The sequence below is a fragment of the Toxotes jaculatrix genome, chromosome 8 (assembly GCF_017976425.1).
Source record: "Toxotes jaculatrix isolate fToxJac2 chromosome 8, fToxJac2.pri, whole genome shotgun sequence".
Taxonomy (NCBI): domain Eukaryota; kingdom Metazoa; phylum Chordata; class Actinopteri; family Toxotidae; genus Toxotes; species Toxotes jaculatrix.
Window position 1 is genome coordinate 13,095,609 of NC_054401.1, and position 127,834 is coordinate 13,223,442.

The 127,834-nt window shown below is 41.6% G+C and overlaps 11 protein-coding genes and 1 long non-coding RNA gene across 27 annotated transcripts in view; 4 read left to right on the plus strand and 8 right to left on the minus strand.

Annotated features, from left to right (window-relative positions):
* The window catches only part of rbm12bb (RNA binding motif protein 12Bb), a 7,896-nt gene extending 7,893 nt beyond the window's left edge, over positions 1 to 3 (minus strand). The window contains exon 1 of the mRNA XM_041045008.1: positions 1 to 3. This exon is cut by the window's left edge and continues 251 nt beyond it. The gene's annotated coding sequence lies outside the window, so the exon portion shown is untranslated.
* setd2 (SET domain containing 2, histone lysine methyltransferase) overlaps positions 1 to 17,701 on the plus strand; it is an 18,976-nt gene extending 1,275 nt beyond the window's left edge. The window contains exons 2-22 of one of the 3 annotated variants that reach the window (XM_041045005.1): positions 631 to 752; positions 2,571 to 2,592; positions 2,717 to 6,780; positions 6,906 to 7,037; positions 7,375 to 7,503; positions 7,748 to 7,871; positions 7,986 to 8,063; positions 8,159 to 8,256; positions 8,436 to 8,568; positions 8,929 to 9,063; positions 9,181 to 9,309; positions 9,448 to 10,524; positions 10,642 to 10,690; positions 10,767 to 11,043; positions 11,158 to 11,890; positions 12,312 to 12,437; positions 13,223 to 13,359; positions 13,457 to 13,568; positions 14,966 to 15,040; positions 15,186 to 15,287; positions 15,934 to 17,701. In XM_041045005.1, the coding sequence (XP_040900939.1) occupies positions 724 to 752; positions 2,571 to 2,592; positions 2,717 to 6,780; positions 6,906 to 7,037; positions 7,375 to 7,503; positions 7,748 to 7,871; positions 7,986 to 8,063; positions 8,159 to 8,256; positions 8,436 to 8,568; positions 8,929 to 9,063; positions 9,181 to 9,309; positions 9,448 to 10,524; positions 10,642 to 10,690; positions 10,767 to 11,043; positions 11,158 to 11,890; positions 12,312 to 12,437; positions 13,223 to 13,359; positions 13,457 to 13,568; positions 14,966 to 15,040; positions 15,186 to 15,287; positions 15,934 to 16,095 (7,923 nt within the window). In that variant the 5' untranslated portion in view covers positions 631 to 723 and the 3' untranslated portion in view covers positions 16,096 to 17,701. The remainder of the gene's footprint in view (positions 1 to 630; positions 753 to 2,570; positions 2,593 to 2,716; positions 6,781 to 6,905; positions 7,038 to 7,374; positions 7,504 to 7,747; positions 7,872 to 7,985; positions 8,064 to 8,158; positions 8,257 to 8,435; positions 8,569 to 8,928; positions 9,064 to 9,180; positions 9,310 to 9,447; positions 10,525 to 10,641; positions 10,691 to 10,766; positions 11,044 to 11,157; positions 11,891 to 12,311; positions 12,438 to 13,222; positions 13,360 to 13,456; positions 13,569 to 14,965; positions 15,041 to 15,185; positions 15,288 to 15,933) is intronic. The other 2 variants (XM_041045006.1, XM_041045004.1) reach the window with 2 other exon arrangements.
* Positions 17,702 to 20,706: 3,005 nt separating this feature from the next.
* On the minus strand, positions 20,707 to 29,880 carry nradd (neurotrophin receptor associated death domain). The gene is made up of 6 exons (XM_041043576.1): positions 29,454 to 29,880; positions 25,193 to 25,325; positions 24,650 to 25,003; positions 23,463 to 23,688; positions 23,191 to 23,333; positions 20,707 to 22,433 (listed from the first exon to the last, which is right to left on the minus strand). Exons 1-6 carry the CDS (start codon positions 29,490 to 29,492, stop codon positions 22,120 to 22,122), a joined length of 1,209 nt encoding a protein of 402 aa, XP_040899510.1. The 5' UTR covers positions 29,493 to 29,880; the 3' UTR covers positions 20,707 to 22,119.
* A 2,761-nt stretch (positions 29,881 to 32,641) lies between these two features.
* nbeal2 (neurobeachin-like 2) lies at positions 32,642 to 65,021 on the minus strand. Of its 6 annotated transcripts, none has more exons than XM_041043571.1 (55): positions 64,427 to 65,021; positions 57,790 to 57,878; positions 57,392 to 57,556; positions 56,891 to 56,972; positions 56,401 to 56,513; positions 56,061 to 56,143; positions 55,276 to 55,361; positions 54,852 to 55,155; positions 54,590 to 54,696; positions 54,097 to 54,183; positions 52,995 to 53,078; positions 52,642 to 52,740; positions 51,793 to 52,445; positions 51,555 to 51,687; positions 51,065 to 51,184; positions 50,618 to 50,951; positions 50,337 to 50,419; positions 50,133 to 50,225; positions 49,818 to 49,989; positions 48,903 to 49,036; positions 47,692 to 47,851; positions 47,255 to 47,357; positions 46,882 to 47,080; positions 46,476 to 46,631; positions 46,189 to 46,348; positions 45,792 to 45,880; positions 44,954 to 45,664; positions 44,676 to 44,857; positions 44,355 to 44,511; positions 43,639 to 43,782; positions 42,137 to 42,460; positions 40,883 to 41,032; positions 40,627 to 40,784; positions 40,300 to 40,424; positions 40,088 to 40,199; positions 39,728 to 39,885; positions 39,481 to 39,614; positions 39,281 to 39,388; positions 39,089 to 39,184; positions 38,863 to 38,987; positions 38,575 to 38,715; positions 38,357 to 38,487; positions 38,119 to 38,228; positions 37,912 to 38,029; positions 37,715 to 37,812; positions 37,490 to 37,603; positions 37,294 to 37,380; positions 37,065 to 37,174; positions 36,380 to 36,552; positions 36,193 to 36,287; positions 35,962 to 36,078; positions 35,340 to 35,501; positions 35,097 to 35,245; positions 34,831 to 34,966; positions 32,642 to 34,616 (listed from the first exon to the last, which is right to left on the minus strand). In XM_041043571.1, exons 1-55 carry the CDS (start codon positions 64,499 to 64,501, stop codon positions 34,509 to 34,511), a joined length of 8,496 nt encoding a protein of 2,831 aa, XP_040899505.1. In that variant the 5' UTR covers positions 64,502 to 65,021; the 3' UTR covers positions 32,642 to 34,508. The 6 variants fall into 6 exon arrangements, with proteins under 6 accessions (XP_040899505.1, XP_040899502.1, XP_040899508.1 ...); XM_041043568.1 differs by having other exon boundaries at positions 44,676 to 44,860; XM_041043574.1 differs by having other exon boundaries at positions 46,882 to 47,032; positions 64,427 to 65,020.
* Positions 65,022 to 66,283: 1,262 nt separating this feature from the next.
* Positions 66,284 to 73,404, plus strand: ccdc12 (coiled-coil domain containing 12). Its single transcript, XM_041043650.1, has 7 exons — positions 66,284 to 66,405; positions 68,967 to 69,040; positions 71,792 to 71,871; positions 72,074 to 72,135; positions 72,218 to 72,252; positions 72,357 to 72,433; positions 73,014 to 73,404. The coding sequence occupies exons 1-7, from the start codon at positions 66,322 to 66,324 to the stop codon at positions 73,091 to 73,093; spliced, it is 492 nt and encodes a 163-aa protein (XP_040899584.1). The 5' UTR covers positions 66,284 to 66,321; the 3' UTR covers positions 73,094 to 73,404.
* A 969-nt stretch (positions 73,405 to 74,373) lies between these two features.
* si:ch211-257p13.3 (kinesin-like protein KIFC3) lies at positions 74,374 to 82,477 on the minus strand. The gene is made up of 19 exons (XM_041043651.1): positions 82,379 to 82,477; positions 82,039 to 82,135; positions 81,749 to 81,906; positions 81,363 to 81,618; positions 78,964 to 79,142; positions 78,744 to 78,809; positions 78,335 to 78,472; positions 78,038 to 78,235; positions 77,671 to 77,844; positions 76,930 to 77,077; positions 76,669 to 76,799; positions 76,449 to 76,560; positions 76,190 to 76,371; positions 76,005 to 76,109; positions 75,785 to 75,915; positions 75,551 to 75,671; positions 75,303 to 75,432; positions 74,813 to 75,042; positions 74,374 to 74,683 (listed from the first exon to the last, which is right to left on the minus strand). The coding sequence occupies exons 1-19, from the start codon at positions 82,475 to 82,477 to the stop codon at positions 74,549 to 74,551; spliced, it is 2,790 nt and encodes a 929-aa protein (XP_040899585.1). The 3' UTR covers positions 74,374 to 74,548.
* An 870-nt stretch (positions 82,478 to 83,347) lies between these two features.
* Positions 83,348 to 85,867, minus strand: LOC121185478. Its single transcript, XR_005894367.1, has 3 exons — positions 85,791 to 85,867; positions 85,563 to 85,676; positions 83,348 to 85,403 (listed from the first exon to the last, which is right to left on the minus strand). It is a non-coding gene; the product is annotated as an uncharacterized LOC121185478 (long non-coding RNA).
* A 626-nt stretch (positions 85,868 to 86,493) lies between these two features.
* Positions 86,494 to 91,532, plus strand: cep72 (centrosomal protein 72). Of its 3 annotated transcripts, none has more exons than XM_041043645.1 (14): positions 86,494 to 86,590; positions 86,824 to 86,951; positions 87,628 to 87,820; positions 87,903 to 88,011; positions 88,378 to 88,529; positions 88,611 to 88,669; positions 88,757 to 88,799; positions 89,128 to 89,322; positions 89,441 to 89,622; positions 89,760 to 89,853; positions 89,946 to 90,124; positions 90,221 to 90,347; positions 90,435 to 90,546; positions 90,634 to 91,532. In XM_041043645.1, the coding sequence occupies exons 1-14, from the start codon at positions 86,515 to 86,517 to the stop codon at positions 90,692 to 90,694; spliced, it is 1,710 nt and encodes a 569-aa protein (XP_040899579.1). In that variant the 5' UTR covers positions 86,494 to 86,514; the 3' UTR covers positions 90,695 to 91,532. The 3 variants fall into 3 exon arrangements, with proteins under 3 accessions (XP_040899579.1, XP_040899578.1, XP_040899577.1); XM_041043644.1 differs by having other exon boundaries at positions 86,513 to 86,590; positions 89,236 to 89,322; XM_041043643.1 differs by having other exon boundaries at positions 86,513 to 86,590; positions 88,381 to 88,529.
* On the minus strand, positions 91,436 to 105,144 carry LOC121185475 (tubulin polymerization-promoting protein). Of its 3 annotated transcripts, none has more exons than XM_041043647.1 (5): positions 104,213 to 104,244; positions 99,992 to 100,072; positions 98,946 to 99,281; positions 93,713 to 93,866; positions 91,436 to 93,610 (listed from the first exon to the last, which is right to left on the minus strand). In XM_041043647.1, the coding sequence occupies exons 1-5, from the start codon at positions 104,227 to 104,229 to the stop codon at positions 93,401 to 93,403; spliced, it is 798 nt and encodes a 265-aa protein (XP_040899581.1). In that variant the 5' UTR covers positions 104,230 to 104,244; the 3' UTR covers positions 91,436 to 93,400. The 3 variants fall into 3 exon arrangements, with proteins under 3 accessions (XP_040899581.1, XP_040899582.1, XP_040899583.1); XM_041043648.1 differs by lacking the exon at positions 104,213 to 104,244 and adding an exon at positions 104,990 to 105,144 and having other exon boundaries at positions 91,441 to 93,610; XM_041043649.1 differs by lacking the exon at positions 104,213 to 104,244 and adding an exon at positions 104,971 to 105,099 and having other exon boundaries at positions 91,441 to 93,610.
* Positions 105,145 to 107,388: 2,244 nt separating this feature from the next.
* Positions 107,389 to 112,435, minus strand: zdhhc11 (zinc finger DHHC-type containing 11). 4 transcript variants are annotated; one of them, XM_041043419.1, is made up of 11 exons: positions 112,345 to 112,435; positions 110,773 to 110,906; positions 110,005 to 110,125; positions 109,776 to 109,877; positions 109,553 to 109,677; positions 109,290 to 109,445; positions 109,068 to 109,186; positions 108,936 to 108,985; positions 108,781 to 108,844; positions 108,611 to 108,689; positions 107,389 to 108,217 (listed from the first exon to the last, which is right to left on the minus strand). In XM_041043419.1, the coding sequence occupies exons 2-11, from the start codon at positions 110,813 to 110,815 to the stop codon at positions 108,075 to 108,077; spliced, it is 1,002 nt and encodes a 333-aa protein (XP_040899353.1). In that variant the 5' UTR covers positions 110,816 to 110,906; positions 112,345 to 112,435; the 3' UTR covers positions 107,389 to 108,074. The 4 variants fall into 4 exon arrangements, with proteins under 4 accessions (XP_040899353.1, XP_040899351.1, XP_040899352.1 ...); XM_041043417.1 differs by having other exon boundaries at positions 110,005 to 110,183; positions 110,688 to 110,906; XM_041043418.1 differs by having other exon boundaries at positions 111,976 to 112,429.
* A 402-nt stretch (positions 112,436 to 112,837) lies between these two features.
* On the minus strand, positions 112,838 to 118,270 carry brd9 (bromodomain containing 9). The gene is made up of 17 exons (XM_041045420.1): positions 118,122 to 118,270; positions 117,439 to 117,659; positions 117,228 to 117,356; positions 117,011 to 117,140; positions 116,846 to 116,903; positions 116,242 to 116,386; positions 116,008 to 116,118; positions 115,609 to 115,796; positions 115,267 to 115,399; positions 115,047 to 115,122; positions 114,841 to 114,936; positions 114,576 to 114,708; positions 114,355 to 114,466; positions 114,191 to 114,247; positions 113,979 to 114,084; positions 113,302 to 113,472; positions 112,838 to 113,120 (listed from the first exon to the last, which is right to left on the minus strand). Exons 1-17 carry the CDS (start codon positions 118,168 to 118,170, stop codon positions 113,020 to 113,022), a joined length of 2,016 nt encoding a protein of 671 aa, XP_040901354.1. The 5' UTR covers positions 118,171 to 118,270; the 3' UTR covers positions 112,838 to 113,019.
* Positions 118,271 to 118,327: 57 nt separating this feature from the next.
* trip13 (thyroid hormone receptor interactor 13) lies at positions 118,328 to 124,130 on the plus strand. 2 transcript variants are annotated; one of them, XM_041044694.1, is made up of 14 exons: positions 118,328 to 118,460; positions 118,657 to 118,725; positions 119,810 to 119,969; positions 120,092 to 120,218; positions 120,808 to 120,863; positions 120,995 to 121,085; positions 121,188 to 121,260; positions 121,347 to 121,410; positions 121,491 to 121,577; positions 121,714 to 121,820; positions 122,010 to 122,163; positions 122,665 to 122,777; positions 122,908 to 122,977; positions 123,063 to 124,130. In XM_041044694.1, exons 1-14 carry the CDS (start codon positions 118,402 to 118,404, stop codon positions 123,156 to 123,158), a joined length of 1,326 nt encoding a protein of 441 aa, XP_040900628.1. In that variant the 5' UTR covers positions 118,328 to 118,401; the 3' UTR covers positions 123,159 to 124,130. The 2 variants fall into 2 exon arrangements, with proteins under 2 accessions (XP_040900628.1, XP_040900629.1); XM_041044695.1 differs by having other exon boundaries at positions 119,810 to 119,960.
* The last annotated feature ends 3,704 nt before the right edge of the window (positions 124,131 to 127,834 follow it).

Here is a 127,834-nt window from a genome sequence, read left to right on the forward strand (position 1 = left end):
TATAAATCTTCATTCTTCGGGTACACTTTGTTTTCTGTAGTCCATTTGCTTGCGCTTTACATGTCTCATAATGAGATGCATGTCCTCTTCTCTACCTGCATCCATGTTTTTCATCTGTCTTCGCCCATGATAGTACTATTTATAAACCACAGACGAATGTAACCTTTTATTTTTGTTGTGATGCAGCTAAAGCGACAGCAATGTACCACCAAGCTGAGTAAAGGGGGGATCTTTGTCTTATAGCAGACACACTCACTGAGGCGTGCAAAGGGTCTCTCTCCAATGTTACAGAGACCCTTTGCACTGAGGCGTGCAAAGGGTCTCTGTAACATTGGAGCAATAGATAACAAGAATCTCAGGAAGGGACGTCTGCAGAAGTCGTTAATAGTCAACGGCTGAAAGCATGTGACACTGCATACTGTTTGACATGGTGTACATATATAGACAGTGTGTTTTCCACAAGCATATTATTGAACATTTTATGTAGTGTGTAAAATAAACAATTGAATTTCTGCACTTCCCTTAGATGCTGATGATGTCAAAATTAAGAAGGTTCCTAACAGAGTAGCTGTAAGCTGTTGTGGACAAATGAGACTCAGTTCACTGCAACCCTATCTTTCTTTTTGTCAGGTGTGCCATCACTTTGGAGGGCTCATTTCTCTGATTTGGATTATTCTTGGCCAGCAGCCTCTTCAGGCCTACTAATCCTAGACGAGTTTCTGAATGGACACACTGCTCAGGTCAGAGATCAGGTATTAGACTGCACAAATGCAACTCACAGTGTGTATCTTGTTTAGAGTAGTTTAACCTAAATATCGAAACAATTTTGGTTCTGTTTTGTTTTGGATGCCGTATGTGCACATCTTTCTCACTGCTATTTACGGTTAAAACATTTAGAGTTCAAGGTCATCCCAAGCTCAAGGCTCTGTCATTATTAATACACTGCATTTTTCTGGTAATTAAGAATACAAGACTGTCCTCTAAAACAAGTTTTGGACTTTCTTAAACGTAAACATTAGAAACCACGTTGTCTTCACATGTCGTTACCTATTTATTTATTCCCGCCTGGCCAGTGTATAGATGGCAGGTTCTGTTTTGTGCAGTGCAGCAACAGTACACAGTACATTTGTGCCTATGTAGGAGTATACAAAGGTAGAAATGCTTCTAAATAAAACACAAAGAAATATAATTTAAAACTCTTGCATGAACAAAATGACTACACCAACACAATGATTAGTACTGGATATTACATATGATATGGCATTCCTAAATGTGGTGTAAAAAATTGTTTTTGCAACATCAAGTGAAAAGGTCGAAGTTCTAGGTTTAGTAGGTCCAGTCCTTCAATCATTTGATTTTAGGCTGCTTCTTATAGCTCTTACTATATTACTGAATGTCCCTGCAGAAGTGTCTCATTTTGAAGGTCACACAGAAAAAGGAAAAAATTAAATCCTAAAGGATTGAATGACCCAGTTGTTGCCTAGCACCCATATTGAGCCTGTCCTAAGGAAACATGAACACTTTAATAGAACAAAAAGAGGATAAAAACCCAATTATTTTAATACTTGTTTTACATGTTGAATTCTTAACATCTCTGGGCTTCTTTGTTTAATTGTAATTTGTTTATTTCCACCCTTATTTAAGGGACCCTCATAGATCTTCAAAATATACTTTGTTTTGTTTACAGTTTGTTAGCTGCTGTTTTTTTGTTTTTGTCCGCTTAAAATCTGCTTGCTTAGGGTTAGTGATAAATATGAATTAAATTAAGTAGTTGACACATAAATGATCGCAAAAATAGTTAAACTCACGTTCATCCCATCATTATCCCATCAACACAGATTTTTTTCCGTTTTTTCCACGTAACCTAAATTTTTTTTCTACTATAAAAATTCAGGATCTGTTGTAAAGGGGAAAACACCTAAAACACTGCTGAAGTGGTATAGAGCTGTTATGTAGTCAACTCCGTCATCTCAGCTCTTGTATGCCTTCAGGTTTCCTTTTGTGCAACACTGCTCAAGGTATATTCTATCAGTCTATCTATCATAGACAGATATATATATACATATATATACACATACATACATTCCAAATTTATAGTGGCCATAGTGGGTTTGTATGGTTTCTTTGTGTTATTGAGAAACGCCATGCTGAGCATTTTTTTTGTAAATTCTTCTGCTCAAATAAATAAGACATTTTTCATTTATTTTGTTTTGAAGTTGCTGTGGCCACCTACTTCTTCCTTTCAGCTATTCCAATCTTCCGCTCTCTGTGTAAAACTTGGGGGTGAATTCAGTATAACTATTATTTATTGGCCAACAAATTTGATAGCACAGGAGTACCTTCTATCATCCACCCTGTATTTAAATCTATTACTTTCAGTCACTGTCACTTTCATTGTCACTGTGTCAAGCTGTGCAAGTAGCCTAGACACACGCTACTATGACATGACTGCAATGTCTTGATCCATGGAGTTTTGGTTATGTATTATATGTAGTTCTGTACGAGCTGTGCAAATTGATTTCTATCTTTCGTCTTTTTCATGTTGCCATGGCATCCTTACTTAACCACAGAGAAGAGGGGAGTGGTGCTTCAGTAAGTTTGAACACAAAGCTAACGAGCATTTTACCAGCCTTTGTCATGATACCATCACTGTGTCTAATTTCACATTTTTCAGAAAATTCAGGTTAGTTTATTTGTGTTTTCCTCTTATTTGTAGGTGAAGGTTGAGGGCCTGTCCAAGGCAGCTCTAATGAAAAGCCTAACTCCCAGAGTGATGCTGTCCAACCATTTTTTGCCTAAAGGGACCAAGACAAAGGTCAACCTAGAGGATCAGGGTCGTCAGAAAGTGTCCTTCAGCTTCTCACAGACCAAGAAGCCACTGCAGAGCCTGTTGTTCATCCCTGCCAGCCCTGACAAGTCTGTCGCTGAACCCCAGGCTGCCTTGTCACAGTCACCCTCAGACAAAGGAGGGAATAGTACAGACAGCAAAACTGAACAAAAGCAGACGCCCATGGTGCCAACATCAATAGCAGAGACACCTTCTCAAACACCAGTCTCCCCAACCACTAAACTGAAACAGGACTTAGCGAAGATGCATTTCAAGAAGCAAATTCTCAGTGTCTCTGTGACGGCTGAAGAGAAACTAACATCTTTTATGCCAGAGGAGCAGCACTCCTCTGAGCTGCAGGTTTTGCAAATGTCAACAAGTAAGAGTGAAACTGAATTCCCAACACCCCAGCCTCAGAATGTCACCAGTGTCTGCCCATCTGAGAATGCTCACATCGAAGTCTCTGAGACAAGAGTGGCCCTGAGCATCAAGAAGCCCGCTGCTTCCTCAAGAAAAGATGGAGAGACCTCAGGTAGTACTGAGCAGGATAATAAGGTAAACAAAAGGAAAACCAGGTCCCAGTCTGATAGTGCTCCCCCTGGCTCAGAATCTGATGGAGATTCGGTCCAGATGTCTTCCAGTCACAAAACAGGTGACTCCAAAAGTAAAATAAACTCTGAGAGCAGAAGCAAAGAGGTTAAAAAGTCTTCCTCTGGTTCACATGTGGAGGAAAAGGAAAAAAGTTCCTCTAAGCGGTCAGAGAATCATGAAAGGTCTTCTAGTTACTCCAAAACAGACCGTGATTCTAGACACACATCATCACGCTCGGCTCGATCAGACAAAGATCGCAGAAGGTCCAGGTCTAGATCACGGTCTCGATCAAGAGGATCTCGAACAAGTTCATCTCACTCCAGATCAGAGCGGTCCAGAGGTGACAGAGGATCACGCTCAGAAAGGTCATACTATCATGATTCTGACCGGAGATCACACAGGAGTTCCCCACGTAGAGAGAGAAGACGTTCTCGATCTCGCACTGACAGAACTCGGGACAGTTCTGACTCAGAGGATGACCATAGGAAGACAAGGACTAGGACAAGTGACTCAAGTAGATCATCTGTCCATTCAAGCTCTCATAAAGAGTCAAAATCCTCTTCTTACTCAAAATCTGAGAAAGGCTCTAAATCTGTAGATTCTCCTCACTCTTCAGAATTAGATAAAAGAACACAATCATCAAAGTCTGAAAGGACTTCAAAACGATTATCAGACTCTGATTCGCAGCGCAAGTGCTCTCCTGATTTGGACTCCAATTATCGTAAATCAAGCACCCATCACAAGTCAGAGACCAACAGCAAATCCTCTTCTTCCAGTGTGCATACCCTTTCTCAAACTAATGAAAAATGCCAAAAAAGCAGCTCCAGTGACTCTGAGGTAGATCATAAGGGAAAATCACAGGGCTCTGACAAAAGCTCTGGCACAGATGAGAAGAGTAAAAACTCTCTGAAGAAAACCAGTCGGCCAGACTCGAAGCAAATAACTCCGTCTAGATCTTCTGTGAAAACCACTGGACATGATAGACAATCAGGTGACGTGTTTCACAGCTCCAGCAAAGTGCCATCAGGTGCAACCAACGCAGAAATTTGTTCTCGGAGTGAAAAAGAAACATCAGATTCCCATCAAGATGGAAATGAACTTAGTAGTCAGGGTGCTTGGGAGATGGTTTCATGTACTGAAAAGGGTTTACAAGAATCATCATCCAAAAGAGCAAAAGAAACAATATCAGGTCTTGAAGTTGAGAATAAAAATACCTCAGCTATAACCTCAAGTGAAAGCCTAAAGCATGTAAATGCCGCCCTGGAAAACTTGACCAATGTGAAGGATAGCCTTTCTTCTAATAATCGACCACATGTGAACTCAGATGCAGCTGTCTTAAATTCATGCAGTAGTAATGACAGTATAGTGTGCAACCAGGACAAGAAAATCATTGACTGTTCACCAGAGTCCGAGTCCTTATCCAATACAGCGGATATACCTGTCACACATGATGTCCAGCAGAACACTAAACCAGAGACTGTTGAGCTCAATAAAGTCAATAAGCAGTCTGACACAAGTGTGCCTCTCAAATTGGAGTCATCATGTCTTGAATCTGAGAACCAGCTAACTATGGATGCTGTTAAAAAGAACAGCGGTACCACCAAAAAGTCCCGGTGGGATATTGTCGGTCAGGACACTTCAGAGAGTGATAATTCACAGAGGACACTTATTGCAGAGAGTAAGCCTACTGTTAAAAAAGTGGTCTCTGTCAAGAAAATAGAGTTTTCTAAAGACAATAGCCAACAAGACTCTGACATTCAAGATAATATTCAACAAGAGGCTGAATCACATTCCACACTGGTAAAGAAGACTGAGATCTCTAAGCAGGAGGTCGGCTCAGACAGCACACCCATGACCGATAAACGCAAAGACCAAAGTGAGCCTTCACAAGCAAGCACCAGCATTGACCACTGTGACTTAACACTGACTGTTTCTCAAAAGACAAACACGGATGAGCCTCCGCATACAAAGGATGCATCGCAGTTTGATGCAGCTGAAAAGATTAAGAGTTGGAATGGAAATGATCATGATGAAAAATCAAAGGACAGTGATCACAAAAGCAAGTTCAGCAAGAGAACATCACTTCATCAGGATTCATTAGGAGGACAGAGCGAGGCCAGTGATAGTGACAACTCAGAGTATGACTCTGATTGTGGTGAGGCTATAAAACGATTGCACTCTGTGGTGGTGGTGCCAAAGAATTCTTCCCTAACAATGGATGCAGAGGACACTGGAGACTCCTGCAGTCCTATGAATATTTCAGAACTGCGCAATTCTAATATAACAGGTGACATGAATACCCATGAAGTCCCAAATCAAGTTAGGTCTCATCAAAGACAGGGGAGTCCTTCTGCATTTGGGGTGACGAGTGGTCCATGTGCTGTTGTAAGTGACTCATCCAATAGCAGTATGCTATGTCAGTCCCAGAGCAATATGATTGATAGCACCAGCCACTCCGATGGTTCCAGCACCGTCAGTGCCCAGCCTTACATGGCTGGACATACCAGTGTCCATGGAAGTGCCACAGATCCTGCCCACAGCCTTGATAATTCCAGACAGTGTGAACAAGGGCACAAACAGCTTACTGTAAGCAGCAGAGGTGAACGGATGTACTCCCATTACCAACATGGTGATTTCTCAAATCCTGACAATGTCAGTGACAAGAATGGATTTGTCCTGGGTTGGGATTTATCGCAACCAGAGCAGCCAAGTAGTACGTACCAGCAGCCTGATAGCAGTCACGGGCCACAGTTACCAAACACTAAACAGACAGGAGCCTCTCCTAAGGGACCGGAGCACAGGCAGAGTAATGCCTCCTGGAGCCATCAATCCCCAAACATGCAGACTAGCAGAAAACCCTACCTCCATGCACATGAACATTATCAGGATCCTACATGTGAAATCCATCCTGATTCTCTAACTAATGACCATGATGACTACAGTGGGGATAAACTGTCAAATCTTAGTAAAACAGCTGTTGAATGGAGTGGACCTAACACTGCAGGGTCATCAAGCTTTGTACAAGGTCATGAAATAAGCAGCAACAGCAGGGGCTCTGTTGTGCCTGACCCCCCTAGAGATGACAGTTTTAGACCCCACAGAGGCAGGGGTCCCCCTAAGAAAAGGCGTCCAGAAATTGAGTCAGATTCAGACAATGAGGCAGAGGCCGGGCCTGCGGGGAAAAGGGAGCGCCAGGGAGATACTGACATCTCTAAGGAAACGCCTGTCAAAGCTGAGGTGCACCGTCCATCACTCACTCTGCAGGACTTTCAAGACGCTAATCGATGGAAAGATCTGGCCAAGTCTAAAAAGATGCCCCCTTACTTTGACTTGATTGAGGAGAACCTGTACTTGACTGAGAGGTAAGGTGGTGTCCTTCGCGATGGACACAAAATCTAAATTTGTTCAAACCGTGAATAACCTCCTAATAAAATGTTTTAAGTACTTTCTGGTTTGAGCTTTGAAAGTTTTTAAATGTTACTTGCAGAAAGAAGAGCAAATCTCATCGAGATATCAAGAGGATGCAGTGTGAGTGCCCGGTGCTTCCCAGAGAGGAGCGCTCAAGGGGAGTATTAGCATGCGGGGAGGACTGTTTAAACAGGCTGCTGATGATTGAGTGGTAAGTTGATTATTATTGATAAAGCTATAACAACGATTAATCGGGTTCCTTGGTTATAAAAATCTGGAAATCATTAAAGGGATTTACACAGGTAGTAGAGATAGCTGTAAACAGTTCAAATTCTATTTTATCTAATTTTCAACACCCAGACATATTATAATTGTTGATTTAGCAATAAGAAAACTAGCAACACTGGACAAGAGTTGGGATAAATCATTCTGTTTACCATCAAAATTCTGCCACTTCTGTCAGCAGTTAAACTGGATGTGCCAAAAACATGTAGGAGCCTGACCCTAACATTTTCTTACTTTTTTGTATTTTTTAAAATTCTTTCCAGCTCATCACGGTGCTTAAATGGAGTCTACTGCTCTAATCGACGCTTTCAAATGAAACAACATGCAGACTTTGACGTTATCCTGACAGAAGACAAAGGCTGGGGACTACGGGCGGCTAAAGATTTGACTCCGTAAGCTTCTTAAGTTTTCAGTAAAATGTTTTTCTACCATTTTACATAAAAGGTTCCCAAACGTAGCTATTATTTGTTGGGCTGCCTATCCTGTTGAATGAGATTAGGCCACACAATAATGGTGCTTGTGTTGTTTTACCTTTTGGACATTAAAAAAAAAAACAATTGTATTCCGAAATGAAATATTTACTCAAGTTAATGTTCTTAAATCTTATGGACTTGTTTGTTTTTGTTGCTATTTCAGAAACACCTTTGTTCTGGAATACTGCGGGGAGGTGTTAGACCACAAGGAATTTAAAACAAGAGTGAAAGAATATGCTCGCAATAAAAACATTCATTACTACTTCATGTCTCTAAAAAATAATGAGGTAAGAAATGATATGACCCATTCAATTAAGGTTTATATTTAAACTGCAATCTTGTTTAATGGTTCAGGTAAAGTGGTTGGCAGAAATACTTGACATTGCATTATGCCTCTTCAGATCATTGATGCGACGCTGAAGGGTAATTGCTCTCGGTTTATGAACCATAGCTGCGAGCCCAACTGTGAGACCCAAAAGGTAGAGTAGTAAAAGAAAGTGCTTCGATCATCCTTTTTTACAGGTTACCCTGCTTAAAACTGAATTACCTAATGATAATTTTGATCCCATTTCAGTGGACTGTCAATGGCCAGCTTAGAGTTGGATTCTTCACCACCAAGGCTGTCACTGCTGGAACTGAACTGACATTTGACTACCAGTTCCAGAGATATGGGTACTGTTTCTCTGCAGTTATTGTTTTTCCCACACTCCCACACTTTGTTGCAGAGTAAAAACAATTATCACCTGTAGATACATACTGCATGTTGACATGTTTAGGGTCTTAAAAAGTGGTTATTTTACCTTTAAACTGGTGGTTTTATTTTGGTGCCTTTGTTTTATTTAACCTTTCAGCAAAGAAGCACAGAAATGCTTCTGTGGTGCACCCAGCTGCAGAGGCTTCCTGGGTGGAGAGAACAGAGTTAGTGTTCGAGCAGCTGGAGGGAAGATGAAGAAAGACCGCAGTCGAAAGAGCGCTCTCACCACGGTCAGTTCAGTCATATTTGAAAGTCTCTCTGTCTGACATGCCTCTGGAGAACAATTATTTGCAAAGGAAAAAAATTGCTCCACAGTTGTGTAGTGGCGATGGTGTTTGTAATTCCTCATTAACTGGTCATTGTAATCGTGTAATTGTCATTGGTTGTCACCTGACTTCAAATGATGGTAATGTAGTTAAACCTGGCTAATCACAATAACACTTTATGAATCAGCTTCTTCAACATACCATTACCATTGCTTATTTGTCATAATGATGTTAGTAGTAGTAAATTATATCAATACAAATGTCCCCTCAAGCAGTCGTGACAAACAGAATTGTCACTAATAGCCTCATGCTGTCCTTCCACAGGTTGATGAGGAACTGGAGGCATTACTGGAGAATGGGGAAGGCCTGTATGATGAGAAACAGGTGGTGTCTCTCTGCAGACTAATGGTCCGAGTGGAAACCATGGAGCAGAAACTCATCTGTCTCAAGCTCATACAAGTATGATTTGAGTGATTCATGACTAGTTTCACAAAATAGTTTGTCTGCTTTCCTGTTGCTTGGTTATAATGTTGGGTAACAGTTGGTCTTATCATTTGCAATGTTTCTGTTGCACAGGATACTCAAAATCCATCATGCCTGAAGCAGTTCCTGGACCATCACGGATTGTCTTTGCTGTGGATCTTCATGGTGGAGCTTTCTGAAGCTAAAGGCAACAGTGCCAATAACATCAAGCTGCAGTTAGAGGTGAGATATGTCTTTGATTTTGCATTAAAGCGCCCATAATGTTGGTCACATTCCTCTATTTTAATTTTAAAATCCTTAAACCCTGTAAGGTCATATATACAGATATTTTTGATCACTGATAATATATTTTGTTTATAGATTATGAAGACCCTGGCGGTGCTTCCCATCTCAACTAAGAACATGTTGGAGGAGAGCAGAGTCCTGACCTTCATTCAGCGATGGGCCCAAACAAAGATTCTCCCTCAGCCTGCCGAGATGGATGGCTACTCCAGTGAGAACACCTCCCGTGCTCAAACACCCCTCAACACTCCTGATGGTTCCTCCACCAAACTGGGACCAGAGTTGGATGGTGACACCTCCAAACCTGCTGTGTACCGCCGCCTTAAAATCATCAGTGAAAACAGCCTGGACAGCGCACTCTCTGACGCAAGCAAAGCATCTGACGGGAAGGAGGAGGAGGAGGAGGACGATGATGAGGAAGAAGATGAATCCTCACATGCAGGACTTCCTGATGGAAAACAGGTGAAGGCAGACCCACTGTGTGAGGCTGCAGATCCAACAAAAGATACAATGGAAGAGTCAGAGAAAGAGGTCAAGACAGAGGAGAAACAGGAAGAGGCAGCGATGAGTTCAAGCAGTCAGCACCAACCTCAGACTGAGGAGGCAAAAGATAAAATGGAGTTGGATTTGGAGAAGAAAGACACTGAGATGAAAGAGGACACAAGTGAGGGTCTGAAGGAAGAACTTGAGGAGCCAAAGGAGATTAGTGAGGAACAGGAGAGTGGGGAGGAGCAGATCAGTCTGGCAGTGACAGAAAAGGCTGAACAGGAAAGTGACCAGTCTGCTGTAAAAGATCTTGAGCCAGAGAGTCAGTCCGTCCAAACAGATGTTGCTGATCCTCCACCTGAGCAGCCCTCAGAGGAGATGGAGGCCCAGGCAGAGACACAAGAGACTGACAAAGCTCCTCTTGGCAGTGAGGTGCAGCCTGGTGAATCTACCGCTGATGCTCCCCCAAGCTCTGAGAACGCAGAAGCCAGTATGCCCTCTGAGGTCACACCGGCCCCTGTGGACCCATCAGTGATAGGAACTCCTTCTCAGGATGAAGAGGAGGGTGTCTCAGATGTGGAGAGTGAGAGGAGTCAGGAGCCCCAGCTCACTGCTTTGGACATCAGTGGCATGGCTGCCAGGCTTCTGGAGAGCTGGAAGGATCTAAAGGTGAGATGTTGTCAAACATGTACAAAAATGTGAAGTATCACCTCTTTTCTGTTTGTGATTGTTATGGGTCTTTTTGTATTGTGAAGTTTGAAGTCAAAGTTGTGTTTGTCCTTTCAGGAGGTTTACAGAATACCAAAGAAGAGTCAGGTGGAAAAGGAAGCAAATGGTAAGTTAGTCTGATGCTGATTTTTGGCATAGCTATTTTTTTCAGTATTGTCTTGACTCATTAGATTTTCTCACAGATCGCAGCCGAGATCGAGACACAGCTTTGACACCACGCACCACCTCTGGTAGCCGAGAACGTGAAAGGGAGCGAGAGAAGGAGAGGGAACGTGACAGAGACAGAGATTATGACAGAGACAGAGATCGAGACTGGGACAGGGAGAGAGACAGAGATCGTGATCGGGACCGTGACCGAGTCTCTGACAAAACTCCCCGCAGCACAGAGAGACGGAGGAGACGCTCTGCATCTCCACCACCCTCATCCTATGAAAGGAGCAGCCGGCGCACTGAGGAACGGTAAGAATTCTCATCAGTGGGGGGAGACATTGTGGAATGGTTTCCAAGTGCAGTGAATAAACATACCATAGTGAAGTTTTGGCATTCAACAGTCTTGTTCTCTGAATTTTTAAGGTTTGACCCATCTAACAACAACAAGACACCAAGGGGAGTTGGTGGCAAGGAGCGCAACAAGCTGTCCACAGAGGAGCGCAGAAAGCTGTTTGAGCAGGAGGTTGCTCAGAGGGAAGCCCAGAAACAACAGCAGCTTCAACAGCAACAGCAGCAGCAGCTTCAAACTATGGCTTATGACCCTGCTCTGGCCTATGCCTCCAGCCCTGGCTTCATCACCTACCCCCCTGGATATCCCATCCAGACCTTTGTGGATCCCTCCAACCCCAATGCAGGCAAAGTACTGCTCCCTACCCCTTCAGTTGAACCCACCCTGACCTACGAACAGACTCCTCCTCAGCGTCTTGTCTCAGACATGGGACTGCCCTCTCCATCTTCCACTTCCCAAGCCACTCCAGTTTCTAGTCTCTCTCAGCACATCACCACCACCAACCTTGCCACTGGAAACCCCCAGCAGTATGTCCAGCCAACTGTAGCAACCCAGGACACAGGTGTAGCTGTCCTCTCTGTGCCAGCCCAGACGGCCCCTCAGGTACAGAGCCAGCAGAGCTACACCACTCTTTGGGACCCCACCACTCAGCAGGCAGTGACTGTGCAGACCCAGCCAGCACAGCAGTATGCCACAGCTCCGGCACAGGCCCAGACACAGACAGCCATCTATTACCAGGGCCAGCCATGCCAAACCATCTACAGTATCCCAACCGCTTACCCTCAGACTAACACTCCAGTTATACAGGTAGGGTCCCTCCTCTGGGGGTAATACCCTCTGGTATTTTGCTATTTTGGTATTTATTTTTACAGTTAATGTCAAGAATACCTCTTATTTAGTGAAATTTTATTACCCTTCAACTTCAAATCGAGTTTTGGCTGATGATTTTTTTTGTGTTGTGAGTTTTGTTTTGTTTTTTACCAGAATATTTAGCATTAATTAGACAATGTCCTTTACAATATCTAAAACAATAATAAAATGTTGTTGGGGGATAAGAGGATTATCTCAGCAATAGTGCAATGCTTCAAATTTTGACTCCACAACATATATTTAATTTTTATTGAATGCTACACTCAAATGCAGTGCAGTACATGCTTAACTCTACTTAGCAGATTTCTGGAATGTCTAGAGGACATGTCTGATCTGATTGTACTTTGTGTTTCTGAAGGCATACAGTGAACCCACAGCCAGCTACCTACACAGCCAGCCTGTGTATCCTGGCCATCAACAGGGAGTGGTGGTGCAGCAGGGAGGCACAGTCACCACCATTGTCACATCCCAAACTGTGCAACAGGTAACAAACACATGTTCCATCCGGTTTCTAAAATGTCTGGAGCGAAGAGAAATCTGCTTCCACTCTCTAATACTTTCTGATGTTTAAAGGCCCTATAAAATTGTGTCTTTCCTTTTGTAATCTGATGTATTTCCAGTTGAAACAGGATAATGTGGCAACGGGGCACAGTGAGGGATATTTCAAAATTGTTCCCAATATTCCAGGATATTATATAAGGAGAGTAAAGTAGTTTTGATTTGGTAAGAGGGACAGAGGGGTAGGATTGCTTAAAAATCTGTGATGGTTTTATCAAAACGTGACATGGGGGTTTATGTTTTTGTGCAGCATGGAGTTGTATTAAAGATGAACTGTTTTACAATTGCAACAATTTTCTAACAAGTTGAGGTCACAGTTTCAAAGGATCTTTGACATCTTTACAAATCCCAGACTTTGCTACATGAGGTTTTGAGGTGGCCCTCTTTCTCTCTGTGGCCACAAGGGGGTAGTACACATCTGAATTATGCAACCATTCAGAGCTGTGCTGGTCCAAGATCTGTCTCATACAATGACAAGGGGCCTTTTGAGAAGTGACTAAAGATGGAACAAATAAAAGAAAGGGCTCAGTGGGCCCATTTGTAAATAACAATCAGAATGACACATATGACTTTAATCAACGATCATCAAGCATGTGGCCTATGAATTTTCTTCTCCTAACAAAAACCTAAAAGAAATTGTTGGTACATAAAAGTGAAGCTACATGGATTTGCTGCTGATACTTCTTTTGTGCTGCTTCTTCTTCTATCTAGGAAATGATTGTACCCAACAATGTGATAGACCTGCCTCCTCCCTCTCCCCCCAAACCCAAAACTATCGTCCTACCTCCCAACTGGAAAGTGGCTCGGGACCCTGAAGGCAAGATCTACTACTACCATGTCATTACAAGGTTGGTACAGCAGTGTGTATATCTGATGTGTGTTTGTGCTTCTAGAAAGCCCCTGCATGTATATTTCTGTGTCACATTACTTCCCTTTGCGCATCAGGCAAACACAGTGGGACCCTCCGACCTGGGAAGGAAGTAGTGACAACACTAGTGTGGACCATGAATCTGAGATGGACCTGGGAACACCTACCTATGATGAGAATCCTTCCAAGGTGAGCTTTTAGCATAGACGGTTTTCTGTGTCTTATCACAAGTGAAATGTTTGGAGTAGTTGTGCGCTAGAATTTTTTTTTTTTTTTTTTTATTTATTTATGTTTTTGATAGACGCAAAATAGTGAAGAGAAAACTATGTCCCTTCATTTGACAATGAGGAAGAATCATCTTCACTTTTTTGTTGGGTTCCCAGAAAGTTTGCGCTTGGATGCGAAACATGATTATAGTGTTTGTTCCTTGAGGTAATTGAAGATGCAGCACCAGTGATTGCTTTCAGCTGTGTCTCAAGGGGGCGAAAAAAAAAAGGAAAAACCATCAGCACGACACCATATTCAGCGAGTGTTACATTCTCGACAATGACTCCTCCTCGCAAAATGGCTACATCAGAATCTACATGGAGACTTGAGATTTGAAAAGAGATGCCACTCACCCCACCCCCTGCTCAGTTGTCTGTCCCTTAGCCTCAAGGCTGCACAGGGAGGGGTGGCTTTGCTCATCTCCTCTTCCTCTGCCTCGTTTGTTTTCCCTCTTCATTTTTATCCTAACTTTGAGGATAATGAAAACCATCTGGAAGACCTAGCATTCATTTATTTGCGGTTTCTTAACTACGCAAGTGTCCCCTTTGTCTCTTTTAATGATTTTAAAGATGTAACCGTTTTTTTTTGTTTTGTTTTTTTAACTTGAAATGGAGAAATCCACATCTTTATGCAAAGTTCCCTGGCCAAGAACAGCAACAAGGTCATGGACCATTTCCCAACATGTGTTTAAACAGTGCTGGTGTCCATGTCCTGCCTTTGAAACTATGGCACATGCCCTGCACTTGTACACCGTTCGGTTTCACTGTTTCTCTTTTTTTTTTAGTCCCTGGCACTGTGTGTATGTGTGTGTGTGTGTGTGTGTGTGTGTGTGTGTGTGTGTGAGTCCTGTGTGCCTGCTTTAGATCCTCACCACTTTGTTGTGGGTGAAGCTAGTCAGCTGTTGCCTGTTTGCCTTTGTTGTTGAAGGCTGAGACCAGAGAGGCAGCATCCTGGCAGGATATCCCTGCTTTCTGTCAAGTAGCTTGGTGAGCAGGTGCTGTTTGATGCCCCACTGACCTTGATAGCTACTGTTTTGCAGCCAGTTGCCATGTTTGATTGAGCTGGTGCACAGGTGGGGCCTCACTTGTGGGTATAATTGCAGAAAATTACTCTGCTGGATTATGTCTGCGTGTGACACGGTAATGCTGTCTTCCACCACAGCTAAGAAAAAGTCTGATGAGAGAAGTAGAATTGGATGGGACTTTTGTTTGTGACAAGTTACACTTTCAAAGCCAGGGGTTTAATGGGAAACAAATTATGTTTGTTTGCAAACAAGCATTTTAATTAAATCATTCCTCTCTGCTAATGTGTTGTTTCAGTTCTCCACAAAGACAGCTGAAGCTGACACTTCGAGTGAACTGGCTAAAAAGAGTAAAGAGACATTTCGCAAAGAGGTGAGCCAGAACATGTTTGCAACTATGGTATTTAACTTCACATTTTCACACTTTGGACTATGTTAAACTGAATGTTCTGTATCAGCCCACACACGTTTTAATTAGCCTTTGTCTTTACCTGTCCTTTTTTGTGTGTGTTACACAGATGTCCCAGTTCATCGTGCAATGTTTAAATCCTTATCGGAAGCCAGACTGCAAATTGGGACGCATCAGCAACACAGATGACTTCAAACACCTGGCTAGAAAGGTACGATTAAACAATAAGAGGTTTAGACAAGCGGTTAGTATTTCCATTAATCCCTGAGAAAGCTTTCAGCCTTCCACTGGCCTCTGTGTGGTCAGAGCACAATGAAAGTATTGGTCAGCTTTTAACATAAAAGGAAAAGTTTTCAAAGTTTCCCTCAAACCAGAGCTAAATAGTTGAGCTCCCACGGTTTCTTTCTCCAGCCAAATGTTTTTGTATTCTGCCTCTGCAAGAGACTGAGAGCATATTGTACATGTAAACTATTATCTGCCTTTCTTTTGTTTTACTCATTCCTTTCTAAAAAGCTCTTTGCAACCAGCCTTTCTTCAAAGGGCAGCATTCTTTTTTTCTATGACTCCCAGTGGATCCGTGGATTGTGTGTGTGGGGAGTGGTTTGCACTGGAGTGCCACTCGGACATGCCAGGACTCTGAGGACATGGGCACAATAAACAGAAAGACGAGCTGGGGTTCACTCATTTAGAGATTGCGTTTTATCGTCTCAAATTATAAAGGGCAAAGTCACTAAAAGAGAATTAACCATCCAACCACTCTACCACAACTTAGATATACATTGTAATTATATCATTTACTGTAGTCTGGTGACAAGAAACATGTCTAACTCTTTCCTCATCTCTGCTCAATCTTCTAGCTAACTCACGGAGTTATGAATAAGGAGCTGAAAGCTTGCAAGAATCCAGAGGACCTTGAGTGTAACGAGAATGTGAAGCACAAGACCAAGGAGTACATCAAGAAATACATGCAGAGATTTGGCTCTGTGTACAAGCCCAAGGAGGACACAGAGGTCTACTAGTCTCTGAGGCCACATGTGTTACACTCACTCTGCGTCACAGCAGGAGAAGCACAGATCTGCCTTTCCGCTCACTCCTTCATGTATGAAATTGGCCAGCCTGAACCGTGAAGTAGTTTCTTACCTGTATTTATGACTAATAATTGCACTGCTGCCGAAGGAGCTCTCCAGGCCCCGTGGATCGTGGAGGAGCCCTGTTCTAGAGACCGTCAGAGACTCGAGTCGGGCTGAACGACCCGAGACTCCAGGTGCAGTGTTCAGGATGACACTGAGGGGTGCTACAGAGACTAATGTTCTCACTGACTGTTTGATTTTTAGCAATGTTTTTTTTTTCCCATTCGTGGCTCTTAAATGTTCCCAAGATGATCACCTCAATTCCACTTTTTAAATTCCTCTAGCCCTGAAGGAGGATTATTCAATGGAATCAGCTTTGGTAACATATAGTTCAAATTTCTTTGTTACTTTCCACTGTTAAAAAAATGGATCAATGACAGAACAGTCCAGCCCCCCACCTCTGACTCTGTATCTGGTGCTGCTTTTAACTGGGCTGTGGAGGTCCAAGCTTCCACTCCTCAAACCCTGCCTTCTTAACCACAAGACTTTGGAGCTTCTGTTGTTTTATGAATGCATGATGTAGGCTGAGGTCAGAGTGGTATCCTTATGGAAATTCCTACATTTTTCATGTCTCCTGCTTCAAGTAATATGCCCCTTTCTGGGGGATGAGCTTTTACTCATGATACACTTAGGGATTAGCCGGTGACTAGCAGGTTGGTGAAAGGGTTAGAGATTAATGTTTCTACGTCTTTTATCGATTTATGTATAATAACGGGAGCAGGGTTTGAATGCTATGTTTGATGTGCTGTTCAGCTGTGTGTCAGCTTTTCCTGATTTCCTGTCCCGCTCTTTTCCCAACTTGATCCCTCCTCTCACAGGAATAACGCTGAAAATGAAGGTTGTAGCATTGCGGTTTTAACAGGTTCTAAACATCTTGTGTGTTTCTGTTTTTTTAAATCATCATTGGTCCCGGCTAGACATTAGATGAGACACTTAGGTCGGCCTCGTTCCTCCATTATGTCAACACATTAATTTCCAAGCGTTTTACAGTGGTAAAGGTAGTTCTCATTATCATTAGGTTACAGATTTGTTGCAGCCTATTAAATTGCATTAAACAAAGTTCCTACATATGTATATTGCTTTATATGTGAATATTTTGAATAATAGTTTTGGGAATGTTTAAATAAGCAGACACTTTGTAAAAGGACTGTCATTTCATGATTGAAAGTGTAAATAATGTGTAAAGTTACCAAAGCTGTACACAGGAAACTAGGGTCAGGGAGCACAGTGAGCCCACCCATCCTCACCAGCTCAGCCCTCCTGATGCAGTTACCACATCAGTCTGTCAGACTTAGGACCCCACTGACTCACAGCCTCTATTTTATTTCAGTGGTGGGGGAGATTTCATGTGTTTTCTTTCTTCTTTTATTTTTGTTATTATTTTTCTATGTACAAAGTAAGTTTCACCCTACTCTACTGTAACTATTGTGTAAGCACATTGTCATACTGAGTGTACAAACATTTTAAAAGATAATAAACTTTTTTTGTAAAATTATATCCGTTTCCCTGCCGCGCCGTTGAATTGCTTCTCTCTTGGGTGTCAGTTAAATAGACTTGAACAGATCTAAGCAAATGTGACTGACCTCTATTGCATGATTAACTGCCGAGTGCACACCCAATCCCATTTTAGATTGGCTCACTCCTCTAATAAGGGGTGCACATGGCACGAATGCCACTGCAGCACATACTTGCAGTGTTGAGCCAGATGTTTGGCCCCCGTAAAGGAAATCAAAGTGATCGACTGCCTTCATTAGAGACGTTAAGTGCACTCTAAATATGGAGACCCGTGACGAGTGGAGAGAGGCGCTGCTGTGTTTCCCCTTTCTCCTCGGTCCCAACCCCCCTCTCAGTGTATGCACATTCCGCAGTCCAATGCCTGTGTGCTCCAGACCGCAGTTAAGCAGTCCCGTCTGGAGTGTGTGACGGCATGTAACGCTGCCCTAGGCCATGCAAGATGCCTGCTCCCACTTAAAACTGAAGGCAAAGAGATCATTAACAGATCTGAGTTCAGAGCAGAGCAGAGTGGGAGCAGGAATCAGATTGCACCTCAGAAAGAGGAAACTTTCCTCCAGAATATTTTGGACGAAGCTTTTATTTTCATTTCACCCTGAAATTATTAAATACCCCTTAACTGATTTCCCTCAGGGTTTTGGATAGGAAATGTTCTTATACACTAAATCCCTTGATAAGGGGTAGTATATTCCAAATGTATCCAAATTTCTTCATTGTGCAGTCCATGAAGTGGGTTTTACACTTCACTCTAAGTGACAGACATGTCTGTAGAACTGTGGTTGTAGACCAGTTCAGCCATCGTTTTCAGATTTCCATATTTCCAACATTTCATGTTTCTGTAACTACAAAGGCAGATCAGTACAGTATCCAAATTACATAAACAATGGGAGGTATGACCAAAAGAAACCAAAGAATAAAAATTGTATTCATCAAAATAATGAAGCTGTCTGTCAATTAATTTCAGCTAAAATTTCACCATTTATCCATTACAAGGGGGGAGTTGTAGGTTTCAGCAGTGAGGATCACTTACGCGTTCAAAAAGCTGCAGTTCCTCGGCTGCCGCTGGTCTCTATTGATAGTTTCCGACTCCGTGAACACTGTGAGGGGGGTGAATTTTTTTGTACCACAACCGTTTTAGTGTTATTTAGGCTTAATAAATTGGGGCGTGGTTACGTTGAGTGACAGCCCGTAGACAGGCACTGACAGTTAGCTCGTTGCTAAAGCATCGGCTGGGCTAGGCGGCTACATCCAGAGGCCTCCGGCTACCTCCAGCTACCTCCAACGGTTGACAGGGGCTGCAGTGTCCGTGTTTGTTTGCCAATGTTCGGATAGGTTTTTGTGACAGTATGGCTTGTTGTAGTGTAGACTGTACTAACCGACCGTCGAAGGAGTCTGTGTTGCAGTTTTTTCGGTAAGTAAATTTCTCACTATTTTACCTGGATGTTTGCAGTAATTAGCATGTATTAGCATATTTTTCCGCTGGCTTATGACTTAATTGCCGATTTATGGTCGCTGGTGATACAGATAGAGAACCGGAGCAGCTAATGTTAGGAACGCTGCTGCGGTGTGTTCCGTGCTCTCAAGTCCGTTTATTGCGGCAATACGAGGCTACAACTTTATTTCGTTTCATTTTTCTGTTTAAAAAGTCCGACATTGCATGGACAGAGCAACTCCGTCAGTGAGCGGCTGCTATTGTTTGTGTGCTGCTGTAACTGTAAGTGGATAGTGGTTGGAGGCAGCGGCGAAAGCCGGTAAATATTAATAAACATTTTAATATATTATTATCATCATTATTTTTTATCGTTCATTCATTATATATATCATTTATAATAATGACAACAATAACAACAACAATAATAATAATAATGTTTTAACTTTTTAATATATTTTATTAATATGAAATAATAATGGGGCGGCACGGTGGTGCAGTGGTTAGCAGTGTCGCCTCACAGCAAGTGAGGTCTGGACCCTTCTGTGTGGAGTTTGCATGTTCTCCCTGTGCCTGCGTGGGTTCTCTCCGGGTACTCCGGCTTCCTCCCACAATACCAAAATACATGCATGGGATAGGTGAATTGGCTACTCTAAATTGCCCCTAGGTGTGAATGTGTGCGTCTGTGGTTGTCTGTCTTTGCGTGTCAGCCCTGCGATTGACTGGCGACCAGTCCAGGGTGTACCCCGCCTCTCGCCCATAAGCAGCTGGGATAGGCTCCAGTTCCCCCGCGATTAAGCGGTAGAAAATGAAATGAAATGAAATAAAATAATAATGATTGTTTCACAGTTAAATGACAGGCTCTGTTGTATGCTGTGTGTCGCGGTTACACGGCCTAGCTGATTAGCCTTAGGCTCGGTTGCTCCGAGCTAAGTGGCCGGGTCCTCGGCCAGCTAACCCCGGCTGACCCGTAGAGTAACCGCCTCTTCGCCAAATGTGGAAAGTACACTCCCACTAAAATTCAAGATGGCGCAGCTCAAATGCCCATGGTTTGGTCACAAAAACGACTCCCCGAAACCAATGGGTGACGTCACGGGTGCTACGTCCATGTCTTATACAGTCTATGAGCCATTACCTGTGGCTGATGTTATTTTGCCATTCATCCATCACTTTCAGATATAACCCTTTATCCATTAATTTTAACTCGCATTTAGCCGTCACTTTTAGCTGTTTCAGTGTTTCCACTCTTAAAACATGTTTAGGGGTTGTTTGTTTTTTTAAATTGTAATCCTGTTTTTTCAATTTAACTGAGCTACTCCACAATCACATACCTCCTTCTAACTGATGCTACACTTGTGCAGATTCCTGAGTCCTATTACAACAAAAGCACACTGACTTATCAAAGTTATTTATTACATGAATAAAACTCTTACAAAAACACAGAGGCATACCATTAGGAAATATATACAGAAAACCATACACAGCTGGCATTAAAAAAACAAAAAACAAAAAAACAATCTGAGGCCATCACAGAGTGTAACTACCGCACCACAGATGTCCATAGTTCTCATAGATTTTATTTAGAGTTAGACTTGAAATGGAGATGAAATAAATACAGAAGCCAGATGGACATGGGGATTGATGTTAACAGTGTCTTTGGGTTGTTCTTTTTCTATGTATAATACAAGAAATTAACTTGACAAAAATAGAGCCAGGTATTTTGAATGTGAGGAGAATAGATTAATTTCTAGTCCTTTTCTTCTGTCTTCACAGTTCATATGTCGTCTCACTTTAAGCCGTGATTTATCAAAACAAATCATTTTTTAAGATATTTACAATCATAGAAGATTATTCGGAAGAGCTAAGAAAGGTGTTTTTATATTTATGCTTCATTTTCACATCTTCTGATGAGATTTGACAGATCACTGGTGCATAATATGTCCTCAGTGTAAATAAATACCAAGGCTACTTAGTGGCTGCAGCAGAAAAAGAAGAAAAAACAAAAGAAAAGGGCAACTAATTTGAGTAGTTCCTATCTACACATTAGTTAAAGTGTTCTTATAAAGAAAATAACAACTGCAAGCATCATCTGGATGGTTAAGAGGATTTAACCCTCAGTTTCTGCTGGAGAAATCTGATCACTTGGCTGTGTAAACTCTTATTTGGGTCTCTTGGAGTTTTCCTCTTTTTTTCTTTAAGGCTGCACATGTGCATGGAAATAAGCCCAAATAGGGAAAGTCACATCGTATTGGAAAGCAGTGTTGTTGGAACATTTCTTTTGGCAAAAATCAGCAGCAATACCAAAGTGGTTGCTGAAGCTGTGATTCATAAAACAAGACTTGCCAGACTAGAAACATGATGATCTAAGCTGTACGTATTTGTTTACAATAGCACGCGGAGGGAATATTTTCTTTAGATGGGGCAGAGAATAAATCTGATTACTGTCCAAATAACGTGTAAAAAGTGTTTTTTGAAAAATCACACCCGTGCAGCACATGTAAACACATTATTCTGTTTCCTGCCACTTGTAAATGTACTTATTGTAGTGTATGTGGAGGTCACTGTAGGTCTAAAACAATCTGACCAGGATTCAATAGTGTCAATTTGCAAGCCATTGAGGCTTGACAAGAGCTGACGCTTGCTGGCATTGAGCGGATGCAACGTGGAATATTCAGTCTGTTCATTTCACCTGGTAACTGGGGATTTGCTCTGTAGTGATAACGGACAAATCGCAGGAGATTCTTTCATGTGGGTTGATCCATGTAAAATCAAATGGTGACATAAACTGCAGTAAAGTGTTTTTAGAATACTTGTTCTCTTAGTAAAAACAGAATTATAAGTGTCCAACAAAGCAATAAGAACCATCAGTGGCAGTCTCCAATAGTGACAGGTGTTGATATCAGAGTGCCTCCTTTGTCATTTCAAGTTCTTCACTTGAGTCTGTGGCTGTCACATGTGCGGCTGAAAACTTGTCAGACCACAGAAACACCCTGCGTGGGGCAGTTAAGAGCCGTTACCACGTCAGGCCTCTCGATGCGGGCCAGTGCTGAACACAGCAGTCCCAGAGTGGAGCCTTCTTTCTGGGCCCAGTTAGAGAGGAGCGTGTGAGCAGGCGCCTCTCCTCGCCCAAACAGGTCTAGCTGTTCAGGCTCATAGCCCAGTGCTGCTCCCAGCTGCCTCCACCCCCGGCCCCCTCCTTCTTCCAGGAGGCCCTCCACCTCTTCCTGTCTGTTGGGGGGTAGGTTGACATACAGACGATTGTCCTGCTTGCTGTCCCTCTTGGTACCTGTGGAAACGGCAAACAAAATTAGCTCACTGTTTGGCTTTATCAGCCACAAACTAACCAGATAAGAACCAGATAATAATTATAATAGTTATTATGTTATTAATGACAAAGGATGGGTTGCATGATAGATCTTTATATCCATTACTCCTTAACCCAAACCCACTGTGTCTATCCTTGAGGACTAACAAATCTGCAAAGCCAACTTTTTTAATATTTTGAAACCTGCAGAGTTTACATTCATTTTTGCTGGCTAGAAGATAGTTTAAGTTTTTTGATGCATCACTGTAACTTATGTAATCAGTCGATCGGTGAAACAGCCTGAAACTAGCAGCAGGGAATGTGTCCTCGTGCATATGCATGAGATATAAGAAACTAAGGGGATCTGTTCACAACAACACTGCTCAGTAGGGCCACTAGTGGTCAAATACTTCACAGTGTACCTTTAAAAGAAAGTGGACAACAGTGCTCTCTCTGGGAGGTAAAATTAATTTTTCCTCTAATATAATCTAATCTTTCTAATCTTTTCTAATACAATCCTTAAAGTCATTTGAAGCTGTACAAACAAGGACTTTACAATTATTTCTGAAAAGTCTGTAATAGCTGAAATTCGCCTTTGATCTTATTTTCCGTGTCTTTTCAGCTAGTAATGCAGGCATGTGAGTGCATTTCAGCACATTAGGTTAACAAAGGGTTGCATGTTTCCTTAGAAACCTTAATTTAGTTACATTTCAAAGAGTCTAGTCTGTCTCTGCCGCACCTTTGCTGGGCTGGTTGTCCTGTAGGCTGTGGGAGTCGAGGAAAACGCCACTGTCACTTTGGAGCTTTTCACCCTCTGGAGATGATCCCAGCTCGGCCGCACGGGCCTTAGAGAGAGCCTTCTTCTGTTTACATGATCTCCAGCTGGGGAGAGCGCAGGAAAACAATGTCAGCTAAATTACACACAGTGAGCTATTTGTCATCCCACTGCCAATCATATAATCATTATTACATCCATTTAAGGACTACGACCCAACCCTGGTGAGGACTCACCATTTATAAGCCACGTAAAGAAGCAGACCCAGCACCACGGCTGCCAGAACAGACACGTAAGCTAGAATGTTGTTGCTTCCACCCTCATCCTGCGGGGTAAACTTGGGCGTTCCAGGGGCAGGACTGGCCTTCCCTTCCTCTGACACCGCCTCTACACCTGGGAAGCGAGGAGCGTCACGGGGCCCATCAGTATCAGCGGGACTAGACATAAAGTGCAGCTTCTTGTCTGTAAAGATTGAGAATTGGAGACGTGTTAGGTACAGTAACGTTGCATGTGCACATATGGACATCAGAAACACATTTGGGCTGCATAAATTAGGGTGAGAAATAAATCCACAGAAGCCTGTACGCCTGATGTAATGATAGCCCCATTCATCTCGGTCCCCTGGTGTTTTGAAACCTTTCATTGCCCCTGTTTTCAGCCTTGTCTTCCCTCCTGCGGTCTGCCTATTTTAGGATCAAACGCTACAAGGTACTCTGCTGACCTCTCAGGGATTAAAGGGTCATGACACATGCTCCCAGAGTGTGTACAGATGACCTTACTCCTGGAGAGTGAGTGTAGCCATTTGGGAGCAAGCAGAGTAGTTGTCAGGGTCAGCAGCCTCCCTTGACCTTCAGGTTCTTGGGGTCAGTTAACCTACAGACCTGTCAAGCTCACACCAATTGGACTACAGCACTTAAGTGGGCTCTTTTTTCACTACTCATGTTTCCAGACTCGGAGTGTTACAGAGTGTTCAGATGAGGTGTGGATGCAGGTGTTGACCACATGTCCTTGTATTCTTACAGACACTCCCCCCTCCACCCTCTTCCCCTGAGCTCATTCTTTTATCTTTTTATCTTTCACTATTACTGCCGTTCCCTGCATTGGATTTTTAAAGGCTGGTCCTATTCCATATTTTTCTTCTTGTCAGCAGATCTCCTTAAAACACCAAGATCACCGGTCTTACAGTACTTTCTGATTTACCTTCCCACTCTGTGGCACTCAACCCCAAGCCCATGTGCATCATAATACAGGAGCATGTCACCCAGGAAAACATTGTGGCTCATTTATGTGGTTATGATCATGTCTATGGCACAAAGACATAAACTATATCAAGGTCTGGCAAAACAGAGAACACCTGTTGGTAGCATCCAGTCATTTTGCTTTGGTCTTTCCATGGGATTTGTTGACAATAAGACAAACTCACCCATGCAAAGTGTGTCAGAGTTGGGCATACAAGGTCGGATCTCCACCTCGCTGTCAGAGCACCGTGTGCAGGTCTGGCAGGGTTTGGTGTTAGCGTGTTCCTCAGAAAATGTTCCCGGTCCACAGACTTGACACTGAGTGTTTCCCTGAAGGCCACACTCCCGGGTTACACCCTCACCACGTTTGCATTTGGAGCACGGTGCACACAGGCCATGGATGTTAAAAAAGAAGAAGCCGTTGTCGCATTCACATTGTGTGTCTTGATGAGCAGAGCAAGCGGCCACCGTGGGGACACTAGCTGGGCACTTGGAGCAGGGAAGGCAACGGCCGAGGCCTTCAGATGAGGAATATGTTCCTGGGAAACGGAGTACAAAATCTGTGTCAGTCTAAATAAACTTTTTTTTCCCACAAATATCAGTGGCAATGATGAGAATTAGTGCCATCTAAACTCTTCCAACCCTCTTGGACAGATGACAGAGATGATGATAAGGCAGGTGAAACATATTCTATACTGGTGCAGTAACATTAGATTATAATTGCTTACCCGGTGGGCACGGTGCACACTTGGTATCTTCTTTCCCACATTGTGCCTCTACTTCGAAGCCAGCAGGACACAGACTACAACACTGCCCCGAGTCGGTGAACTGGTTACTGGCACAGGCATCTCCAAGAGTAACCTGCAGTAAATAAATGACATCGTAAGAAAAAAAATACCACCACTGTATATTTTTTTTTATTTGAAAGAACAAAACATATACCATCTTATGTTTTTGGCCATTCTGGGTCCGCCCTGTTTACACAGCAGTTACATGATTCATATTCAATGTCTCAGGCAGTAGTTACCAAAAAAAGACAATAAGAGAGGAAGTTTTTCTTTGTCCAGGGAGTTTTCTGACTTACATCATATGTGGGAAAGGAAATCACACACATCCCACTCCTGTGCAATTAAAGAAGCAGGGAACTGGGTGAACAGAACATGGCCTTTTTTTTATCTTTCTTTCTGCCTCAGTTTTCACCCTTAAAGTGCTCAGAGTCCTTATCTGCAAGTGGGTAATGGAGAGCCCAGCTTGAGTTGTGACATGAGGGATAGATCAAACATTCCTAACGGCTTGTGCAGCAGGGCTGGTGCCTGATAGGAGTGGCTGGCTTTAATCAGATGGCTTTAGACCAGTGGAAAGAATAAGACAAAAATGGGGTGAAGGAAAACACTCAGAAAAAGGAGGAAGGAAGAGGTAAAAAAAAGAGATTCTGCCCTCCCACTTATTCCAAATCAGTGTGAATGACAATGCGTAACTGTGAGTGTGTGAATACAACGTATGTGCGTTAATTTCTTAACAGGGGGAGGTGTACAAAGGAGACGGTTCCCGCCCCAGGCGAGGGTGTCAGTTAACCAAGGCTGCCCAGCATGTGAGTGTCTGTTTGGGTGAGAGGGGGCCTTTGAAGTCCCCAAGCCCTGCAGGTGTGTCTATGAAGGTCAGTATTTCACTAACTCCCCCTTCTCCAGGCTCTGAACAACGGCATCTTAAACATGCACACATTTAAGGGAGATTGCCCTATTCTGCCCAGGGGCTGACAAGAGCAAACAGATGTCTAACAACTAACCTCCTGCAAAGGGGAAAAGTAACAGCTAAACAACCCAGTGATGTCTCTCTTTCTCTCTGAAGTCTGCCAAGAAACACAGGCAACGTGTGTGAACCTGTAGAGCCTCCAACAAAAAGCCCACCAGAAACACACACACAGAGCGAGCCATGCCACCAGTCGCAAAACACTGAAATGTTCCATGCTGATACTACAGGAGGAACAGCTTTGAAACGGGGCTCGCCTCGTTCCAAAAACAACACCCAGTTTTACGGTGACGCTTACGGAGGAGCCTGATGATATCTGAAACACCAGCCACAGAACCCAGAGGCAGTAACCAGCAGGATGTTTGGAGTTGGCAGACTGTGACCAAAGCCTGGACCATAATAACTTGGAGCAGAAAAGCATTGTGGTAACACAGATTGGTCCTGTCCATGTGACGGATGGAGCCCCTCTGCTAACGCTAGCTAACCTTTTAGCCTTCAAGCCATACTTTGATAAATATTTGGTGACAGTGGCTCTGCTTTATTTTTACCTCCAGCTTAGATTTCTGTCGTTTTACAGTGCCTGGTGTGAGCCCGGGCTCGTGGAGCTCTGTAAGCCTGCTTGGAGGGCCAACTAAGCTCAGAGCAGGAACTGCCAAAGGTTTGGCACTTTACCCACCGCCCAGTGTACAATGAAATATTTAGTCCATGCCCCACTGGAGACGGGAGAGAACAGTGATCTACTCAGTAGAGGAATGACTAAGTCATTATCTGCTGTATACATGTAAAAAAGTACTATATATGGTTGCCACTCAATGTTTGTATCAGTGTGATAGATATTTTAATATCCAGTTACTGTTCATTACACATAATACTGTAATGAACTAAGAACCTGAATCATTTTATTAATGCAAACTAAATAATTAGAGAGAGTGAGGTATAACTCCTTTTCATTTCATACAAAAAGATACTGTACTAATGCTGCCTTACAAAAAAAAAATATAGATAAAATCTTAAGATACGTAGCTAAAAATGTGTGTATGTGCGAGTCTTTCCACATATTTGCAACAGCAGCAGATGAAAATGAAATTCCATGCTTTGTTTTTCATTTTTTGTGACATCAGAAGACAAATTTAATACATTTAATTGTCATGTTTAATTTTCAAGCAAAAGATTAATTTGCTGTGTACGCTCCAAATAGCATTCAGTTGTATCTGTCGCCTAGTGGACATAAGATCTGAATGGACATGGGCTGCAGTTGCTTTTTCCATTTAGGTAAAAAGCTGCAATCTGAAGGGATTCCCCAGTGAGTTCAGACAGACCACCGAGGAGAACTGGTTTCAGTGGGGGTCTCAACTCCACGGCTGCCGGAGTCACTCAGTCATCGCGGATCACACACACACACAGACACACACACACACATACAAACACTTCATTGCAGCCTCCTCTGTGCCTAAAACACTTTCTGTGCCCCTCTGAAGTGAGACCACATTTGAAGAGCCCAGGCTGGAGTTTCCACAGTTAATCTAATCTGCGTGAAAAATAAACACACAAAAGGATGGTCTCTCTCTCTCTCTTTCCCTGCGAAGACACTGACCCATGAGCCTTCGCAATGCGGCTGTGACGGCAACAGACAGGGGCCACTGAGAAGAAACCGCCTTAGCTGAGGGAAAGTTGACTAAACTGCACATCCCATCTGCACTGATCACTGTCATTAGTATACAGGGAGGATAAGAGACAAATTAAAGGACAAGCATTTCTCTTTTTTCAAGAAGAAAGCTACACAGGGACGCTGCAACCCTAAATCAGCACCAAGTGACTGTTAACTATTAAACTACTGATTTTCAACTGTAACCAAATAGCTGAAATGGTTCAAATTTCAAAATGACCCTAAAGACTGCCCCCCAAAGAAATCTGCTTAAGTGCTCTATGGAAATTCAAATGACTGTGGTAACAAAATAACCCCCCCAAACACACTCCCCCACCCCAACTCACACACACACATATACACCACAAACTGGGAGAAAATGATGATAATTGCTTTGCTCCGGATATCCAGACCCCAGCAACACTGCAAGCTAGGCCACTTTTTCACCAGGGACCACCGCAAGCAACAAATGTGGCAACACATACAGTAAATTACAGTCAGCATGAGCCTTAGAAAACAGATTTAACAGTAGAAAATCACGAAGAGTGCGCTCAGTAATACTGTAAGATACACTCAGCTTCTGCACCAAACCATCCAATGAGTAACAAGAGAATCATTTTAAGCAAAGCAGATGAGAAACAGCATCTCAGATTTCACAAAGAAATCCTGTTGATATCATACCCTTCTAATAGGAGAGAGATACACATCTTTCTAAGAGCTGAAGGTTTATCTAAATACTTTGATCTAACAGAAGTGCTTTGACTCTTGACGAGCATGTCCAGACAGGACTACAAGCCCAATGGGCTTGTTGAGCTAGATGAATGTCAAATTATTGTCTGCAACTGTGGAGGCAGGGGCTTTCTTTCCTACTGATCCCAGCTTAATGATATGCTATCAAACGCCACTGAAACTATAATTTCTCCATAAAATACATCATTTATTACTGAGTTCGTGCATAATCTTGGTTAATTGTGTGCTCCTGTGTTTTGTTCTTGTCTGATGTTCCCAGTGGTTTGGCTCATTCTTGCTGCTGCAGCAGATGGTGATGATGTGAAAATATGTAAGTAGAAATATGAAAACTGACTTCCCAGTTTGAGTTGTACTCACAAAAACAAAGAATCGCCACATATTTGCAGGGATGTGTTGTGACTGTGGAGGTCTGCAACAGCATGTGAGTTCATGTAGAGTAGGTTAGGCCACAGTCCAGAATGTGTCTTGGAGAAATAAGCAGTTCCGCAGAAAAATGAGGAATAGTTTAATTTCATTCTAGTTTAGTCATCAGAGACTTTATGAGAAAGACACGATGAGCTTTAATCAGATGTGTCCTCTCACTCTTCACACTATTTTTGACAGCTACAGATTGACAACAAGCATATTCACTAACAAGGGCCGTGTGACACAACCCTTATCAAATATGGCTCTGTGGTGTAAAACATATTTCCTTAGGGAACAACAGTGTAAAAAATCTAACTCAGTGGCTTAAATTTACAAAGGCTGCTGTTGTGCTGTTATAATGATAAAGGGATCATAAAGGATTTTGAGTCATCAAAATATGCGGCATCATTTAAGTAAAACATTAATTAACTGTTGCTTACTCTTAACAGCAGAAGCGCGCAGAGGACAAACAGTCTCATGTCTTCAGTCTCCAAAATCCTCCTTGACTTCCAGCGGACAGATCGGTATGTCTCAGAATCTCTGACACAACTTTTTTTCTTTTTCAGTCTGCAGTCCTCAAAAATTGCTAACTTCTATTTATCTAATGCTAACCCCCCCAAAAAACCCCACCAACTTCTCTTTAAAAAAACGTGTTAGTTAAGCAGACAGGACAGTTCGGTCATGATCCAGTATGATTTTACGCGCGGTGTAAAACGCAGACTATAAATCCGCAGATTCTCCACAGTAACGGCTCAGAGCAGCAGACGCACTCGTTTCTTTCAGTACATTCCCTGCTGATTCTGCGAAAGTTAACACAAAGTTTCTTCTGTTCCAGCTCGCAGGATGCACGGGCTGCCTGCTCTCCTGCAGCTTCGCAACAGATGAGGTAGGAAAAAGCTCCCGCGAGCTCTCCTGGGCTTTTTCTCCTCCCATCTACTCAGCTTTCAAAGGAGCCTCGTGATTGGCTGCACCCCTGCGACGCGGCGTTGGGGGACAATAGTGTGCTGTAATAAAGTCTGACACTGTTAGTGCGTGCGTGTGTGTGCGCGTGAGTGTGTGTGTGGTTATGTAGTCAATTGATCGATATATCCACATCAATCTGCTCACCTTTGATGCAAAAATGAATTTACTATATGCATGGAAATGTTATTGAGCAGTAACGTGGAGAAGTGTTTATTGTTAAATAGATAAATAAATATGAATTAAACAATCACTGACAGAATGCCAGTGGTGGATGGTTAACCACAAGCAGGCTGCATTCACATAAGTACTATACTCGTACAAATCTGAAGAACTTGCACTTAGTTGTCCTCCACTCTACAACTCAGAGGAAAGCATTGCACTTTTTCTTTATCTCACTACATTAATATCTTAGCTATAGTTTCCAGTTGTCCAACAAAAGACAACTTAACATACAAAACATATAAGAAGTTTTAAAATATCTGAATTTTCTCTACACCAATGCAAAATATACAAAGAAACTCAGCCCGGTAAGAAGAAATGTTCATGACCTCGAGGTGTCCTGTTGGAGGAGCCACAGACTCAAATACTGTTTAATAAGGAATTGAAGTGATTCCTTTATTATTATTTTAAGTCACTAGAAATTATCCCAGTAATAAAATGGACATAAACAATTTTCCCACAACATTTACTGTAATGAACAGTGGAAAAAAAACAAAAACATATGTAGATCCTGGGATAAAACCTTATTAAATGGAGGTCTGTGACTTGAAACCATTTTACAACCTTTTAGGGATACTTACATAGACCTGTGATCGGTTGTTATCAGAAACAAAAGAGCATGTGAATCAAACAAGATGCTCCTAAGAAGAAGTGCATGTTTGATCTCAGCAATTCAAAAGATTAGAAAACCAACGCAGGGTAAATTACACACCTTGTAAATTCTAGTGAATGCATCGCAGGGGGGCCTGGAGACTTCAGAGGAAAACAAATGGAGAGATCTCTCAGACACAATACTACTTACACTTCAAAGCCTGCCAAGGGATGAGAGGAGACAGAAAGGATATTCCTGCACTGATAAAACTTCAAGCCATATTCCAGTCACATAAAGATGTCTTTTTCTCACAGTCATACACACAAAAAGTCCTCTTAATTTGAATTATGTGACTTAAGGCTCACTTTAAAATGAGTAAGCAAGGCAAGTGTAATCCACACCGCAAAAGTCAGTAATTGTTGTACATTAATGAGTCATGAAAAACCTGTTTTTAAAGTTTTTAAAAATCTGGTCCTGCGGTTATTTTTATTATATGTTATTGTATCATTTATTTGATGTTTGCTTCATTTCACTTCAAAATCTCCATTTTTCCAAGTGTGTTTTGTCTGTTATTGAGTCTTTAAATGTCTTTCAACTTCTTTCCAATGCAAAGCAAATTTTCTTCTTAAAACAGGTTGATTTTTCTCGGAAACAGGTTGTAATAATCTCATCACACCTTCCTTTTAAAGAAAAAAGCTTTTATGACTCCATGACAGACAAAATTTGCTTGCTAAGATGAAGATTTTTACCGTGCAGTTGAACAAACATCAAATAAATAAACACAGGTTTATCAGATATAAGACCAGTAAATAGTTCCCGTCACTTCATCATTCTTTACTTGTCTACATCATCTTGCTGTAGAGGCACAGACTCTTTATCTGAGGGCCGAGTTCCTCTGTGGTCAATCATGGGTGGGAACGATAAGGCAGCTAGGGAAGAAAAAAAAAAAACCCAAACATGATCTTGTCGGGGTGTTCAGGTTGTTGACTGAGGTTTGCTGGCTCGCTTCATTCTTGGCAGGAACAACTTCAGCAACATTAAAAAAATTGCGGCATTTCACAACATCCATTGGCCTCCACCCTCAAGTCTGGAGAGGTCAGAGGGAGACACTGCCAATAACCAAGAGTGAGGTGTCAACCCCTCCCTCCATTGTCAGTGGGGCCACATCAGAGTGACTGCATCCCTCTTCACCCTCCTACTCCACTTCCCTTATTCACTATTCTGTGGTTTGTATTTGACTGGGGGTCTACAGGTCGGTTTTATCACCCGCCTCACCCCTCCCCACCCCACTGAATTGTACCCCCGGAGGTGTTTATGGGCAGGCTGACAGGATGTTCGGCCCACCAGGAGATCAAAGTCTCCTCTTCAAGTAAATGTGCTGTTGCTCACTGTGACCTTTTCAACTCTAATAGGGTTAACATCACAGACGCATGCAAGGCTGGGATTACAGTAGAGGAGCTGGATGATCTTCGTTGTGGCAGCGGATCAGTTTCCTTCCTGCTGTGGTTCACACACATGCATCAGAGCTCATTTTTCAGTAATGGGTGATCATCCTCAGGATATGGGCCACGGGTTCACAGAAAAGAGGATTCCTGAATGCAAGTGTGCAGTCACAACTATTGGCCAAATTAGGGCATTAAAAAAGAAAAGAGCAACACAACTTCAGATACAAACTGATGAAGCAAAGGGAGGGAAGATACACAATGACAACTCCCATTGCAATTTGAAGTTGTTAAAGTTACAAGGAACACAGGCTATTTGATTTTTAAAAAGTACAGTGTATTTTCAACATCTCCCAAGAACAATACAAATGCTAAATAATAGTGGTGAAAGAGGAATGGATCAAGGCAGTGGTGGCCTTCACTTAAGGCATTTTTTTATAGAATCACTCTGAATCAAAATCAGATTGAACAACAAATAGCATCAAATACACTATATACAACATGACAGGACTGTGACGACCCAATTCTGACCTCAAATTGATTAAATCAAAGGCTCTGAGTGTTACTGCATAGTTCAGTGAAATATAACATTCATAACATTTAGAGCAAAACACAGCAGTGTGATAGAAACTGATATCAGTATGCACAATAGCAAACTGGATTATGCAAACAATCCTCTTATATTCATTGTTTGTCTCAGTTGCACACTTTAAAAGACGGTGTCTCGTCTTACAGTTGTATAATGTGATTAAAATGCGATTTTGGGCAGTGTAAATGTGCTACACTTTCATTTCTCCTTGCTTACACTTAGTTATTCTGAGCATCACTGACAAAGACTAGGTAATTTGTATGTGCGCACCATGTTACGGGTATTGCATTCTCCCAAATAGTTCCCTTTGTCTCTCTCCTGTCATGACACTGCATAACAGCTACTTTGTTCCAACCACAGTAAAAGAAGCTGGCAGGAAGTGAATTCCTCTGAAGCTCACTCACTCACAGACTCTTGGCTCACGTGCTTCGCAGTCATCGTGTCTTCAGATGTTTTCAGCGCTTCGCAAACAGTACACTACCAGTACAGGCAAGTAGTATGTGAGTCCAGCCAACAGTTTACTGAGTTCATTAACAACATCTTATCCACGTATGAGTCATAGTAGAGCAGTAAGGTGTGTTCAAATCAGATCGACAGGGATAAAACTCTGACATATAGTGATCTGTATGAAATAGATGATTGGAGTTCAGTGTTTACACATGGTTCAAGACACAAGCTAAAAAAAAGGCACTTTTCATATCAGCTAAAACAGGTATTATAGTCATGTGATGAACAGATTAACAAAAGTATCACAAGAGCATCACAGAGCATTTGTCAAGGCCTTTACTCCATTGTGTATGAGGCGACAGAAGGCTCCCCTCTTGAGTTGCATCCAAGCTCCACAATCATGATAAAAAAAAAAAAAAAAAGAGAATGTATTTCACATACTTGACCATTAAAGCAGTTATTGCTTTAACTGTAACAGGTTTACATTGCTTAGAGCCTACGGGATGCAGAATTACACTGTGGTGCACTTCTGGAGCAAGGATCAGGAAACCTTGATGTCAACAGCTAAAAATGATAACACAGCATAGGTTCACTAGTGATCAGTTGGCCCCCCCCAACCCCCGCCCACATCCACCCTGCCCCTGTGTCTTTCTTTACAAAGCAAACCCTCTTGTGGTACTCACCAGTATTGCAATATGGAAATCTTGAGCAACATCTGCAGTGGTTTTTCAAGTTTCCAGGAGTTTTAAGAAGGTGCCATTGCCAAACAATGGCTTTGGGACATTCAGCACAGCACAAAGATCGCAGCTGTGCCCGTGATGATAAAGGAGCCAAGAACATGGAGCCTGGGGCGTTTACAGCGTTACTCTTCTCTGTGTCTGAGACTGCATGTGCATCAGAGTGAGTCATTCCCCCCAAATATAACTCTGTGTATATACAGTCTGACAATACAGTAGTTCACAACCACAAACAGCGAGATCTTTGCCATCCACAAAACAAGGCCACTCTTTGGAATGATGCTGATTAAAGACAGTACACAACTATAAATGAACAAAATATCAAACCATTTAAGAATTAAAAAAGTGCTCAGTGTCTATTTGCTCTCTCAGAGAGACCAGTGGCTGAAGAGGATAGTTTCCCAGCTAGTAAAGGAAGGAAGGCCTTGTTGAGTCTGGCTAGCATCTTAACGGTGCTGGTATCTGCAACCCACGCAGTACTCAAAGTTCCTCCACCATTGCTCATCTCATTTCCCAGCATTCTCTGTGGGATTGTACTCAGTTTCACCTGATGACACCTGAGAGATGCGGCGTGTGGAGCCCCACAGGCGACGGGAGAATTGTCCTGAGCGAACCTGAGACGAGGTGGAGAAACATGTTAATCTTCACTTCAGGGCTAAAGCAGAGATGTTAGACTAAAGATGCTCAATTATCATTTGAAAAACCTGGTATTCAGCTAGTACTTAGCATATGATTACCCCACCACCCCTCCTCACACCCTCACACATACAAACATACACCACCACCCCACTCCTGCATCTCAGAATCACTTCATGTCCTGGTTCTCACCTCCTCTGGCTTCCCTGCCCCCACCACAATTAACTTCCCGTCCTCTAGTCCCACTAGGATGTGGCTGCACTCTTTGGTGACAGACACACTCCTCACAGGAACCTTCAAGGCCAGGGGTGTTACTAGAGCATCCAGACTGTCAAACAAAGAGAAGTTAGGGTTGAGGGGTTTTTTTTCCACACAGGATCCAGACTTTAAGTGTTCTATAAATGCTGCAGATTGGCATCATTAGAATGAACTTCAAACTATGCTCCCAATTTCTTTACCTGTATAAATCTCGTATGTGGAGGCCGCCCCGCATGGTGCCCAGGATGACGTATTCAGACACCAGGTGGAGAGCAGTCACCTGCTCCTCCATGGTGAAGGAGGACAACAGACAGCCATTTGCTGAGTAAACATAAATGGAGTACTTGCCCTGTAGGAATAAGCAGAATGTACATATTGGCATAAACAGCATGTTTGAGTATCCCTGTGTTTGCTTATGAATTGTACGATGTGTATTCATGTACCTTCCTGTTCGATCGTTCCTCCAGTGAGGTCTGTACCACAATGTGGCCCTCCATGCCCACCTGAAGCTCAGAGATTTGGGCAGGCACACAGCTGTTACCTGGAGGTCGCAGGGTTCGCAGGAACTGGCCTCGTCGGACAGTGTGCACTATTACAGTCCCGTCCTGAAACACAGAAAATAGAGAGCGAGGGTCAGTTTTGATCCAAGACAAAAGTGAAAATTGTACTTTTTGTTCATGATTTTTTTTTACACTGTAAACCAGGGTTCATAAACCAAACCAACTGAGGAGAATCAAAATAAATAAAATTAAAGCTCCTATAACCACAGCTAAGAATGACACACTTATATGTTCTCTGTATGTTCTCCAATTAGGATTAAAAGAAAAGCTCAAAATGAGAGTCAGGAAACATGGGGTTTACTCTTGGTTCATTTTGTTACATTATGCTTTCCAGGTATGACCAACTGCTGGGTACAAGATGGAAACATCTGTTTCCTGATACCCATAAAGTTTATGTTTTGCGGTTGTTTCCTGTAGCTGGTACAGATTACATTCTCAGTTCTAGCAGCAGCATCAGCAAATGTTTTGTGCACTGAAAGTGCTTATAGAGTGTAACAATGCTGACCTTTGACCCTGAGACAGCCATGTCCAGTTCAGTGCTGATGGCCACACAGGTAACCTCTTGGTCATGTCCACAGAGAACCTGCACCGGCCGAGGAGACAGACCGCTGGAGAAGCCACCCTGAAGCACAAAAAAGGAGAATCCATCCGTGAAGCCATAACTCTGATGGCAGCTTTTAACTATGCGCACATGTGCAAGCATGTGAGTGAGACAGGGCTATATGAAGACGTTTACCTGCTGCAGGACCTGCCACACTATACAGGATGTGTCCCTTGAACCAGAGATGAGGTAGATGCCACAGAGATCCAGAGCCAAGCAAGTAACAACGTCTTGGTGGAACACACAAAAAATACAAATAAGTTTGTAAAACTGAAACAAATTCTGAACATCAGAAGTCAAACACACGACACTAAGAGCTCACCAATGTGCCGGCAGATCCTGCCCACCAGCTTGCCCTTGCCCAGTTGGGTGACACGGAGACTGCAGTCCCAGTGTCCTCCGCTGAACAGCAGACGTCCGTCGTTGGACACCACCAGCACCTGAGCACTGATCTCCACCCCGGGCTCAAAAGGTCCACTCAAGAAACGCTGCGTTCTGCACAGCAAAGCAGGTTTGGAAAAGATCAAAGCAAGTTAGAAATGAGAAGTGAGAGTGAGCTGTGGCCTGAATGTAGAGCACGTTTATAATCAGCACATTAAACTGTCATGACATCTGCAAATTACAACCAGTGTTCAAAAGCTTCTTATCCTCAGAATTTATTCTCTGTTTATGTGATCCACATTCAAGATAAGTATAAAATAAGATAATTTAAAGCAAATTTCAATTAATTAAGGCTTTGAAGCACCACAGAGGAAAAAAAAGGATGGCAAGAGAGATGTTATGCTTTCATCCAAATGTCAGGAAGATTTTATGCATCTTTTGAAATGCTGTAAAAAACAATGAATGGGGTTTTATTCAGTGGGCTAAAGATTTCTAAATGAAAAAATATCAGAAATCAGTTACATTCCTGCGAGGTTGTGGCAGGAAATCCGAAGTCATGCTTTTTTCATGCGATTTATTATGTGGTATTTTAATGTTGAATGATATGCTCTCTGATATGCACTCACTTGGGATTGGTCATCGTGGGGTCCTTAGTGAAGGTGAAGTAGTTGGCGATGTTTTTGTCATATGGCAGCCAGCTGTGTGTTCCTATCAACCCATTTGAACTCACAGTCACCTGAAGAGAAATAAGGGTATAATGTGACAATGATAAAACTCAACTATTTAAAATGAATGTCTTCTCGCTGTCATGACTATTTTCAGTTTTAAATCTGGCCCATGTGAAAGCATCCGCACCAGTATGTCTGAGCCCTGGATGATGAAGGAGCGATTCTGGTTCTTTGGTACAACTGCCTGGACCAGAGGAAGGCCGTCACTCACCACCTGAGGCACACGCAAACACACACACGTGAATACATACATAATTCACAATATTTTGTTTTTAGAAGACTAATGAGATCATGACCGGACTTAAAAGCATTTTAGGCCCCACCTCCACAAAAGGCCGGAGTTTTTTGAGCTCCTCAAAAATATTTGGGGGCACAGTGTCCAGGCGGGCCAGCCGCCTGGCTGCGTTCTCAGCTGACATACGAGGAGGATGAGGCTCCTGGGCAGAGACAGGGACATGATATCAAACCGCTGTTGCTTTTCAAACTGAAAATTTTTTGTTGATAACAGAATCTTGAACAGGAGCTGTGATTTAAACCGGGAGTGGTACCTTAAGGAGCTGACAGGGCGTTTGTCCAAAGTTGCTGATGATGCCTTCCAGGGCCTTGCGCTCGTTCTCGTTGGCAATTGCATCCAGATCTACTGCACCTGCAGACAGGCCAGACAACAAGCAAGAATGATTTAAAGAAGGAACTGAAGGTTTTTTTTCCTCTCACTTATAAGAAAAGGCATCCACTCTTGCCTTACCTTCATAAGTGCAGTAGTAGAAGACATTGAGTGCGTTCACGGCCTCTTCACCTCTCTGCTTGTAACCAAAAATCAAGTCAATCCACTCATGGAGGTGACTGGACACATGCTCACATTCCTGAAACACAGAAAATGCTGTTATCTATATAGTTGCATGACTGGCAGCCAGAGTGAGCTTTTAGACTGTGGCTGATTGTGTAGACTCACCAAGGCTTTCCGGTGTTTCCTGATGAAGTCTTCTCTCGATGTGGCCCAGCAAGGCAGCAGAACATCCGTCACTGGGTCCTGAGAAATCTGCAAATGTCCCAGGTCGAATCCTAGAGCAAGCACGAAGCAAACATGCATTAGGTTCTTTATGTCAAAAATATATCAGTTATATATCTAAAGACAAGAAATGAGTCTGCTTTACAACAGTCAGTTTGACCACAGGTGCAGCGCTCCTTACCGTTCATGTTCTGCAGGAATTCTGGGAAGTAGAAGAACTCTGGGATGAGCTCTTTGACATCAGCGGGACTCTCCATTCGAGCTTGCCAGGCGGCCGCCACCGAGTGAAACTGTCTGTCTGCACAGTCAAACCTGAACAATGAAAAGTTATGCCAGTATGAGACCAGAGAACAGCAGGAAACACTATGTGAAATGTGATTCACCGGTCAGCGTTCCCACCTTCCACTCTGCAGCTGGATATGCAGGGTGGTGAAGGGCTCCATGCGGATCATGTAGTGCATGACTCCTGCTGCATTTGAGTAGTGTGTACCATAGTGGAATTTGTCAATGGTGCCCGTTGGGTCCTCAAAGCTCTCATACCTAGTGATAAACAGAGAGAAATTACAGGTCATTATACAAAGAACAGATTTGCTGCTTTGTAGATCGAACAGTCAGCTGCTGATTTGAAACAGTTTTAATACAAGAAACAACGACCCCAAAAAATGTAATTGTTATATAACCACTTACTTTTCTCTGACGTTCTGTGCATGGCGTGGGTTGACCACACCAATGGGTTTAGACAGGTCTCTGAACACTGACGGATCCTCCAGATCCAGAACCGGTGAGGTGTAGTCACACAAGACCCAGGGGAACTGAAGACAACAAAACACAAGTGTAGCATGATGCCTCGTCACAGCGTATGTGCATCGTCTTTTAGATAAGTAGTAAAGACTGTCAGAGGAGATGTAGTTACCACGGGATACTGCGACAGGTCGTTGTAAGTGCGTCCAGCAATGGTGTTTAGTTGCATCAAATACTCAAAATTGGAGATTTCTCTGTATACCCATTTCTGTTCAACACATCAACACGAGGTTGGTCAAACACAATAAGCAGAATTCAAATCTAACAACTCAATTTCATAGAGAGGACTGTGTTAAATAAACACCTGAGTAAGCCCTGATGCCTTCAGTAGCTCTTGAGGGGAGCGGGAGCCAAAGTAAAACAGGTTGGGAGGCCGCAGCCCCAGGATCCTTGAATATACTTTGTTTCGTACCTGAAAGGGCAAACAAAGTTTTTTTTTTCACACCACATCATCATCATCAACTAACACAGAGCAAAAGAAGTTCATTTTGAACTAAGCCTCACCTTCTTCCTGAAGTTGATGAAGTAGTGAGCCTGATCTATGAAGAATAGCTCCAGTGCAGATCGCCGCAGGTTGTAGCGCCTCAGATGGACTTCTCTGAGCTGAGATAGAGGCCTCTTGAAATCAAAGCCGATTCCTGAAGGTAGAGATATCACTCTTTTGTTTTTTTTTTTATAGAGCCTTTTGAAGAACAGTGGAAAAAATGGCAAAGCGTAATGTTTGGTATATATATATATATATATCTCATACCTTCCTCTGTCTCTTCTTTCTCACTGCTGCCATCGTAGAAGTAAAGATGGTGTGTGGTGACCTCCAGACGGCCTGGAACAACCGCCACGATGGTGATGAGCTCACAGTCTTCAGACAGAACCAGTTTTTCTTTCTGGCTCTCATCTTCTCCCTCCACCCTGAAAGTGTTAGAAAATGGTAAACCATTACATTTTCTGCACTGCATTTGCAAATCTCAGGATTTTCATACTCAGATGGACCCAAAACTGGTACACCTGATCTATGTCAAGTGACTTTTTTTCGTGTGTGTTGATGGCCTACGGGAAAAAAATAGACATGCAGCAGAAGCTGGCACAAATGTTCTGCGGCTTGGAGACTCACTTGTTATCCAAAAGGTCCTCTTCTCCTAACTGATCGTCCTCCATGTCGCTCACTTTTGCTTCCTTTGCAACAGCCAACGGAAGAGGTTCAGAGCTACGAGGGCTATCAGCTCCTGAAAAAAAAATCACAAAAAACACACATCTCCAGACCACCATTTTGCTTAATTGACAAAAATAATGAAAAGTGTAATATGTCTTCACTCTGTGACATACCCATGTTGTCCCTCAGGGCACTGGCCTCACTGTGAGGATCATAGTTGTAGTTGGGCACAAGTTTGAGACGCATCTTTGAATAGGTCTCTGCATTGGACAATTTCCATTTCACCTCTGGTTGAACTCTGTCAAAAATAGGGCAAAGGAAAAATTACAACTAAGCACATTCTGGGCAGGATGGATCAGCAAAAGACGCAGTCTCAGATAAACGTTTGTGTTATATCTTTTTGGTACATTTTGGACAATTGCAGCCACTGGCAGTACAACATTTCCTCCTAGAATAATTTCCATGTGAATCCTTTGCGAGAGAGTCAGATGTTACTATACCTGTTGGCCCATGCTCCTCTCTCACTGGTCAAAAGCCTGCGGAGAGCTCTCCAGTGCTGCCACACCACCACCTGCTGGCTAGAGCTCTGCTTTTGCCAACTGAGGTACCTGTTGTTCTCACTTCTGACTCGCTTCAGGTAAGGTTCCACGACCACTTCCTGTTTTTGCAACAAACAGTCAGAAATATCAAATCAGAAACCTGAAATGTTAAAACTTAATTTGAACATTTCGCGTGAGGCCTGAAAATTCCCATAACCTGAAACTTTGATTTGCTGTCAGATTTGTCTTTGTCCCGTTTAAAGGCCGTGCTCATCAGATCATCGAAGCACGAGTTCCAGAAATTGGACATGATGTCGTGGCTCCTCCCAAATGTGTCGAGCTCATACTGCTCCATGGTGGGCTGAACCTAGAGGACGGTTTTGAGACACAGAGAGAGAGAGAAGACATTTGAGAACACACAGTTACAAAAATGTCATGGATGACACAATAAAGTCCATGACTAATATCCACTACAGTCCTTGATCTGGAGTGACTCGGCAAAACTGTGCAGCATACATCCACAAAGTCTATGTGAGTCAAATATCCTTGAAATAAATAACTTCCAAGTTTTCCATTAGCCATAATTTTAAAAATGATTCTTAATGTGTAAAGATTATTATAACTTCTGTCAGCACAAAACCTTAATAATTAGTTTGTTAGATACGTAAAAACAGAAGACAGAAATGGAATCACACTTCCCAATCTCACTAACAGTTTCCCTTTATTTATTTATTCATTCTATTAGAAGAGACATTTTTACAACTTCTGCGCTGTTTAAACTCACATTGTACGCTAAAATTGTATGCTAAAAACATGAAGCTGTGCAAAACATAAATAAACTACCCTACACATGTATTTAAAACACACACATACACAGGCTAAACTACATCCACACTTAGATATGCACTTGAGAAATCAGCCTGGTCCAAGTTTCAAAACAGTCGAGTCAGCCAAAGTTGTGCCATACTGGCTAATGTATTGTGGGATCCGTATAGAAAAGTGATCTAAACAAAACAGATTTATGAACATGCACTGTCACACAGAGTGATGATAAATATACACTCAGCTAGTGCTGAGCGTGTCTGTTTGGCATCAGTTCATGAAATATCTCTGCTTCAAGTCTTAGCATAAACTGATCTCTGCCTAAAATACATTAAAGGTCAGCTAGAAAACATTTGGGAGACAAGAGCTGTTTTTTTCCCTGTTTCTAAACTTGTGGTATTTTTTAAACTTTGCTTTACATTTCTCAGCCACCCACTGAGAGGTAACTGGTCAGACTGGGAAGCAAGATTGCAAAAATCCAGAGTGTGCGCTAACATGATGAAGACCAGAGCCAGCGGTATCTGAGAGCAGACGGTTGATTACATGTAGGTAGTCATAACAAAAACAGGAGAGAAGGCTCTCTACACTCCCTAAACAAAAGATAAATGACATCTAATTTTAAATGCATAATGTCAGCAAACGCACTGACCTGCTGCTGGTAAAACCCCTGCCACTCCAGCGTGTGACAGTAAACCTTGAGGTCCTGGGCGAAGGTGGTACTGCCGTTGGTGATGGGTCGGTTGGGTAGCAGGTTCTGGAGGGTGACGGGGTCGGCATGCTGATCCAGCAGAGTTCGTACAATGGGCACCAGCTGGGCGAAAGTCTCAGGGTGTCCACAGTTAGTGCTGTCCATTACACCTCCAGGCCACAAGGGGGCACCCAGCTGCCCCAGCAGGAAGCAAACCTCCTCCCAGCTCAGACACAGAACAGTCTGGAGCAGGCTGTGGAGCTTCACATAGGCCATGACACACACCTGAAGAGGGGCAAATGGTAAATAACTCACTGACTTTATCACTGCGAGTCTCTTCATGCATTTTATTAAAAAAATGTATGATAAACATATATGTAATGGCATTTTACTTTAACCACAGTTTAAAACCACAGTGTCAAAAAACTCCTTTAAGACCAACATGTAAAATTAAACTTAAATAAAAGTACTGATGTCCAGAGTATCAGAAATATGTACTTAGAGTATCAGGAGCAAAAATTAGAAGAAAATTAGACACATTAGACACATTTATATGCTATGGCTAGCATATTAGTATTTGTCATATTATTAGATCGTCAATACTGATGAATTCTTTAAACCATATCTTGTTTACTATATTTGGTTGAGGTAGAGATAAATCGAACTTTTTATATACTTGTCAGTGGTTTAATCAATGACAGCAGATCCTACTTTATAAGCCGATTAAATGTTTTGTTTGAGAAACCTCAGTCTGCAAATTAACTTAAGCTGTCGGATAAATGTAGCGGAGAGAAAAAGAACAATCTCACCCTGAAACATGGTGGAGCGGAATTATCAAGGCTCTCAAAGCTACGTAAGTGAAGTACCTGAGTGAATGTGCTTTGTTACTTTCCACTACTAGACTTAATATAGCTAAGTTAGTATTTCTTTTATTTTAATCTCAGCTTGTATAGTCACTCAACTAAAGTGGCTCCAGTCTTGTTTTATTTCCCAGGCACCCACAGCTGTGATTTCAGGGTGCGAGTTAATTTATTTCAGACGTCACACTTGGGAAAACAAATGGCTTTAGGCGGAGTTGTACAACTGGAAATGAACACAACCAGAAACATGTGATGGAAAGCCTTATGGCCAGTTCATTTGTGACCGCTCCCTCAATCCCACAATCCAACAGCAAGAAGAGCAGCAGCAGAGGCAGCCCTCATAACTCTGAGAGGAGCTGCCCTTTCATACAGAACACTCCCTAAGAGGAATGACTGCAATGTCTTTGAAAAGAAACCCATAGGAGGTTTTGTATTTCTTGGTATGGCTTTATCTGAGTGAACTTATCAAGTTAAATAAACACTGTAACCCCTTTAAATTTATTTTCTGCAAAGTTCAGTCTTGGGATGTGAAAGACATATGCAGTGATATGTTTTTTTTTTCTCTTTTTTTATGTTGTCAAACAAGTTGTAGGAGCAGCTGACCTGTGAGTGCTGCTGTCGAATATATCCAGTGATGATACGTAGGCCGATCTGAGCCATTTCCTTCAGTTCGGTGTTCCCGGGGCTGCCAGGGGTGCTATGCCAGGCCTGTAACCTGTCCAGCAGGTTCACCACCCCCTCAAATATCTGCAATACAACAACGGCTGTCAACAGAGGACTCAACAAAAAGGCCAGACCTGTTTCCACACCTTGAAGCATCTACAACAACCTAAAGTCATTCAGTACATTAAACACAGCTTAACCTGTGAAAAGGTGACTCAGATGGTACCTACACCCAAATGTGATTTTCCACCCTGCATTAACTCGAGAAAGGAAAATTTCCCCCCACGTTAAACAAGGCAACTGACATCAACCCCACCCAGCTGCCCCTGCTTTGTATTTACATACTTGCAAAGAATGTAAAGACATAAGTCACTAATGCCTTTAACATAATTGTATAAGACTGTTGATATTTCTAAATGAATTACTGCATCACGTCCCTACAATGTAATCTGACTTTCAAAGATTTGTTGTATTTCTAAATAATTTTATTTTATAGGCCCAATGTAAAAAACTGTTTGGTGAAAAGGTTTTATGTGTAACAGTTTAACATCATTAAGTTACCTGAAGTATAAAAATGACAAGTTGTGGTTTTACAGGGATAGCAGCACAGGCTGTGTCAGTGGTACAGTGTGTGTAAGTTGGAGTATGTGGTTTACCTTTTCACTCCACAGTGTGTGGTTGTCTGTACCCTCAGCAAACAGGAAGTCCTGCAGAAGCCTGAGCAGCCGAACCAGGCTGGGACAGAAAGGCAGAGACACTCCCTGGGCGTCCCTCAGGTCTGATAGAGACGACTCTAGCATCATCTCCAACAAACTGGCACACAAACAAACCGTCAGTACATGACGTGATAATATTTCTGGATATTGAGGCAAAAGGTGACATAGCTGAAGGTGTGGTTCAGTTAGTTTTTCCATAGCGACACAGGAACGATGCAGATCGCACATGTTCGTTCTCTAAGTGAAATCACTGTCACTGACCTGCGTTTGATCTCGTCGGGAGGGCGGACGAGTTGGCAGGATGAGCCCAGTTTGGTGAGAACAGAAAAGACCTGTCCTCTCTCCCTCCACACCACATCCTCCACCCCCTCTGCCCCACTGCCGGTCCACAGCACGGAGAAGATGATGTTGGTGTTGACGTTGCACAGCTCCTCCTCAGGGGTCTGCTGTAACATAAACACTACTCAGTCACAAACTCACACAGAAAAAGAATTAAAACAATAATAGACTCCCAAAGTTGGAAAAGAAATCAGCCATACCTGTGGATTGGACGTATTGGAGATGGTGTCTCCAGTAGGAGGGTCTGTCCCATAGCTCGCATCATCCAACACATTGGACAGACTGGAGCTCTTCCTGGGTCTGGTCGGTGGAAATGGTTTGCAGTGCTCTAGAGGAGACGGCGTGTTTGTCAGACTACCTGCAGGAGTGTGCGTGCCTGTCTCTCCCAAGACTCCTAGCTCCAAATCTAAGGGTGATGTACCAAAGGGGGAGAGGGGCTGGTATTCTCTCCCCTCTTCATTGGTGCCAGACGAGGTGATATCAACTGCATTGGAGATGGAGGACGAGTGGCTGCCCTGGTCCACAGAATCAAACGACTTAAAATGGAGGGAACCGGTGAAGTTTTTCAGAGGGCCTCCGCCTCCACTAGGAGGCGACAGGGATAAATCAGAAAATCCCTCAGAGATGTCCCTCTGACCACCTTCATCCTCCTCCTCATCCTCAATGTCCTGCGAGGTGCGGTAGCTCATGAAGATGTCGTTGTGGGCGTCCTCAATGACCAGAGCCTCATCCCTGCGCAGCGGTGGCTGATAGTTTGGCTCAAAGGAGCTGTGGGGGTTGGAGTCTGCAGTGCTGGAAGTGTGGGACTCGTAGGACTCTTTCACATAGAGTTTGGTGAGAACATCCTGCCAGCCGGGCTGCTTAGCGAGCTGCTTCACATAATCCACATTGGAGTGGATCAGGTAAAAGAGCTGGGGTAACATAAGAGAGGAACACAGAGAGATGGTTTTTATCACTGAGGTGATAAATATGCTTAGAAACTGGATGAAACTGCCTATGGTAGTTTTAGAAGTGAATGAATTCTGTGAGCAGACTGACCTTACGACAGACTTCCAACCGGACAGTGAGCTCAGCTCGGTGGGACAGACAGGCCACAGCGAGGAGGTCTCTGAAGTTGGGACTGGCGTCTGTGGGGCAGCAGCAAAACTTAGAATCTTAGGAAATTAATAGAAATGTACTGACCTCACCAAATAAAGCAATAAGAATTCTATGAACTCTGTAGATGAATTTTAGATCACTAAACATATACATTTATAAGTAAGGATGTTTTTATTTCTAACTTGAATTTTGATTGTTGTTTATTCAGTTTTAAAGAGAAATATTTCACATTTAGAACCTAAAGTTCTGGTGCTTTAATATTTATAAAGGACAATTTTGTCATTACATTCATTTTAAAGCTCACTAGGCCAAAGGTAAGAGATTGTTTCATCATTACCTGTAGCAAGGACCTGCTCATACAGACAGCGGACAGTGATCGTGGTGACAGGGATGTCTTCGAGGAAAGAAATCAGGCCGAGGTAGCCAAAATCCTTAAGCTTAATGCGCTGTTTGTTGCGCTCTGACACTCGTTCGCTCTTGAGGAGTTTGTATAAAACCTGCAGCATCAGAAGGAAATTGTGCATGTTTTTCAGTTTTTTTTTCTGTCACTGGAGTTGGCAGGCAAATATTTGTAAAATGATAAATTGAAATATTTTAAGAAGAGGTCCAGGCAGCTTTCCTCACCCTGAACACCCTCTCTCTGGCCTCATCTCCAAGGCTTGGAGTGAGCAGCAAACAGTAGAGCTGCTCCACACCCCACTCCAGTAGCACAGTCTGAACCTGCTCACGAGGAGGGCTAGTCTTGAACAGCTCATACAGCACATCCAAGGCCCTCACCACCTGATTGGGAGAAGAGTGAATCATCAGGACACAGGGAGGAGGCGAAGGGGAAGGAGGCTGATAAAGTACAAAGAAATATGTTTTTGGGAGGATAACTTTTTAGGAGCTATTGAAAAAAAAGAAAAAATAAGGTTTGGATGATCAGGGAGAGTTCATTCGGGAATTGGAAGTAAAATATCACGCTGAAAAGGTCAAATGATAACAAAATTCAACTCCCCAAAGAAACAGAGATAAAACACAGAAGTACAACCTGCTGGTCCTCTCCGACAGTCAGGATGTAAGCGAGGACACTGTGAAGCTCCTCTTGTGTAGGAGACTTGAGAAAGTCTTTCAGCAAGGTGAACAGGGAGGTCTGAATTGTTTGCTTCTCATCTGACAGACAGCTGCCATCTTTCTCCAGACTATGACCACAGATATAGTAAAGAAATAAATGATCCTCTTGTGAGTCACTGTGTAAAATAGTCAAGAACAAGTATGAATGTCTAAGGATACCTAAACTGTGATAAACACTCAACTGCAGTTAAGCAATTAACATTGCTTATAATTCTCTAAATATATAAACATATATTGTGGTGGACATCTGTGTCTTGATTTGAAACCATAATTGGAAGAGAAGTGTTCACCTGTAGAACGTCCGAATGGTATCCAGGATGTACTGAACCCCGTATTTCCTCTTCATGCGCTGCTTGCTTTTGTTTATCACAGGCGACAGGTACTGCACATGGGCTTTGGAAGGAAAAGAATACTTTTGTCATCTCCCTTCAGGATGGCATTTGGAAATGTCAAACCAATAAGCGAGCTTGTACCAAGGAAGTGCATTAATTTACAAAACTGGGTACTGAAGTGCAGCTTGGGGCACAGATTCACTTTTAATCCCTGCCATGGCTTGAACTCGAAACATTAATGTATTCTATCTTTGCTCTATAGTGCTTTTAGCATCCTGTTACTCCTTTCAGTCTTGGCGTGCATATACATATAAAAGGGGCACAAACAGCTTCGGCAGACATGAAAAGGTTTGCAGGTGCATTACTCAACAACGGGAGGACTGCTTATGCCTTACCCACACAAACAGCAAAATGGCTTTTAGTCCAGATGCGGAAATCAAAGAGCAGGTGCTGGTAGAGTTGCTGTAGAAGTGGGCTGTTGCCCTCATTGAAAACCTGCTCCAGCAGCAGCTGACATGCTATTAAAACGTTCATGTCCATCATACTGCCTGGAACCTGCAGGAGAGGAAGCAGAGGGTGTTAAAGTGTGTTTGTGTTTAAGGATGTTTGCATCTATCTGGATTTAACTGTGTGCAAGATCTATTTTTAGTAGCACTTAGAGGAGTGTTGCACTCAGGCGAGTTCATATACACTGCAAGTATGTGTCCACTGTTGGACAAAACAAGACATTTGAAGACTGAACTTTTACTGATGTTTTATTCACCAAAAGACTGATCAATTTGTCAAGAAAAAAACACAGCAGATTAATCAGTGATAGAAAAATAATAGCCATTTTCTGTCTTTGCCTCTGCCAGGTCTGAAAAACCTCGTTTGATTATGATGACTCAGTTTCCTGCCAGGATACTCCAGTCATATAATTCAGCATATCCTTTTGTCCATTATATGTGTGCTGCACGAATGCAACCATCAAAGATTCACATCTATGAACTGTTTGACAATTTAAACTTCAGAACTCAAACATATGTTATCACGAGTCTGTAGAACTCATTTCTCCCACAGATGCCTTACTGAATTAGAGCTTTGCGTCAGAGTCTTTTGGCATTTGCTCTAAATCAAAAATCTGAAAAAACAACGAGGCAGAGTAAGTTTGTCTTTGATGTGGCTCATAATCAAACACTGAGCAGTTTAGAAACTCAGATTAATCAGCAAAATATTACACCAAGAACTGAGAGCAGGAATGACGACAATGCATCACAACTAACACTGGCTGCCTTGTCTTATATGACAAGTAATTTAAAAAAACGTTTTTATCTACGAATAAACTTCCTAAACTTCAATACGACATTTTCAAGCAACAGATTTTGTAGCTGATTCAGAGTCTCATTCAGAGACCACGCACTTTGACAAAGTCTGCACAGATTCCCCCACACAAGCATGTGATACTGTCATTCTGAAAGAACCACTGCTGTTTCAACAACACCATACCCATTCATTACACAGAAATTATACCGCAGCGATACAATGGAAAAGGTCAAGTATTCCCTTTCAGACGATTCTCGCAATTAGTTCCCACTTGCCGTAGCAAACCAACATATGAGGCACTTACTTTGCTGAGCATGGCTCCTATGGTGCTCGGCCCATGGCAGTGCAACAGGCTCTCCTGATTGACGGGGTGATTACGAATCAGGTTTTTTACCATCAGCAGGAAAGCAGCAATGCTGTTCCTCTCTAGTCTGCCCTCTGAGAGGAAAAAAAAATAGGGCAAAACAACTTTTAAGATTTCCTGTGTAACCCACAGTTGTATTTGTGCATTACAAAGCACTTTATTGACATTATCATATCTCAGGATGAGTCATCAGTCAAATGTCTGGGTATTAGTCTCACTTGGTTTATCTTGTTTTATCTCAGAATTTATGCAGACTAAGGTGTAATGAGCCCAAGAACTTCAATGTCATGACTCGGTAGACCAGAATATGGTGACTTTTAACCTATCAGCAATGATTTCACCGTATTTACTATGTTTGTCTGTTGTATGTTGTCTAACACTTCCTGTCTGTCCTCGCACCATGCACCATGCACCGTGTGTAGACACTGACTCACTGCTGCTCACAACATGTCAGAACTGTGCTAAAAATCATACTTAGCATTTAGCGTTTGGCATAGGATTACAACTAAACAAAAGGAAATAGGAACAACAATATTTTCCAAAAGAAGAAGAAGAAAATGATACTTAAAGGTTAATTTACCAAAATTTAACAAAAACACATAGTGTTCTCTGACTTACATGCATCTAAATATGCAGATAGTTTTGTTTGATTTGCTCAGGTGATATCAAACCAAAGATTCATGCCAAAAGGTATATGAATGGTATTTCATGCACACAGTAGATTCAGTATTTCCAGAAACAATATCCCCTTCCCTGTAATTTATTAGGTGAGCCCACCGTTTCATGAAGTCACTGAATGCATCTAACATTCAGTGCAGTAAAAAAACATTAAAACTGCACTAAACAGGAACTGACCTGAAGACTTGTTCAGTGGCAGCAGCATGGCAGCAGGGCCTCTGGAGGAAGTGAGCTCTGGTCCAAGCAAGTCTGAGATCTCCTGACCACCGTTGTAAACCTGCTCGGCCTCACACACCTGCTCGAGCAGGGGCAGCAAAACCCCCATACCTCCCACCACGTTTACAACATCCTGCAGGGAAGAAAAAAGAAAAAAAAGATTTGCACATACGTTTTCGTTAAATTCCACATTAATGATGAAATTAAATTAATTAACTGTATAAATTATATATCTAAAATCATAATCATGAAAGTTCAAAATGTTTCATATCTAACCTTAATGTCCCAATTCACTACCCTGTGCCCTGTCAGCCTGCCGTCATATTGGTGATTGGGAGACAGGTCGAGACATATCTGGCTCTTAAAGGCCTGAAGAAAATATAAACACACATGTAAACAAGAATATTTTGCTGGTATTGTTTATAATTTACACAGTAACAGCAGGGTAATACAATGTGTTCCTGAGTTTCACTGGGTCACCTGTGGAGTGTAGTAGAGCAAAAGCTTGTTGTTGAGATCAGATAACTCTCCATCCGCTTTGAATAAGGACACGTGATTGGGGCCTGTGATGCAGAGCAAAGCAATGTAGGTCATAAAATATGCAAACATGGTGTACATGTAAAAAAATACACATACAACAAGAATTCTTCGGACACTGTGATTTACTTTACCACTGGTTTCCTGTACATTTGACTTACTGGCGAATTTAGCTACACATTGCTAACATAACAATATTAGCAATGTAGCAGAGCGTGGCCTACCTGCAGCATATAGAGCTCTTGTCTGGGTCTGCTGCAGAGCCTCATGGCAGATGAAGGCAGTGCCCAGGAGACCATCTAGAGATGTTGGTGTTCCCCACTCTGTGTCCTGCAGTCCCGCTGGTATGGTGTGCACAGGGGAGTCACCTACAGAACCCCAGTGACCTCCTGCAAAGGAGGCTGGGAAAGACTGGGAACGGATAAGGGAGGGGGCATGGGCAGGGAAGGCAAACTCGGGTGAACTCGGGTTGGAGGATGAGGTCATGGTCAGGTTGGGGGAGGTGGTGGTGGTAGTGGTCCGGTGGCCTGCCGAGCCGATGCAGCAGGAGGTAAAAGGCTTCGGGAACAGGTGCAGGTGGGGAAGAGACAGAGGAAGTTAGACCAATACAGGGGAACTACTTAGTAATAATATGAAGTGTCGATGGTCAGGTTACATTAGATACAAGTTACCTCGCCGAGAGATGGAAAGCGAAGCTGAGCAGTTTTACGCTGCTCTCCATCGATGTAGATGGTGACCAGGTTCTGACCAAATGGGCGACGGCCTGGGATGTGGACTATAGCCACTGAATGCTGTGATGAGGATAAGCACACAAGCATGTGTCAGCACTGAAAAAAGCCAATTTTATATTTTAAGTATAAAGGTAATTTTATGTTTTAAGTCTAAAGTTAATTTTTGTATTGAGAAAGTGGAGAAAAACAGTCACAGTTCACAGCTTTAATTTAACCATATTGACAGACCTCTCTAGCTACAGCACTTGTCACTTCAGGAGGCATACTCTTTTTTTATAATAATTCTGCTTCAAGGTCACAGGCCCAGGCAACACCGTTTAGAAAAATGATGTGCAATTTTGTTCTTGATTGAATCTATTTTTATTTGGGACAGGCTAAATGAGGACAAATGTTGGCCAAAATCCTGGCTGTACTATGTGTCCACACTCACCCAGCGTGAGTCAGCTAGTGGGTGCTCTGGCAGAGCGACAGCCATGTAGTCTTTCTTAGTGCAAACAGCCACTACCAGCACACCCTCCATAGTGAAGAAGGCTTCTAGCCCAGTTCCACTAGCTGTGAAGAAACTTTAAAGAAACAAAATAGGTTTCTGTCAAAAAAACATACGGCGCAGGTGCATACTGAAATGCTTGCAATACAACACAATGCTCATCTGCCCAGTGGTTTTCTACCTGTACAGCTGCTTCCTCCGTGGCCCTTTTCCCATATCATGCTGAGCCCCTGTGCCAGATTTGGCAGGTCTACGATTGTTGGAGAAATCAGAGTGACAGGAGGGGAACTCCATGTTGAGGCAGAGCCAAGCGTGAAAGGCAAACCCACTGCCTGGCCAGCGTTGGACTGTGGGCACCATAATACCTGCCATAGGGGGTGTAAGATCAAAGTACTGCAAGGCACTGTCCTGGCCTTCTCTGGCCGCCATGGCAGACAGCACTCGGATGATGCGAGTGCAGTAGGGGTGCACCTTCCCCAGCACTGCACCATTTTCCTGATCCACCCTGAGCAGTCTGAGCAGACTCTTCAGCTCCTCTGGTTTCAGACACAGGGAGCCCAGGTGCTGAAGGAGGCCCAGGAGAGCATCAGCACATTGCCTGTCCAGATTCTGGGGCTGGGAGAGAACCTGCAGCAGAGCCCCCACCATGCCCGCCTCAACGGCCACAGTGCGGCAGGACAGAGAGCCGCGACAGACGGTGGCCAGCCACTGTGCCACCAGCAGCTGAAGGTCCCTCTGACCCGACAGGTCAGGCAGCCACTGCAGGAGCAACAGCAAGGGCTGGTCGTTACTAATGCCAAGGTGATGAGCGTGGGCATGCTCGCCCTCCACTGCCTGGAGACAAAGAGGGACGAGAACAGAGAAGGCAAAGAATGAACATACAGTACAGACATACATGATCACATGACATGATATCTCGAAGTTAACTAGAACTGACACAATTAAAATAGGAAAAAGGTCATCAATAAGAGCAAATTGACTTTTACTATCTCTGCACTCAGTGGGGATAATGAGAAAATGTGCGCTTCACCATGTTCATCAGCTCCTGAAGCAGCCTTTTGGTGGGTTGACCTTGACTCTTCAGCACATCAAACAGTTGGGAGTAGCCAATCCTCTCCTTAAAAACCTCCTGAGGGGGAAGGAGACAGAAATAGGCTGGAGAAAGCTGTTCCACTAGGGGATAACTAGCTGGCACACTTCCATACATTGGAAGGGAACACAATAAGACTTCTTAAATGAACGGAAAACAGCTTTCCTCATCAGGGACTCATTTTTGCTGGCATTGATTGTATCATGGTATATATAAAAATGTTACGCTTTATAATGTGTGTCCAAAAGTATGAATAACATGTTTTGACCATAGAAGATCACCAATGGCCTTACCTTTGCAGAGGGCGAGTTACTCATTATAGCTGTGAGGACTCCTAAAGCATGAACTGTAATACTGTCTGATCCTTTCTCCCAAACCTGCATCAAAATAATGAGGCAGAGTTGATTGTGGCATTCCAGAGCTAATAAAATGTGTATCATTATGAGATGACACCAAAGGCCTGAAAAAGATGAACATTTACACTGTATAAGACCAGTTTTGGGCAAATCTTACACCAAACGAATGAAGGATTTTTCTTCTGATTATCTGTACAGTGCAAGAGGATGTGCAGGATGTGCAGTACATTTCTTTTTTTTCCACACCACAATTATTGAAGCAGACTGGGTCAAAGTAAGAGAACTGCTGTACCAGTCACCAAACAATCGCTTCTTTGTTAATTACTGATAGGTCCCAGCACAGCATGCAAAAAACCAAAGCCAACCACCAGAAAAAAATACTGAGGCAATCTCATCTCTGTTGCTTGAAATTAAGCAACATCAAACCCCAGGACATGAGCCAGGTCTTTCATACAAGTAGCACCAGTCACACGACAGAGCAGCCAAACTACAAAGAAAAGAAGGAAAAACATGCACTGAAATCGACCATTTCATGCACTATGAAAAGCACAGCATGCTCTCCTTGCCCAGTGTTGTCAACAGGGAATTCAGCCTCTAATTATGAATGTGATATAAATAAACACTCCCACACAGGCAACGATTAATCCTGATAATCTGAATCTTAACTTTTCAACGTGCACAAAGCTAACAGCAGCTTGTCCTTGAGTATATTTAAAGCTGGATTCAAGTGGAACAAACAGTGGCCCAAAATAACAGTAAATAACATGTAACATAGGCCATAAGTGGACTCGCGTTCCACACAGACAGATGCGACAGATAAAAAAGGGAACTCCAGACAACAATTATCATGTATAACCGTGCTACCTGCTTTATTTACAAATGAGTGTAAGCCAGACTTCCTGCCTAAAGCTTCCTGTTTAAATAGCTCAGAGCAGTTAACGAGTGGAGAGAAGGCTGAGTTTCCTGCTGACAGACCAATATCTACACCACGTGAGGGGAGGGGGGGGGGGGGGGGTTTAGGGGTGGAGGGGTGGAGTACCTGGTCCACTTCGACCTCTGTGAGTAAACGTGTAGTGAGGTCACACACAACCTCACGTTCCGGCCTACGCCTGTTGCTCTGAAAGAGCTACAGGACAGACACACACACACACACACACAGGCACACACAAACACACGCCCACACACACAACACAAAAAGCAAAAAGACAACAGACAATTAGACAAGAAGTCCTTCGAGAGTGGTCAAAGAGAGAGGTTTGATCCTGGTCTCTTTACAGCTGCAGCGGGACACGTGTTGTAGGCATGTGAGCAAAACATCAGCTGGACGAACAAAACTCTTTTGGGATATTTCACAAACAGAGAGAGGTTAGAGAGCAGATGTGATATTCAGGGGCAAATAATAAAGGAAGCAGACATGCCAAAAATAAAAAAGGTGACAGACTGATGGGCAGGCCAACTGACAGAAGGATGGATATAAAGAGCTGACAGAGCAGACAGACACATTTTAGATAGACAGGGGTCAGGGGTCTGACCTTGCTGTTCTGAATGAGCCTGAGGATGTGTTCAAAGCAGTTGTTGTTGAGGAAGACAGCCTGCAGGACCGGTCTGTCAGGGCACTGCAGGATCTCAGGAACAGCAGCTAAAATTGACAACGAGGAGGATGTTGATTCATCATATTTGTAAGACACTGGGGAAAATGATTATTTGGCCTCCATACTTTTTTGTATACTGAGATACAAAAAAAGGAACATCCTACACTCAGCTAGACTTGAGACATAGCGGAAATGCTCTTACTTAGCATTTGGCTCTGGAGTGAGATCAGACTGTCTTCCCAGCTCTGCCTGTCTTGCTGCTCACTGCTAAGTGGACGATTCCAGTTGAGGAGCTGGAAGTAGCTCTCCAGTATCGTCCTGATCTCTACCTGCCGCTCCGCAGGACTGCTGGAGTGCAGCAGGTGGATCATCGCCGTCAGGCACTGCAAGGTCAGCCGCGGGAGTTCAGTGTCCTTGGGTTCAAGGGAGGTCCGGCAGCACCACGCTCGCAAAACAGAGAACAGGTCCTCGACAGAGTGAGGGGTGATGGAGAGAAGGCCATTCTTCTGAAAAAAAAAAAAAAAAAACAGACAAAGTGACTCCCCTGTAATCAGTTTTAATTTGCACTTGTGTTTTCTCAGACTGCAGAATAATCACTGATGAAGAGGACAAATACGGGAGCAGACCTTTCCTCCACTGATGACAGCGCCCTGGAGATGAACCAGTCTGAGCGTGAGGAACTCTGGGATCTGCTTGCTTTCCTGTAGGCTTTCTGTGAACATGTGGTCAAGCAAGGCAAAGACACTGTGTTACACAAGACTAGCCAACACTTAACCACAACACAGAAAACAAAACCCCTTTTGCTAATGCACGCTGGGCCTGACTCCAGCCCCCTGCCACTATAAGCAGGATAAATGGGTACAGAAAATGACTAACGCTGAAATCCCACCACCGTCATCGAGGGTTACATCACATAGAAAAGCTTAAGCCTTACTAATTGGCTTGGTATTACACAATTAGCTCCTAACATTTCCAATTAAAGCATACTATCACCATATAATCCTCCTAAAATTTGGACACACTGAAACTTGCCCAGGCTGAGATTTCCCACATGGCTTATAGATTAGTGCTGATCAAATGGGCTTCTTGTAATAAGCCATGTTTGGACATGTTTAGACTCACTAGCAGGTGATTGAAACTTGATAATGAGAAACTTTATGAATAATTCAGTTTATAACCAAAACCAGACACACTGACTGAGTGGAATGACCAATTACTTTTCATAATAAGAAGTATGCGTGGTTTACTGTGAAATTCTGAAAAAACCAAAGGGCGCCATTTTTTTTTTTTCCAAGTCAAATATGACAGGTCTAAGCTGTGTTTGGGCAGCAGCAGGAACAGTCTGATTCTTGTGGTATGCGAGGTCTGACAAAGATCAGAGTGATAGAAGAGATGAGGGGGAGTGTCTCACCATGGAAGAGAGCAGGCAGCTCCTCTGGCAGGGCCAGCGGGGAGAACTTATACTTGTTCCTCTCCAGCAAGCTCACCTCCTCCCTGCAACACACAAAGCCCCAAGTCACCTCACTCCTACTCACATCACACCCAGTCAGTGTGCGACTGCCACTAATACCGCTGGCACTAATGAGGCTTGACTTCAAGGCTGGGAGGCAACAAGATGAGGTGTTACACATCACAAAAGGTTGGGCAAGATGTTAAATGCATATGCTAAATCTTCTGGTCTTTGTGTGACTAAATCCCACCTCCCACGCACGCATGCAGGCGATCTCCAGGCTAAAGCAACAAATACTCACCCTGCCAGTCGTCTCCTCCATGTCTGATAAGGGTCAAACAGACTCTCGCACAGCACGAGTCCATACTGCACAACCAACTGCAGAGACGACTGCTCCCCTTGTCCCTTGTTTAGCTGCCCGAAATACAAGTGTGGACACACATTGATATGTAACTCCCCCTCAGCACACATACACCTGTTTTTAACATGCTTTTAACATGCGATACAGTACAACACATTCCAGTTCACTGAATAGAAGGTCAGCCACACACCCACTTCTCTCTCTTGTCAGTGTGAACTAGTTCTGTTAGTTCTGCATGTGGATGTCAAATACTATAAACAGGATCAGCTCAGTGTAGGTTCTCTGTATATCGCACTTCTGCGTAGTCTGGCTAAAATGGCACTTTGTAATCTTGGCATACGTGATATACTGAGTTTGCTGTAGAGCCAAGCCACATCATAAATCACTGAACTCTGCGTCCTGTTTGAAATGCAGTTTATAGTGGCCTTACCTGGTCCAAGCAGAAATTCAAAAGCCTAATAGTTTCGAAAACGAAACCAGGCGTCTTTTCTGGGTCGATGTTCTCCATATTCCTAGAAGCAGAGAGAAATTCACGACAACTGAGTGTTAAGAAAGTCTGTCTGATGCTTACACAAGATGGCCATCTTAGGTAAAAAAAAAAATAATAAAAGGACAAATATAGTGAATCTACGGAATGTAAGGGACAACTTCCTGTCACTGTCTCATCTGGTTTACACAATCTGAACTGCAACTTCTGGAAAGTTGAAAAAAACGTATCTATTCGCCTGCTTCCCTTTATCTTCACTCTCCTGATGTTTAATCACTGAATCCCACAGCTTAGGTTTTAGTTTGCTGCTTATAATCCATAATAATATCAATACCTATAATTGATTTCAAGCAATATTAGGTAAGTTAGGATAGTTAGGACAGCGGTTCCACATGTTTACGACCTTGATGATGAAGCACATACTGGCACAGACTGGCCCCTCACCTGCAGACAATGATGAAGAACTTGATGAGGAGCAGTGGGTGTGGGGTGCTGCTGTTTTGCTCGGTGGCGCCAGAGAGGTGCAGCGAACTGTGCCATAGCTGGGTGCTGAGGAACACCAGGACCTCCCTGGGGAGCAAGGGCACCTCCGAACTGCACTCCTCATGCCTGGGAGATTAGGGGGGAGGAAGATGTGTGAAGAAATGTGGGAACAGACTGGAGGGAAGGCAGTAGCAAACAGGCAAAGGCCGTTGTGATAGGGGCTGCGTTTACACGTAACATAAACATGTCAAAAGGGTGTCTCTGCAGAAGGTCAGAGTTCATCCTGCTTCGGGGAATACAAACAATTGGAAGCTTTTGGCTATGTAGTATGTGTAAAATAAATAACTGTTACTACTCACCTCCGAGGCTCCAGCGACTGTACATCAATGAGCCTCTCAAAGGACGCCACGAATGCCTCCAGCCACTGCTGCAGATAGCCCACATCTTTCTGAAGGAGGGAGGAAAGAATACATGAGGCAATAAGGCTGACTTCACACCTACTGGTATGAGTACAATGCTAGTAAACAATACAGTAGGAATAAAATGTGCATCATTACAAAAGAAATTTCAATGGAATATGATCTCTGTTGTGCTCACTTGCTTTTCTACTATCTAAAAAGGTCAAGCTGTGACTGAAACATGGCACTGACTAAACCCTCTTATGACCTGTTTTTGTAACAGGATGTTGCATAGAGCTGTAACTTGGGGAGGAACACATGAGCCAATTCTTTCCTTTTTCAAAACTGGGGGGTTAAAAGAAAGAAAATCAACTTATTCCTTTCTTTTAAGTTGATTTCAGTCATAAGTCCCACAAAACTCTATATACAGCAGTAAGTATACACTAACAACTTTTACACCGTAAGCATGTTACTGTCTGAAACAAGGGCATTTCTGTATTACCGCATCCTTATAATGTCATTTAAGACTTCACTTGCATCAGGATGTTTATATACAACAGTCGTTATCACAGCTTCAATCAGCCGCTGCAGTGCAACATATCTTGCCACTCTTCACTCCTCACATCAGTCTCTTAATATCACATCAGACTAAATAACACGAATGACACAGAGGTCAGAAGAAAATAGATACATCTTTTTAAACACAGACTTTCATTTCAATTCTAAATGATCATTAACAGACCGAGATGATTCAGACAAGTCGTGCTGCCGGGATCTCAGTGTTACAAAATCAAAGAACAAAACTGAAAACAGAACATCTAGAAATGTTCCCTGATGTACTCTGTGATGGAACAACCCGAACATTTTTGATTCGCTGAGTGTGCACGTCAAAACTGTTGCTGATTTTTGATACAGCAGCTTCTCCAGAGCAGGCTGTGTGAGGGAAGACATGAGTTGTTTCAGACTGACTGACTCATTGTACACAAATAACATACCGTGAACAGCACATGGTATAACAAATTTATCAGGTACTTCCCCCAAGCCAACAAGCACACAGGTCAACAAATGAGCGAGTATAGTGTCCTTCAGCTGATGTGGGTTACTTTAAAGGCTGCACCGTGACAAAAAACATCAAGTACAGTGCTCTAATATGCATGCTGCAGCTATATGTTAGAGCTCATTGTGTGTCACAGTTCCTCTACTCAATGTAACATCAAAATGGAAAACAAATGCAGTTAAACTCTGAAAACAGCATGTGACTATGTCTTTTCTGATGCTGCATTAATTTTAAATGTACATTACCAACTGGCATTGCTTTATGAGCCAGTCCATCTCTCATTGTACGCAGCTGAGCAGGGTGCCAGGTTCTTGTGAACCCAGTCTCAGATGAGCCTTCAGTGTAGTCCACGGCGAGCAGCTCAGCAGCTGCACATCACTCCTAACACCAGCACCAGCTTTTGACTTGCTCACTTCTTGTCTCCCAGTGTCAAGCGAGCAACCAGGAAATGACATGTCACTTTAACTGAAGCTTATTTCCTTAATGCTCTGCCTCCTCGTCAAACGCCTTCCTCTTTTGGTTCTACTGTCGGTTGTGAGCAGATGTGACAGCAGCTCTATAAAAACAGCTACAATGAAAACGCCAGGACAGCGTTTAGGAGTTGTTTGGGAACACAAAGACTAAAATGTGATGATTTGGAGCTCTGAATGTCTTAATATAAGGAACACTGAATTTCTAGATGAGAGCTCAGCTCATATGCCTTTACCCCATCACTGTAAACCTTTAAGACAAAAGTCGGATTTGTAAATTATTGAAAAGAATTAAAATAAAATTACATTAATCACACACATACTGTATATAAAAATCTCTGCATGCGCTCAGGAGACTGTGACCTGTGAACAGGACTACTTAAGTGACATTGATATATAAACCTCTGTGGGCTGTGACAACACACCTAATTTGAGCACAACTAAATGTAGCAAGTACTATTTGCTTTCCAGTTTTTTGCGAAAAAAAAGTCACAGTTTATCTGTTCTGTGTGCAGCACAGATTCTTTGGCTTGTTGCTCAGACACACTGAAGCTGGAGGGAACTGCAACAGGTAGATGTTTAGAGTATTATCACAAAAAAAAAGAAAAAAAAGAGGTCACGGATAGGAAGTGAGACTGGTTTGCTAATGAGAAGTAAAACCAGCGGAAATGCATTAATTTTTTTTTTCTAGCAAAACTGTAACAGACACCTGATAGAAACCCTGCTTTGTCTCCTAAAAGTCATCCCTTACAAAATTACTATTGATCAGCACATCCTTTGCTTGCTGTTCAAATCAACCTGATTCCCACGATGTTGCCCAGAGCAGCTATCTCGTTCGATGTATGCTTGCAGGAAAAAGGCATATTAAAGACGCTATTAGAACAGATGTCACAAACCAGCCATGAGGTACCAGCCTCTATAAACAGTGCAGTGTCATTTATCTCCAAGCAGCTGTGTCGCTCTCTGCTGCTTGGCATTCTGCTTCGCTCCAGCTTCCTGCACAAGTGAAAGCAAAGAGCACTTTGATTTTCCTGGTGGGCCCTTCTGTTGGTAAACAGGGGAGATCGAGGCACACGAGGGAATTCAGTCACAGGGCTCACAGGGCGGTTACAGTGAGCTGTTGTTTTTGTTGTTGAATCTCTACAGTATATCGATGTGCATCAGTAATAGAGATGAATGCGCAGTAGGGTGACTGTCAGCGTGCTGACAAAAACCAGGAAATATGACTGTTTCTCTCCTCATAGCAAGCAGAGGAGGTGGTTTTACAGCTGCAACCAAGGGTTGAAATCAGGTTGTCACTGTGGTCCATCTCTACCACTACAGGCTTTAATTAGTCCCTCCCACAGTCTCTCAAGCTAATGATCACAGGATAATCACAGACTATTTCTCTGCAAGCCTGATATCTCACTGTATCCAGTCTGATCTTTAGAGGCTAGAACTGATGCTTCTTTGTTTTTCATTTCCATCTGGTATTGTGACATCTGAAGGGTCTGTAGTTTTACTTGTGTGTGTCTTGTGTTGACCACGGGGAGCTTTGTGCACACAGAGGCTTTCTCACTGCATCACTGTGGTCATGTCCTGCTTATTTCTGTCAATGGGCAGATTGAATGCAGGGCTGAAACTAAAGATTTTCATCTACTGATCCAATCAGTTTGTTTTGTACGACTTGAAAACTGCCAAAAATTTCATAACAGTCCAAGCTGATGTCTTCAAATAGGATCTTGGCTCTAACTGGTTAATTGCCTGATGCTTTTGCAAAAACACCTGCAACTACTGACCGCTGAATCATTTATCCAATTAAAACACCAAATTAAAGACATAAGTTATGACCAACATTAAATTGGTTGCAGTTTTGAACAAATGACCTATTCATTGATTAGGGAATAAATCCTCAAAGTAATCAGTTGAGAGAGTAACTATTAGCTTGATCCCTACAATAGGGATGTGATAAAATTTAACCATCAAAATTCATTACTGTTGAGGCACAGTCTCAACAGTGTTACTGTATTCTAACATGGGGAAAAGAACAAGCTCTTCCCAAAACAAAGCCTTTTTGGGTTTCTTCAGACACGATCTGACAAGTTATGTTACTCCCTCAGTGATTAGATCAGACTCTTCCGTGTATGTCCTTACCTGTCAGCCATAAGCATTTTATGATGGTCTGGAAAACATTCTCAGATATGAGATATAGAGAGCAATCAAATAGTTCCAGTAAAGCTGGTTTTAACTCCAGCAGATGAAAGACACTGGCACTGATGGCTTGATTTAACACGCTCTCAAAACATTGAAAGCCTGATTGCCACAAAGCATTTAGTGAATAAACACTGTATGTTTACATTGTCAATAGAGCTGCTTGTTGATTTATTTTAGGTAATAAATGCATGTCTGTGGTAATATTAATGCATCCATATCCTGTTATTGCAATTGTAGGGAAGCTGCAAGCCAGAAAATTATCAGTTTATCCGCCACTGCCTGCTCATTTGGTGATTTGTACTGAAAATGTCTCATTTTGGACAAGCTTCAGAACAAGATACATGCTTCTAAACAGACAATGGCTTTTCAGCATTTCACATCAGCTCTGAACTTCAGCTGATCTAAAAAGTCTTGCAAGGGGTGTGCGATTTCTTGCACAATCGGAGGAAGCAGAGTTCCTTTATCACCGACAAGCCCAAACAAGCTTGGCTTTCTTATTGCAAATACTGAAGGATGGCTGAGATATGTACTCAAAACTGCTGGACTCAATTGTTAGGACTCAACACGGCTTTATTATATACTGTAAACTGACATTATTTAATACATGTTTACTGAATATCTGAGCAAATGTGTACTGCTGATAGGATTTCTCTTGCATAGAGAGGCTGATCAATTCTTGATTCTTGAAAAAAAGTCTAAAACGAATGAAACGAAGTCTGTCATCAATAGACACACAGACACACACACACACACACACAGAGGACTGTATTTTTAGACTTGAATTCAGATCTGTTGCAGGGTGTAAAACAGCTGCCTGGGTGTGTTTGATGTGACTCAATCAGAGAGTTTCATGCAAAGCTTGTTTACAGACAAAAGTTCTTAAATTGTTAATTGTTCTCTTTTCCAATTTGACTAATTTGCAATAGTCAAAATTTTTCTTGATGTGTGATGAATTAGAAAATGTAAGGCCTGCGAGGTGAAGATGGGATGTGTCCAGTTTAAAAAAAAAAAAAAAAAGATTGTCAGTGCTAACTTGACAAACAGGTAGACAACAAAAACATTACATACAGTGGCACATTGGTGTCTATAGGAGAGGCAGGTGATTGTTCTCTGAAGTGGCTCTGCAGCCTTACTGCAGCCTATTGTGTTCCTCTGAGTCACATAAGGTGGTGACGTTTAATGCTGGGCTCAAATCACTTTCCACTGCCACCCTTCATTGCTGCTTGGCAATGGGGGCAGGTCATTTGCACACATGCAAAAATCTACCTCCAAGAAAGCTCGGAAATCTGTATGTCATTCTCTCATGAGGAATGTGTAAAAACAAACAAAAAAAAGAAAGAGAAAGAAACTATTTTAACTTTCTTTCTTTCTTTTAGCCTTGAGGACAGCTGAAGAGAAGTAACAGAGAGCCTAGAAGCAGCTTAATAAGGAAGTGGTCTCACACATAATAAAGATGCTAGACAGCTGTCAAGTGAAATTCAGGGCACACACTCACACACACCACAGACGCTTTCTAGCAGTGGATTATTTGTGTCAGCACCTACAACTTGTTTCATAACCAAGAACATTTTGCGAATTTAGAGTTGTATGGGCAGCAGCAGCCCAAAGGAGAAGTAACAGGGTGGATTAGAAACACACTTCCTCTGGGATCTGCCCAAAGTGACCACAATGACCACTTTGATAGTAAATGCTGCAACGAGAGGAGACACACACTTCTCGTTCACTTTTGTCAGTGCTGCCCATTTTTTAAAGCCTCTGGCTGTTTTCCCAGATTGGGATTAAGACCAGTCCTAAATTAAAACATAATTCAATGAGATATGGAGTGAAAAATGTCCAAGTCAATGTCTAGACTTTATCATTGTCAAGACAGCAGCCTTTTAACTGCTGTGAAGAGAGGAGTCTTCAAGCCCCACAGTGAACATGCAGTACATGCAAACTTGGAAAGAAGTCTCTTCTTGTTTTTCTCTGTCCTCAGGCATGGAAGCAGATTGCAAACACATTAAATAGTAATACTTAATTTATTCACAGCCAAACAGTTTTTCTCCTTCAAGATGTATGACACGAAAGCATGTGCAACAACCTCTTACCATGAATTTGTTTTCGTCTTTATTAACGAGATATTGCAGTTTAATGAACAACCAGAAGACTGAGCCACAATTACACCCACAGGGAGCAACATTTTAGACCCAAGAACCACAAAAAAAAAAAAATTGACACCAAATTTAGTATAGTGGCAAACTGCTGTAGGTTAGATTTTCTCACCAGAGAGAAATGCAATATTGTTTCTTATTCAATATGTGAGCCATGGAGTAAATGTGCTGCTGGGAGCAAAACAAAAATGCTCAAAGTGATAAGTGAGAATATGGTCTTTCCCTGAACAATAACACAGGCTAAATGACTAAATATTAGTCCCATTATGCTGTAAAAATGTGACATGCTCTAACTGAGGAAGTGAGACGGGGAAGAACAGGAACAGGAAGTAGCCCGAGTTACACCTGCGTCGCAGGTATAGGATCAATCATGCTTCATTAAGTGGGTTAATCTGCTTCAGATACCCTTACTGCATACTGCTTTCAACAGGTTAAATGACTCTGTGACACAGTCATATGATATGACATGATATCCTTCCTTAGTCTGCCCGGGCAGCCTCCACCATTAGGTAAACAAACAGCGGCTGTACAAACAGGCTAAAAAACAGACGACTTCCTCATATAACCCTTTACAATAAACGACAGTCTGGACACACACACAACACGGCTGCAGTGCAGATCACACAGACTATGATCAAGTGTTGATCGGCTCGAGTTATAAACTTCAGGCACAGGAGCTGCTGCAACAACAGGTGTCACCGTCAGGTCTTCCGCTCTTGCACACTCACCTTCGTGTAATATAACATCCACAGCTCATACAGCCTTTCCTTCGATGCCATTCCGCCGCCCTTGTGGTTGCTCATTATGTCCCTTTCTATTCAAGAATCGTGAAAGTGTTAAAGCATGGTCACAGCCCGGGTTGTCTGAAGTTGTTTCCTAAAGACAGGAGGACGCGCGGCACGCTCCTGAGAACCATTGCTGCAATTTCAGGCACAGTAATCCGCACAAAAAAAAGTGCTTTTCTGTCTCGCCGAGACGCAAAGTTGTCAGAGTGGCGTGAAAAGGCAACACATGACGGTACGAAGGTGACCACGGTGCGATCACTGACGAAAATATGAAACCAGGAACAAAAATGCGTGGAAATGCATGTCTGGAGAAACACCCATGTCCGCATTTAGAGCGAGCTTGTTGCTGTATGATTCCTATTGGAGAGAGTTCCCACGGAAGAGAAAGATGCCATCCGCTCAAGACCGAAAAAATGACTGCGCTGCCCTTGTGCGTTCAGTCAGTGGATGTGGACGGTCCTGTATGATGTGTGATGGGCAGGAGCAAATTATCTTCAACTGGTGTCCGACTCTGTTAACAAGGCAAGAAATACAGAGAAGAGTTGGCTGAGGATCATGCTCACAGGTAGGCTGATATTCTTAAAGACACACACACACACACACACACACACACACACACACACACACACACACACACACACACACACACACACACACACTATATGCAAATGATCACTTTTTTAAAATATGTACTTACATTGTGCAGTTTCTGCAGAGTAAGGATGAAGCACAAAGCACAAAGAAATAAATACGCAACTGAACTTCAGACTCTAACATCTACTTTTAATGGTTCTTGGTGCCTTATTAGGCAGTTATAAATAATTATTGCACATCATTTCATTATATCCTTGATCAAGACAGTTAATCAATAAACCTGTGAATACCACAAGACTCTCAACTGTAAATCTACAAGTTTATCTCAAAACAAGACACATATACATTTAAATTCTCTAAAAAAAAAACATTATTCTTGAAAAAGACATGTTTTGCAGAGGGCTGGTTTATGAGTGTAGTTATTGATGCTGTGGGATTATTTTCTCTGACTGAAAAGCAACAAATTAAATGAGTTTATCATATGTTTTTGCATGTAAAATATCAGGTGCCATTTGCTCAACATTGCACTGAGGTGAAAATGAGCACATCACCTCTGAATATGGAATTTGTCTGTTGCACTCCGTGGATAGCTCACAGTACAGACAAACTTTTCCTATCTGCTCTGGTAGACTGTGTTGTAATCCATGGCAGGAATTAGTGTCTCTTCCACTCACATGTATTATTATATGTATTTATTGATTTGCCCATCTTTATCTTTAACACACCCATGTTTGTGTTGTCACACACTAATGTTGGTCATTAGCAGGATGGACACAGTGAAGCTTGAGGCAGCTGTATTACCATGGCGATGGCCTACATTCCTAACCAGGACCTGACAGTGTGACCACCAACAGGCAGGACAGTGTGCCAGTCTGTCCCATGTGTGACTCTTATTTATGTTATTGTATAGGCCTGTTAATAGTCTATAAGTAGGTTTTAGCCACTGAAAATGAAATCAATTGGGGCATTGCTCCATGTCCCAATTCACACAGGCCCCAATATAAACTTCTCTGTTTAAAATTTGGAAAACCTCATTAGCCTAAAAAGGTGTTTTATTTTTAATCATTAATGTTTCATTTTCTTTCAGTCTAATTAATGAATTTGAAGAAATCAGTCAAACAAAACACAACAATGTCACATGATCAGGCTAAAGGCCACTAATCGATGTGCTCGACGGTCGACGGTCCTAAGTCAGGACCACTAATGGATTTCAGAGAGAATCGAGTGGCGTGTAGAGACAAAACATGGAGCGGGATTTTGGGTCACTTCAGGAGCAGGCCCTAAAGAGAAAAGAGAGGTTAAAAGCTCTGAGAGATAAACAGCTTCATGTAAGTTGCGTTTCTGGTGATGTCCAGTTTATGATAAGTGCAACATAGTCGGTATAAAACGCATTACTCTGTTAGTGAGGTAACGTTAGCCGACTTAGCTTGTAGCTAAAGTTAGCATGTAAATGCAGCAAATCAGTGTTAGCCTTGGTTAATTGATTTGTTGATGTGCGAAGAGGAGATATTTAACTCATATCTTGCTAAGTTCAATATTTATTCGTTATAGTGTTTTTATATTTGTAGTTTCTCTGTTTTTGTTTCTGTGGGGCTAATTTGCGAAGCTAACTTGGGCTTCTTTCTCAGAGACAGCAACAAAAATAATTTAACCGCTATTCATGTACCACAGTTAATGTCTCTGTTTATAGTTAATAAGAAAGAATTAGGATTCGAGGCTAGCCTTCTGATTTGTTCGTGTACAGGTTTCAAATAATTTTAAAAACAAGCAGCAGCACACCAGACTTGACTCATTTAATCAACTGATCTCAGTCTTCAGACAGTTGATTGATCAAACTATGTGCTGTTCATTGGCTGGAACAAAAACCTGCAGCCACACGGCCCTTTGTGGAACAGTTTGGACACACCTGCTCTAGGTCTCTCTGCAGGCTGTTTCATCAGGCCAGAACTCGAGCTGTCGTTGTATTTCTTTGTATTTAAGACATTAAGTTGCTATTCAGTGTTTAACAGATAGGGCCCAATAACACAATGAATATCAGACGTACAGGATAGAAGGTGGTTGCGGTAATGAGAGCTCTGACCCTCTGTTTCTGCACAGTGCTAGGAGCCATTTAACTTTTCAAAACATTTATCTCTTGTTCAGTGTTTAATGACAACCTCAAAGTTTCTCTGATACAAACAAGATGTGTAGGGTCATCACTTGGTTGTAAAGTTCTGGGAATATAATGGAGAGCAGGAAGATGTTTTTCAGATAGGAAAATAATATGGGAAAGTCCACGGTTATCAGGGCATTTCAACTAATCAGGAAAGTTCTGAAGAATATATCATCTTTTTTTTTTTTGGCAACTTCTTTCACAAACTTATTTAATTAAATAGGGCTGCTTAAGCTATTTCCCACACAAGCCCAACGTTTTCACTCAGTGAAGCAGTCAAAGGTGACTGCAGTTGTGGAAAAGTGATAAGTTTAACATCAGTACCACAGTGTGAGTGAACCAGGTTTGATTTTATCTATTTGTGTTTGAAAGAGAGGAAATGATGATCATCATTGTGATCAACATTGTTTACAGCTATGTATTTTGTTATAACATATTTTTAGTGTCTGTTTATAAAAAAACAAACAAACAAAAAAAGTAACAACCAGTCACAGCAACCCTACAAAATAAAGTAGTGCCATCTTGTTGCCACTACCACATACTGGACAGTGAAATTTAAAGTATGTAGAACGTGTTGTGGAGTTTTATCTTATCAGTTATGATCAAGATGATACTGTATGCTGAGCTAATTTTGCCCATTATAATTGTACAATATCAAATTTACATATCAGCACACGCCCTGGGTCTTGACACACATACTCAGAGAGCAGGTTGATGCACCAGAGTTTCCATGGCTCATCAGAAAGTTTGCACAGGCCATCTGTGTTGAACTATTTAAACATTACACGGCTGTTCTGCTCCACTATGACAATGTTTCAGTTCTGAGTATGAATTATTCGTGCAACAGGAAGCCTCGTTCTGTGTGCAAGCAGCTGTTTTGGCAGTTAAACCAGAACGCATTTCACCAAGCTGTTGTTCAACAGAAGCATACTGGTTTGGCTAGCAGTGTCTGATAAACGATTGTTGGCATTCCTTAAGCCTGGGGTTGTTTACCTTTTGTGCTACACTTCAAGAATGAGTCAGTCCCCTGAATTGTTCTAGCAGGTGGACAGGAAGCCTCTTCAGGAAAATGTGAGGTGGGAGGGGTCTGATATCCTTTGTTACAACTTTTCACTGAAGGTCAATATAAATTTTTCTGTTTTCCCTGTTGTTTATATGAGTATAGCTAAGTGTGGGCCACAGTATTAAATTCTGTGGGTTTTTGGTTGTTACTGATAGTCCTGGAACAACTGTTGACCAGAGTTTCCTGGTTTATTTAACTTAATTCTTAAAGTTAACAAAGTACTCCTAAATAACAAAATGTCATACGTAATTAATCTAAAAATAAATTTGTTATTTGACTCCCAAATGACGGACCGACACATACATACATACACACACACAAAAAAAAAAAAAACAGGTTTTACGATTTTGTTTTCCTATGCAAATGTTAACATTGCGTATATACTACATGTTAGTATAGAGGCCAGATCTAAAATGGGCTGATGCTACTGTCACTTTAAAAAAAAAAAAAAAAAAAACTTGTTTTGGGGTCATGTAGTAGGTTCTGTGTTATCTCACCACTAACACACTTCATGTCACTCTATGTGTAAACTATCTAATAAAAATAAGAATAAAAATGCCATAAATGCAATCTGAATCTAAGTTATTCTTTGTGGCAGAACACAGTATTAGATAGCTTTTGGTGGTTTTTTGGTGGCAAGTTACTTTAATGATTGTATGATTATCTTCTCGCAGGGCCGAGATCAGGAAGATGGGGAGCCAGAGAAGAAAAAAGCTTCAGTAGAGGAGACTACGGAGCAGAAGCACAGGTTGGTTCATCACACTTCTTGTGCTTTTATTTTTCATAAAAGCGGGTGACAGCTTCTTCAAACATTGCACAGTGTTCCTTGACCCTTGAAGCTTTTTAAGGCCCACAAACGGAACTGAAACTGATACACAAGTTCATCATCACAACATTTATCTGGTCTTTTATCTGAACACTATAGTCTTGTACCAAAGCACGTGTCAGTGCAGACCATGAGATGCAGTGTTTACACTGGGTTGGACCACAGCCTTGTGCTATTAGCTGCTCAAATATCTTGCAGCTCACTCAACTTTGTGTATTAGTCGGCAGGAAGAGCAGCCATCTTTCCTGTCCTGCAGGACCTTTTTTCCATTGTTTATATTTAATGACTGTGCACTGATGGCACTGAGGGAGTGCCGCTGTATTTCCTGCAGTTCAACAGGACAGTTCTCTTTCATGGGAATGGAAATAGCTGCAGACTTTTAAGGGCCTTATTTAGACATTTAGCTGTGAAGTGAGAAAAGATCAGTGCCGAATGTAGTGAGTTGGTTTTTTTTTTGTGGTTTGCCAAGTCAAGAAGCACATCTGCAGAGTGTAGTGTATCTTGTGATTGGTATTAACATTTCATGGGAGATCAAATTCCCAAACCACAGCAAGAAAGACCAAACAATCATCATGTTTGAAATTAAGTTATTCCTATTTGTATTAATGAAAGATCCACAAGTTTAAGATGTTGAAATAAATCGATATTGCGCAGAAAGGTTTTAAGCTCCTCGTGTGCATTCCTGTAAGGCTATTCCACAAAAACCACCAACTGCACCATGCAGATTTTCCTGTTGCATCTTGCTAGGTATGTTAGGGCAGCTGTTTTCTTGTTGGAAATATTTATGGATAAGTGGATTTCATATTCTTGGAAATAGCAAATAGGACAAAGGGGAGTTCAGAAACCTCTGAAATGTTACATGTTAGTACTTACAGTTTCTGTGGTTCATGTGTAAGCGAAAAGGCTTTAGCTATTTTTGTGGTGGTGAATGGGGCAGGTAGCTTGATATCAGTGTAAACATTCAAACCCTCTGCTTCACCTCCTCCTCAGTCACAGTTCACTCTAAACATCTTGAGAGGGCCACACTTGGATCTGTTCTCTGAATTTATCACTGGCTCTCTTTGATGCCACAGTGTGCTTGAAGTGGAAATGTGTAAACACACTCCAAAGGTTTGGACACATTAGACTAAGAAACAGTTAAGAAAAGAAGGAGCGATGTCAAACTTTTGACAGAAGACAGAAATTTTTAAATACAGTCTGTTTCTCCTGTTTTTTGTCCTTGTGGCGGTACTTAAGATGAGGATGTTATTCATCATCTGTGCGCTCGTCTGTGCCTCAAGCTATAACAGAATGTCTTGACATTTACTGACCAGGATGGCATAAAATTCGGTTTTGATATTAATGGTCTCCAGAGGATGATTTTTAATGATGTTGGTGACTTCTATGACCTTTTGCCTCACACAATTTGTTTTCTTTTTGGCAAGAACTACCTGTCCGGGTCTTTAAACATTTGTAGCAATATCCACTTGTTGTGATATTGATGGTTCTTAAATTATGTATCTTAATGTTTATGGTATACCCTTAACTTTTGCTCTTGTGCCACAATTACAAGAAATGTCAAACTCAAATGAACATCTTGTCATAGAATTTGCACAACTTGCTCCCCAAAGGACCTTTGTCCATTTTGCTTATTTGATCTTTTCTCTTGCACCACCTTTAAGTCTTTGTACAAAGGATAAAACACGGCAAGATTGCAGTTAAATTTGTGGCGCTCAAGCGATAAAACTTCACAAGCACCAACCTTACACCAAAATGTCCACACATTATACTGCGTAATGAAATCAAAGATTTTACTAAACACCCTCTACACATCATTATCGTAGAGAGGTGAGAGGGAAAAGGGGCCTAACTTCAAGCATAAATTTGAAAAAAAGTTGAAATCTTTGACATACATTCATAGAAAGTAGATGGCTTGACATTTTCAGGGGCAATATAAGTGGCATGAGAATTCAGTTTAAGCATAAGATAGACAAAAACAACTCTACTGAAACAGTCTCTTTGGGAGATATTCAGGAGGCACAGAGAGAGAGAGAGAGTGGTGTGTGAACTTAGAGTGGACCCCAGTCAGCCACAGGCAGAACATGACCAGCATTCTTGCCCATAGCCATACAAGGCATCAGTCTGTCCGTTTGCAGCAGGAGTGTGATGAATGTATCAAGAGTGTACCCTCTCGAGGTTGGTCGCAAATCCACGTTAAGCTCAGAACAGCTGATAACTCTCTTGGTGCGTGTTTGGTCAGACAATAGTTTACCTCTGCCTCTGTAGTTTCTCTGTAATCGGCAGAGATGTCAGTTAAGGCTTGCCAAGAATTCCTCTGTGTAGAGACGTGATGAAAGACTGCGTAATTCAACATCAAGGAAAGCATTCCTCAGCTGCTAGCTGCTCTCCTCGAGTCTGTGCCCAGGAGCAGGTGGAACATGTTAATCAGACGTGTTCATAGGAATAAAGAGGGACATTATACCCAACCTCGTCCAGACATTAGATGTGCAGCTGTGCAGGGTTTGCAGATGGTCTTTTATGCTGCTTAATTCCTGGTGGAATATATTTGTCTACACTGCCACCTCCTGGACTGTCACAGGAGTGTGGGGAATGGAACAAGAGAAGTGATAATGTGTCGTTGGCTTCTCGTTGCTATAAAAGTGGACTCACTTTACTCTGTTTTTCTGTCCTCAGAGAGCTGAAGCTGAGGAATTACACCCCAGAGGACGAAGAGCTGAAGGACAGGCAGGTGCCCAAAGCCAAACCAGCATCAGGTGAGAACTCTTTACTCACAAGCAAACTTTGGAAAAACATTGACTCAGTCTGCTGTTTAGCATCGTTAATATCATACTTTATTCACATGGCCTCTAGGAAGGTCATAGCACATGGTCAGCACCCCTTGAGTACTGCTCACAGACTCCTGCTGCTAATATCACATGTGGTTTATGACTGATCACGACCTTTCTTTGTTTCCAGTGGAGGATAAAGTTAAAGACCAATTAGAGGCAGCTAATCCAGAGCCCATCATTGAAGAAGTGGTGAGTAATTCTTTCAGCATAAATGTGATTTCATTTGTTGTTGCATCCGTGGCCACTGTATTCAGCTGTCTTCTTTCCTTAGGATTTGGCCAACCTCGCCCCGAGAAAACCAGACTGGTAAGGCCTTCTTGAAAATTATTTTCCAACCTGTATAGAGCATAAAATCCTCAAACATTTAAAGATCATTTGTTGCTGCGTTTGTCATTTCATTGCCATTCAAGGGATCTGAAGCGTGACGTGGCGAAGAAACTAGAGAAGTTGGAGAGGAGAACACAGAGAGCCATCGCTGAACTCATCCGTTAGTATTTCTCATATCATGTTTTTCCTTTTTATCACTGAATTTTCCACGACACCTCGGAGACAACCGTGCCTGAGCTAGGCACGAACTACGAGGTTAATTGCTCTGTGGTTTCCAGACGCCACAGAGGCTCGAAGCCGTCTGATGACATCAACCGCGTGATTCCTACACTGACGTATGATCCTCATTCGAAAAATAGGCACAAGCTTTCAGGAGATCACAAAACAGGTTCAACTGTAATAAGATGTTTTCCCTGTGTGTGACATTGTTTACTCACTGCCTTTATTTACACGCAGTAAGAGTTGAGGTAGCCATGTTTTTTGTTAAGGTATACTCACAGTAACCCAGTTTGCATTCTTGAGTCAAACAGCCACTGTTTTCACGTTCAGTCTCCTATGAAAACTCACAGCGCTGCAGCTACATTTTGATATTTCCTCTGCATTAGCAATAACTTTGCAGCTACTGTACAGGACTGTCCTGCTGTCTACGGGGATATTTGGTTACAAGGTGTCAGTGGTGCACGTCGCCAACTCATGAATGAATCAGTTAAACTGACTGTGAGTGTTTTGTGTGTGTCCAGGGGACCGTCTGCGAGGAAGTGAGGAGGAGTTGGCTGGAGCGGTGGGAGCAGTTGGAGTGGAGGAGGGAGACTCGGACTGAATCCAAGATGTGACAGTTAAAGGAAAAAAAAAAAACCAGAAGACTATGATGAATGAGTGGAACAGCACAGCGATGCCCTGGCTTCACTTGGACTGTACCATCACACCTGTGTTGTGCTTAGAGGGGTGGCTGCTTTCATCACCACAGGGTAAAGTTTCGCATCAGGTCTTCACATGTAAGTCCTGCCTTGTATTATTACATATGAATATGTAGTACTACATTCTGTATATGTGGTTAATTGAGGTGCATTTTTAATGTAATCTTCAATATTTTTGTAAAAAAAAAAAAAACAAAGTAAAATAGTGTCAATTTTTGGCCTAATACATCCAGACGTGTTCAAGGAATATTTACCACAGTGTGACAAACAGCTGGCAAACAAATATCTTCTGTTGAATTTGAACCAAAAACATCACAGGTATGTGGCATGACTAATTATTTCTTAACCGTTTAGTCATCAAGCATCCTATAAAAGAAAAGACACGTTTTTAAATACATCGTGTTTATTCGGAAAATCATCTTGAGAATTTACTCTCTAACCATCATGAAGTGACCTCTATGGTAGTTACTGCAACATTAATGTCTTGCTACACTTGAATCAAGCTAGTTATGATTCAGTGGGTGATAAATAGAGGAACAATGACAAACAGATAACAAGAAGCTGTTTCTGGTATGAATGACATTCACTGGTGACATCTACTGCAAGCACCTAAACGCCTCTTCTGAACTGAAACACTGCTTTCACAATAAAGTGCATCTTCTGTCCACGTAGGCCCAAACTGTCTCCTCATGAAGGAGGATATTGCACAGTTCATTATATTACCACTCTACTGGAAGGCCACCTGCTCCATTCAACGGCTTTCCTCTTTTCTCAAAAGGCAGATTATCAAGGTTCTAAGGAGAAACAAAAATAATTCCATCACGGCTTTTCTGAAGTTCACAAAAACTGCACGAATATGTGACTTAAGTGTTATTGAAATGATAAATTGCCTGTATTTTTGCTACAAAACAGATTCTCCTACACACTACAACCTTCAAAAGTATACAACATCGGAGACGAAAGCTCACTAACTACAGACACAGCAAGATGATTAATACTGCAAAAACTGAAGTGTTGATACTGTGGCACTGAAAGCTTATCAAACTTGTTTGGACATGATGCTGCTCTCAACACTGATGATCATTGAGGATGTGGTATTTCCTGGATTTTGGTCTTTAATACAAAGAAACTGAGATACTGTATTTCAAGGAAACCTTCAGAGTGGATGAATAAATACTCCTGCATGCAGATTATCTAACTATAAAGGGTTAACATGTGTCAGAAGCAGACAATGGCAAAGAGGAGGCCAATATCCTCGATACCAAACCAATTGCAGGTTGGCAATAGACCTCCACAGATTTAGCCCTTGAGCAGCAAAGCTGTTGATCTTGTTGAAACTGTAGCGGCATGATTCATTGTTAGGGTGGGTGATCGCACTGCCCTCCACCCGATTCAATCTTCCTGGCTGCAGGGCCCAGTTCCACCTTGCACACTCTCTGGGCGAACTTCAGTGAGCACAATGTTTCTCCCACGTTACTCTCCAGAGCAGAAACCTTCAGCAGAGAAGTGGAAACAAATCAAGTCTCACAACAAGCATCAGCAAAGACTTAAAATGTAATAAAGTGCAAATATGTCAGACTTCTTAAGGCTGAGGATCTAGAAATCTGGACTAGTAATGATACCTGCACCACCATGACGGTCTTGCTGCCTTTTCCCAGGGAGTCTTGTAATAAGTACGTAAGGCGGGAATTCCTGAAAGGGATGTGAGTCTGCCGAGCCCTCAGTGCCTGAATTACATCCCCCAATGCCAGCAGAGAGCGGTTAATATTCTGAGCCTCCTTCAGCCTCTCTCCTTCCGCTCCAGACTTCCATACTCTCTCGGAGCCAGCCAGGTCCACCAGGTTCAACTTGCCTAAGGAGATAAAAGTAAATTCAGAGTGATGTAGAAATGAAGAGATGTTGAAGACAGTCTTCTCTGGACTGAATCCCGATCAGAAGCTTCATTTTGCTTTCCCAGGCTGCTTTCTCTCTGAACCTCTCTGTTCATTCAGAATTATGAAAGCTGCCATCAGCTTTAATAAAACCAATTATGATTTCAATTTACAGTAGGAACTTCCATCAGGCATTTGAAACACTTCCTGTGTAGGGAGAGACAATGCATGTGTGACTGACCGGTAGTTTTGGACCCCGTGGCGAGGTCAGTGCCCTGCACCGTGATGCAGAGCAGAGCATGAGAGCGGGAGCTGTGCTGGTTCATCTGAGTGCCAAAGGTGATCCTGTTCCTTCGGGCTGTGGCTAAAATCTGGTCAAACGTAAGAATATTTCGCATCAGTGTTATGATTTGTTCTAACAGTGAACAGTAATTCATTTAGTCACATCAGTACAGGCTGCTTACAACACAGCTTGTAAACATCTGTCACCTTCTTAATGTGCTGAAAGCTCTTAACTTCGATGACCCTGAGGCCCGGCACATGCAGCTGTCCTGTTCCGTCCGGGTTGATCTTAATGTCCAGTTTCTCTCCGTCCTTACTCAGCAAGTCTCTGACAAACAAAATATGACATGGACAAAAAAAAAAAAAGTTTTTTTAAAGAGTTTTAGCTCTAAATTATATTGCAGACTAAAAGCCTATGTAGGAAAAAAAAGAGTGGCTTACCTTAGCACCTCGTTGTAGATCTCCACAGAACTGACAGTGACAGTGTAAGACCACATGTCCTTCCTCTCCTCTATCTCGCTGAAGAGATGTTTCAGGGCTCGCTGGTTGATTCCTGGGTTCTCCACACTGCCCTGGAAATCCAATGGCACTTAGTCTGCAACCTGTATTTTATAGACCATCACTGTTTGGTGACAATATTGTCATGAACTACAGAGTTTACCTCCATGGTGTAGGTTTTTCCAGAGCCAGTCTGTCCATATGCAAATATGCAGACGTGGTAGCCATCGATGCAGGACGTTACAAGAGGTTCAATCTCCTGAAAAACCTGGTGAAAGCAAATAAAGAGTTAGAGTGCCTCTTACGATTATATTTCCTTCATACTCGTGCGTATTTAATGTCCACTACCTCTTCCTGTGTGGCCTGAGGGTGGAAGACCTTGTCCAATTCAAAGATGCGACCCTTCCCTTTGTTCAGCACAGTGAGGGAGGACTCGTTGTTGGGATCTGTCGTCACCACCACAGACTGGCCCTCCTCGCGCTGGTCCTCCTTCAGCACAGGCTTCACACGACACAGCACGCGGATGTTGCCTAAAAACAGAGGGGGCGCCGGTCAAAGACATTTTATATTTTCTGCTGCAAATTTATATTTCTTCTTCTCTGCGAACCTTTAAGCTCCACCAGCTGCTCATGGTACTTCCTGCGCAGTGCAACTTCTTTCCTGTATTTCTCCAGAAGATCTTTGTTGGCTTCGGACATCTCACTGATGGCTGCTGAAATCTGCCATACATTAAAAAAAAATCTCTTTACTATTCTTGTTGATTGGTTTGGCATCTCCTTCCCCTCAAAACAGCCGACTAATTCATGATGTGATGTCACGGCACATACCTGTTTTTTTGCTTCATTTATAGCTGCGCCGTAAAAGTCTGAGAAGTTTCGAACTTGGCTCCTCAGACTGGCGTAGTCTGTCTTCATGGAGCGTAAAGTCGGTGGGAGCGCTGTCAGACGCTTCTGCAGGCCTGACGAAAACAAAAACCCACGTTGAATCATGTTCAAAGAGAGTTTTGTCAATGCATTTTTTTAAAGACTTTTTATTGTGTGTAGAAACCAAGATCTCTTTCTTTGGGGATTTAATTACGTGTAACTCACAGAAGAATTGGTCCTGCAGATTCTGAAAGTGTTCTGCCGAGCAGCTGGCGGCGGCCTTTACGGCCTCCTCCTTCCTCTCCTCCAAGTGGCCAATCTCTTTCAGCAGTTCCTCTCTCAGTTTGCTGATTTCTCGCTCATAAGCTGCAATCTGTTAAAGGTTCAGAGCAGCAATTTGTCAATCTTGTCAGCTCGACAGGTCCAATCTGTGCAGGTTCAGCTCTGTAATGAGTTCATCTTGTCAATGAAATTGATCCAGGCTGTGAATTTCCAACAGTGAAATGGAAACTTCCTCCTTCTGCCTTTGTCTTTCTCTCCTTTGATCACCTCTTCCTTGATCAGAGTGGGGTTAATTTACCCTTGTGGACGGTGTCAATTTTTTTTTTTTTTTCCGATCAGAGGTAATGGCATCAGGAGGACCATCAGGAATTTGTTGTCTCTTAGTGTCCAGCAACTAAGAGCAGTAATTTCTGCTGGATATTTATTTATTCTTCTGGAGCTTTACCGTCAAAAGCCCAGGTGATAATTCACCTTAAGGTTTCTGTCCATCTATCTGCTGCCTGGGATATGTTCAAAAACTAGTGTTGCACAGTTTACTTCTACTAGTGTAAACTGACAGTGAACTATAAGTCAGTTTAATCTGCCTGTGTGGGTGTGTGCTACTGTGTATCTCAAAGCAGAAATGATAGATAAGAATTCACGCCAAACTAGTTTAGCGTGAATTCTCTCACTTATGTTTGTTACCTTGTGCTGCAGATTACAGCTGTACTCATCCGACTTCCTAATTTGTTCCTCCAGCTGTTTGCACCTCTCATTCTGATTGGACAGCTTTTCGGACAGCAGCTCATTCCTCTGTCTGGCTTTAGTCAGCTGCTTTAATGTGGCAGGTGATTCCACCTCCACAGTCTGGGTGACATACTGGGAAAGGGAAAAAAAACCATCTGATTAGAGTCAACTGCTCTAAAAACATCAGAAAAAAAATGGGGAGGCTTTATTATTAATGTTTGGGTGTTTCCAGTTAATAAATACTATATTCAAATCTATTTAAAACTGTGTTCTGGTTCAAAAGCCACTCTTTGATTTTCAAACCAATTTACAATGTTTGAATTACCTTCACCACTGGCTCCTTCCCTCTCTCTCTGTCCAACTCCAGCTGCAGCTCCCTCACTCTGTCCTCTCGTTTCCTCAGCTCCTCTCCTCTCCTCCACTCGCTCTGTTCGCTCTGTCGCTCCAGATGCGACAGCTGCTCAGCACGCTGTTGCAGGGACATCTCCAGCTGCTGCACTCTGCTGCGGAGGTTCTCGTTCTCCTAGCAGAGCACGGAAAATGGTGTCATTAACGAGAATTTGTGTTTGCAGATACTAATGGCTGCTCCCCGTAAGTTCTCAGCTGCGCCAGTGCATCTCACCTTGATGAGCATGGTGCTGGACTGGGAGGGGATGGCCGACAGCTGCTGCAGGAGGCCTTGAGTGACGCTCAGGTTTTGTTTCAGACTCTCATTCTCTGCTGATAGACACAGCACTCGCTTCTCTGAGTCTGTGGCCCCCTGAGTAAATAGAACATAAGGCTGAGTTCCAGCACCACACCAAGAGATGCATCAAAACCAAAATGATTTGTCATGTGAATATCCATGAATATTTCTTCATCACAGATTTATAATTCAAGCGTTGCACAAGACATGCTGACACTTGTTTGGCATTTTTATGGCACTGTTTTTAATCCAGTGGGTGTGGGAATACACTGTGGCAGCTTTGCTGATGACGTGGAAAGTGACAAAGACTTGATGAGTGATTAAATCAATAGTTCGCAGCGCTTACGGTGGCAGTTCTCAGTCGTGACAGCTCCTCCTCGCGCTCCTCTATGCAACTCTTGAGCTCATCAACCTGTGAGAAATGAGATCGTTTAAAAGTTTACTAAAATAGGGCTGATCTGAGAATAAAGACGTCTGACTCCCTATTTCTCCCTACACAATGTGAAGTTATATAATTCTGGCCAAAATGGCGATGTAGATCACACAGAGTTACATATGAAATGTACCTGCTGCTGAAAGGCCTGTATGCGCGAGTGTCGGTCTCTTTCCTTCTGTTCCAGCTGTGAGTGCAGCAGATGGAGTTCCCCTCTCAGCTTACTCCTCTCACCCTGCAGGCCGTACAGAGACTCCACCAGCCGGTGAACCCCAGCTTGTGTCCCTGCATCACTGCTGGACTCGCCTGGAGGTCATAAACAGACACTATCATAATCACCATCATCATCACTAACCTGAAAACTGGCTGCATCAATAACAGCAAATAAATAATTCTGTCATCTTTGAACCCATATTCATTTTAGGACAGTCACAAATAGTACCATCCAATGTCCTTTGAACTTCGTCTGACCTGTTTTTCTATATGTAGGCTTTTCAGAAGACCGATTTCCACAGTGAGCTTGAATGCTTATGTGTGTGTAATATTAATGAACATTAAGTACGCTCTTACACACACCATCTAGTTACTTTGCATTGCAGTTAAGATTATTGTTGCCGTGTTTCCACTTTCAAGTCTCCTGAGAAACTTTACAGACCTCTACAGTTTTCACATGCAGCCTGTCTCAAGTGCAGAACCAAGGATCACATTTATAACATGCTACAACCTGCTAACCTTCCTCTATTGTTCCACAGGAACCTTAGCAGCATGCCCAGTAGCATTTTAATCACTTCCCTCCTCCTCAATGATTTATCAGGCTCTGTCAACTTTGATTTTCACAGCAGGGCTTTAAGCTAATTTTAATAACACGCCACGTCAGGTTTGCTGTGTCACAATGGTGCAGGGAGATGATGCCAGGAAGGGGGAAAAAAAAAACATGGAGAAGAGGCTACAGCTGTGCATCACGGGTGTTGATAGAAACGTGTTTGCAAGAAACGTGAAATGTCTAAGAGCTGTTACAGTCTGCAGAGGCACTGAGCCTTGTAAATTTTTTAAACAGCAGCTTGAAATGATGCAAGAAAACATATTTCCTCCGTATGAAAAACATAATGAAAAAAGTAAGCTTGAGATTTTTGTTGTTACATTCTTAATGAATGACCAGTGAATGGAGCAGCAGCGATTCAATCTAAATCAAATACTGAATAGTATTGCATCCCTTCATTGCACCTTCATACTGAATAGTAGATCAAAAACAGAAACCGTACTAACGGTGGAACTACTGCACATCCAAGAAACACGGGAAACACTCCTCCACTTAGTCCCGCACGTTGCATTACAGTAAATAAACAAAGCCAACAGCCTTGTAACACTGGGACATGGACCCATGGCTATTTTTAGTCCAACACGAGAACACGTGGCGCCAAGCATGTGCCAGACCTTGTAAGTGCATTTGCAGGGGAATAAAACAGCTCTCACAGCCATGTTTTATTCACGACAGAGAGCCACAGAGTCACTATCCAAGTACCACGCACTCGTGTGTCACATTTATCTTTGCCCTGCTCCTAATGAGAGTCAGTGTGCATGAGGTCCCCTGATTAAACACACCCACACACTGAGATGTATGTGACCCGGCCTGGTTATCATACCTGCTATCATACGTATTCACACGTTTCTTTGAGGCTGCATCGGTCAGCCCGAGGACAGGAATCTGATCTGTCTACAGCTTCGTGGAGTTGTGCGCTTGTTAACATGCTGAACATATGCACAGCAAAGAGCGGAGAGAGCTCTGAGGTCAAACAACCACCTTGTCAAGTCTGAGATACAGCAGATACCAACATTCAAAGCTCTGAGGTCAGCCACTGCTGTACAGTGTTCGTCTCGCCTCTGTGATGTCACTGACAATGCCAACATGGCTTACACCAACACCCACACAAATCTAATCAGTCTGCTCTTGTTCTGATGACTGTATTATTCACACCATACAACGTGTCCCTGGTTGAAGAAAAATCGAATCTTGCTAAGCCAGGAGTGGAAAAACCACATCACAGGACGATGAAGTGAATTGTGTCTTAAAAACTGATCGCTACCACGATAAAAATTCAAATTTCTTCTTCTCAGATCTTGTAATTTTTATAAAGTAATGGAAAAACACTGGATTTCCACCAATGTAAACGAGAGCCCAGATCGTTTTCATCTATATTACATAACCCTCTGGATATACACCTACTATGACGAGCATGTGAGAGCGGCCCTCTGTATTCATTGTCCCCTTAATGCATCTTCCTCCATCCATCAGATGATATCATATCATAAATCTGCCTTTGGACCTCTGTAATTTTCTGCTCCTCTTTTCACACCAACCAATATGCGCTGTTTTTAAAACAGCCCCATGATCTCTTCCTCGCTCTGTTTAATCATCCTCCCCCTGGAAAAAAAAAAAATTCCTTGCACCTTCATTTCACCCTCCCCCCATCCTTTCTTTCCTCTCTCCTCCCCCTCCCTCTCTCCCTCTCTCTGACCCTTCTCCTCCTCCCTCACCCTCGCTCAGTGGGCTGGGGGTCTGCTGCTGGCTGATGGCTTCCTCCAGGCTGCTGATGATGCTATTCTTGTCCCTGAGGCGCTGGCGGTAGGAGGCTCGCAGGGCCTTCATCTGCCGGCGGTGCTGGACGCGGTGCCTCTTCAGCTGGACCCGGTACTGGTCGGCCTGCTGCTGTAGCTGCTGAAAATGGGAGTACTGCTCCAGAAAACTCAGCAAGTGGGACATCACCGCCACCAGGGGAGACTCTGCCAACTGGGCAGTACAGACAGCACACACACACAAAGTTTAGTAACACTGTAGAAACTCCTATTTAGGGAACTGTGAATTTATGTTCCTGCATCAGGTGAGCAGCTCAGTCATGGTAATGATACAGTTTGTATACCTTTCCTGTTGTTTCCAGCTGAACTTGTGAGGCCCTTCGCTTCTCAGCCTCCTGTTTGAAGGACAAAAAGGCAGCCAGAGGAGTGCATGCTGGGATGTCGGGGCCATCTTCCTCATCTTCATCACTCAGGGACATTTCATCACTGTCACTGCTACTGCCTGGATGACAACAAACCACATAAACAATAAAGACTAATGCAATATATGTAATAATCAATCAATAGAAACTATCTATTTAAAATATACAACAGCCTTTATGTTGTTCTATAAATAAGCTATGTGAGCACTCACTTGACTCACTAAGGCGAGCACAAGCTTTTTTCCCCATTTTGGGGGTGTGGCCATCTCTCCTCCTGCTCCCTGTTTCCATGGAAACAGGTCCTGGCTCCTGAGTACAGCATCATACATGAGGGTCAGACAAGGTACAAAATATTTACACACTGCATACATAGAAATACAATTAGATGCAATGATGAAACCAGTGCGGACATCCTTTGTTAGGGAGCCTATAACCTTTTTTTTCCCCTTTTTTTGCTGTCACGTAAAAGGTAATGCATGCATGTTCCCCATATAAAATGCTTTCCCGACAGAGGACCCCCCCTGAGGCTGGACATGATGCGGCTAGACATACGTCTGAGGAAGCTCCACACGCCCCCTCCAAGGATTCCTCCTCCTCCTTCTTAAAGACAGTGTAGAAGATGTAGACTAAAAGGGAGTAGAAGGCGTACATCTCCACACCATCCAAGAGTCCCTGTAAATGACACAATATCCACATTCAAGTCTGTCATGCAGAAGAAAAGCAATTAATTTTTTTTTTTTTTTTTTACCTTCATGTTACTATAGCACTCAAGTGTTAATGATAATGTAAGGATGCGTGATGGTAAAACTGGTCTAATACACCAGGACTTTGTTTTTTCTATCTTAACTGTCAGTCCAGTTCATTACCCCAAATTCTTTATCTTCCTTACCTTATCACATATCTTCTCCTCTTTGGCGATGAGACTTCGACATTCCCGTCATTTGTATTCCCCTGTCGCTCTCCATCGGTGTTGTCAATGTCAAATCTGCCCATGCAGCTCTTGTTCTCGGAGCTGCAACAGCATCCCAGTTCTGTGTGCAGCTCCTGTGTGGCTCCCTCTCAATTGTTCTCTCTCCTCCCCTTTCTCCTCCTTCTCCTCCTCCTCTTCTCCACTTTGCTCCATCCACAGGCTGCATCTGCAGTGAGCATGCTCACTGCAGTTTCCTGATCCGCTGCAGTGGTGGAGTGAAAGACAGGGTATGGAGACTGATTGAGCTTTGGGGGTTGATGCTGATTCCAGCAGCCTGAGACAGAGGTGGATGAGGTGTCCCAGGTTTCAGGTGCTCAAATAGGACAGAAACTGCTGCATAATGTACTTGCAAATATTGAGATGTAGGATGAAGGACCATAAATGGTATAATAGCCAGACATGTGCGAAGAGATCTTTGAAATGCAATGTAAAGTTGCATACAGTAACTAGGATTAAGATTCACAAAATTTATTCAAAACATGTCAACTTTATCTTCCTTTAGTGAATATTAACATTTTTTGTTAACAAAAAGGAATTTAATAAAAGAATGAATAAAAGTACAGGATGTGACATTTTCAAACACGTCCACATTGCCAAAAAAAAAGACATGAACTGAATGACAAATCATTACAAAACAGAACAGGAAGAACAATTACCACAACCATACCTGCATGAATGCACACTAAAATGATCAATTATATTGATTATATCACTAGACTCCTGCGCCTTGAGGTCTGACAAACGCATTGTCCCACAGATAGGCACAGAGCCACAGATGCTTGCACATGTACTGCAGTAAAACTGCTGAGGCAGCTGTTTACAACTCCCAAAACCTGAGAATGAATCTGCAGTGTCCATTACAAATCTCTTTAAGGAATATCAATACCTTGAAAGGACAACGCTGTGGACAAACACAATTATACAGACATCACTGAAGTAGCGGTGAGTTAAAAAGATGAGGTCATTTCAGTCAACATCACGGAAGCTAAAAACCAAGGAAGTAATAAAAAAAAGTGCACTGATAAGTATCAAATGGGCACGATGAGGTAATAGCAGGGCCAAGAGCTTAGACCACTGCAGATATTTTAACAGTGATACTGCTGAGGCTGCAGAACACATAGGACCCAGACTCTGAGGCAGCTAGATGTTTTTGAAAACACTAAAACTGTTTGCAGAGAGATGTGTCACTTCACACACTCACTGAAATGATCACAGAGGAAATTAAAATGGTCACATTGGCTGACATTCTAAATGTCACCCAGGTACTTTCAGTATGCCGAAAAAGGTTACACAACGCCACCCTGTATTGTCTGTGGTAAACTGTGATCACATCCTCTCATGCAAATGAGCTTGTTCAGTGGTATGTGTGTTTTGTCTAATGATGAATGTACTTGAATTAGAATTGAATTTCCACTTTTAAGCACATACCATGATATAAACGAAACAACGATATTATGGTTACTGTGATATTAATTTCTCAGTATATCTAAGCCATAAGTTACTGTTTTGCTCATTAACTTGATCATTGCAAGCTATTATTTTGTTCCTGTGACCTCCAATGTAGAAACTAGTGCTGCGACCAATGATTTTTTTCACTTTTAATTATCTCTCCATTATTTGCTTGATTGTTTAGTCTTTAAAATCTCACAAAGTAGTGGAAAAGAGCCTGTCACGATTTACCAGAGCCCAAGCTAACATCTTCAGATTATTTGTTTTGTATGAAACTTTCTAAATCTAAAGATATTTAATTTATAGTCATGTAACAAAGAGAAAAGCAGCAAATACTTGGCTGTAATAGCTGAGAAGCTCTGATCAGCTCAGGTTATGTCTGCATTTTTACTTGCTTGGTTAATCGCTTATCAAAATTGTATTTATTTTTTACCACTGGCAAATACATTAACTGGTTTAGCTCTATTGACACTTGCATTAAAACAGAAATTCTTCCTCACAAATGTCCTGAAATTCTTATGAGTTAGTGACATCTGGCAAGTTTGTCCTTGCAGCACTGGACAGTACATAAATGTACACAGACTCTCACTAATCACACAGATCTCTGATTTACTAAATGTCTGTGTTACATCGATCAGTCACATCCAACAGAAACTTACCAAGGGCCTTCATCGAGGCCCAGCACCCTATTGACATGGACCCTTTCAAACACCACTTCATCAGTCCTTCAGTGGCAGATGGAGAAATGAGAGGAGCAAAACCAAAAGTGCTGGTTCCAACCTGTGGTGTCACAAGCAAAGGAAGGCTGAGGGCCACACCACCCAGGGCCCCTAAAGCATTACCAGCAAAAAGACACACTGTGAGGCAGCAGGACAGGGAGGACAGGCCCAGGCAGCGAGTCATCACTGTGAGAGCATCTGCTGAGAGCCAGTCACACAGTCCCAGCACGAGGCAAGAGCCACACAGGAGAGTGTGTGCTGTGTTGTGGTCTTGACTGAGCCACAGGAAGTCAAAGGAGACCAGCGCTGGAGCCAGGACTTCGCCGGCCCACTCTGCCTCTCTCTGGAGGGAGGTTAGGTATGAACTGGAAGGATGCAAGACGCAAACTGCTGCAGAGAGTCCAAGCAGAAAGAGGCCTACAGAGGGAGCTCTGTGGTTCTGCAGAGAAAGGTGAATGCAGAGGCAGTAGCAGATTATAAAGTGAGAAATGGATTTCTATACATCAACAAACTCTTAAACTGATTAATCCACGTGTAGATTCAGCCCTAGAAATTGACGTTAGTAAATTCTAACATCACTGCACTGAATGGTACCCACCTTAAAGAGTTTATAAGAACAATACAGTGCAGTGGCAGACAAAATGATGTTGGAGCATGACGTTACCCACTCAGTTACACAGGAGGCCATTGATCCTGAAGACCAGGGTCAGTCCTGTAAACATAAAGAGAAAGGCGGTTAGCTGCGAATAAATGTGTCTTAACTTATCTAATACAACTGTACCGGGCATCTGAATACCAGGTTGTATTTGATGAGGTCAACGCAAACCTAAACTTGCAGCACACAGGACAAAACTTCAGACAGGAACAGAAGCGCATTTGTTTTGACATGTGACAAGTGCGGATTTGGACACTGCGCAGGCTCCAGAAGGATGCGTTCAACTATTCTCGTAAATTGTGTTATTACGCCGGCAGAATTATCATCATCAGGATATAGCAGTTCTGAATTTAACAAATGTCTCATGAATAACTTGAATATTACTTTCTATTGTTGTTGTTGTTGTTGTTGTTTTTTATCTTTCTGTATAGCTTTTAATTGCTTTTGCATGAGACTGTGTTGTACAAATAAACGAACAAAATAATTATATGTATGTTGCTATAAATCAGAAAACTGCTATTTATGAGAAATCTATATATTGTTAAAGTAGCATTTTGTGCTGTAGCCTACACACAATAACGTTTTAAAAATGTATTTTTGGTCAGAAAAAGATTCATAGGATTTTTTAAAAAATCACAGAGCAACCACAAGATTTTATTTTATGATGGTTTGTTGGAAACAAACAATAAACAATAATTATTTGTTTGTTTGTTTCCAACAAGCCGTCACAAAATAAAAATTAAAACAAGAAATAAACAGAAAAAAACAAATGTCAGACTGTAATTGTGCGGTTGGGTTGTAAGCTTTAAAACAGCAGGGGGCGGTATAGCACTCAGCCAAGTTTAAGGTGTTTATTATTTCCGACGGACCTGAAAGCAGCAAAAGTTCGAAAAGTATGGCGGCGGAGTGTTTGACAACTATAACAGAGCAATGGATACGGGACAGATTACAATTAAAACATCCCTGTCTTGGTAATATTATCTCATGCTAATAAGAACACTATGGGGTATAAGTAGTTGCCAAACATTAAGAGTCAAGCCATGACGTTTTAGCTTTTGTTATGTAAAACAATTAAGCTTTTTGTCGGTGGCTAAGCTAACTGTAGCTAACGTAGCCGTAACTGTCACCTGGTGCAAACCAGAGCATCAGAATCAAGGAGATGCAGTGTAATCTTATTTATACGTGCATTACACTTTTTAAACAGGTGATGTCCGCTCATTGAGCCTCCCGGGGACCTATGAGGAGAAGATAAGACATCTGGGAAACGCATTGAACAACTTTGTCCGTCTGAAATCTCTGGATCTCTCCTGCAATGCCCTCGTCTCTATTGAGGTAGGATTGAAACATAGATGAGGGTATTTTCTTTCTTTTTTTAAATCATTATCATAAAATCCAATCTATATGAAACTATGTTGCTGGTTTAAACAGTGTTACAATATAAGGTTAAGATTTCTCTTTTATTTCCACCTAAGCATCTTTTTTCGATCATAGGTTTGGATAAACCATTTCATGACAGATTTTCTGACAGCATATTGTGTATTATCTTGTTCAAGCTTGTTGATGAAGCAATGTATTGTTACAATAATAATATGCAATAATATGTCACATGGCTCAATATTCAAGTCCAAGACTCCATGTTTTTTGTGTCTTTTGCCTTTTTATGTTTATGAAATTATGAAAAAACAAATTCTGTGAGCTTGAAAGAGGTTTGTCTGAAGACCAGATGAAGGGTCACTGGAGTTTAAGAGGATGTTGTGTTGGGGTATTTGTCCTCTTGCTTGAAAGATCAAACATTCCTGCAGAACTCCAGTTCATAACATCATGCCACCTCTTTGAAAGCACACACTAGATATAAATTTAATATAGCCCACCTCTCTCAGCCAACCCATTCCTTTCTCAAACCCTCACCCCAACAAGCATTTCTCAGACTTTTTTTTGTGTCTTTAGAAAAAACAATCAGTGAAGTTGAATGAATGAATTTGCCTCAGCTTTATTGGTTTCTTCTCAGGGAGTGCAACACTTGAAAAAGTTGGAAAGGCTGATTCTGTACTATAACTGCATACCGTCCCTTGAAGAGGTGAAAGTGGTGTATGAGCTGTCGGCTTTGAGAGAGTTGGACCTCAGACTCAACCCTCTGACCAAAAGTTACCCAAACTACCGCCTTTATCTGGTGCAAGCCATGCCCAACCTACGCAAGCTTGGTAAGATATAGCCATTTCAACAAGACTGTTTTCTTCTCAGACAAGTTTTTGACATTAATAAGTGTCCTCCATTGCTCCACAGATAGCTGTCCAGTCAGAGACACTGAACGTAAAGCCACCATAATGCAGTTCTCCTCTGACCTTCTACCTCAGCAGAAGAGCTCCTGTCTAAATCGGGGTGGAGACCAAAAGTATGCTAAACACCAAATGGTTAACTTATATGAGTTTCAGATCGAATTATATGTTTTGATTCACGCTCAGCTAAAGATATGGAATACATGGGAAATTCACTGAAACTGATCTTGCCATTGGAGAAGGACAAAGAAACCTTAGGAATGTTTTGTAACAGTATTGCTACTTTTAATTTCACACCACACCGCACATCACTTCATGAATGCCCATCACTCATATCTACTCTTGTAGCAGTAAGATTAATCAAATTAAGACAGTGACCTTGGAATTTCATTTTGACGAAAGCCGCCGAACAGAGAGCAACGATGAGGCTTTAAGTGGATAAAAATGCTGTAACTTTGATGGATCTTTCTTGTGATTCCCAGAAGCAGCGATCAGAGACTGGCTTTAGTTGACCGCTTAACCAAGAGGCTCTCTCTCCTGACTGACACCGATGATGTTGTACTGAACTTTGTGGCGATGAATCATGAAGGCCAAAGTGAAACCATCTCTGACTCTGTTCATAACGAAACAGGAGGTAAGATATCAAAGTCCAACAGTTAATTTATGTTTTGTTTTTGAATGTCCAGTAATTTCAATCTTCAATCTTCTGTCTTAGAACCAAGAAAGGAAGAATCACAAGATTTTACAGAACAGAGAAGTTCAACTCCAAAACAGGTGATTTTATTTTACTGCAGGTGAAACAATATCACTAGTAGTACATTTACATGATCATATAAACTCAATGTACTTTTTTTTTTTTAGGAAACAGCTAAATCAATCCTCAGGAATCCTCCTTCAAAATATGGTAAGATTTTAGTAAGGTTAATATCACAGAAACAAAATTTTGTGGTTCATTCATTTTCTGTGTAAATACAATCTCTCATTTTGATTTGGTTAATAGAGTAGTTGATCAAAACTGGGTGATAAAAATATGTTTTCTTGAAATAGTTAATAGTTATAGCCAGTGCTCCGTTTTGTTAGTTGTGGACAGTGTGTAAAACCACCACCAGGTGGAGACAGTTCTTATTCATTTTTTTCTTATTCATCTTACTCATTTTTAATCACACAGTGATTTATCAAAGGTCAATTAATCAGTGCTATTTTATTATATTGTTTTATTTGTAATCTACCAGATAACACAGAGTCCAAAGTGCCACACATGAAAGATTCATCTCATAAAAAAGGTTCTACCAAATTAAAACTCAATGAGAGACCAAAAGTTTCCTTCGGCCCCTATGTAGAGGAACGCAGACCTGTACCTGGAAAGCAAAAGGACTTCCCCAAACATGCCAGGCATGCAGCCAAGGGACATTTCACCCCCAATCCTGGTAAGAGCCAAATGTCTGCAGTCAACAAGATCTCTTGTCAGAAGTTATACATATCCACAAATACCGGATTTCACTTTCTTGTTCTGTTGCTTAATGTGTATTTTCAACATTTTTCCAGATCAAAGTCGCTGCCAAAGTTCTTCATTTATTAATATCCGGCCTCCCAGTCCACATCGTCCCGGTTTGAATCTGTCTGACCCTACCAACCCCACTTTACATCCTCCAAGACTGACCTACTCTAGCTTCAACAAGACAGAAGGGGGCACCAGCCTGCTGCAGCAAGCAGAGAAGAAAAAAAGAGTAGGAAGTTATTTCAGTCTTCTTACTAATTTGCTCACTGAATCATGAATCATTCCTTCTCCCTACAAGTGCAAATCACATTTGAGGTGGTTTCCTTTCTGATATCAGCTTACAGTATCTCTGAATTCACCTCGTAGGGTAGTTACAGGAAACCCCTGGAGATGCTCCTCAATCTCGTGGACAAACACTGGACGGGAGAGAGATCTCTGCATCATAACAACAACTTCCTGTGTGAGTTGGAGTTTTGTTTGGGGAATATGGTATCTCATTACTGGAGCCTGAGATAATGAAAGTCTTCTCATGATTTCTATTTTTGGCTCTAGCTCAGGCAGTACAGATCCTCTCTATGATGGAAAACGATATTTCCAGCCGGGAGGCTGAGGTCAGGAACTTAAGACGGGAAGCTGATGCGCTGAGCTTTCAAGCGGCTGCACGAGAGGAAGAGCACAAAACCGAAGTCGGTAACCTCTCTGCTCAGCTGGAGGAAACTCGCAGTGCAGTTGTGAGTGGATTTAGCACGCCATAACAATACAGAGCGTCAGGAGACCTTCATAGTTTTAATAAGCACACAGTCTTAATTGTCTTTATTCCATCGTAGGGTAAACTAAATGAGCAGCTGAGGATTGTATTGGAGGAGAATGTCGCTCTACAGAAACAGCTCATCAAGTTAGAACGACAGTATCTCAAATCTATGATGAAAAGTTCACCTATTACTCAGATTAAAGGTGGGTGTAAATGCCAGTGGGAAAACCATGTAAATGGATACTTTTCTGTTTTCCTTAGTCCATACTCTCATATTTGCACATCTTTAGAGGCCCAGACAGAAGTGGAGGAGCTGAGAAAAGAGATCGAGGGGCTGAGGGAGAAAGTGCAGGAGGCTGAGAAAGTCAAGGAACTGTCAAACATGCTGCAAGAAAGCCACAGGTAAGAGGATGGCCCCGTCTGAGTGCTGGCACTCATTTGTAAATCAGTTGTGCTTATGTGATTTGAACGTCTGTTTGCGCACTACAGGTCCCTGGTGGCTACCAATGAGTGTTTGCTGGCTGAGCTGAAGGGAAGTGGGGAACATTAAAGAAAAATTTGAAACGAGGAGATGCACACCAGTACAGAAATATCAAAGCCAGACTCTCCTGTAGGTCATATTAGCATTGCAGTCACTGCATGAGGCCCAGCAGCTAAAGACTGTTTTTAATTCGTTTTTATTTTATTTATATCAGTGCACTGCGCAATAATTTTTTGTGTGTATTAACTTCCTTGCCCCTTTGATAAATGAAGTGTTTATTATTTAAAAAATATGTATAGATAGGCTGTGTTTGCTTGATGTAAACAATAACGGGGGAAAGGCAATTCATTCGAGCAAGGCTGTGTATAAGTGTGTGACAGTGCTGTTATGTTAACAAATGATTTTAGGGGAAAAAATGTTAGTGAGATGGTCATAATGTATTTCCTGGATCAGTGGCAAGATCGTGTCTCTCTTTGCTGTTTTTTCCCTGTTTTTATTTTTTTTTTTTAGGTCAGTTGTGTCTCCATCTGCTTTGTACTCTGCAGTGGAATGAATGCATCTTGAGTCCAGCTGCACTGTGACTTTATTTATACCTCTGCCTTAGGGTTGGAGAGCCACACGCGCACACACACACACACACACGCACTTTCTTCTCACAGACACTAATGTAAGACCTGGCAAACCAGGTTAGGATGTGTTTTTAATGTGAATGTTACAGGTCACTGGTTGGTGCTACTGGTAGGGAGGTCAACAGTGTTCCTTAAAAAGCCAAAAAGAATATGAAACATTATTTTCACTGCTACCCCTTAACTTGCTCAGCAGAGGTTTTGGGGTGTGTTTTGTTTTTCCTTTTTTTATTTTAAATTTATTTATTTTTTTCAATAAAGCACTACAAATCATGAACACACATTAAGAGGTCTAAAGAACAAGAACAAAAACACGCTGCATGCACCGGGGCACAATAGTACATTAAAAGTTATTTGATAAAAATAATAAAATAAGACAATATTGTTCCTCCACATTAAAGGTGCACAGTATTTGGCATTAAGCACAGAAAACAGATCATACTCAAGCTACTGCAGCAGACGAAAACTAACACACTGATAGCTGCTAGTTTTGCACTTGATGCATGATTCTTCATCAGCTGAGGCTACAGGTAGTGTGTGACGAGTGCAGCGAAAACACTGTCACTATGTTGGAAAAATATTATTCTACAAAAGTATATTACTTGTTTGCAATTTTCCCTTTATCTCTTACAGTATGCAGTGCATCAGGATACAACAGTAAAACCCTGCTTTTGTGTTTATTGAATTTGTGCCTTGGATGACAGTACCACACATAAAAGGTACTCTAAATCTTAATTAATAGACAAATATAGTAGCATTAGAGGGTAGCTGACTTTGTACATGTACAAGTTGATACATATTGATTTCAAGCAATACAAGATTTTATCATGATCCCACAATTTCATCACTTAATATATTTTTTTAGCAAGAAAATAATTAAGTCTGTCCAGTAGTTTGTTCTCACAGCAGGCACAGCAGTTCAGGTAAGATATGACAAACTCCTACTGTCATCTATATGCTTCTGAATCAAATGCAATATACATAACATGCACAAAGTACAGCAATACAGGACAAATAAAAACATGAAGCCAGTGTCATAAATTAAGCCATGTGGCTAAAACTTTTTAGAATATACACAATTTTACCACAAATATATTAGAACTACTGTATAGAAATCTGATTAAGGGAGTAACAATATAAGTAAAATATTAAAAATACAATCTTGTACAACTGAGCTCATCTATTGTGTTTCGAGCTTCCTTCAGCTAAACTCACCAATTTAATATTCAAAATGCATGTTAGCAAACTGGTTTGTGTGTAGGTAGATACAGTTGGCTCTGAATGAAGACAGTGTAAGATAAAATAAAGTCCTATTAAATTAAGTGTATTGAGCAGGCCTGTTCAAAATATTTGCATGGTAGGACTTTTGTTTTCTAAGCTTTTCATATTCACAGAAGCAAGCAGATATGGCAGAGGTAAAAAATGTTCAGTTCGACAGCTAATGTAACTGTATTTAAAAAAAAAAAAAAAAATTAAAACAACTTGATAAAACTTAATTTATCTTTCTTGGTTTGAGCTGAAGGCAGATTTTTCGAATGTAAATGTGAGCTAATGATACTGAAAGAAAAAGAACAGCAGATTTTATATCAACGGTTGAAGAGTGGGGATGGGAGACAATTAACACAGGACAGAATGAACAATTAGTTTTCAAAAGAAACATTGATAATATGTCAAAATGTGTGCCAATTATCATTGAGACTGCAAAAATATGGGAATAGAAACATTTCCATTTGAAAGTGCAATGTTGTTAATTCATCAAACCGTTGCCCCACTTTTGTTTTTCTTGGCATTGTTGTTCACTGTGCTCAATAAATATTATAAGGCCCTATCATAACAACAAAGCTTCAATATTCATAGCATAGCAGTTTCTCTCGTTTGTTCTCTTCAGTGTTTGGCAGTAACTTGCTATCAGACAGGAATGTACCAGCTGGTGATGACTTTGTAAAAATAGATGTAAACAATTTTCCAGTTCTCACACTTGACAAAGAGAGGAACTCAAAAACATCTCTCTCTCTCACACACACACACAAAATAGATGGGTGGGAAAATATATGAAATCCTATTCTTTTGTGCTTTCTTTGAGTACTTATTTTTTAATAGAAAATTATCCTAGTAGTTGATCAAATGTTTATTTCCTCATCTTCGCCCCTCACATGGGTTTGGCCACAGTGGGTTTAGTGACTTTCTTTTCATATGTGCCTTGATGTTTGTATCCCGAGACGTATCCGGAAGTGTCAACTATGTCTACTCGTCCCGCCTTACCCTTCCCGCGGCCGGTGTCGTCAAAACGCTCCTTGTGTGACCCTGTAAACTTGGTGGTGTCTGTGAGGCGGCTCACTGTTGGGGAAGCCACGGCTCTCTGTTAGGAAGATTGCAAAACATTTGAGTTTATTCAGTGATTTCTAGTGAAATGGACATGAAGCAGTTTTTTTTTTTGTGGCATCAGTATTATTCACATTACCGTGACTCCTGCAATGACAGGTGCCTTCCCTTCGATCAGCTTGAAGACCTCAGCCTCAGCCTCCTCTCCGGTTTTTTCTTTATATTTCTTCCTGGCCAGTTCTCCCAATGCAACCTTGAACTCGTCAAATGTGATGGTGCGACAGGATTTCTTCCTGAAATGTAGATGGAAAAGGAGCTTAGGTATGGGATAACACTTGTCACAGTATAGCACATAAAACCCAAAAAGATGTATCTGCTCATTTGAGCCTCCAGGGACAAAAGTGCTGTATTTAGGTTTGCTTTATCAGCAGGTCTTTTCCACAGCCTCTCAGTACAGTCTGAAAGAATAAAACGAGAGCAGACAGTAGTGTACACACAGCCATGTGTGATCACTTCAGCATGGCAGATGTAAGACAGCATAGAGATGGTATTCCGCTGAGATAAACAATGAGAAAACTTTTACCGTTTGGATCTCGTCTCCCGATGTGTCTCGGCACTTAACTGTCGTCTTAAACTCCACAGACTTACACACACAGCTGTCGGCTGTATATGTGACTGTCTCTTCATATTATGTATCATATTGTGTTCAGCTGTACAGTTTCGGCTGCAGTACTGTGACGTTTTGTCATTCCAGCTGTCTAATAGAGACATTTAGACCTGCTGAATGCAACTAAGTGACTGGAAGTGTGTTGTGAAGCTCTGCTTTCTCATTTATAAGCTCAAATTGTTGTAACCACCGACAATACAGTGCCACAGATCATCATCATCAATCATTCCCCTTCTGAGAGTGCTCTAGTTGTTTAACTGGCCCTTTGCCCGTTTCACTTCCATGTTAAAAGTGCATAGTAACACAAACACAAACAGCCATTGCTGTGGTGATAAATCACCTAAACAACAGCCTATAAAGCTTGCAGTCTCCCTGGGTAACCTGCTGTCATAGCAACAAGCTACAGTAAACAGGGATGTTTGGGTTTATTATTAATTTGCCTCATGCAGTGACGGGTTTTGTTTGGACGATCCATCAGTGCTGAACATATGAGAGCTCCATTCCTCTGCGCCTGTTCCATGCTGTCTATTGTCAGAGGGAAAACTGGACTTCCAGTTGCTGTTCCTGTCCAAAGAAGATAACTGTGTGTCCTCTGCAGACCTTTCCATACTGAGCTATTAAATTCTCCAAAGTACACAAATGGTTAAGCTGTGTAAATAAACAGCAAATCTGAGGAGGCTGCAATAAGGTTAAAGAGGACAAAGGTTAAAGGGCGAGTGGAACTTTATTTTAGTTTGGGATACTGAGGTAGCTGACCTGCTGTTTATTTACATAGTTCAACCATCTGCAATACATGATTCATATGGATCTGACACAGAGGCTGAATCTGTTTCATGCAAAAATGCTCCTGCATGGCCTACAACAGGGGTGTCCAAACTGTTCCACAAAGGGCCGTGTGGCTGCAGGTTTTTGTTCCAACCAATGAAGAGCCCACAGTTTGACCAATCAACTGTTGAAGACTGAGATCGATTGATTAAATGAGTCAAGTCTGGTGTGCTGGTGCTTGGTTGGAACAAAAACCTGCAGCCACACCAGCCCTTTGTGGAACAGTTTGGACACCCCTGGCCTATAATCATGTTCAGTGATGAGGAAATACAACCAAAGCTTAGAAAATGAAGCCACCATAAGATCATGCTAGTAATTAATTAGTCCATGCCAGATTTCTACCTAATCTATATTTTATGCTGTGGTGTTCTGGCTCCAAGCAGGCAGACAACACAGCAGAGACTCAGTGTGGTACAGCAGACGTCCATACCCACAATAAATAAGGGTTAATTCAGCCATGCTGTGATCAGCCAGTGCTCATTAAGATGTTTAATTTTTCGTGTGCAAGCGAAGAGCTTTGACGCTGATTAAAAGGAAAGTGGAGATCTGCATCTCAGTCATGCCTGGAGTCAGAAACTACATGAAAATGAGCCCATCCCCCCCTCTGTACCTCTTCTTATCTTGTGGCTACCACTGAAGTGCACATACATCACACGCTTTGTTCAGATTTCACTCTACTATACTCCTAAACACACTGCAGAGCTGTGAGGCTGGTTCAAAACACTTTCTGGACTAGCTGGGACCCTGACTAAAACCTAGGGTGCAGACACACACAGGCTGGAAATTCATATGCCAAACACACATCACAGAACCTAATGTAAATAGCACTGTACAGATTCAACACTACAAGCATGTGTGAAAAGACAGGGAACATGCTTTTTTTTTTTTTTTTTTTTTTTTAATGTTCAAAGTAGTTACATTGTACTGTTTGCACATTTCTAAATATTGCTCACCAGTAGAACGGGATGTAAACAAGCTGAAATCCCACAGTCAGCTTAACGTTCCTTCTCTGGTCTTGCCAAGAAAAATGTTCAGAGCAGTAAACATGAACTCCCATTGCCATGCCAACTGCGAAGGTGTTGATGAGGGTGACTCAAAGTCCCAAAAAAAACAACACTAAGAATATTTATCCAGGTTACTGTATGAAGTGATGGCTGAAATAATGAAGGAATGTTTGGATGTTTATCCATAAACGCTAGAAAACCTGCGAGACCTCTAAGGGCACTTTCTTGGCCAAGCTGCTTATTATCTCTCAGCAGGGAATGTCCATCTTAAGCACAAGAATAATGCCAATTATGAAAGAACTACTACTGTTGTAGCTCCTTTTTTATGCTTTAGTCAACATGTTCCACCCTCCACTGTTATATCCTGCAGCCAAATCCGACTTAATCTTTGAGTATGGTGTTGTGAATGTGCAGTATTAAGCTGTCAGGATTGCTTTTCATGAGTCACAGGATATTCTATAAGTGGAAGGATGAGGTATAGAAATGCTATCGACTACACAGTGGTTACGGAAAGTATTCAGACCCCCTTAAATTTTTCACTCTTTGTTATATTGCAGCCATTTGCTAAAATCATTTAAGTTCATTTTTTTCCTCATTAATGTACACACAGCGCCCCATATTGACAGAGAAACACAAAATTTTTGAAATTTTTGCAGATTTATTAAAAAAGAAAAACTGAAATATCACACGGCCATAAGTATTCAGACACTTTGCTGTGACCCTCATATATTTAACTCAGGTGTTGTCCATTTCTTCTGATCATCCTTGAGATGGTTCTACACCTTCATTGGAGTCCAGCTGTGTTTGATTATACTGATTGGACTTGATTAGGAAGGCCACACACCTGTCTATATAAGACCTTACAGCTCACAGTGCATGTCAGAGCAAATGAGAATCATGAGGTGGAAGGAAGTGTCTGAAGAGCTCAGAGACAGAATTGTGGCAAGGCACAGATCTGGCCAAGGTTACAAAAAAATTTCTGCTGCACTTAAGGTTCCTAAGAGCACAGTGGTCCCCATAATCCTTAAATGTTAGACGTTTGGGACGACCAGAACTCTTCCTAGACCCGGCCGTCCGGCCAAACTGAGCAATAGGGGGAGAAAAGCCTTGGTGAGAGGGGTAAAGAAGAACCCAAAGATCACTGTGGCTGAGCTCCAGAGATGCAACTGGGAGATGGGAGAAAGTTCTAGAAAGAAAAGGGTCTGAATACTTATGGCCGTGTGATATTTCAGTTTTTCTTTTTTAATAAATCTGCAAAAATTAACTTTAATGATTTTAGCAAATGGCTGCAATATAACAAAGAGTAAAATATTTAAGGGAGTCTGAATACTTTCTGTACCCACTGTTGCTTAAAATTATAAACATGCATAAATAAAAAAAAGTCTCATGCATCTGAAGCCATATTTGTGGCCTTTGATAGGCCACTGCATGTTTGTATATCCTCTTATAGCATGTTTTTGTTTTAAATTTAGGAAATTCACCTTCTATGCATGTTTCTAATTGGTATGTAAAAAATAAGAAATGAAAATATACAGCCATTTTAGTGTCCTAAACACAGGACAGGAACAAACAGTTTCGAGCAGAAAAATAACACTAAAAACCATTTTGGAATCTCCTGTATATAAGTGTGTACACAAAATGACTGAGATTGAACTCTGGTTACACACCGGCAGAAGATGGAAAATCTACTAAATCAGTGTGAGATTCCTAAGCAACTTCTCCTCTCCTGTAGCACGACATGATGATGAGTGGCTTCGAGCCATACTCTTCTATTCTGGTGCTGTGTAGCAGAATCATTTTTATTCATGTCATTCAGCCAGGATGAAAAACTGAGCTGCTTTGTGTATGAATGAAGATCTCCAAAATAACCATGAGCAAACCCGCTTTGTAAAAGCCCTTTCTTTTCTTACGACATCTTTATTCTGTGGTTCTTAGGGAACAACTGTAGGAGCCTTACTGTATGTGGGCAATGCTAACAATACTAATATCCAATGTGATGTGGAAGACATTTATGCTCATTTGTCAATGTGTTATCATCACAAAATAGTTTACAGTGTACTTGGTAAACATAAGCACAGCTGTACAGATGAAAAGTTTTCTCCTTTGGTGAAATAATATTGAGGTCACAGCTTATTATTAGACTCTACTCCACTTAAATCAGGCAGTAAAGGATGAATCAATGCGGCCTGAGGAGATACAGGATGAGCCACCCTGCGCTCTTGCTCTGGCTGCTGCTTCTGACACTTTCACCTAAGCCAACTTAATGAAAGCAAAAGAATAGCAATATTGACCAAAACATGGTATTCCATTGCTACAATGTGTGTTTTTAAGTTGCTGCTAATATTATTGGTGGTTTTCTGAACTGACAATCATCACTGGCTTTAATGAAAAACTAAGAAACAGATCATGCCGCCTACAATGCAACATTCAGCCAGTTTTGACTTCTCCTTCTGTTTGGTTGGTCAGTGTATGATAAGTGATTGGTGCCTTTTTTTCTTGATTGTGTGTTACAGACAGTGTCACTGATGTAATTCTATAGACACTGAGGAAACAGAATATAAACATCTTTCATTCATACCTTCAGTGCAGTCCTGAGCTTTTTTTCCATCTCCAGTTCTTTGCTACCACAATGCTCCACATTAGAGCCTTATGGGCGTGCTGATCTAGGTGACTAAACCTGTAGTCATCTCTGCCACTGCAACGGTAATGTAACACTATGTGGTAAAAGGGCACAGTCCTGTAGTGACATGCCGGTTACGGGATTCTAGCTGGCTCAGTTGTTGGCAGATTAATGAAAGGTAAAAACCCCAAACAGGCTGAAAATGATTTCACAATATTTCGTCTTTAGAGAACAACGCATTTGGTGCCTTTCTTACTTGACTTTGCTGAAGACGATGTCCACATCAGTGAGGGTGATGTTCTTGCCGTCAATCACGCCGCAGTCCTTGCAGAGTTTGGACCAGTTCTTGCCGTGCATGTCCTTGCCAGTAGCACGAGTGTCACCATGGATGGCGAAGCGTCGAAATGACTCTTCCAGAGCGGTCAACTCAACTGGTGTGGACGAACCCACACCTCCTTCACTGGTCCCATTAGACTCAGATGAAAGCCTTTTGGACGCTCGGTCTTTAGACTGTTCACTGTGCGGCCGTAAAGGGGCTGAGCCGATGTTAGGATGCTTGGCTGTCTGGACTTTAAAGTCATCTATGTTGTCTCTGAGAGGGGGGAAAAAATCACAGCATCATCTCACCATTCATTCAATGTAAGAACTTTAAAGTATTATGATGGAAAATGTAACACATGCATGGACATGACTCCCTCAAACTCCTTCCCTCCCTTGTATTCTGAATATTCAGAATACAAGCGGTCTGTAAAATCAAGTTATTTGAGAAGAGCAGTCACTGGGGCACCATTATTGCTGTACATCAAGTAGCAACATTAAATAATTCCTATGAAGATTTACAGGAAAAGGCTGATGGAGTTGATCAAAATCAACAGACACAAGAGGAAAGAGTCATTTAATCACAGTCTGTACAGCAGGAAGAAAGGAGAGGGTTTATTCTGCAGAAATATATCTGATCTCACCCTGTTCTGCAAGACTTGCAGCAGACAAACTATGCTGGAGAGAGTAAACAATCCATAATGCCTTTAGGTCAAGACACAGCCTGCTAATTTGTCTCAGGTTGTCCCTTTTTGAAAGGTTACAGGCAAGATCAGACTCTCCGGAGGTGTGTTTCTATGCTCACGCTGCCTGTGAATGGGCAGATGTCTTATGTGTTCTAGCACAGAGGTGAGGGATATAAATAGATCTCTGTGGAATTCAAAGTCACACAAATCAAGAACCAAGACAGCAGATGAGTATTTGAACTAATATACCAAATGTGAGGTGAAGGCTCTTCTGCTATAGATGACTCCTAAAACTTACTTCTGGTCTGCCATGCTTGTGCTGGACTTGGGTTCCCTCTGTGTGGTGCTTGGATTAGCCGATTTTTGATTTCTCTTTGTGCTGTGGAAAAGATGAGAATGCGTAGTGAGTAATGTGAGAGGGTGTACCTGTACACCATGTGTACCTGCAGAAAGAAGTAGACAGAGAAAAGAGTAAAATCAGCAATTAGCACAGCGTCACAACAAAAAGTACAATATTCCTCTGGTCCTCTTTCACTCTTTTATCACGCTCCAGTGCAAACACAATTAATAATGACATCATGTCTAATCTTGTCTGACACAAACAGACACACAGATACTTTTAAGGAAAACCTTCAGAATGGAGTGAATAATAACCACAACTTCAAAAGGAGCAAGATCAAAATCCTCTCAATCATCATTAACACCAAATTACTTCCAGATAACTTCTGTATATTAGTTACTGTTTGTTGTGACACATCTTTTAAGTCTGGGTTTGTTCGCTGTGCAACGACTTCACTTCTCCCTCTTGCTTCGGATGATTTCATTCACTGTGAGCACAGGAATTCCTCTCTAAACACATCATCATCCAGATTTGCATTTCTATGTTCAGAGCAAGCGGATAGCACCTTCTTAACTCAGCCTCACACACGAAACATATCTGAAGGACTTACTTTAGTCTGTATTCACGTGGGAAGAAGCAAGAAAAAAACTAATTACTGTCGTACAAAATAGCAAGAAGAGCCCTCCTGCTATTTCTGTTGATATAAATTAACCCTGCACTACATTTTTAGTAAGTGATGGTTCTCAGCTCACCTTTCAGCTGTTCCCATGCTCAGCTCAGCATCGTTAAAGGACATGCGTTGCCATGGCAAAGGACACCCCAACAAAGTCTCTAAAACAATTTTCCAGTCGTTAACTTTTAAACAGATACAAACAAGATGCAAACCCGAGAGAGATGCCGTGTCCCGTGGACTACACCGTCTGCTCCAGCTAGCAAAGTTTCAAGCGAGTCCCTCAAGTCACCAATAAAGTTCTTTCACTCACCCCCAATGGTACCATGAAAAGTGAAGGGTTTTGTTTCCACGACCCTGTGGCCAGCAAACACAAATGTGACCTTGCTAAGTACAGTTGACACTTAAATGGGTACAAAAGCTCCAAGATTGACACTGCATAAAGCCATTATCATCAGGATGTCAATTCTTAGGAAAAAAAGAGGAGATTATTAATCTGTATGAATAATGGCATTTAGAGCTACAGACACTGGGAACCCATTGTCCAATACTAGTGGCTCCTCTGTCTGACCCATGCCCACATCTTTACACATACAAGCATGGTGACATCGCAGAGTGCCACTATTGATGGCAGGAGTTTCTGCAGTCATATGTCATCGAGGACAATCGAGATGCAGTAACTGAGGTTGCTGAAGATGGAATTTTTTTTTATTTCTCAACTATATCTATCATCAGTGAAGTACAAATGCGTAAAGTATATTCACATATTTAGGGGGATTTGTTTTTAATTGCAAATCTAAATCCATCCAGCAGTAAAACACTCTCATAACTAATTCACTGTATTACACTTACAAAAAAGTTTCAGCCTAAAACAGCTGTCCCTGTAACCAGGCCACACCTGGGGGACAGGTCTGGATCAAACAATCACAACTGCCAATTAATCACAATATATTTATACAATATTAGTATGTGATGCAATATCATCTTCAAGAACTGACTCAAGTAAAATTACTTATTCACTGTCAACAGAATTATACTGTCATGCAAGGTTAGTAAAATGTCTCATACCACAGAAGGTCTACATTAAAATCTGCTTTGTGTGTTCATGTGATACAGGTTTTATGTTGCCAGGTTCAGTTTTACACAGTAACTTCCTGTAATGGCCACACTGAGGTTCCATCGTTATTGACTTTATTTTCAGTGGGTATCCACATCCTTTCAGCAGACTAACTACCCGCTGTGTGTTTTCCTTTGTGCGTCAATGACAGCAGTAAAATCTGTGTGAAACAAAGGAATCTTTTCACTCTCCTCCTCCAATTTATAGTCAGTAGTTTCAAGTGTCTAAGTCCTCAGTACAACAAGCCTCCTCAAACACACCATGTTCAATACATAAGAGAGAAGTCGTTAACACTGTGCTGAGTTCAATGCCCTTAAGTAGACCACACACTGATATGAAAGGCCATGCAGTGCTCTGATAGACCTTTTTTATTATTATAGGGTGCATGAAACACTGTGAGATTTAACAAGTGATTTCTGTGTAATTAAAAGCTATGTATGGTTTGGTTTAAATGACAATCAGACAAATGCAGCTATCATTTTAGAACAGTTTTGCCCTGTGCCTTTTTTCTCCCCCACTTTGCCACATACACACTCAAAGTCATTTGGTTAAGGGCAGATCTCCAGAGACAAATCTGTGACTGGATGACAGCATGCTTACATACACTCGCCTTCTGGCAATACACTGCACAGATGAGTGCTTTAACTATAAATTGACCCATTTTGAACTGCATCTATTCATAGCAACAATACACTGCCTTGGCTGGAACATTCTATTCATTCTCAAGGGAGGAGATCAGCCAGTAGACAACATGCACGCTGAAACACCAAAAAACTAAATTTTGTGTTTATCTGTTGGTTTGGCAGATGGTGTTTTACTCACAAAATGGTGACACTGTTGTCAGAGTAATTGGTGTGTGTGTGTGTGTGTGTGTGTGTGTGTGTGTGTGTGTGTGTGTGTGTGTGTGTGTGTGTGTGTGTGTGTGTGTGTGTGTGTGTGTGTGTGTGTGTGTGTGTGTGTGTGTGAGAGAGAGAGAGGAGAGTGTTTAACAGTAGCCTACACCTCCATCATGCCATCACGGTGAGTGGGCATGCAGAGATCCCATCTGCTCTCCATCTAGATCAGTATCCCTTCCAGGCAGCTGCTCTGGACTGAGACCATGTCAGTCAATCATAAATGTAAAACAGTGAGCATCATTGCTACAGTGAACCCCCACCCCCCGAGTCTGCTCAGGACTGATCTACATCTAATATAGTGCATCGTGTCTGCCAGCTTACTGTCACGCTCCATGTACTAATGAATGGGACACTGTGTTGGTCTTGGTTTTTTTATGACAATAACAAAAACGTAGAACAATGTTAGCCAGGGACTCAGCACTGTTTCAGGATTGTACCACCACTAAATACAACCTCTTAACCATTTCCCAGTTTCCATCCACTGTCCTCCACTCTGACTCTCTCCCCAAAGACACAAGGAGAGAGGGCATGACATCAGCATGCTGCAGTCCGGGTCTGAGGTCACCGGCACGCTGTCTCTTGTCAGTCCTCGCCTCCCTAAACCCTTTAGCTGCTCTGTGAGTCAAAGATCTTGGCAAGCATTGTGCTACAGAAAAACAAGATGTTTGATACTGGCTACAGCAGTTATTGTTGGCAACGGCACCAGATAGCCAAATAGAGGTATAAGGCAGCGTAAAGAAAGCCAGGGGGTCCTTATGCAACCCCACATTTGAGAGGAAAACATGATGCCAGAGACAGCAGAAGTGTCCCTGACATGGCTCAAATGGAGGAAGGCCTGTTAGGCCTGAGCAGAGTCCAGTTTAAGATTTTTTTAAAGATTTGTCTCACTTAATTAATTAACTCATTGTAACAATTGTAACTATTCCCTAATGTTCAGGTCATTGTGAAAAAATTATTCTCCCTTCAGTTTTGTGTAGTAAAAAAAAAATAAAAAAAATAATAATAATAGAAATGCTGTCAGTCTACAACACTTCATTTTGCCTAAAGGATATACTTTTATTTTGTAAACCTGACCTGAATTTGAGTCATCACAAACCAAATGGGATAATTTACACTATGAGTTTAATTGTTTGTGACAGAACCCAAAGGCTCTTGGACCAGTGCAATGAAACCTAGAACAGAGAAATCTGGGACAAACACAGTGACTGTCTTCTTCTCATGCATATGTAATTCAACCTATGGGGAGAACACCGCTACAGAGCCTCACTGAGAGAAAACAAACACATTACCTTCCTAATAGTAGAGGTGTGCTCTCTTTAATAGCACCTTAAAAAAAAAAAAAAATTAATCATTACTTTTCCTACTGGTACTGACCAGTGACACAACATAATCTAATGCAGTTTTAACCACTCCACTATTCATTTACCATCAACACTTCTCAGATTACATCACACTCATTTATATTTCTGTCCAGAAACAGAACATGTTGTACTCACTCCTGCACATGCCTCATTTGGCTATTTTTTTCATCCCTCAGATCTCAAATTAGGAGTGGCTGCTCAGGAAACTAATAACATAAAGCACAAATGTATTTTTTAATTTTTATTTATTTATTTTGGTCATGTGTAATTATGTAACTACCTCCATGTAACCCAGCAGCTTGGCACAAAAGGCTGCAGCCACAGGCCAAATGCATTGTCAATCATTCATTTTAACCAGTAATGGTGCTTATTGCAGAACCCTTCACTCGAGCCCTCACTGAGCCCGCATTTAAAAAGATAAACAAAGGAAGAAAAGGCTCATGTTTATGTTACTGGCCACGGCTGCAGCTCCCTTAACCGGAGTGTCTGAGCGCGTTTCTTGAGCGAAACATGTTACATAAACTTGCAAATGCCAGATTCACCCAGAGTCCACGTGATCGGTTTGTTATTGTCAGCGCCTAATGCATGTCTGCCGACGCAGATCATGGCATTCTGGGCAAAAAAAAAAAAAAAAAAACCCTTTCGATTTTACTCAGTTGTGGGCGAAGCGTGCTGCAACTTGTGTTTACAACTCGAAAATGCATCTTATATCGCAGAAACGGTATTTAGGACGCATACAGAGACACGACAACTGAACATAAAGCACCTTCAGGAATCAGTTAAATTTGTGTAGGCTGGCATGCAGACATCAATATCATTTCTGCATAATGTGAAAGCAAGTAGATATAGATCATGAAACAACGCTAGCTGTTAATGATAAACTACTGATTTACCAAATTCAGCTTTAATCACCTGGTGCCGAAATCCTCCACCTCCTTGAAAATTTCACAGAACCATAATTGCGCGTCGCGCAGCCTTGAAGTCTCCTTTCTCCCCCGCTGCCTGAGCTCAAGTCTGCCCGTTGGTTCAGTCCCTCCGAGATGCTGAAGAGAAACCGGCCCGCTGATTGGCTGCCGCCGTGTGCGACGAGCTGTTTTCCTCTTGCCTCGCCGTTGCAAGCTGTGATGGTGTCTCCGCCGAGCGCTGGTAGACGAGCGGTTTGAGCTCGGAGCATCTTGTGGTGCTCTGAGAGGCGGAGACGGAGGATGTATACAAAGGACGTGGATGGTTTTATGTGGAGGATCGTTAGAACTTCATTAATAAACAACCAGTGCAAGTCTCTTGTGTGATCAAGAGACACACGGGATGGAAATGCTTCAGAGAAGCCAATGGTGACACACAGTACCAAAAAAACCTGAATATTTTTAAACTGAGTTCATCCTGATCTGACTGTCTTGCGGTTCTTGGTTGGTTAGACTGCGGGTGGAGGGAACTGACTTTATATAATGATGAGAAATTCTATATTGGTAAAACAAATCAAAGGAATGTCCTCTCAAAAAGTATGTAGGATATATGTACACAAGCCCCCCGACTTCTCTTATATCGAGTACACTAATGTGTTACACAACCAGTGGTAGCCTCATGGCTGGACATGGATGGAGATTATGTAAGGCCATGTCCTTACTCATGGTACTCATGGCTTCCAGTAGTTGGTGTTTCTCTTCCATGCAACATAATTAATTGACAGGGAAAGCATTAACATTTACAAACAACTTGATTTGGATGAATGGTCTTATTTTGTTTGGTGTTGCTCCCACAGAATTTGCCTTTTAGGCATGTCAAACAATAATCAGCGGGATAAAATATTATTATATTTACAAACCGTAGTATATGGGAAAAGAAAACATGTAAAATGTTATAGACTTAAGACTCAGGGTAGCTGACCAAAACACAGGTGTAAATAATACAAATAGTGATGGCTGAATGGCATCAGTTGATGCATTTTATTAGTAACATGCTTTTCCTACAAAGCCAAGGCAAAATATCTGTGTTGAAAAAGGCCCTTTAAAGCAATATTATGTCACCTTTTGCAATATTACAAGAGATAAGAAATTACTAAAGTGCAGGGTTCTCACCAACTAGAATAAAGTCGAGGTAGAAGGAGGAGACTGGCTAAAAGGAGCACATGGGCACATCGCAGGCAGTCCTCTCCGAAATGAACAGAGGTGACTGTGAAAGAAGGACAACAAAATTAATAAACTGTGCAAGAGATTACTCAAAAAATCCGCTCACTCAGATCCGTGTTAACCAACTTAAAAACACAACCCAGTGTCTACAGCCCTCTAGTGGTGAAAGAATGTGAAACCCTGTACATCAACAAACACTATAAGAAAACATACACACGCTTCAAATATGTCAAACTCTTTAATAAAATAAATCTGTAATTTTTTTTTTTTTTAAATATGGTTGGTGAAGAGTGTTAAAAGACATGTCCCGGAATAAAAAAATAAATAAATGAAATAAACATTTATATCCTACCTCATTACTGAAGTTTCAGCCACAGCTCAGTTCTCTTTGTTTTGCCACTAGTATTCAGGCCACCATCCAGGGCCTTTAAAAACGGCTTTCTCAGTAGCTGTGAGCATAAAAGCATCCAGGCGCTGTGGAGCTAAAGTACGGCAGAGTTTAATGTTGACCAATTTAAGTAGAGAAGATCAATTCACAAGCTGGATGACTGACACAATAAGTAGAAATTTACCTTGTCAGCACCCAGGATGTGGTAAACAGGCTGCACTGCCAAGTACGGCAGCAACAGAGAGGACAGTTCCTGCAAGATGAGCCTTTCCTTTGTAGTCCTGGTTGTGTATTTTGTATATTTTGAACCTACCCTGAAGCCCAGTAACACTTGTGAGCTCACTGTCTAAAATGGTCATGTATCACTCTATTGTGGGCTTTGTTTATGTGTCTTATGTGTTCCAAGAATGTCATTCTCCAATTCAGTTTCAGTGGCAGAAGGAGCTCTACCTCCAGTTTCCTCATCCATTCCTGTACCTTCTTGTACCTAATTTTTTGCTGTTGCTCGGTAGACACACTCATAAGATTAGTAGCTGTTTCATTTCATATCAGGCTGGCAAGGAAAGAAAGAAATGCATCAACACAGGAACTTATCTGAATTTCAATCTTTAGCTCAACATGAGCCTCAGCTATAGGCAAACTGTCAAAGCTGTAGATGATGAATGAGAGATCATATTTTGTGCCAAATCCACCACTGGACACATATTTGGCTTAGAATATAGACATAAACCCTAGAAATGTGAAGAAGTTGGAGATGGTGGGACTTTCAGGTGACAAAAGATGGGAAAAAAATACTAATGGAGCAAAGATTGTGTATTTATATTGTTTACTATCAAATTTTGCTAAAAACAGGTGCCAAACACTGCTGGATCTATGAAATCAACAGTTAATAAAACAACAACAGAGAGCTGAAGCTCTGCCCCCCTTTCAAGCTATTATCAACATCTGCCTTCAGCCAGACAATGTATTTTCCCTCTTGGCTTTCATGAAAAATGATAAGACTAGTACTTGATACCTGTCTGGCTTAGAACATGAACAGTAAACTTCAGTATCGTGTTTCAGCTTTTTAGGAAGCTACCAAAATACATACACTGCATCTATGTGACTCAGGGTAGCTGAACAGAAGCTATCTAACCTGGAAGTGGGGTTGGACTTTGGCTCTCAGCACAAGTCTGGGTGATAAAACAATGCTTTAAATAATTCAGCTGTCATAAAAAAAAAAAAAACCCCACACAGTGTAGATAAAAACGGAACAAAACACAATAATGGTCCACAGTTATTCAGTCTGCATCCACAATGTCCACTACGTGAAATCTCTCTGATAATGTGTATCACAGTATTGTGCGAAGTCCATGACATCCTCTGTCCGTGTCAACAATGGGTCCATGATCGCGTGGCTCAGTTTCATGAAATATTATTTCCTAACACATAGTTCCAGAAAGCAGCACACTCTGATGCCCCACCATGCAGACACCAGTTAGAGCTAGGTATCATCTGGAGTCATGACTGAGCTGCCCAGAGGGTCCTGCACCCCAGGAACACTGTCAGCAGACTTCACACTGGGGCTCTGAGCCTCTTCATCAACATCAGGTTTCCAGCTTTTGATGTCACTCATAGACATTTCCCCTTTTATAGACAGGGAACAAGAAGAGATAAGTATTATTTACAAACTGCACGAGCTAATGTTCTTCTGTAATCTATATGAATAAACTTCACTAACAGAAGTGCCATTATCTGTGTGTAACAGATTGGTACGCAAACTTTCACAGTTGAAAAACAGAAGCTCCTGTGCACTGATGCAGTCCAGCAGTCTCATTATAAATACTGTAAAACGCATCATGTAATTACCGTTGACACCGTGGGAGCGGTGTTGGCTCTCACTCAGTGATTTCCTATGCTGTAGCTGTGGCATTGTATTTATTCATTATTTAATATTACTGTCCCTCTCTATTGGTAAATGAGATGGACCAAAAAAAAAGAAAAGGTGTTAGGCAGCGATACATGCAACCAAATACTCACTTGCTATGTTATCTGTGGGATTTTCGGTGCCATAATGAAGACTGTTCTCCTTTTCTGTTGATTTCTTGAAGTTATCCAACTAAACCAAAAACAAATTTTTAAAGCAATATCGGCCATTTGGTGCATGTAAAATCATTCAAAAGAGATATCTTGTATGTAGACATGCTTACCTCTGTGCATATGGACTCTGACAGTCGGCTGCTGAGTGGGGATTTATCATCAGATTTGCAGGTACTGCAGGAAAACCAGAGTGGCCTTGATCATCCTTCTCTACAAAATTAGCTTTAATAGTAGTTTAACCAGAAGTGTAAAAAATTAGTTTTACCTTGAACTGTGTGATAACGCTGGCTCACAGTCAATTGAGCTCTCTTGGTTCTGGAAAAGAAAAAAAAATGTTTTTACAGATATGGTGGAATGAACAGGTGATTGACAGTGAGAGGCAAAACACAGGTCTCACCTGTGGGGCCTTGTTATGGGTTTTTGCATCATTAGGTTTTCCTGCTTCAACATCTCGGTTTCTAGCTTCTTTTTGGCGCTGCATCTTTACATAATCATATGTGCTTATGCCTTTATAAACTGGATAGACAAGGGAAGAACAAACACCAGAAGAAAATTATGAGAGCTAATGAATGGGGAGAAAGAAGCCTATAAAAAGCCTGTTTTGAAGGCTGTGACTCACACAGGTAAAAGTGAAAACCCAGCAGATGACACAGCAGCAGCAGGCAGGTGATACTCAGCATGACTGTTACAAAGGCTAATATAAGGAGACCAGCTGAACTAGTCTTTAGGGGTGCTAATGGTAAAAACACCAGCCAGGTCCCATTGCCCAGCATACCTGTAGAAACACACATATACAGCTTTTAATGATACAAATAACAAACATATTCTCAAATTTGTTTTTATTCCATAAGATAAATAAAGTTCAAGATTGTGGTGACTCACTATCAAACTGTGGAGCGGTCCGTAGACTGTTTGGGTCCAGGTAATGCTGAATAAAGATGAACAAGATGACAACAACAAGCAGGAAGACACCTAGTGTAGCGGAGGATAGTGCCACAAAGAAGAACCTGAAAGCAGCACACAAAACCTGATGTTAATTCAAATACAGCAACACGCCACATTTCATAGGGCACGTAGACCATGAAGTCAGATAAAACAGTCTTACCAATAGTTTCTGCCACCCACACAGGTGTTCAGCCATTTGCAATGGTGATCAAAGTCTTCCACACATTTGTTGCAAACACCACAGTGTTTTACTTTGGGGCCACTATGTGAAAATGAATGAGGATTAACACCATTAAAACACAGTATGCATACAAAATGTCCACTACAAATTGTATTTCTATTACCTTAAAAAAAAAATCGCATTAAAGACTACAGCTTTGAATACATACACCTTGACGTCACACAGATAACAGTGTAGGTCCTGGATGACGTGCGACTGCTTTGTCCTGTCAAAAAGTGGCATTGGACTGGAGTAGCTCTGTTTGGCCCTGACACTCGCATCTGCTGGGTCTATAGTAACAGCAGCAATATGGGTGAAAAAGTGTACAATAAATGCTACGCCGGTCAGCTGTACGCAACAAGAGTCAAGGAAAATATCACTAATATAAGAAAAATACAGCAATATGTGATAAATATTACAACAAAGTGCAAAATGGTAAGGAGCACAAGTAAAAATGGACAAGAAACTGCAAACTGTTGCACACAAGAGGATCTTTTGTTTGAGAAAAGAAGTCGGGTCTGAAGAAATCAACTGTATTTACGGCTGAGCGAAGCTTCAGTTAAATAAACTAGTGTGTTGACATCATGCAGCATTCAACATGTGACAAAAACACCAGTGATTATGTCTTTTGGGCTTAATGGAGACCACAGAAACAGCAGAGACAGAGTCACGTCTGGTGTGACAGGAGCCCATACAGACAGCCCACACAACAAAATCTTTGTCTTATAACCAGCAGCCCAAACAAACTAACGTTTGCTCCATATTCAAATATTCAAATCTGGGAGACCCACGGCTGCTCACTTAACGGTCAGCTACAGTGACAGCAAGGTTTCAGCTGTGCCTTAAGGATACAGAATAGAGCACATGGTTCCACGGCAGAGGCAGAAGAGGGATATAGATGCCAAAGCTGACTATGGCGAGGTAGCTGTACACCAACCAGCCGACCACTTGGAAGGCTTGCGGGGGCCACGACCATCCATTCATCCTGGGAGGTTTGGAGGGGACCAGCTCATTTCTGCTGCTGCCCCGCATGGGAGATGTGCGTCTCAGCCTTTGACTGAAGCAGTTCATCTGCACAATACAAGAACAGAATAGACACAGTCCGTAGTAGAGTCCGTCATCTGGGCATCATCCATCCACACATTATTACACACACACACACACACACACACACGAGTCAAACTCCAGCAGAGTGTGTGGCCACATTTGTTGGGGAAATGAGTTAGGAAAATGAGTTGAGCACAATGACAGCGACTGTTCACCCGCCAAAAGAATTACATTAAAACTGCATTCGTTTTAGCTAGTTGTACAATTTCATGGGCAACTAAAGAGACAGCTTTACTCTACCTTCATTGGTATAAATAGAGAGGGCAAAATATCAGACACATCTTTCAGGAATTTAGTTCAACAGCAGCTCAAACTACACACCCACAAAAAAGATCTTAAATGTTGAACGAACACCTTTCTAAACTGTTTCACCATGCACCATGAAGATAGCAGGCTTTTGCACTTTACGGCATTATTTTTTTTAGGTGGGTGTACCTATTAATTTGGCAAGTGAGTGTATATAAAACGATAAAGGTAGGTAAGGTGTTTTATTCATCTTCAGAAACGATAAAGGCGCCTCTGCATAAAAACAACAAAGAGAATATTGCCAAATAGCTCAGAGAAAACAGCTCATCCAGGGTAAAGGAATTACACAAAGTACAACATCCTCTTCCTCGTAGAAAAAAAAAGGCCTTGTAATCACATGTTTTGCTCTTGGCCTTATGTCTGACCCAACCACTTGAGCTAATGGTAAAGCTCATTTCAGAGCTTTTCACCAAGTAGGCAGGTTAATAATGTTTTTTTTTTTTTTTTGCTCATCACTGCATGAGGCCTATGAGTGAAATTTAACGTTAGCTGTCAAGTAAAAAACAACGGCAATAAAACCCCTCTGGCTGTTACTGACCGATGTTGTCTCTGTTTTGCTTAACAACTAAAATCTACGAGCTTAGTCAAAGGTTTTCTGCTTGAGCAGCCCACCCCGCATTGTGTGTTTAATTCCCAATCAGCCGACGGTTTGAAATAAACAATAAACTCCTGCCTACAACAACCTATAGGACATTGTATATAGTTTAAATGACGATGAATTACTTACTATTCCCGGTGAAAGAGAGCGACCATACAATTAAAAAAAACAAAAAACAAAAAAAAACGCTACTATTCATATAAAGACGGAGATTTCCACCGCCTGACATCCCATGATTGCTTTGTCAGCCAAACAGGTGCCTTTAAAAAGTCAAAAATTTACATAGTGAGGAAACAAAAACCTGCAAGACAACGCGAAACAATTTTTTAAAAGAGGAAAAAGAGCAGCCTGTAAACAAGGACGAAATCGGTTCAGTGTCCTTGGGTTTCTGTCACCGAGGGACGCGAGTCAGAAGTTCAAGAATCAACTCAGCAGGTCGGAGCAGCGCTATGGAAACTGTCCTGCCGCGCATGTGTAGTACAGCTCTCCTCCACATACTCAGCTTTTTTTTCCTGCCGTGGCCCTCCACGGACTCCAGTCAACACGCACGCAGCTTTCCTGTCAAACTCATGGCCTGCAATGCTTCCTCACCCTTTTAAGCCCTGGAGAATATAAGCTCCTCAAAAGCAGGTGATTCAGCGAGAACTGCAAAAACAGGCTCATTTCACTTCTGCTTTCAAATGCCCCTATTTTGTGCTTAAGGTATAGTTGTATGTATATGTATAATTCAGCCGCATGCATACGGCTTTATTTTCACTTCCCTGTTTTGTCTTCACACACTGTGTTATCCTACAATAATCAGAACTCAGAGGAGCCTTCGTTCTCAGTGCAGCTGGACGGTCTTGCAACATCCTTTCCCTACAAATGCACTAAATTTGGATGAGTATTACTGGCAGACAGTTCCTGCATTTACAGCTGCCCCCACAGCAATATATAATGCAGCTGCTAATGGTTTTTCATTTGCTTAGTGAACCACACACATTTATAAACACAGGTGCAAGTATTTATTTGTGTTGCACTCGTACAAAACCATACAATTACACTACAAACAGTCTGTACAATCATATGCAGTCTTTTAAACAGGTCAGAGACTCCTGCTGTCTCCACAGTGTTTAGTCCAACAGGGAACTCGGTGCTGTTAACACCAGGGTAACAAAACGGCAGTGTGTGTGGTCAGCTGCTGGCTGTGTTCTCTGGCTCCGGAGATTGCAGGAACTCGTAGGGATCGTGAACCATTTCCGACTGGTCCCCAACACCCAGGTGCGATGGGCTCCCTGTGGATTAAAGAAAACATGCTTCTTATGTGGAAAGCAATGAAAATGTTGCAGAAAAGTGGAGGTGCAACATGGCTTGTTAGAATACTGATGACAATCATATGATGTTTAATGAAACAGAAAACGTACTGTAACTTAAAAGTATTAGCATTATTAGCAGTATTTAGTTTTGCTCCTATACCTAGGTGATGTTGGTCCCTTTCGGAGGCATTAGACAGGGAGGACAAGTTGGACGAGGGTCTGGAGCCAACTCTGTCAACCTGAGCCTCCTGGAACTCCTGCAGGAGTTTATCTGCATCGTCAAAATGCTGCTGGCCCTCCTCATTGCCAGGCTCTTTTTTCACAGTTTTACCTAATAAAGAAAGAGGTAAAGGTGAGATCACTGTGGGAAATGAATTGAATGAAGAACTAAAGGGAAAAAAGCAAACCAATTATTTCTTTCCTGGCTTGCAGGTACACATCAAAAGAAAAAGACAGGGGAAATGTGAACACTAACAACACTAATGGCACATAACAAAGATTTGCCACAGCCACTAGACGGCCACAATGGTGTACTAGAGTGGCATCATGACACATAATTGTGATACAATTGTGTTTTGAGCTGTTCTGTTTATACTAGCTTTAGGATAGTAAAGCATTACAAACATATTTTCCCAGAAGAAGATGTAGTAAAAACTCTGCTGGAGGCAAGTGTTTACATGGCTATTATGTATTTTATTGCTGCAGCACCAAGACATTTAACTGCTCTTCAGCTTACTGCGACTATTAGCATCACTGCATTGCTGGCTTAACTACGTTATGACTGGGTTATTGGTGTAGATATAAATGCAGCCAAGAGTGTTGATAGAAGATAATCACCTAAAGAGTTAAGCATGGAAATATCCAGAGACATATCAGGATAGTTCTTCATTGACATAAAGTCCAGGACTGAGCCACTCTCCCCCAAACCAGTGCTATCTGCCATCTGAAGGAAAACACACAGCGAGAGTCAGACAGTCGAGCAGACAAGCACAACATTATTTTACAAAACTATTTTAGTGCGGAATCATCTTTTATGAGCTACTGTATACCTGTATGTCACAAATGTTGGATTTGGTTTCATCAGGTTTGAGCATCATGTTTCTTTTCTGAAATGTAAATGTATAATTTACAGACACCAGACCTACATCACAGGAAACGTGTGAAAATCTGATCCAGATAATGTGCATAAACTGCTTAAGTACAAATCATATACCTGTCGGATCTGATTGACAGCTTTCGTGTGATCGCCTGCGGTCATCTTGTCCAGAAGACCATCAACCCAGTGCTTGGTGACACTTCCACAGCCCTTGACAAAATCCTGTATACTTTGGATGATAAAAAAAAAGAAAAGATGACAAGCTGAAATTGAGGCCAATTTTATTACTAAAGAATTTAAAGTCTCAGTTTTATATAAGATAAAAGAAAATCCCCTACCTCAAAGCACACTGTACCCCTGTGTCTTCCCCATAGGCTGAATAAAGCATGTCCACCTCATCAGGCAGCAGGTCTGGAAAGACGGTGTTCTTCTGAAGGCTCTGGGTGTTGTAGGCACTGCTCAGGAAGGTCACTACTCAGACCAAGACAAAAGGGGAATCAGCAGGACACAGACTTTGTGGCAACATTTATTGTTGTTAATTGGATGAGACAGTTAAAATGACTAATATGAATGAGATCAAAAGCAGTGAACTTTGCAACATACCTTTGTGTCTCCTGTCGTCTTTGAAACCCAAGGTTGTTAATCCAGGCAGAAGCTTATTTGAGAGAGAACTCAGGTCCACCTTATGTGTCTCCTCTTCTGCAAAAAGAAAAAAAAAAGCTTCTTACACATTATACTAGTACAGTGCAAATCTTGTGAGAACGTTGGGTTCTGAAAGATGTTTGAAAGGCAGTGTAGTGATAGCAAACCTTCAGCATCAGGATCAGCCTGATTTACAACATTATATACAAGGGAACCATCTGACTCTTTACGCAAGTAGCCCATCTGGAACACAGACAAGAGAAACAACATGTCTTGGTCAAAATCTGGAAAATTATTCCTTGTCATTTATATCATGAAGTATACTCATAGATGGTGGAAACATTGTGAACAAATGGAAAGTTATACACAATAAGTAAGGTGATAAACCTTGGAGTTTGGCATGTATCGGCTGATGCGATCCCGAGCTTCATCTGCAGAGTGTTCGACCAGGGCCAGAACATGTTCCTCTGCTGTACTGTCAGTCAAGCTGCAAGCATTTCCCTCTGGTTCATACAGGTAGCTGTGATAAGAGAAGTGACAGTGTTACCGGATTATTTTATTGACGGTGTTTTGTATCACAAAGAATCAGGTGTTCAGTACTTTCCCACTGGGCTTTCTGACTACGTTTCAGTCCTTCAGTCTACACACACACACACGCACACACACACACACACACACACACACACAAAAAAAAACATTTATAAGTGAGATGTTAAAAACAAGGTATACCTGATGACTTCCTTCATGTCTTTGACTGGTTGTTTTCTGGACTTCTTTGCTGATTCCACTGGGATGGGGATTATCTCTGGAGGAGTTACATCAGCCACAAGGTCTTCATCTCCCAAAATGGCTGCCTGCTGGGTGAAATCCATGTCTTGCATGAAAGACATGCTGCGCTTCAGAGCCAAAAGACGTTCCTGTACACAGAGCAGGAAAGAAAAGAGGAGCAACACGTAATCTGCTTAACTGGTAATGTATGGATAAGCAAGGAAATGGAATGTAAAGGACAGTAGGAAGTTGTTGCTGATGATTACAGGGAAGATGTAAAGGGAAAATAAGGGTTATAATATTATATATATTATAGTATGAAAAATGTGTTTCTGTCTTTAGTCCATATCATCGAATTACCTTGCTCATCATCTTGAATCCTGTATGGAGCAGTTTCTTGGCAGCCTTATAGTAGACAGTTTCTGGTCGGTTGTACACCATTGCATTATCACACATCAGTTTAAAGTCCGCCTAAAGACAAAAAACAGGCATGAAGGCTGATGTTGTTTACGTACACTGCTATCTCAATCTTAAGGATACTCCCAAAAGAGCTACTCGACCTGAAGATGAGAATGTGTTGACAGCTATCCTCACCTTGAATTCCGTTACTGTGTTGTACTCATTGTTTCTAATCTTGTCTTTCATAGTGCTGAAGTCCATAGGATGTTTGATGATCACTGAGTAACCAGGAGCAATCGCATCTGTTACTGGAAATGAGAAGAATCCATGGGGATCTTTCCTGAAAAAAGAAGCGATGGACTGTAAGTGTTATTCAGTAAATAAACAGCCTATGAATAGATCTTGCTCACACTGGGATACGAAGCATAAGACCAAATAATAATATGGCCTTATTCAGATTTTCTCTTTTTTTCAGTCAGTGGTTTCATACATCTGCAAGTTTCCGACCACAGCAGGAATCACCCTGAAATAGACTATGGACTGAAAGCCTATAGACAACAAATGCAAATTTTGCTATTCTTGGGGCTGAGCAAATGTTATGAAAATTAAAGATATTTCTGCCCTTAGGACAATGTATATTTGCTCAGCTAATTTTACGTCAGCCTACCATTTGGACCATGGGACATGTTTCACACAATGCCACAAAAAGAAAGCATTTTTTTTCTTTTTGAGGAATACAATTGTGCTTTGTAAACTAAAATAAGAACTATGAACTACATGTACTATGAACATTCCTCACCTCTGCAGCTGACGTAAGAAGTGCTCCAGCAATTGCTGACGAGGAGTAGACTCATTCTCTGAAGTAGACAAGCACAAATATGCAGCTATTTATGAAGACATTTGCTAATGAATAAGTGATGATATAAAATGTAATGTTTTTCAGTGTAATGTTTTCACATCTGACCTTGTTGCGTCCTGCATGCTCTGACCGGTCTGTCTCCTTGCTGCTCTACTTCCACCTTCACACTGGGGTGAAACTCCTCCACTTCAGACTCTATTTCAAACCTCTCTTTCTTTTTTTTCTTCTCTTCAGGCTGATGAGAAACACATATGATGTGAGTGACTTGTCAAAGTAACCAGTAAGAATTTAATGGTGATATTTTCAGGCTAAGTTTACTCACCTCTAATCCGATATTTATACTTTTTGACAATGTGAAAGGTTCAACTGGCACACCTGCACTGCCAGAAGTCGCAGCTGCAGCTGCCTCTGATTCATTCTGCTCTCGCTCTCTCTTCTTCCTCTTTTCCTCCTGTGTGGTGAAAGATCATTTTTAGATAATAGCACCAAACACTGCATTTATCAGGTAGACAATCATGATGTTGTGAACAAACCTTTCGTCGTCGTCTCTCCTCATCATCCACGTACTTGTCTTTATCCTTTTCTGACTTTTTCTTCTTCTTCTTCTTCTTCTCTTTGTGGCGTTCTCGCTCGTGGTCTGATCTGTCATCATAGTAGCTGGAGTCATGGCCCGAACCGGAGAGCTCTGTCACTTCACTTCCTCCGACTTTGAGTACAAGCTTTAGGGGCTTCTCAAGAGCCTTGTCCTCATAGTCTGCAATCATGAATATAATAGCTGAAATAGCTTTTATGGTATAAGCAGTAAGTGAGCATGTAAGATGATCTTGGCATTAGTACGGTAGGAGTATTATAGGTTTTGTTACTTCAGATGCCAAATAGGTTGTATATTGTAATAAAGGAGCTGACTTATTGTGCTGTAGCTTCTCTGTCTGTATTAAATTTTCTACTTTAAGTTGTGTAATTGGATTGTGCTCTACTGTCTGATTTTCAAAAAGATGATACAAACGTGAAAATCAGATATAACCTAACTAACGAGAATGCCTTGCAAACTGTAACTTACAAACATGGCAAGAAAACAAACAAACCAAAAATACCAAATATCTTATAACAAAGGTATTACTGATTGATGGTTAGGCTAAGATGGCTAACATAAAGCTAGCTGGGACAAAAGAGGTTCGATTAAAAAATAATAATAATTAAAGGTGCACTCTGGTACCGTCAACTGTTCTCCACTCCGGTTTATGTTTCTTGTGCTTTTTCCCCATGTCTCCGTATTTATATCCGAAATCGTATGTTTACTGCAATAATGTTGACAGCGGTAGCTACGGTCGCTCTGGCAGTAACAAATCTTAGCAAACAAGAAAGCTAGCGGCAAGCGGATGTAATTCCCCGGAACAAATGATGTATATCCGGTGTCACGAATCAGCGCGCTGAATTCAACAGACTGTCGGCTCCGTCGGCTCTCTGACAGCACGGAGGGACCACCGGTTGTTTTAATGAGTACCACAACTTTGGTTGATGCAACTAATCAGCTTGACAACGTGAAAGTTGTAAGGTATGGTTTCAGTTTTGTTGATGCAGGAAACTTTAAGTAGGCAGGGCTAACGTTAGCCAGCTGTGTTAGCAAGCTACAACGTTGCCAACTTACTCAGCTAACGAAATGAAAAAGAGCCTTTTTTTGGGAGAATTTATTCGTTGAGTTGACAGATGTGCTGCTGTTAAAGCTCTGAATGTTGCTCCGGTGTCCACAGTTTTACAGGAATGGAGGTGGGAAACCAGAAACAAAACATCGACGTGGAGGTCCATGTTAAATCTCACAGGTGGGTTAGCTTGCTAGTTAAAAACCTGTCTCTGAATACATGTATGGAGAGCCCAGGCAAGACTCAGAGGCAAGAGAGCAACTACCCAGGGCTCCCTCAACGAGGAACATGACTTGTCCTCCATCCGCCTATATTAAAGATCTCAGTTATTTCATTTTATATTTTGCCCCTTTGTTTTCAGTTCAGTGTGTCAAGTAATTTACGCACACAAAACATTACAGGTGAACTGTAAAGCTGCAACTGATAGTTATTTTCATTATCAATAGGTCTGTTCATTATTTTCTTTAATAACTGATTAATTGTTCAGTCAATAATTCGTCAGAGCATAGTGAAAAGGCCCATCATTATTTATACATATTCAAATAGTTTTTAAAAAATGCTAACATGTACAGTTTTCTGTCATAGAATTGATGAAACTAGCTAATATTCATGTTTGAGAAGCTGGTACCAGTGAATATTTTAAATATTTTTAAAAATGACTAAATTGTTACCAATTAATATTCTTTCATACTACTGACTGTTTGATCAACTAACCATGTCAGCTTTGGAGTACTGTTTGTTTTCTGGGTGTCTAGGGAATAATGAAACTGCCATATAGGGTGGGGGTCAACAGGAGCCCCAACAAGAATTTTTTTGTGCCCCTAGAGGGGTAATTCAGCCATGAGTCCAGATCAAACCACAGATCCTACCACAAATGCAAAAAAGACACATACAGGCACACATGCAGTTTAGCTGACTACATGCCTAAAGAGAGGAACAGTCAGGTAGAATGAGATCCACTGATATTCTGTATATGTAGTAAGAGAGTTTTTTCCCACTTACTTACATACATCAGAACATAAGAACAGCCATGTCTGAAAATCTAATTTGGCTCTGTACATGCAATTCTTGCAAGACTCTTAGAAATACACAAATCCGTGTTGGTATTGGTGTCAGTCATTAGATGTGGGAAAACATCTAGTTACTACAGTTGGCTACAGATGACTAATATAAAATATTTTAGTGCAGTCGTGCTTGAGAAATTACATGATTGCATCCATACTTTCTTGTGCATTGTATGTTTCTGTTCTCGTCCATGTTTCAGCACAGCTAAACTGTCTGATGTGAGGATGCATGTTCTGGCTCTACTGAAACGCCACAGCATGGTTTTTGGAAACTACAGATGGACAGAGTTTGATGAAGATTTTCTCAGGAAACACGTGGAGTCTGTGGCTATAGCTGATATAGAGGAAATGGTAACACAGGTCTGTTATTTTTGTCTCCTTTGTTAGTGTTTTTAATCATTTGTACCTCATTTTTTTTCAAGAAGAAGTAATGCTTTGCACATGTTTATTTTTTTTTTAATCAAATTTTTTTTCCCATTCAGCCCCTTGATTTGAAAAGCTGCTCTCTCTCTGTTCACATCTTCACTCTGAATGAGGATGGACCCAGCACGCTCAGTTTAGAAGATGATGAGGAGCTTTCAGCAGCAAATCACTGGTTGTTGCCAGCAGGTAACAGTGAACATTGTGGAAGAGAATAGAACGGCATGTTGAAAAGAATCTTGCTTTCATAATTTGATGTCTTTCCGAGTGAAGTCAGAGAGTGAGGTAAGACTTAATACAGAAAGAGATCATTCTACGGTGTAAACCAGTGAGGTATCATTTAGACATGCAGAATATTGTTCTGTATGACTTAATGTGATACTCAGTGGTCATATTTTCAATGTGTGTGTTTGGGACTTATTAAGAATTATGTACTGACACTGGAAACATGTATTATGTAGCAGAAGCTGTTTGAATGAGTGTCTGTAAGTTTTGTTCTGTGACCAAGCCTTCTTATTCTGTTATAAAATTAAAATTGTTTTAGAACCACCCTTTAAACTTACAAGGATTAAGTATTCCATAACGGAAAAATGAAGTGTTAATACAATAATAATAATACAGTAATAATGATAAACTAGTCATATTTTCTTTATCTCTTTTGTATTTTCATCTCTGTCTTGTGCTGACCCCTTGAATGACCTGCTTTTCTTTGGCTTATTGAAATTTGATATTATCTGAATATTTCTCCAAAAATCTCTGTTCCTCTGTTTTTTGAAAGCTGAATTCCATGGGCTTTGGGAGAGCCTGGTATATGAGAGTGGAGTCAAAACCCAGGTAAAAAAAAAAAAAAAAAAAAAAAAATATATATATATATATATATATATATATATATATATATATATATATAACAGCAGCTGAGAGATGAGAATTACACACATACTGCTAAACTTCACATTTTCTTCCAGCTCCTGGATTATGTCACAACAACAATTTACTTCTCAGACAAAAACGTCGACAGCAACCTGGTATCGTGGAACCGTGTTGTGCTGCTTCACGGTGAATAACTACAAACAGTAATTTTTTTATTGACTGACGTCGTGTCAGAGATGATGTGCGTAAAATAACTTGTTTATCACTTTTGTCTTTGGCTTCATTCAGGACCCCCGGGCACAGGAAAAACCTCACTGTGCAAAGCTCTTGCCCAGAAGCTGTCAGTCAGACTGTCAAGTCGGTGAGGCAGTCCTCATTTTAGTGAAACCACTTCAGCAGTAAATACACCTGCTCTTTTAATTTCACCATACACTCCTCTCCCTGCAGGTATTCTTATGGCCAATTTGTCGAGATAAACAGCCACAGCTTGTTCTCAAAGTGGTTCTCCGAGGTACACCTGGGCTGTTTTTTATGGTTAAATTGTTTAATTGTTTAATTTGAGGATCTTCTAATCATGCCTCTCGGTTACAGAGCGGCAAGCTGGTCACAAAGATGTTTCAAAAGATCCAACAACTGATTGATGACAAAGATGCTCTTGTATTCGTTCTGATTGATGAGGTAAAAATCCACTTGTTGGAAACTACCTTGAAACTGAAAATGGTCTAGTGTGAGCCTCAGAAATTAATTTATCCAGTGCAAGTCTATTGATTTGCTTCCATATTCACTAGAATAACATAAGACTTTGTCTGAATAGGTGGAGAGTCTGACAGCAGCTAGGAAGGCATGCCAGGCGGGAACAGAGCCGTCCGACGCCATTCGAGTGGTCAACTCTGTTCTCACTCAGCTGGATCAGATCAAACGGTCAGAAAGCAAAGCATGTGCATAACATTCAGATCTCTTTTCCAGTACATACAAGAGTAGAACCCTTCATTTTACATTCTTGTAATCACTCTTGATTATTGTTTTCATTGTAAAGTCCTGCCACCAGGCTTTTATTTTGTCATGTTTACACAGTTTTACTTTGTCTTGACTCTTGGGCTTATGTTTCAGACATTCAAATGTTGTGATCCTGACGACCTCCAATGTGACAGAAAAGATTGACTTGGCGTTTGTGGACAGAGCTGACATCAAGCAGTACATCGGACTCCCGTCTGAGAAAGGCATCTACAACATCTACCTCTCCTGCCTCGAGGAGCTGATGAAGGTGACCAAACTGTCCAGCAGCATTTTTCATTATTTACAAGTTATTCATCAATTATAATGCAAAACACATTTGTCTTCCCAACAAGTAATGTTTTCTCATGTTTGAACTTTGGGGAAAAAACACCCCTGAAGTAAGTGTGATAATTCTGCTAAACACTTGGTGAAAGAAGGAAGTGGTGTGGCCTTTGTTTCCTGAACATTCTTAAGCTATGATTGAAATACAACAAAAGTTAACCACCTTGGCTGATGGGGTTTTTTCCTGCTTGTTTGCATGAAATATGACTTTTTGTTCCCAGTTAAGATTGATATATATATATATATTTTGCAGTATGTGTACAGGGGAAAATATAAATTATGCAGTATGTATCACAAGAAAATAGCGATGTATACTTTTATTTTCAGTGTGTTTTTAAAAAAACAGTTATGAGCAACAACAGCACAGAAGTAAAACTTTTAATTGAATAGGCTGTGTCTGTGCCTCACGACGTGTGATTATGTGCAGTGCCAGATCATCTACCCCAGGCAGCAGCTGTTTACCATGTTTGAGCTCGAGACGATGGGGTTTGCGAAAAGTGAGGTGTCTGAACACAGTCTGAACCTGAGGAACATTGCTCTGTGAGTACAGCCTCCCATAATGCAATAATGCACCCAAATCACACTGTCTGTGCCGTGCTCGTTACATCGAGCGTCAGTGAAGAACTGAAACAGCCAGAGGCTACTGTTTTGTTTTTCTTTTCCTTTCCAGAAAAAGCAAAGGTTTGAGTGGAAGAGCACTCAGGAAGTTACCATTTCTAGCCCATGCACTCTTTGTAAAGGTAAGTATTTGATTGTGTTCCACAGAGTGTAGGTACAAAAAAAAAAAAAAGATATTGTGTTTTAATGTAGTTTGTTTGCCTGCAGTCTCCCACAGTGACTCTTGAGAGGTTTCTGGAGGCTATGGACCGAGCGGTGGATAAACAGAAGGAGGAAAAAGCTAACCTGGTCAACGGTGTCTGAACTTATTACAGTGCCCAAAGGCTGACACGTGATTGTTCGTGGGCTCTCAGTCCCATACCCTGTTTTTTTTTTTTTTTTTTTGTAGTTTGGAAAACTACAACCCTTTCATCTTTTTATAAAGCTTAATCAGTTCATCTGGCCGTACTACATTAAATATATTGGCAAGTAACATTGTTTTAACAAATGCTTTCTATAACATTACATCTTTATTCAGGTAATTTTGTTGGTGCTACTACCTTCAGTAAAGGCAGTCTGGTTTCATACGGAGTACCCGAAGCTTGAATTTTCTACGTGCTGTTCAGTGTTTACTCTTTTCTCCTTTTCAAAGTGTTTGATGTTTTTTATGTAATGTGCAGCTTTAACCTTAACAGTGCTGGCTGGTTTGTTTGTTTGTTTTTTGGTTCCCATGTTAAAAGGATAGTCTGTATATTTATTGGCATTAACACAGATATTGGCTCAGTTTGTGGATAGTTTAGTTGGTGATATCCCACTGAAGGGACAGCTTGTCAGAGAGAAATCAACAGCACTTCCAAAATGGGTCTGAGGCCTCTGTGGACAGTGGAAAATACAGAAAATATAATGCGATTTGTTGTTGACGGTTAACATTAAGTGCTATATTGTGGATTTATTTGTATTTTTTTGTTAACTTGCCCCATTTAGCTCTTCTTTTTTCTTTCTGCTGCTTTCTGCTGGCTCTACGGGCATCTATAGTCTGAGCTAATGTCCATGCAGGACACCATCTTATGTCAAAAAAATGCAAACTGTCCCTTTAACATGTATATTGTTTTTGTACACCGGGATTGTGTTCATGTGTTTTAAAAAGGGCCATCTCTCTTAGTTCAAAGAAAATGTTAATTGTTCGTTGTCAGTTCTATATTTATGCTAATAACAAATCCTCTTTAAACTCCAGATTCATGTGCTCATTACGACTTTATTTTGTATATTGTATTGTAATAAACAATATTGTTTATATTTACGTGTGTTGTAGACATGCTACAGTTGAAGCAGATGCATTTTGGAGATTTCAGCAAATCCTTTGGGCCACCACTTGGTGGTGCACAGATGCTGCAGTTTTACACATAGAAAGACTGAATTTATATAGCGTATTTTATGAGATACACGATAATCACAATAAGGGCAGTAAGTGAAAATGCTCACAGCCATAAAAGCAGATTGCAGTTTATATTGAGCTTGTCTGTTGTAACAGGACAACAATGTAATCTAAATTTTGCTGAGTAAAACCGGAAACCTCCACAAATATAAAATGTGAGTGTGCAAATCTGGAAGTGAAGAGGGAACTTTTGCAGCCAACACCATAGTCTTCCTTTATGAGACAAGCCCCTGCATGAGCAGTAAAAGTGATCAATGCTGACAGCGTGTGTTTGGGTGTAGTTGCCACTAATGTGACCTAAAAACAAAACTGTTGAAAGAAGATTTGGTTTTGAAATGTATCAGTCGTACGCACAGTTTACATGAACAGATCAGTGGCTCCATTGTTCGTATGAACATGTTTTGCATTCTGTGAATGCTCTGCTGCTTTGCATGTCAGCTGCCGGGTTCAGACAATGTGCCCTTTGTTTGTTGTTGGGCAACAGCTTTTTCACTCCACCACTTCAAAGGTGGATTCTGTAGGCTGTTCCTGAACGTAAAAGGAAAGCAAACATGGAGTTCATCTTTATTCACGCGCTTTATACCCACTCAATTATATCGCTGTCATCTTTTAAAATGCCCTCTGTTGGGTGTTTTATTGAGCACATTTCACACGAAATTTTGGTGGGTTGGATTTTACTGGCAGCAGTCTATCGTTAAGATCAAACAAAAAGATTTATATCTTCTTTATACTCTTATCAATTTTTCTTAAGTACAAGGTTTTACAAAAACCCAGAATGGATTTCCCCTGGTGTATGAAGCCCTCATTTCACTGAGGAGACTTAATTGATGTTTGTGTGAATGATCCCTTTAATGCCACAGTATCTTTTACACTTAATTGTTTGGTGCCCGCAATTATTATTTGCCAGTCAAGTTTTTATGTGAGATGAATTGCACAAGGAAGCTCTGCTTTTCTCTAATCTAATCGATGATCACAAAGTGGAGAGGAAAAAAAAGGCAGATAGAGAAAAGGAAAGTTGTAGGAACGGGCATTGTAAATAAAACCATAATTGCTCTGTCTGGAAGCCTTTTTCTTTTGACTGTAGTTGGTCCAAAACCAGGCAGCTGTTAAAAGGCAATCAAGACGGAGAAGGAAGAAAAGTCAAAAGCCTTATTGTTGCAGGGTTTTTATCGCCGTTTCAAGCTGTTTGAAAATGTCAGAAAACTCCAAACAAAACAAACAGTCTGATGTTTATCCTCTCAACCGTTGTTCAGGTACATGGCTGAGAGCAATGGAACATGACTGCATGTGCCAATGGTGATTCACATAGTGAGGGGATTAACTTACACACATACTTATAGGTGCTTTAAGAGGAAACTGAACAGACCTGCACACGAAAACCACGGAAACTATCGCGAATTCATCTGAGTATAAAGATTAAACTTAAGTTTTAAAGAGATTATGATTTACATTAATGTTTTTAAAGTGTGATACTGTATTGATTGACAAGCTCTTGAAACATCCTGCACTTTTGGCAGTATAATGATCCACATACTCTGTTTGAATTCATAACAAGAGCCCGTTAAACTTAAGCCGTCAGGGCTTCTCTGCTCCTCATCTACATGACAACTCTCTGTTCTCAGTCTGAACTATCCTGTCAGAAACTGCATGAATAGTTGTTTCTGCTTGAGTTCATACGTCTCTGCGTCCCATGTGTTTGTCATCTGTTTAAGCAAGATGTTAGAAGGAGCAGGGAGCAGACACCTTGTAAAGAAGCAGAATCCTGAGAGCCAGCCTACATGAAGAAATGGTGATAATTAGGCATGGTAAGTAGGATCAAAGAAAGCTGCCATCAGTGAGCAATGCAAATGTCGGCTCATCCTGTCAGCCACAGACAGTGATCTGAGAGTCTTGTGTCTGTGAGGAGTCAAATGGCAGACAAATTGACAGGAAGAGCTCTATAGCTGCACTCCACATTCATCAAGGTATGGTAGTGAAACTGGGACACAGCGATGCAGTACCATTCTCAAAGAAAATAAGATGTTCTTCCAGAAGCACAGAGAACAAGAATTTTCTCTTATGTTCTTCCAGGCAGAGCTCCACTGTTTAGGTAATAAATAATAAAGAAGGGCTCCATGCAGGGGCTGTAATTTCTTAAATGACAGCAGCACTTTGGAGCGAGTGAGTGAACGAGGGAGCGATTGACACCAGGCGTGCAATAAAAGTTAATGCCTCGATAACATGCACAGATCAAAGTAACATCTCTTCTAGTTTTGAACACAGTCTGCACAGGAGTGTAATATTTACAAAACACTATCACATCCATGTTTTCAGAGTAAGCAAAAGGTTGCCTGAGAATATTCATAACTCTTGGCATGTGTCCTGCAGCCCGGTCCTGTTTTAACAGCCTGCCAAAAGAAACACACTGTAAAACTGCTGAAGAGTTTTTCATGTCTGGTGGGTTGAAGTGCAGCATGTTCTTCCTGGTTCTCTTTTCTAAACAAACGGTTTATTTTTGGTGTTTGTTGTGCACATACCAAAAGCAAATAATGGAAATGACTGTATAATGGGCAGCCTAAAGACAGAAGCCTTGTCAGTCAATTTAATCAGAATGTTATCATTAATTGCACCTTGTGTGTTTATCCCTACACACAAGAAGTGTTGTGAAAACTCATTTCTTTAACAAACTACAATATCATTGGGGATGAAGCAGTCCTGCATGAATGATATGATCATAGACCTTCTGTGGAGATAGATTTAAAAGTGTTTTTGGTTTAATTCATTTAGTAATAAACATTTACCTTTTAGTTTTTAGACTAGTTTGAATTAAGAGAAACCTGAGATATAAATGTGGCGACAAACTAAAGTGATTAATACAATTATCAAGTGAATAATAAAATCATAAAAGCGTTTTCGTTGTAAATCTAAATCTGCTTTAGAAAAAAAAAAGATGAATGAAGTTGAAAATTACACCAACAGAGGACGCGGTTTTACGTTCAACTACACACACAGCTGCCAAGCCACTGTCCTGTGCAAAAGGAAACGTAAATAAAACCGGAACACAAATGAATGTGCTTTTCAAAATAATATTACATTAGGGGAAAAAAGAAAACACGCTTAAGTGTACAGTAACAAAAACTAAAAAAAAAACATATTTCTATTCAGTGCTTCTAGTAATTCTTTAAAAAATAAAATACTACCTAAATGAGGTTAGTTGGCAAACACGAAACTGGTTACAAACCAAACAAAGATAAATAAAATAATAATTTAACATTAGATCAAATGATATTTATTATTGTTTTGTGCTGGGGAATTACTCTCTTCTCTGATCAAGGACAACAAACATGAGAGTGGAAAAAGGCTGGAGCTCACTGACTGATTTGCAGTGCAGTCTGCACTATAATTTAATAGTGCCAACAGATGCACAATTAAAGGCTGCAAATCATTCAGTGTGTTCAGCTGTTATTTGCTCTGACAAAGCATCAGCCATTTTAAGAAAACATTTTGGTCTATATCCCAACTTGTTATAAGTAATGTTTTACAATCTTTAAAGCTCAAGGGAGTAATCAGTTCATAAGTACAATCG

Bases quoted from the DNA above. Each gene is read 5' to 3' on its own strand.
- nradd (XM_041043576.1), bottom strand. From the start codon at position 29,492: ATGAGACTGTTTGTCCTCTGCGCGCTTCTGCTGTTAAGA. The intron at 25,004-25,192 runs GTAAGCAATTAT...TCCGTTTCCCAG, and splicing joins GTGTGCACCGTGCCCACCGG to GAACATATTCCTCATCTGAA. The intron at 23,689-24,649 runs GTGAGTTTGTCT...CAATCTTTACAG, and splicing joins CTCTGACACACTTTGCATGG to ACAAGAAGCTGCACTTTATG.
- nbeal2 (XM_041043568.1), bottom strand. From the start codon at position 64,501: ATGAGCAACCACAAGGGCGGCGGAATGGCATCGAAGGAAAGGCTGTAT. The intron at 50,226-50,336 runs GTGACCCAGTGA...TATTTTCTTCAG, and splicing joins TGCTCTACTACACTCCACAG to GCCTTTAAGAGCCAGATATG. The intron at 41,033-42,136 runs GTCAGTGCGTTT...ACCGTCCTCTAG, and splicing joins AGGGGTTTTACCAGCAGCAG to GTTCAGCCCACCATGGAGCA.
- ccdc12 (XM_041043650.1), top strand. From the start codon at position 66,322: ATGGAGCGGGATTTTGGGTCACTTCAGGAGCAGGCCCTAAAGAGAAAA. The intron at 72,136-72,217 runs GTGAGTAATTCT...TTCTTTCCTTAG, and splicing joins AGCCCATCATTGAAGAAGTG to GATTTGGCCAACCTCGCCCC. The intron at 72,253-72,356 runs GTAAGGCCTTCT...TTGCCATTCAAG, and splicing joins GCCCCGAGAAAACCAGACTG to GGATCTGAAGCGTGACGTGG.
- si:ch211-257p13.3 (XM_041043651.1), bottom strand. From the start codon at position 82,477: ATGTACGCCTTCTACTCCCTTTTAGTCTACATCTTCTACACTGTCTTT. The intron at 79,143-81,362 runs AGGGAGGAGGAG...TCTGTTTATGAC, and splicing joins CAGCCCACTGAGCGAGGGTG to CTCCAGGCGAGTCCAGCAGT. The intron at 74,684-74,812 runs GTATCATTACTA...TCTCTGCTGAAG, and splicing joins AGACCGTCATGGTGGTGCAG to GTTTCTGCTCTGGAGAGTAA.
- cep72 (XM_041043645.1), top strand. From the start codon at position 86,515: ATGGCGGCGGAGTGTTTGACAACTATAACAGAGCAATGGATACGGGAC. The intron at 89,323-89,440 runs GTAAGAGCCAAA...ACATTTTTCCAG, and splicing joins ACATTTCACCCCCAATCCTG to ATCAAAGTCGCTGCCAAAGT. The intron at 90,125-90,220 runs GTGAGTGGATTT...ATTCCATCGTAG, and splicing joins AGGAAACTCGCAGTGCAGTT to GGTAAACTAAATGAGCAGCT.
- LOC121185475 (XM_041043647.1), bottom strand. The intron at 99,282-99,991 runs GTAAGTTTTAGG...CCCCCCTCTCAG, and splicing joins ACAAGCATGGCAGACCAGAA to AGACAACATAGATGACTTTA. The intron at 93,611-93,712 runs GTAATGTGAATA...TCTTCCTAACAG, and splicing joins CTGTCATTGCAGGAGTCACG to AGAGCCGTGGCTTCCCCAAC.
- zdhhc11 (XM_041043417.1), bottom strand. From the start codon at position 110,906: ATGAACTGCTTCAGTCAAAGGCTGAGACGCACATCTCCCATGCGGGGC. The intron at 108,690-108,780 runs GTAAGCATGTCT...TTTTTGGTTTAG, and splicing joins CAGAGTCCATATGCACAGAG to TTGGATAACTTCAAGAAATC. The intron at 108,218-108,610 runs GTGAGTATTTGG...TGTCTATAAAAG, and splicing joins TCCCACAGATAACATAGCAA to GGGAAATGTCTATGAGTGAC.
- brd9 (XM_041045420.1), bottom strand. From the start codon at position 118,170: ATGGGGAAAAAGCACAAGAAACATAAACCGGAGTGGAGAACAGTTGAC. The intron at 116,904-117,010 runs GTCAGATGTGAA...TGTCTACTTCAG, and splicing joins AGCATGCAGGACGCAACAAG to AGAATGAGTCTACTCCTCGT. The intron at 114,467-114,575 runs GTAGGGGATTTT...TATCATCCAAAG, and splicing joins GGGGTACAGTGTGCTTTGAG to TATACAGGATTTTGTCAAGG.
- trip13 (XM_041044694.1), top strand. From the start codon at position 118,402: ATGAGTACCACAACTTTGGTTGATGCAACTAATCAGCTTGACAACGTG. The intron at 121,578-121,713 runs GTAAAAATCCAC...TTGTCTGAATAG, and splicing joins TATTCGTTCTGATTGATGAG to GTGGAGAGTCTGACAGCAGC. The intron at 122,778-122,907 runs GTGAGTACAGCC...TTTCCTTTCCAG, and splicing joins AACCTGAGGAACATTGCTCT to AAAAAGCAAAGGTTTGAGTG.